At 46.0% G+C, this 144,179-nt stretch overlaps 1 protein-coding gene across 1 annotated transcript; it reads right to left on the reverse strand.

Annotated features, from left to right (window-relative positions):
* Nucleotides 1-43,430: 43,430 nt before the first annotated feature.
* LOC146864034 (uncharacterized) lies at nt 43,431-83,318 on the reverse strand. Its single transcript, XM_085640705.1, has 3 exons — nt 82,015-83,318; nt 58,143-58,314; nt 43,431-44,315 (listed from the first exon to the last, which is right to left on the reverse strand). Exons 1-2 carry the CDS (start codon nt 82,799-82,801, stop codon nt 58,175-58,177), a joined length of 927 nt encoding a protein of 308 aa, XP_085496831.1. The 5' UTR covers nt 82,802-83,318; the 3' UTR covers nt 43,431-44,315; nt 58,143-58,174.
* Between the last annotated feature and the right edge of the window lie 60,861 nt (nt 83,319-144,179).

Here is a 144,179-nt window from a genome sequence, read left to right on the forward strand (position 1 = left end):
CACAAGGACCAAATCGTACAAACAAATGGCCCATGTACACACCGTACACACGCTCAAAACGCACGTACACAACAAGGACAAAACAAAACAACTCAACAATACACCATTTGAAAGGCACACAGCCACTAAACATGGCCAACAACCACTAAAATAACACAATCACTGACCTGCAACTGTCAAAAACAAACAGAGGCCCAATACACCACCACTCCTTATAACACACCCACCCAAAATTCAAACACTGCCACACCCACCCATGGACCAATAAAAAGGGCCCACACACACAAACCATGAGCCTTTGCAACAGACCCACTGCTGCCAGACACCACAGAACCAGACTACAAGCGACACCACATCTTACACTTGCACACCTTCACACGACCACCCTCACAAACACCCTCTCATCACATTCACACACACACACAACCATCCACACCCCCCCCAACATCCACACACCCCCCACACCCACACCATCCCCACCCACACCCCTCACCATGCCCACTACCAAGAATCCAAAGTTCAGTCACCGAGAGTTGGAGGTCCTTGTTGATCAAATCCTCAGAGTCGAGCCACAGATCTTTGGAACATTGGTCAGAAGCACCAGCCAGGCAGCCAAAACAGCCATGTGGCAGACCATCGTCGATGCTGTGAATGCTGTTGCGGACACCAGGAGGACCAAGCAGGATTGCCAGAACAGGTGGTACGATCTGCGGAGGAGGGTCAGAGCCAAGAGACAGGAGGAACACGACCAGGCCAACGCCACCGGAGGAGGGCCCTCCCGCAGACCCGTACAGTACCATCCCTGGGAGGAGAGGGTGATGGCCATACTGCCGGTGGAGGCAGTTGAAGGAGTAGAAGGACTCCGAGACCCGGGTGAGTACACAAACAACGCACCTCACATGGGGGGAACTGCAACCACAACCAAAATTAATAACAGGCACGCAAACACCACAAGCCATCGCATTACTCAACCACACTCCATGAGCAGGCACATGCCACTGCTGCCACCATGCCCCATGCACCCAGCTGGACAATGTCAAGTCACAGGCCACAGAAGACAACAACACATGACACGGTAACCCGGATGGCGGGAGTGTGGGCACCAAGAATCACATAGTGCGACTCCAAAGCAGACAACAATGCCCTCTGCCCATATGGCCTAGGTCACAGCCAGACAAACACTGTGTCCCAACACAGGAATGACTTGCCAGCAAATGGCGGATGCCTTGCATCAACACATGGGGGTGAAGGCACTGTTTTGCACATGCCAGCAGCTAATGAACAGCCAACAGTGTGAAAGAGTGGCAGCACACACCACCACAGCAGCAGCGCACAGACACACAGCAGACAAAATGGGTGCCTGGAGATCAGAAACAAACTCACATCAACAGGCCAAGGGCCACTCAAAGATCTGCTAACAGTGTGTGCCCAGGAAGCTGGGCCAAGGTGACAGAGGGTGACACACGGAGGGAGGGAGAGGGGGACACAGAGGGAGGGAGAGGGGGACTGAGAGGGAGGGAGACACAGGAAGATGGACAGAGGGAGGAGGCTGACACACAGAGGGAGGGAGAGGGGGACAGAGAGGGAGGGAGAGGGGGACAGAGAGGGAGGGGGACACAGGAAGATGGACAGAGGGAGGAGGCTGACACACAGAGGGAGGGAGAGGGGGACAGAGAGGGAGGGAGAGGGGGACAGAGAGGGAGGGAGAGGGGGACAGAGAGGGAGGGAGACACAGGAAGATGGACAGAGGGAGGAGGCTGACACACAGAGGGAGGGAGAGGGGGACACAGAGGGAGGGAGAGGGGGACAGAGAGGGAGGGGGACACAGGAAGATGGACAGAGGGAGGAGGCTGACACACAGAGGGAGGGAGAGGGGGACAGAGAGGGAGGGAGAGGGGGACAGAGAGGGAGGGAGAGGGGGACAGAGAGGGAGGGAGACACAGGAAGATGGACAGAGGGAGGAGGCTGACACACAGAGGGAGGGAGAGGGGGACACAGAGGGAGGGAGACACAGGAAGATGGACAGAGGGAGGAGGCTGACACACAGAGGGAGGGAGAGGGGGACACAGAGGGAGGGAGACACAGGAAGATGGACAGAGGGAGGAGGCTGACACACAGAGGGAGGGAGAGGGGGACACAGAGGGAGGGAGAGGGGGACACAGAGGGAGGGAGAGGGGGACACAGAGGGAGGGAGAGGGGGACAGAGAGGGAGGGAGAGGGGGACAGAGAAGGAGGGAGACACAGGGAGAGCAAATCAGTCCTTTGGTGTGTGGGAATGTCTGCTCGTCAGCAGGTGGACTGCGTGCATGTAGACAAGGGTGCCCAGTGCCAGAACCCCCCCTCTTCATCATGGCAAAACGCAGGGCCATGTTACAACCTGTACACGAGCACAAGGACAGCCACCTGCATCATATGAGTGTGTGGATCCACTCCATGTGCACATGTACAGTGCTACAAGGAAGGCGCAAACGCATAGCTCGGCACACATGCACACTCCACTGCTGACTGCAGTCACACTTGACGCAGCAAGTAAGACTGTGCCACACATAGTTAAAGGGGCCAAATTGGTGCCCAAGGGACACACACATGCACAAGTGCACTGTGAGTGGAATGCAAGACAGATCCTAATTCCAAGAGGAAATGTGCCAACTTTGTAACGGATGAAACATGGATGTTGCATGGATCAAAAGTAACATTGTCTCTCTCACACACAGGTCAACGTCGTGCTGCACCCCCCAACACTGGGGGGGAACACTCACAGGACCCGGATCTGCAGGAGACCGATCCCACCGGCAGCGACCACTCTCACCACTCTGCGGACGACCCCGACCGACCTGGCCCCTCTGGTGTCCAACCACCTGCAGCACCTGCGTCAGGTACAACCGTGCCAACCACCACCCCCACTCCTGCCACATCCCAGGAGACACCCAGGATCCCTGCCCCAACACCACAATGCAGCCAGGCTCGCCAGGAGGGACACGGTGTCCCGGGCACCCAGGAGGAGGCAGGCGACAACGCCAATGCCACCCCTCAGGGGTCCCGGAGACCCCATGTGCCCACAAGTGCAGGCCAGACGCAAGTGGGCAGGGGTGGTGGGAGTGGAGAGCGGCGGAGGCGCGAGCCTGACCAGTTGGCTGGGGATCCGGTATTTTCCCATGTCCGTAACATCCTGGACTCATACCGGCAGGACACCACGGGCATGGCCCAGGTTGTGTCCGTCCTCGAGGGGATCAAGGTCCAGCAGGCCCAGCAACATGCGGAGCTAATAGCCTGTCTACAGCTACACCAACGGAGGATGGAGGACAGACAGGCTGAGCAAGTGACGGCGTCCCAGGGGATTCACGCTGAACTCCGTCGGATGGCCGACACCATGGCCGACCCTCCCTGTGCCAGAAGGCGGAGAACATCACCACCCACAGGGAGGGATCATGAGGAGGAGGAGGAAACATCCGACGGAGCATCCCAGACGTCGTCACGGCCTGCTGCTGAGGTTCCCCGCAGGAAGCCGGGTCGTCCACGGAAAGGACCGTGAGGGTGGCTGCTACATCACCATCTCCCAGGACACCTGGCCTGGCACCTGGCCCACTGGAGCAACAGCATCACAGCATCAAGAGACATTCTCTGCCACATGGCCCTGCTGGTCACTGGCTGACCAATGTTGACAAAGACTGTGGCATGGACTCTGAGGATTTCCAATGGCAAGGACACCAACTCCCCTACTGAACTTTGGATTCCCTAATCCCGGAAAGGCCCTCACTTGGCCCCCCCCCCCCCAATAATAAATCACACTATTAAGAGTAGATGCCTGCTGGTAGCATTATTACCTAACATGTGTCTTGTACAGTCTAAACATGCCTGAGTCATCTGTTCACTTCAACCATCCACACCCTGGGGCCTGAGTCTGGCACAGGACACATGGGTCACAGTTTTCTAGGCAAGACAGACATGGAGCACCATACACACCCGTGATGGTCAGAACCAGCTGAGGGGGTGGCCGAACAACCGTGCTGACACACACATTGAGTACAGCAACAGTCATGCGCAGAGGTCAGGGATCCTGGCCCGTGTCCTGGGGGGCACCCAGGTACGTGTAGACAGGTGGCAGAACCATGTCCTGCAAGCTTGAGTCCGGTGGATGCAGAGAATGGGGTCATGGACAACGTTGGATGCATGGGGATGGCACATGTCACAATACCCACACAGTCATGGACATCATGCCCATTACACAGTCTCAGCACACACACACAGCTTGCATCTTGCCACTCGACACATTGACACATAGCCACAATCAGGGAATACCATGCCAGACATGCAGGATGCACCGTGCCAACACACCAGCATTGACTGAGAAGAGGCACCTTGGAGGCATAGGGACACCTTTAATAGCCATGTGTTTGGGATTGCAGAGGCAACTTGAAGTACACATGAACACATCATGTGGAGTAACATGTGGCTCCAACACTGGCACCCCCCTTCTGCAGCACAAATGCGTGATAGCCATGGAACTGGCACACAAGTGTCGGATAATAGCTAAATACCCACAGCTGCTCACGGAGAGCCTGCCATACACCATACATCCGCTGATGTGGAAGTCCCACGCCATGTCAAGACAATGTTAACCGTATGTGTCCGAGGGCAGTGTCACACACATTGATGCCTTCATCACAATCCACCATCCCATCACTGATGACTGACAACCAGGCAGCCCATCTATTCAGGTGTACCCAGCTGCATGTCGTGTCCCATGGGGATGCCACATGTCTGCAGAGGACCCAAACCCCGACCGGGGCAGTGTGCACACATCGTGAACAACTGCCACACCCAATACATCCCAGATGCATCCCTTACCCCATGGAGACTTCCAAACGTGTCCGTGCCTGTAACGCTGAGTCAGCCCACGATGCCATGTCCATGAGGAATAGCAGTGCCACAACAATGCAACCAGCAAACGGCATGCGCAGGTACCTGGGGAAGAGAGACACACAAGAAGTCAGCCACAAGAAGCACAGCCACTTGCATGTGCATGTACTCGACACATGTATGTATGACAACATGCTAGGTCACAATTATGCCTGGGGAAATACTACCATCACTGCCACCATCACTCCAGTGACACACCCACACACACCTCTGACCCACGTGCCATACATGCAGGTGGAGACACACATCACAACGCATGCCACACGGGGACCAATGCGTGCACACTCAGACCCTGGTACTCACCACTAAGCAAAGAAGTCGCGTATGAGCCGAGTCCGGATGTCCTCTTGCGGCTCCACATCCTCCACATCACTAGCCCCATTGCCAAGCCCTTCGTCCTCCACGGGTGGATGGTCCTCGTCATCTTGATCCAGGATGAGGGGCACAGCTCTTTCAACTGCCATGTTGTGCAGCATGCAGCAGACCATGAAGATCTTGCAGACCTTCGCCGGGGCATATGGGAGTGCGCCGCCGGTCTTGTGGAGGCACCGGAATCGGCTCTTCAGCATGCCAAACGTCCTCTCTATCACTCGCCTTGTCCGGCCATGGGCGGTGTTGTAGCGGAGCTGGGCCGGCGTGATGGGGTTGCGGAGAGGTGTCAGCAGCCACGGCATGTTGGGATAGCCAGCGTCCCCTAAATGGAAAGCACATGGATATCGTTAGAACAGGCGAAGCGGTAGTGCTGCTCGGCCAAACAGAATACAGGACAGACAGACTGTACCCACCAACAACACATGCACGTTCGTTGCGCAGCTGCATCATCATATCAGGCATCCCGCTACGCCTCATGATGTAGGCATCGTGTGCTGATCCTGGAAAACGTGCACAGACATGTGAAATCACCATGTTGGACAGACACACCACAAGGGCATTGATGGAGTGGTAGTGCTTCCGATTGCGGTACGCCACCTCCCGTGCGTGTGGTGGTACCAAACCTACATGTGTCCCATCTATGGACCCAATGACATGGGGCATCCCTCCCAGGGCATAGAAACCACGTTTGACCTCAGTCATCTGTTCAGGGGTTGGGAACTTGATGAAGTCATCCAGGTGAATCAACATGGCCTCCAAGAAATCATGCAGCACACCGCTGAACATGCTCTGGGACATGCCACCAACATGAGCTATGGTATATTGGAAGGTACCCGTGGCAAGGAAATGTAGGGCAGCCATTACCTTCAGCTGGGGTGTCAGTGCCGTAGGATACCTGTGCTGCGGTTGCAGGTGTGGTGCCAGTCTCGCCGTCAGCTCCAGAATCAACGGTTGGGTGAAGCGGTAGAGCCGGATCCTGTCATTCTCCTGCATGGTGGCCAAGTCTGGAATTCTTCGGGCAACAGGAGGCGCTCTGCAGTAATTTGGAAGTGACAAGGAAGAGTGAGTGCACTACGAGAACAACTCATGTCTACTGAGCACATGTAAATCTGCCAATACACACATGCCACATAGGGAGTCAGGCATGTGCTACATGCCCAGGACACGTATGGATGCAAGGTGACACTCCTTCCAAGACCCAGCTACACACGGTGATTGAGAACCTCCCCATGCCACGCCATGGGAATAGCTGTGTCCCAGTGCAAGTGCACTGCCCGACGCAAGACAGGAGTGACATACACCCACACATCAGCAGAAGTGTGATGCTGATTGCAGAGACTGGCAGCGGAACACTTGAGCCACAGGTCACATGACATTACACTAGTCCAGCCCACACACCTTGCCATGAAGGTGCACATGTCATGACTCCCCACACATTCCTTGTGAGTTTGCTGACATGGCCTTGTCACGCTACTCCGTGTCCCATGCATACATGTGCACCTCACATCAGATACCACATGTGGCATGGTGTGCGGAACAGTGTGCAATGACAATCTACACACAGACACATGTTGGTTGCTGCAACGGCTGCAGCTTTTGAGGGTGCTACAACATCAACCTGATGTAAATCCCGGACACATAAATGACATAGTCACATTGTGCACTGTGGGTAGTGACAAGTCAGGTGTCATGACCCCTGTACCGGGCATCATGGGACACTTCCGTGTGTTGGTGTCCGTGCCATGCCAGTGACGCTCACCCCAAGTGCGCAGTACGACATGCACACATGTCAAAGGAGTCAAGGGCATGCCTGGCACACATTGCACCCTCACACAGTACACCTGTACACATCTCATCATACATCTGGTGCCTCCTCCACTCAGGAGGCATGTTCCACATCACAGCCTGTCACACCTGTGCCCCACACATGTAGTAATGCACAGACGATGCCTTGATGTCCATTCCTGGACAAGTATGTCCATCCATGGACAAGTATGTCCGCCCTATTCCTACCTGTGTGTCGACTATCACCACAGTGATGTGTACAAACCGGCGTACTGCTGCTAAGAGGGCCTGTGTATGTTCCCCAATCACTGTGGGAGTGCTGCCGTATGTGTACCCATCGTGATGGCGAGCGTACAGGCATTTGTACGGTCCGTACCACAACGAGTACGCATACGCGTGCAGACCCATAGTGATAGTGAGCGTACATGCGAGTGTACGGCCCTCTCACTATGGGTCTGCACGCGTATGCGTACTCGTTGTGGTACGGACCGTACAAATGCCTGTACGCTCACTATCACTATGGTTCTGCACGCGTATGCGTACTCGTTGTGGTACGGACCGTACAAATGCCTGTACGCTCACTATCACTATGGTTCTGCACGCGTATGCGTACACGTAGTGGTACGGACCGTACACTCGCATCTACGATCACTATCACTATGGGTCTGCACGCGTATGCGTACACGTAGTGGTACGGACCGTACACTCGCATGTACGCTCACTATCACTACGGGTACACAGACCCATAGTGATAGTGAGCGTACAGGCATTTGTACGGTCCGTACCACAACGAGTACGCATACGCGTGCAGAACCATAGTGATAGTGAGCGTACAGGCATTTGTACGGTCCGTACCACTACGTGTACGCATACGCGTGCAGACCCATAGTGATAGTGAGCGTACATGCGTGTGTACGGTCCGTACCACTACGTGTACGCATACGCGTGCAGACCCATAGTGATTTTGAACGTAGGCATGCATGTACGGGCCGTTGCCATGCATTTGGGGTGCCCTAGGGCCCGGAAACGCACCGTACCTGTGTGTGATTCTCCTAATTACATAGGGGACAAGTATTAAGGCCTACATGCATGCTGGTTGTCATGGCGACCAGGTTCAAATTTCGATTTTGTTCTGGAAGGTGCACAGCAGAAGTCAGTTGGAATTCTTCTACTTTGTTGCAATGTGTTTGTGGGGCTGACATCATGCAGGAGAATGAAACCGATAGAGAACCCACAGACTGCTAGGTTTGAAGGGATTGGTGGAAACATAGGATGCAAATGTGAGTGACCAATCACTCTGTAGTCCTGTGCATGAGACTGGGCAGAAGGCCACATATAAGGCAGCCAGGTCCCATGAGGGATTACTTGCCTGCACATCTTTGCATTTGTCGACCAAGCTGCTGCTACTGATTCCCTGGAACCATGTCAAGGGCTGTGGAGAGGACACAGCCATTCACCCTGGAGGAGAACATGGCTCTGCTGGATGTGATCCTCCCACAGTACCCCATGCTGTATGGGCGACCAGGGTATCAGGTGAGTGCATAGGCCACTGCCACAGACTGTCCCTATGTTGTGACTGTGTCTTCAGGCATTGTGACCCGGTGTGACACACATGCCATGTACTGTCGGGGGGGTACCAGGGGGGGGTGCCTGATGTCTCCCAGCAGTGCCCTGAGACAGGAGGGGTGTGTGCAGAGTCCTCCCAGCAGTGCCCTGAGACAGGAGGGGTGTGTGCAGAGTCCTCCCAGCAGTGCCCTGAGACAGGAGGTGTGTGTGCAGAGTCCTCCCAGCAGTGCCCTGAGACAGGAGGTGTGTGTGCAGAGTCCTCCCAGCAGTGCCCTGAGACAGGAGGTGTGGGTGTGATGCACAGTGTGAGCCTTGATCATTGATTGTGACATTGCCATCATTCCACCTGAGTACCCACTATGGCACGTACTGCCTTTTCCCTCACCAGAGGATGATGTCCCTATGACAGAGGTGCAATGCGTTGGCTGCATTACATGCCATGTAGTAACCAGCTATTATGTTCACATATGTCTCTCTGTGACATGTGGCTGGTGTATTGATGTGGTGTCACTTGTACTCCCTCACAGGTAGGCGCCACTGCCAAGGAGCAGATCTGGCTGACCGCCGTCAGTGCCGTGAGGCGTGTGGATGGTCGGAGGCGGAGCCTGTCCCAGGTGAGGAAACGCTGGCAGGATATCCGGTGCTGGACGCGGAGGATTGCACGGCTCCTGCTGGGGGACTCACCTGAGAGCCACAAGAACCGCGGCCGCCGCCGTCTGACCCACCTCCACAGGCGTGTGCTGCCGGTGGTCTTTCCAGACCTGGAGAGGCGCTTACAGGCGATGCAGCAGGCGGAAGGGGGTAGGTACATGTGCGTTTGTTGTGTGTCACCGGCATTTGTAAGGGCACAGTGGCATTAATTCACAGGCAGGGTTTAAAGGTGCTGTGCCCATCCAGTTTGCCCAAGTGTAGCGCTGCGCCCCTGCCACCCTTCCCCTCCTTGCAATGTGTTCCCTGGTCTGTGTGTAGTCACTCCTTCACAAGGTAATGTAGGCTGGCGCTTTGTCCACGAGAACAATGACTGTAGCATCATGGGTGGTGGTGGTGGGTAACAGGTTGTGGGACCTTGCCTGTGAACTGTCAAGTTCACTGCATGTGGGTTCCATGTCAGTTGGCACTGATGCTGGCTCCAGACATGGGAGTTGGTCTCTCATGTGTCATGCCTTACAGCGCGCATGTCCTATGTAGTGGCCTGTGACATGATGTGCATGAGTGTGCGCTACGCATAGTGCAGGGATGGTGACGTGTGTAGCAGTCATTCCCATTCAGTAGCATGTAGTTGCGTGCCCAATACTGTCCCCTGGGGCACCTTATCCTCAGTGTTGTTTGTGTCATCATCAACGTGGACACTCTCACTGTCTACAGCGTAGGTTGTGCTCTGTGCCATTGTCCCCTGTCACCATGTATATAGACGTGCTATTATGTACAGGTGTCCACTGTGCAGCCTGACCTGATTGTCCCTCTTCATACTCACAGTTGCCAGTGCCTGTGTGTCTTGTTATACTCATCTGAGGATGGGCACTGGTACCTCATTATTTGTACAGGCGCACCTTTGCTGTTTTGCGTCCAATCTTGCCTTTTGCCTGCCACTGTGTTTATCACCCAGACTATGAGATGTTGGTGCCACCTGTGTCTCAGCAATTAGCATCGTGTGGGGGTTGCTTGGGGCGGGCAATGCCTATGTGTCAAATCCTGATTCCTAATTGCTGGGTCTGGACAGTGTGTGATGTTACTGGACACACACGCAAGGTGCAGTGACCGAGTTATGTTGGGCATGTTTGCAGCATTACCTATGCAGCATGTGTCTCAAGTTCATGGATATTGTCCCTGGTCATAGGTATTTTCACAAACGCTGTGTGGTGCAGAGGCAGTGCAGGATTGTCCCCAGGGCCTGGGTGCTATGTCAGACTCCGTTTCCTGTCATCAGCTATTGTCTCATGCTCTCCATGGTATTTCAGTGGCATGGTGGCTCAACCAACTGTGTTTCATGCCCTACATCGGTACCTTGTTTTGCAGATGTTAGGGATCTGCCTCTTCAGGCTATGCAATGTTGACTATGTAGATTGGACTCATGTGACAGATGTGTACCGGTGTCTGATTAATTTCTGTCTCTCCACCCTGCCCACAGCATCGTCGGGGGACACAGAGGGAGACATGGACATGGACCAGGCGGAGGGACCGAGCACCAGTGGCAGCCGTGACATCGGGGCTGGCACATCGAGTGGGACAGAGGCGGAGGATAGTGTGGCCGAGGACCTGTCGACTGGCACATCAGACTACGAAGCTGACAGGTCCGAGGAGGATGTCTCAGAGTTGGCGGAGGCTGCACCAGCAGCTGACAGTGGAACAACACCTGCCACCGCCCCCTCAGTTCCCACCAACCGCCTCCCACTTGCTCGTGTCCCTTCCCAGCGTGCCCGGTCACCGCATGTCTCCTTCCTGCCAGGCACCGCACCCCCTGCCCCTGTCTCCACTGCTGCCGCCAATGCTGAGTCTATGGACATCCAGCGGCAAATGCAGGTTGGTCAGGCTGCGATCCTGAATGTCCTCCATTCCCACGGGAAAACCCTCACCAACATCGAGGCATTCTTGGAGGGCATTCATTCTTTGCAGGCTGACCAACGCAACTTGCTGAGGTCCCTAGACTCCACACTGACTGCAGCAGTGGGTCTCCTGCAGCGCGACCTCCCCCCACCTACCCCTGCCCCATCCACACTTCCCACTTCCATGCCTGTCCCACGTACACCCAGACGTCGGCATGCACCCACCACAACAGACACAGGCACCACACCAGCAGGGAAGGTCCACCGCACTCCTCCTGACACGCACACACAGGGTGAGATAGGCACACCCACTGGGTCGGGGGGCAAACGTGTGACACGCAGCCAGAGTGGGAGTCCGCATTCCACACAATCCACTCCCTCCAAATCCCCTCCCCTCAGCTCTCCTGGCCACATCTCCCCCAAGGACTCCTTCATGGCCGCTCTGTCCCTGAGCCCCACAGTTACGCCACCACGCAAGCGGTCAAGGAAGTCCTCGGTCAGGGTGGTTGAGTCTCCCCCCCTGTCTCCACCCTCCCCCGGTGGCGCTGCAACCCATCCCTCTGAACCCCCCCCCTCCTTGGGGCCTGAGGTCACTTCGGGTGCAGGGGACTCCCTGGAGGACCTTGCTAAGGTGTGTAGTGCCATCCTGGCCTCCGCCTTTGGCCATGACACACCCCCTGTGGTTGAGTCCTCCATCCCTGCACCCACAACGCCGCCCCTTTGCCCTGATGTCCCTGCGGTGCCTGTTGCTTCCCCCCCCCTGATGCCCTCACCAGTATGGAAGACGATGGCATTTGACTGTGCAGGCAAGGTAGGGGACACACATCCCACTGTGTCCCCCATGCAGCTGGGAATCATTGACTGCCCTATGGCCTTTGTTGACTTTGAACTGCCTTTGATCCACGGACATTGTGCTCATGCTGAATAAAGCTTATTTTTTTTTTCATTATCACACTCCTGCTATGGTGGTATTGGTGTTGGTGGGGCTGCTACATTGTTTTGGGTGGTGTTTAAGGCTTTGGGTGTGTGGGATTTGTAGTAGTGTTCTGCTCTTTGGGGCCACCCTAGGATCTGTGTGCCATCACAAGGTGTTGGCTAACTTCCTTAGGTCATGTCAGCAGTTACTGCATGGTTCAATTGTCCCAGGGTGTATTCCTTCCTCTGTGTACCCAGTTTCTTCCCTGCAGGGTGTTCCCAATGTTTAGCGCAGAGCTGTGTGTACATGAGCTGTGTGTGTGACGGAGCCCTTCTACTTTGGCCATGCATGCATGGCCATGTCTCCACCTGCAACAATCGTGGCATCCTTGGTGATCACTGTACTTGTGTGTGGAGTCAGTTGACATGAGTTCATGGGGACATGTTCCCTTGTAGGCAGTATGGATGTGGGTAATTGTGGCATCACACACATGTGTTACACCCCTCCTGGGTGTGGACACTGCTGGGAGGACTCTGCACCCACCCCTCCTGGGTCTGGACACTGCTGGGAGGACTCTGCACACACCCCTCCTGTCTCTGGGCACTGCTGGGAGGACTCTGCACCCACCCCTCCTGGGTCTGGACACTGCTGGGAGGACTCTGCACACACCCCTCCTGGGTCTGGACACTGCTGGGAGGACTCTGCACACACCCCTCCTGTCTCAGGGCACTGCTGGGAGGTCTCTGCACCCACCCCTCCTGTCTCTGGGCACTGCTGGGAGGACTCACCACCCACCCCTCCTGTCTCAGGGCACTGCTGGGAGGTCTCTGCACCCACCCCTCCTGTCTCAGGGCACTGCTGGGAGGACTCACCACCCACCCCTCCTGGGTCTGGACACTGCTGGGAGGACTCTGCACACACCCCTCCTGGGTCTGGACACTGCTGGGAGGACTCTGCACACACCCCTCCTGTCTCTGGGCACTGCTGGGAGGACTCACCACCCACCCCTCCTGTCTCAGGGCACTGCTGGGAGGTCTCTGCACCCACCCCTCCTGGGTCTGGACACTGCTGGGAGGACTCTGCACCCACCCCTCCTGTCTCTGGGCACTGCTGGGAGGACTCACCACCCACCCCTCCTGTCTCAGGGCACTGCTGGGAGGTCTCTGCACCCACCCCTCCTGTCTCAGGGCACTGCTGGGAGGACTCACCACCCACCCCTCCTGGGTCTGGACACTGCTGGGAGGACTCTGCACACACCCCTCCTGGGTCTGGACACTGCTGGGAGGACTCTGCACACACCCCTCCTGTCTCTGGGCACTGCTGGGAGGTCTCTGCACACACCCCTCCTGGGTCTGGACACTGCTGGGAGGACTCTGCACCCACCCCTCCTGTGTCAGGGCACTGCTGGGAGGACTCTGCACCCACCCCTCCTGTGTCAGGGCACTGCTGGGAGGACTCTGCACCCACCCCTCCTGTGTCAGGGCACTGCTGGGAGGACTCCACACCCACCCCTCCTGTGTCTGGGCACTGCTGGGAGGACTCTGCACCCACCCCTCCTGTGTCAGGGCACTGCTGGGAGGACTCTGCACCCACCCCTCCTGTCTCAGGGCACTGCTGGGAGGTCTCTGCACCCACCCCTCCTGTCTCAGGGCACTGCTGGGAGGACTCACCACCCACCCCTCCTGGGTCTGGACACTGCTGGGAGGACTCTGCACACACCCCTCCTGGGTCTGGACACTGCTGGGAGGACTCTGCACACACCCCTCCTGTCTCTGGGCACTGCTGGGAGGTCTCTGCACACACCCCTCCTGGGTCTGGACACTGCTGGGAGGACTCTGCACCCACCCCTCCTGTGTCAGGGCACTGCTGGGAGGACTCTGCACCCACCCCTCCTGTGTCAGGGCACTGCTGGGAGGACTCTGCACCCACCCCTCCTGTGTCAGGGCACTGCTGGGAGGACTCCACACCCACCCCTCCTGTGTCTGGGCACTGCTGGGAGGACTCCACACCCACCCCTCCTGTCTCAGGGCACTGCTGGGAGGACTCTGCACCCACCCCTCCTGTCTCAGGGCACTGCTGGGAGGACTCTGCACACACCCCTCCTGTCTCTGGGCACTGCTGGGAGTGATGGGCACCCACCCCTCCTGTCTCAGGGCACTGCTGGGAGGACTCCACACCCACCACTCCTGTCTCAGGGCACTGCTGGGTGGACTCTGCACACACACCTCCGATTTCTGGATATGTGCGCTTGGCACATACACGGTGGGGTTACGCACACTGCATTAGAGGTGAGGGTACGAGTCTACTTACACTGTTGGGCTGGGGGTACGCTCCGTACGTCCGCGGGTGGGGGTACGGGTCGTACTTACACTGTTGGGCTGGGGGTACGCTCCGTACGTCCGCGGGTGGGGGTACGGGTCGTACTTACACTGTTGGGCTGGGGGTACGCTCCGTACGTCCGCGGGTGGGGGTACGGGTCGTACTTGCACTGTTGGGCTGGGGGGTACGCTCCTTGCATACGGGGTGGGGGTAGGGTCCGTACATATCCGTCCCCACGCTATGTGATGTTTGTGCGGCCCGTACCCAGGCCTTTGCCACGTGGGTGCGATCCGTCCCGCCATTGTTGGGGTGACGTGTGTGGGCGTGGTCCGACTCGTACCCACGCTCTTCAGGCGTGGGTACGGGACGTACCTGTCTGGTTGTGTTGCCGGTTCGCGTGGTGACGGACTTCCGTTGTGGCGGTCGCTGGATTATCAGGACACGCCCCCACCCCCTCGTGGTGACCAGGGCATGGGAGTCAGGTATGTCCAGGCCATGTGTAGTGTGTCACTCATGTGGTTGTTTTGTGGCCTGCCCTGGTCGTGCCACCCCCACCCCACCCCACTTTCCCCCCTCCCTTAGTTATTCTGACCTTCTGCGGCGTCTGCGTCGTAACCTGTAGAGGAGGTGTACTGCTATGAGGGCAGGGATGACTCGTAGGTTCGGGTCCATGTCTGTCCGTCGCGTACTGGTACTCCTTGCTCGCGTCGTCCTGTCGCGTACGGGTCCTCCTTGATCGCGTCGTCCTGTCGCGTACGGGTCCTCCTTGGTGGCGTCGTCCTGTGTGTCCGTCACGTACTGGTCCTCCTTGTTCGCGTCGCCGTCTGTCCGTCGCGTACTGGTGGTCCTTGTTCGCGTCGTCCTGATTTCCCGGCAGTTTTTGGCTGCCGCAAAATATTCACCGTGCGGGGTGACGTCGGTGCGAATCGTGATTCCTGGGTCGTGAATGGCTGGCTGCGTGCGTCCCGACGTCAGGTCGGCGCTTTCCCGGATCGCATTGGTAGGTGTTTTTTGTTCGGTCGGTCTTTTTTACGATTCGTACGGTAATGGTGTACCCGTGCGAATCGTAATTCCATGTTTGTATATTTTGACGACCGGGTACGCGTCGGACGGAGAATATGCTCCGTCCGACGGTTCGTACCCGGTTTTTACCGGATTGTGATCGGCACCTTAGTCTCCAGTTAGAAAAGCATAAAGAAAAGCAGGAACACTGTTTGTAGGGAATCCACCTTCTCTGCAAGTTCTCCTCTGTATTTCACCTTTTTCTGGAGCCTTTTTTTGCTGGCCTTACTGCTGCTAAACAGGAGTGTGTGTGCTTCCCCATTTAAACACAGTTAAATTGGCTTATTCATAATTGACGTGTTTAACTTGCCTATAAGTCCCTAGTATCTAGTATAAAAAATGTACACACAGCAAGGATGTTAAATGACACATGTGGAATACAGCCCCTATTGTGCCATCCAAGTCAGTGGAAACATAGCTGCAGGCCTACCATGGGTAGAGTGACAGCAGAAGCTTGAAACCTGCTGCACAGACATGTCAAAATATCACCCTTTTGATAGGCAGGAAAACCTGATATACAATATTAAATAGGTCACCCCTAAATGCACCTTGCTGCCCACAAGGTATGGTGCATAATATTTAAAAGTGGAACATGTATGATATTAGAAATGGCTTCTTTCCTTAGTGACTTGGCCCAAATGATGTGGTCACGGGTCAGGCTGTGACTGGCACATATGAAAAGTCAAAGTATAGATTATACACTTTCACCTATAGCGTTTGACCCATATCAGCAACAGAGTCCATTCAAACAATTTTTTTTTATATTGAACAAAAATCCAATCTAATGGTGAAGTCAGATTTGTAATAAATATCTTGGAAATGAAACCTTTAGAAAGTTTTCTTAACCCTGGCTGAAGCTGCTGATGGCTAATTTGCATAGGCTCGCCAGCCACTGTCCAGCTGTACTTCTCCTGAATGAAGTGATAGAGGTGTAAAAACTGCTACCAGAGATAAGACAATGACCTGAACTGGTTTTGAGAGACAACAGAGGAAAAGACTGCTTATTATCCCGGCCACAACTCTGGTAGGACATGCAGACACTGCTCAAGTGGAGAAGGGATTCCAAATATTGGATTTTCAGAGTGAGGGGCACTGTGTGGATTGTTTACATTACAGCACACATGAACTAATGAAAAAGTCAGTTTGGAGTGTCCCTGGAAACATTTATCCCCATTGGTTAGCGGGTGCCCAGGAGTCACTCCCACCCACTACATTGTGCCAGGCATAAATATGGCACTATCTTTATTCTTTCTTTCCATTCTGGACTGGTGGAAGGTTAGAAGAGGGTTGGACCTGCTGTCTGTGACCTGTGAGGAGCTCTGAAGGACTAAACCTTCTCCCTGTTTTTCAGCGAACAAAGAAATGGAATACAAGGGTCAGTTGGCTGACCTCCTGTGTGGTACAGGAACACAGCAACCTGCAACAGGTATTTTTCCCTGAAGTACACAGCGCACCAGTGGCAAGAAGTCCTGGAAAGGAATTTGCTGTAGACCTCTGCTGGTTACCCTGAAAGTCTCTTAGTGCCTCCCTGAGGTCCCAGAGTACTAAGAAGTGTACTCCTGTGGTTGTTTGGGCACAAGAGTAAGTTTGGAAAACTGATATAAAATGTTCCGCTAGAGCTTCAGAGGGACCTACCGGAAAAAGAATTTGACCAGCAGTTAAATAGCGACAAATTGAATTTCTGTTTCGTCTCAGTCAAGGCTCCTAACACCTCTGATAAAACGACTACGTCCCATGTTCCTTTCTGTCTTGGAACATTTTCAGTAAGAAATGTCCAAAGCTCTGGAGCTCCAAGGAGTCCAGTGTGCTTCAAGTATCCAGCATTCAGTTCCAATTGGCAGCTTCAATATCAGCAGCGGCCCACTCAGGGAGGACTTTTCTTTTCAAAAAGCGACAAAGAGCCAGATATACAAAACGTAGGACTTGCAATTTCCAAATTGTGATTCATATCGAACTGCAAGTAGGAAATCGTAATTCCTTATGTAAGAAAACGTACAACTTTTAATTAGCGATTCCTAGGAGGTCACAAATTGACCTACCTCATGAATATTAATGAGATAGGTCGCAATTTGAGATCCATTAGGAATTGCAGCCATTATAGGGCAATTTAAGCAACTTTTTTTTCTAAATGCAGCCCGTTGTCCTTTAATGAAAATAATGAAACTTTGAAATTTCAGTTTTTAAGAGTAGGCAGTAGTCTGTGGGAGCGCTGCCTGCTCTTAAAAATTTTTTTTTCAACGTTTCCAGTGGGGACCCCTTCCAATTTGTGAATGGGTGACCACCACTTTTAAAATGGTGGTAAAGTATTACTGTGTTGTGACTGGAATTTGTTTATTAAACAGTAATACCTACCATACCGTTTCGGTATTTGGAACAAACGTCCAAAGAACACCTCTTTCAAGTACCAAATTGCAAATGCAAATTGTGATTCGGTAACAAGTTACAAAATCACATTTTGCATTTTGTACATTAGAAAAAGCATTATTCCTGTCGAAACTGACTAATTCTGCAAATGAGGCAGTTTGCGACAGGAAAAATGCTTTGTACATCTGGCCCAAAATTCCTTTCTGTGTTGGGAATTTTCTTACACTATTCGATTTGCCCTATGAGTCCTGTTCCATCTCCAGCAACTGAAGGTGTTGCTGGACTGTTAAAAGCTCATCTACAGGAGTACATGCTTATTAAAAAGCACATTTCATTGCCATTGATGCCAGCTCTACTCAGTCAGGTTAAGAAACCTCCCATTTAGACCAATGGGTTTGTGTAGGATGTATAACTGAATGTCTCATTGTATTACAGCCTGGATTAATGATAATAGGAGACAGCATTTTCCATGGAAATTCAGGTAGTATGCTTAACTGGTGTGCCATTTGTGCCCTATTATTTTGCCTTTGCAGGTTTCAAATGTTCTGACTAACAAAAACCTATGGAAATATCTGGATAGCCACATCATCCTGTTCATCATTGATATAGCAATAATTTTCAAACCCTACATATGCTTTCCAATGTCAGGACTATCATACATCAACTAAATCCATGCTTTCTGTATGCTAAACTAGGAAAAATATGTTCCATGCTGAGATGGTGAAATTTCACAATTTTATGATACCTCCATTCTATTTGTAGATGTGTATTTGAAAGGAAAAGACATAATGCAAAGGCAATCGCCCTACAGAACTCCCCCCTCACCCCCGTATCTACACCTCTAGAGAGACAACCGACAATGCTCGAAATATTTTGCCAAGATTAGCCAAGACCTCATGGGCCATGACTATGAATGTCCAGTCCATGGGAACTCACTGGGCGCAGATACATGAATTAATAGTTGAGGAAATGTTTGACTTCCCGATTGTTACCAAACAGAGTTACAGGGCAACTCAGGTCCGGCATTAGCGGCTGCTTTTCCGCCAGGCTATAGATGTATTACTGTAAACAGAAATATCCGCAAGGGAGGAGATATAGCAAAATAATCGTTCAACTATCTGATAATTGAATCTACTCTGAGCAATAACTGTGAAGTGTGAGTAGCACTCTTTTATCTAACAGCTTCTTGTACTTTTTATTAGTTTATCAAATGCCTAAACAAGAGAACGACAAATTCAGCATCTTATTGATAAAATTGGTAAACTTTGCTTAAAATATGTTTAACTGGTGATTATAGGTGTTCTTAATGTGCACTTTGTAGTTCAACAGAACGCTTTAGCTCCCTTATGAGAGAAGGTCTCCAGGCTTTTGGCCTAAATCAAATTATTACTTTACCTACGCGCACTAAAGAGCATGTTCTGGACCATGTATGGGCAGATGGCTACCTACATCTGTAACAGAAATTAGGTTTGTGGGCTGGTCTGACTGTTGAATACAAGCCCCAGCTAGGCCCGCAAGAGACAAGGGTTCGCTCTTCTGTAACGAAATCTATAAGGAAGTTGGCACGGAAACTGCAAAGTACAAAAACAACGTTTATTAACCCTTAAGGGTGGTCCTACAATCCACACAACACTCTTCAGTATTGCAAGGAGTAGCACACAGAACTTGCGTACATTGTCCCCTTTTATACACAACAGAGGGGCTCATGAGTGGGTGGATACCACATGAAGTCGAAGAACATTACCATTTAGGGTCATTCTCGATACCAAATCAATACATGGGTGGAGCTAACACACTCCTTGAGCCCGCGAAAACACATGGTCAAGCAAAGCTAATTATAACAGATGTGGTCAAGTCTGGGCATGCGCCAGATGGACAAGAGAGAGCTATTTATAACTGTTGCTAGGCAGATTACAAGAGCAACTAACACAGAGGTCGGACTCTCCTCGTGGTGAGCACGTGGCAGCATGTCAATACAAAATGGAGTCCGGACTTCGGCCAACATAATGAGGAAAACACGATAAAAGGGAAACACTAATGTTTTCAGTGAATGCTTAATCACATTCTGCCTTAATTTACAACAGACGACCCTTTCAGCATTTACTGAAGACATCCGGTTTCCAAGAATAATCATCGTATATGTCAATTATCATCATTCCTTTAACCTCTTTAGCTAGACCCTTCTGGCGGGCAACATCGGCAATAGCTTTCTTATCTGGAATGCAGAATGAAATGCATACGGAACAGCACAATGGTCCACATTGAATACACATACAGAGAAAGAACAGAATTGCTATAATAATGCAGAGACCAGTTAAGACCTTCCATCCCCAGGCAGTAACCAACGCCCAAAACCATCCAGAAAAGGACCAAGTGCCGTTTTCCGTGTGGATTTCAGCTGCTATTTTATGCAGCTTATTAATGGCGTTATAAACGGATGGCGTATGATCAGGGATGAACACACAGCAGCTACTTCCAATAATTTTACAGGCTCCTCCTCGATCTGCTAGCATCACATCCAATACCATACGATTCTGTAATGCAACAATCCTGGTAATCTGTAATTCTTCCGTAAGATTCCCAAGAGCAGCAGCAGTCTGATTAGTCACAGCTTCTACCACTCTTGTTAATCTCCGGATCTTCCTACTATTCAAAGCAGCTCCAACAAAGAAAAACAGTCCTAAGTTGAAATCAATATACTGTTGCAAGCTAGTATCAGTTTGATCCACATCATCAATCGATAAAGTACGTTTATATCTATTTACAGTCACATTATTCAACAACTTCAAATCCTTATGATATGACGCGGGTGCTAGAAATACAGGAGGTAATAGGAATGATACATAGCATACCCCAGACCACCCAGCCGGCAAACGGTAATAACCTTTATTTCCACATACGAAATAGGTATTATGGGATGCTAGGAAGGTGCTGTTGTTCAGCCCATCGATGTTTAATACGGTTATACAATCACTGACACCAACAGGGATAAAACCCACACTCTGGACACACAGGTCCGCTTGGGCTTGTGCTACTTGGATTACAAATTTATCCTTCCCCACAGTGTCTCTGGTGTTCGTGAAGATATAGGGGATGGATTCATTGTCCGGTCGGTACTCTTCCCATTCCCAAATTGTCCCATTCGCTTGTGGATATCCATTCTTGTCCTGATGGCATTCTTTATTAAGTCTGAAAAGCAATCGTCCCACTGTCGGTTTTCGAGTAGCAAACAACAAAGTGTACCATGCTCTACAAGAGCCATTATGAGAGAAAGGAAGGGGTATGAATGGCGTACCTCCTTTCTTCTGATGGGCTGGCATCATCCCACATATCCAACAGTTCGTAGCATTTGTAGCAACGTGGGTGTGATGCAGCATCTGAATGAAAGTGTTATTCAAATAGGATTGTCGATGCTTCAACTCTTGGTATGGCAATGTGTAAAAGTAGTGCTCCGCAGGCACTGGAGTCGTCAACACAAGTGTCTCTCGGGCCGGAGTTGCCTCCTCCACAAACCATGTGGTTATACCAATGATAGCTACTGTTAGCATGAACCCCAGTGCACAAAGAATTTTCTTCTTCTCCATGTCAAAGGAAACAATACCCTGGTATCTTCCTGAAACTAAAAAGTCTGTCAGAACTCTTCCCCTTGGGCAGCGGTTGATTTCTTCACCAGCGGGCCAAGACGGGTGTCGCTACACTAATGCAGGGCTGATCCCCCCCCCTTGCCTCATTGGCTCTCCGTTTCACTAACCCAAGGGCCGTTCTGACAGTATGTCCCGGTACTAGAAACCTCACTTCCTTGGTCGCAGATGATATCGCCTTCCTCCAGAAATCGTGTGATCCGGAAAGAGCTCCTCAGTGTCGTTTGGCTCTGCAGCACGGCCTGTCTCTGCTGCTAAGATGTCTCGTTGATCGGTCAGCACGGCAGATTCCACCAATCCGGGCGGTACCTTTCGACAGTGCAAGGAATGGATCCAATTCTTCCTGTTCGAGACTCGCACTGCCGTCCTCGTTGCAAGAAGAACTTGCTCAGGTCCGACCCATCTCGGCTCCAAACTGTTCGTTCTGTCGAAAACCTTCAGCATGACATGATCCCCAGGCCGGAGACCATGTCCTTCACCGGTAGACCGATCAGGGAGCGCCTCTCGGACCTGTTGATGAATAGAAACCAAGTTATCCGTTAACTGTGCCAGATAATCACTCATCATCACACAAGGTACATCATACACAGCCTTAGGTCTTGGTGGACCCCAAATATTCATTGGGCGTCCAAATACAATCTCATAGGGTGTAAGGCCGGTTCGGGAGTGTGGCACCGACCTAATTGACAATAACGCCAGTGGCAAAGCGTCTGGCCAAGTCAAAGACGTTGAAGCTTGAATTTTGGCGATCTTAAGCTTCAGTGTACCATTATATTTCTCGACTAGTCCTGCAGACTGAGGGTGGAACACGGCGTGGAACTTCTGGGTGATGCCTAGGCCCTTCAAGACATACTTTATAACATCTGCTACAAAGTGAGGGCCATTATCACTCCACAGAAGTCTACAGACGCCGTATCGGGGGAAAAACTCTTTCAGCAATAGCTTCGCTGTAGTCATTGCAGTATTGTCTTTCGCAGGGTACGCCTCGACCCATTTACTAAAGGCGCAAACCACTACTAGAACATACTTCAAATTGTTACAGCGCTCAAGCTGGATGTAATCCATCTGCAGAACCTCAAAGGGTGCAGTGGGTGTCGCAAATCCTCCTGCTGGAGTTCGCGTGCCTTTCCCTGGGTTATACTTCAGACAGATCATACAGGTCTGCACCACCCTCTTTGCCGTGCTAGCAATCTCTGGATGCTCCCAGACTTGGGTAAGCAATTTCACAATTGCGGAAGCTCCAACATGTGCTAGCCCATGTGCCATCTGGACCATAGGTTGTACAAAAGCCGTGGGTAATTTCCATCTATCCATCTGCTTATTTCTCCAGCAACCCTCGTCATCCAGTTCTCCTTCGCTAGCCCATTGTTCCCGCTCTTTGTCAGAAGCGGTCTTTTGTATTTCTCGCACTTCCTCCTTCGCATCATGCCATCTCTCCACCTGTGACTTCACTACATACATGGCAGTAGTACCGGGCTGCATCGCAGTCTCCCGTGCTACTCGATCCGCTAACGCATTCCCTTCTCCAACCTTATCAACTACTTTCCTATGGGCACTACACTTAACAATGGCAATTTTCTTTGGGTATGTCAATGCAGTTAAAAGATTGTGGACTAACTCCCCATGCATTATCTGCACCCCATGTGACGTTAGAAACCCTCTCTCCTTCCAGAGTAGGCCGAAATCGTGCGCTACTCCGAAGGCATAGCGGCTGTCTGTGTAAACATTCACACACAATCCTGTACTAAGCTCACACGCTCGTGTTAACGCTATCAGTTCCGCTGCTTGGGCTGATTTCTGTGGTATGCGTGCTGTCTCCACTATCGTCTGTAACGTGGTAATTGCATATGCTGCTGAAGTCGTACCATCTGGTAGCTTCAGGCATGATCCATCTACCCACAACTCTCCATCTACATCTGAAAAGGGCGTATCCTGGAGATCAATACGACCCTTTGTTTGTTCCTCAGTCACAAGAATACAATCATGCGCTTTCTGTGCCTCAGGCTGTGTCTCGGGGTATGGCAACAATGTGGCCGGGTTTAATGTCACGCACCTTTTTAACGTAATGTGAGGAGCTAAAAGCGTCAACTCATATCCCGTTAAACGGGCACTGGTCAAATGCTGCGTCTTTGTTTGATTAAGCAGGGCATCAACAGCGTGGGGAACTAACACCAACAGTTTATGGGACAATACAATTCCTTCACTCTGCCGTATTGACACAGCTGTCGCCGCAACCGAGCGAAAACACCCCGGCAATGCTCGGGCGACAGGATCAAGTACAGCCGAAAAGTATGCACAAGGGCGCTGCTTATCACCATGCATCTGTACTAAAACTGATAATGCACATCCATCTTTCTCATGCACATACAACGAAAAGGGTTTTGCATAATCGGGGGTCCCTAACACTGGTGCTGAACAAAGGGCCTGTCGCAATTGCTGAAAAGCAGCATCACACTCATCTGACCAAGGGATTGGGATAGGCGTATCTTTTGTCAAGAGGGCTAGTAATGGCTTAGCCGTGTGTGAAAACCCCAGTATCCACTGTCTACAAAAAGAAACGAGGCCCAAAAATGCACGCACATCCTTCTGCGTGGATGGCCTCGGTGTGTCCAAGATTACTTGGATACGATCTGGTGTGAGTGCACGCCCCTCCTTAGACAAAAGGTGACCCAAATAAGTCACCTTTGGTCTACAGAATTGCAATTTCTTCCTAGAGACCTTGTGATTGTGGGAGGCTAAAAAGGAAAGTAGGGATAGCGTGCTTTTCTCGCACAACTCCAGGGTGTCAGCCGCCAACAAGATGTCATCGACATATTGAATGAGGGCGACCCCCTCGAGTAAAACAAAGGAATCCAACTGTCGCTTCAAAGCCTGACTATAGATACTAGGGCTTTCTGTGTAGCCCTGGGGAATTCTACAAAAACGATAAGATCTATTGTTGAGTGTGAACCCAAAAAGAAATCGGCTATCAGGGTGAATGGGAATAGAAAAGAAGGCATTTTTCAAATCAATCACTGAGAACACGGTCGCCGTAGGCGGGACCAAGGTAAGCAACGTCGTGATATCGGAAACCACCGGGTACTGAGGTATCACGATCTTGTTTACCTCCCTCAAATCAATTATGAACCGATAGACCTTTGCATCCGTGTCCTTTTTCAGAATAGGGAGAATCGGACTGTTACAGATATTATAGGGAACTTCTTCCACTACTCCTACTGCGATCAAATCCTGCACAATCTGTATGAGAGCTTCCTCGCCCTCCTGGGAAATACGATACTGTGGGAGGCGTGGTAGCACCGCCCCCTCCTGGACACTAATGTGGACCGGAGGAATCACCATTTGTCCGACATCTGTGTCCGAAGTCGCCCATAAAGCTTGGGGGAGGGTAGCCAACAACGCATCCTCTGAGATCGTACACATCCGCCCAGATCGGGGGTAGTTGTCATTTAAAATCACCCTCACACCCTCAGGGGAACAACGAATTGTAGCCCTAAAGTACTTTAACATATCAAGGCCCATAATGTTATCCGGTGTGTACGGAGCAAGCAGAAACGGACAAGGCGCAGAAAAACAATCAACTTTAAACGCAAGGGGCTGTGAAAGAGGGCTTCGGGAGAGTGTACCGTCAAACCCTACCGATGTAACTATTGAGCCGGATGGGGGAGCCCCCGGAACCAAGTACCTAGACAATGCACTACGTGTCGCTCCTGTATCCACTAGGAACTGATCAGTAGAACCTAAAACCTCAGCCGATACATAAGGACCCGTCTGATCGACCGGCACCTCAACTGATTCGGACCCCCATCCTACGCATTCCTATGCATGCTGAGAATCATGATATCCCGAGTGATCGATGTCCGATACATGATACTGATGCTGGCGATCGAAAACGTTTGAGCTATCTCGGTGCTGCCCAGCAGTGTCGAAACGGACATTATCGTTAGAATTCCCTCTAAAGTTCGAGAAGCCCCCTCTACCTCTCTGGCCACCCGGAGTGTGCCCCTGCCGCGAAGCACGCAATGCTGGGCACTCCCTGGCCCAATGGCCCAACTGCTTACAGTACGCACATTGGTTCTTATTCAAATCAGATCGGCCCGAAGGGGGACCATAAGATCCGCCCCTTCCCCTATTATTATTACCCCGGCGGGGCGGGCCATATACTTGTGCTAACATCACTTTGGTTTTGAGATCTTTCGATTTCTTCTCCTCCTGGCCCTTCGCCTCGTGCTCCTGACGCTCATAATACTGAGCGATGGTCAGAAGGGCCGTCGGTGTCGCGGAGGACCAAGAACTCTCACTCGCTTTTAACCGGGCCGCAACTGCCGGTAGCAGATTGGCCACATATTTGTCCGCGAAAAGGTGGCGGCCTGTGTCGTCGGTAAGCGACTGGCCACTAAAGTCATGGAACGTTTCTTCGAAGCGCGTGAAGAAATCTGCAACTGACTCATCAACTTTCTGCTTACACGCCGCTAACATATTCCAGTCAATCTTTTTAGGGGGGATTATTGTTTTCAATTTAGCCACAATAGCAGCAGGGAGATCTAGAATATTCTGGGGTGGTTTCTGTGCGGGCTTCCGTTCCCTATCCTCATCCTCAAGCTCTGACCACCGGGCCTTAAAAGCAACTGCATCATCCACCTTTCGGACAGACCGCCACGTGTCCGGTGGTAGAATAAGGCCAAAGAACAGATCTATATCCGCTAAGGTCATAATGCAAGAATTCAAGGCCCCCTCGACTTCTTCATAGAAGGCCGCTGGATTCTTGCGGGGGTCAGGCAATGCATTCTTTAACGCCATAACATCGGCCCTATGCCAAGGAGTATAAACCCAATTATACACAAAATATCCCCTAGCATCGGCGGAGTTAATGTCCGAGCTAGTCCCTGCTCCTTTCGGAGGGACATACAAAGGTGCCGCCTCTCGCATCGGTTTAGCATGCACTACATTATCCTTATCTGACTGGGAGGTGGATGGGTGGCCCCCTGCCGCAACTGAATCCGACCGCTTCTCCTCCTCCGCTCGTTGGCGTGCTTTCTCTCGAAGGGCCAGCACCTCGTCCCGTAAGGCGAACAGCCGCCGAGCCGCCTCAGGAGCCTTAGAGGGAGAAAAAGCACCGTTACGTATTGCTCTTGCATCCGAAGACACTTCGTCAGGCTCAAAAACATGAGAATATTTTCGGAAAGCATTAATCACTTCATCCGCGAAATGACCCAGAAAATACACTTTATCTCTCTCCTGCCATGGCCCCCAAATTTGAAATAATTCCTCCATGGATACCTTGCCTTTAAGCGCACGGAAGGAAATTTGCCGAAGCTCAGCCATTTGCTCGGCCGGCAGCATGGACCGTGTGTCTACCTTACCCAAAGCCGGGTCAGAATCTTGCGGCCGTGGAGCAGATGCGCCAACATAAGGGGGCGGAGAGCGATCTAGTAAATAAAAATCGTCATCAGAATTATTAAGGACAGGATAAAGCGGCTGACGAACAACATATTGACCCGAAACTTGTAGCCTACGCTCTTTCTCTTGTCTGTCCGTTTGCTCTTTGTCCTCCCGATGCTTTGCTTCCTGCGCTCGCATATGATCATTCTTCCGTTGTTCTTTATCAAACAGCGCTTTCTCACGTTTCTCTCGCTCACGCACTTCCTTCACCCATAATCGCACACACTCAAACATATCCTGACGAGCACGTCGCTTACACATACACTGTTCCACATACTCAATCTTACGTATATCAAACGATCCATACAAAGGCCATCGCAACTCAGGATCCTTCCTAGTATATTTCCTCCATAACGTGCTGTACATTATGGAAGAAAGACCATGCTTCACGTACATATCCCTATTAGGAGTCCCCTCTGGGGGAGCTGGAGCAAATTCCTCGAGGTTCAACCGGTTATCCAAACAGCAGCACCACTTACGGAGTGCGCTAAAAGCAGGCATGCTAGGAATAATGCAAAATATGCAGTATTATCAAGAAAAATGGCACTTAATCGTTGCGCCGTTCCAAGTTTACACAGCTCCGGAGAAATTTCTCCACATTACCTGCCTATATGTGTTGCAACGCATATATTTTCACAAAGACAAATTCAAAATATGACTAGTCACCATCAATCAAACTCAAATAGCCAGACCAGGCTTCAAAACTCGGAGCAAGTACCGTACAACGGTTCTTACCAATCAAGAGTCCAGGTTCCAACTGCCAAGCTCCACAATCGCCCAAACGGCTCTCACGGCAGGACCGACAGAAGAGGTCTCAGTCGATGACCGGCGCCACCCAGATGGTCAGCTCGGAAGGGAAGGAAGAAAAACCTCGGGATGCCAGGGCTAAGACGCCGCTGGCAGTGATCACGTCCCCGGCCAAACTCCTCACCTTCGTCGCGACCAGTCCTTCGAGCATCCGAGTCGCCGATGAGCCCCACGTGACGGGCGCCAATTGTTGAATACAAGCCCCAGCTAGGCCCGCAAGAGACAAGGGTTCGCTCTTCTGTAACGAAATCTATAAGGAAGTTGGCACGGAAACTGCAAAGTACAAAAACAACGTTTATTAACCCTTAAGGGTGGTCCTACAATCCACACAACACTCTTCAGTATTGCAAGGAGTAGCACACAGAACTTGCGTACATTGTCCCCTTTTATACACAACAGAGGGGCTCATGAGTGGGTGGATACCACATGAAGTCGAAGAACATTACCATTTAGGGTCATTCTCGATACCAAATCAATACATGGGCGGAGCTAACACACTCCTTGAGCCCGCGAAAACACATGGTCAAGCAAAGCTAATTATAACAGATGTGGTCAAGTCTGGGCATGCGCCAGATGGACAAGAGAGAGCTATTTATAACTGTTGCTAGGCAGATTACAAGAGCAACTAACACAGAGGTCGGACTCTCCTCGTGGTGAGCACGTGGCAGCATGTCAATACAAAATGGAGTCCGGACTTCGGCCAACATAATGAGGAAAACACGATAAAAGGGAAACACTAATGTTTTCAGTGAATGCTTAATCACATTCTGCCTTAATTTACAACATGACCATGGCCTGATTACATTTGATATGGGGTTTTACTTGAGACAAAGCCTTGAACAGACGTTGATGAAAAGACCTGTTAAATTATGGAGCAAGATTGAGGCCAGGAATATTTGCAAAATTATTCCAAGAACATTAGAGACTCTTTTAGCGACATATTAATTAAATGAACAGATAGAAGATGCGGTTTGTGGTTTTAATAACATTTCAATTAAAATATGTGAGGAATCCCAGTAGAAATTGTAAACTTTCTAAAGGGAACCCTACTATTGATTGGTTTATCCCTGTGAAAGTGCTTAAATCTTCTCTACAGAAAGTAGAAAGAAAGTGGCACATTTTGCAGGATGAAGAAAGCCGCACCCATTATACACAGCTAAAAACCTATAAACAGGAAATGTTATGTGTCAAAATAATGTTTATTGAAAATAAAATTCACCTAGCCTCAAATAAATCTATGGAGCTATTTCAGACACTACAAATCACCTAATTGTATGGTGCCTGTCCAACAAGTGTATTTGATTTTTTTGCAAACATTTGGTAGCTGTCTTTACTGCCAAAATCTAGAGGATCTGTGATATTTTCTCTAATACGGCAGTGGGAAATGATAATGACAGAAGATTATGGTCAGAACTGAAGTGATATGGGAACGCCTTTCCATGCCTGACAACAACTCTTAATAGATTGTCCATACTAGTAAAATCAAGATATCTTGATGATCAGTGTCTGCCTAGTGTTTTGCATGCCTGTAGTCTGGCTATAACGAGTAGCGTCAAACAGTAAGTTAATAACTCGTTGGAACCAGGTAAAGTTACATTGCCATGGTAAACAGTAGTGATAAAAAGCCTTCCCCAAAAAACAAACCAACCTTGATAGCAAAAATCTTTTTCATTACAGGCCTATTGAGTGACTGCGATTTTTAGGGAAACTTACAGAGAAAGTGAATGTAATATAGTTAATCAAATATTTGGAAGAAAACAATTTGCTCAATGCATGGCAATCCTACTTTAAAGTTTGCTGAAGTACAGAATCAGTGTGAGCTTTGATAATACAGGAAATCAGAATCATTTTGGAAATGGTCCACTCAGAGGCGGTGTTGCTCATGGATCTGTCCAGAGCCTTTGAAACAGTCAATCATATGATTCTAATGGAAATACATGAAGGTTGTAGATAGAAGGGCATCTTACTGAGATGGTTCTCACACTTTCTTTCCAACTACTCACAGCTTTCTTTATGCCATTTTTAATATCCAAGACCTATGATAATGTATGTGGTGTTGCACAGGCATCGAACCTCTGCCCCCATACTGGTTATTATCTACATACAGCCACTGATAATTAAGGAACATGGATATACTGTATTTTCTTATGCCGATAACACACTACTCATCTTCAGGCTGGAGTGGGTTCAAGTTAGGATCAAGTTTAATCCAACAGACTGTCTCCTCGAGATTCAAACATAGACGTTGCGTAACTTATTTCAAATGAATGTGAACAAAACAGCCAGTTTCAAAATCTGAAAGATCATTGGGCTGTTTGATAGATGATCAAGTATTTTGGAAGCATCAAGTTAATTCTTTATCCTATACGTGTCTCTTCCAGCTCAACATTTTAGAAAATGCTCTACGTTGTTTGCCCAAAGCATTCCACTCTTGAATGCTGACATCATACATTCTGTCTAGGCTGGATTATTGCAACCTAGTATAGGCTGGAATGCCTGAAACTGTGATACGGCCCCTCCAATGTTTACAGCATCCTGCAGTGAGGATTGTATGTTGTATGTAGAGGCCTGAAAGTGTTTCTGAAGTGCTTTTGAAGCTATCAAAGTGCTTCACTGGCTTCCCCTCCAGCAAAGGTTCTACTTAAATGTGCCTCATGCACAGGATTTTTTATGATCAAGAAAATTCTCCTCTAGCAAGGTACTTTTTAAGTACACCTTGAACAGAACTTTAAGATCTATGGATGTTAAATGTTTCAAAAGCACCCTGGATTCCATAAACAGAGAACAGGAGGGAGAGCTTTGGGAGTTGTGGGGCCTACATGCTGTAACTTGCTCCCCCATTATCTAAAAAATACTACTGAATAGCTATTGTTTAGGAAACGATGCAACACCTTTGTGTTTTGTAAGGGACAGCTTTATATTCATTGAGATCCTAATATTATTAGCTTTTGAACTGATTGTTTAAAGTTGAGGTTTTGGACCTTTTTCCCCCCCAGTTTTTCTCGGTATCATTAGGCCTTAGCCTTCTTATATATTAGTGCAGTGTTGTCTGTCGTGCTCTACTTTGAGTGCATTGATGATCAGCTGTGGATGATGGCTTGTGATTTATAAATGATTAAATAAATAAATAAAAAGGTACAAACTTTATGGAGTTTGGAAACTTTTATTGGAACTTATCAATCAATGCTACACCACATGGTAGCTATCACTAGACTATTATTAAAAGACATAAAGTAGAGGTGTACCCTTGATGCTGAAAAGCGTGCCAAAGTCTGAAACAGAGCTTTAGAACTGAAAATCTGCTGCTCGCCTAAATACGGACCAGCCATTTTGTGTAACTAATGCTTTCCAGGCGGATTTATTGGAAATTCTTTGACAGAAATATAGAATCTGGTCGTATGCCTCTAGTGTTTTTTTTTTAAAGCAAAATAAGAGAACCCTGCAGAAGTATACTAATCAGTCACAGATAAAGACCTTTTTTATTTTTTATTTATGAAGTTTTATAAAGCGCAAACATGACCAAAATCTTGCTGTAAGAGCGCTGTACAGCCTAATAAATAGCATCAAATATACAGGAGCAAAATATAGAATATACAGCATGAAAAGATAATACAAAGAGGCATAGTGAAAACATCAGCAAAGAAATCAAGGGCCATATTATCAAGGACGGCGTTAAAATTATCGCCGCTTTAACGGCAGGAAACTGCCGCTAAAGCGACGATAATGGGCTTGATAATTTGCCCTTGTGAATCCCCATAGAAGCCCATGTTCCGGTGTGAACATGGGCTTCTATTTTTAACGCTGTCCTTGATAATATGGCCCCAAATTGGCATGGATTGTCATCTCAGATAGAAAGGAGATTATTCAGTAGTCTAATTTTTACTTCGTTTTTAAAAAGAGCGAAAGAAGGGATGGTCCTGATCTCTGGGGGAAGAGAGTTGCAAATTCTTGGGGCAATTCCCCAGAGAAAGATCTCTTATAGGTTTTCTTTTTGTGAAATGTTTGGGGTTTCAGCAGTAGGGAACATGTCAATCAATCAATCAATCAATCAATCAATCAGGGAATTCTAAGCGTGCTACTCACCTGTGAGGGGCTCAAGGCACTGGGGGGGGGTCCGCAGATCTGTTTAGCCGAAGAGGCATGTCTTGAGGGTCTTCCTGAAGGTGTTCAGGGAGGGGGCGCGTCTGATGTCTGCCGGTAGCTCGTTCCAGGTCTTGGCTGCAATTTGAGAGAGGGATCTTCTGCCTGCTCTGGCTCTGTGGATGCTTTCGGCTAGTGCGAGGTTGGGCTTAAGTGAGGATTTTGAAAGTGACTCTTTTCTCCACAGGGAGCCAGTGGAGACTTGTAGGTGTTGGCTGATGTGTTTGTGTCGGGGATGCCGAGGACGAGTCTGGCGGCGGTGTTCTGTATTGTCTGGAGTTTGCGGAGTAGGGACTTGTTGATGCCGGCGTAGAGTGCGTTTCCATAGTCCAGTCTGCTGGTGATGAGTGCGTGGGTGACTGTCTTCCTTGATTCAGGGGGGATCCACTTGAAGGTCTTGTGGATGTTGCAGAGGGTGTTGAAGCAGCTGGAGGTGAGGTGTAGACCTGTCGGTTCATGGTGAGTGATGAGTCGAGTACGATGCCAAGGTTCTTGGCGTGGTCTGAGGTGGTAGATGGGCTTCCGAGGGCGGTTGGCCACCAGGTGCTGTCCCATGCAGAAGGGGTGGTACAGAGGATGAGGACTTCTGTCTTCTCAGCGTTGAGCTTCAGTTAGCTGTTGGTCATTCAAACTGCGGCGTCTTGAATTCCTTTCTGGAAGTTGAGTTTGGCAGTGGTGGAGTCTTTGGTGAGGGAGAGGATGAGCTGGGTGTCGTCGGCGTAGGATACGATGTTGAGGCCGTGTTGTCTGACGATGGTTGCAAGGGGGGCCATGTAGAGGGTGGGGCTCAGTGATGAACCTTGTGGGACTCCACAGGTGATTTTCGTGGGGTCGGAGAGGAAGGGTGGGAGTCTAATCCTTCGGCTTCTTCCGGTGAGGAATAATCAAATCCAGTCCAGGGCTGTTCCTTGTATGCCTGCGTCGTGTAGTCTGGCGACTAGTGTGCGGTGGGAGACGGTGTCGAAGGCCTCTGATAAGTCGAGTAGGATGAGGACTGCGAAGTGGCCTTGGTCCAGGAGGGTGTGTATTTCGTCTGTGGCGGCAAGTAGGACGGTCTCTGTTCTGTGTTGCTTCGGAATCCGGATTGGGACGGGTCGAGAATGGCGTTCTCTTCAATGAATTGTGTCAGTTTCCTGTTGACTGATTTCTCTGCAACTTTGGCTGTGAAGGGGAGGAGCGCGATGGGCCGATAGTTCTTGAGGTCGGTGGGGTCAGCTGTGGGCTTCTTGAGCAGGGGTCTGACTTCTGTGCGCTTCCAGTCGTCTGGGAAGGTGCCTGTTTTGAAGGTGGTGTTGATGGTGCGTTGTAGTTCGGGTGCAATGGTGGCTGTGGCTCTGTGGTAGATGTGAGGGGGCAGGGGTTTGTGGGGCCCCTGAGTGGATGCTTTTCATGGTCGAGGCGGTGTCTTCGGCCATGATTGGTGTCCAGTTGGAGATGGTGGGCTGGCTGGTATTTCTGGGGGGCGGGAGGCCGTCTGTGCAGCCTGGTGAATGGTCGATGAAGTTGTCGTAGTGGTGTTTGATCTTGAGGTGGAAATAGGTTCCAAGCTTGTTGCAGAGGTATTGGGATGGGGTGATGTCTGTGGCTTCTCTGCGTGGTTTGGTGAATTTTTGAATGACACTGAAAAGTTCCTTGGAGTTGGTGGAGTTGGCCAGGATTTTGTTGTTGATGAAGTTCCTCTTGGTGGCTCTGATCTGATTGTGGTAGTCCATCATGGTGTCCTTGTAGGTGGTGTGGTTTTTGGTTGTCTTGGTTTTTCTCCAGTTCTCCAGGTATCTGCAGGTGCTTCTGGCTTCTTGTAGAGCGGTGGTGAACTAGGCGGCTTTCCTGGGGTTGCATAGCGGGGCGAGCTCGTCTGCGCAGTTGGAGATCCAGGTGTGGAGTTCTCTGGCTGCGCCGTTTGTGTCATTTGCATCGGGTGCTCCAGTTGTGGTTGTCTCGGGTGAGGGTTAAGTTGCTCGTCAGTAACCTTGCTCCAGTTCCTTTGTGGTGGGCGTGGGGCTGGTTTGGGTGCCTTGGGTTTGTTGATGCAAAGTGTACGCAGTGGTGGTCGGTCCATGGCGGCTGCATTGTGTGGCTGAATTGGACCCTGTTTCCTGCCGCAAAGATGGGGTCGAGGGTGTGTCCTGCTCTGTGGGTTGGTGTGTTGACGAGTTGTTTAAGTCCAATGCTGGCGAGGTTGTCACGAAGGATTGTGGAGGTGGGGTCGCTGGGGTTGTCGAGGTGGAAGTTAAGGTCTCCAATGAGTATGTAGTTTGTTGAGGCGATGGCGTGGGGTGCAGTGAAGTGGGTGATGGTGGTGGCGAAGGGTGTTCGGGGGCCGGGGGTCTGTAGATGAGGGTTCCTTGGAGTGTGGCTTTGGGGGATGGTCTGGATCTGGAAGTGCAGGTGTTCGGTGGAGGGGAAGGTCTGGCTGGAGGTGGTGAGGCGGAGGGTGCTCTTGTGGGTGATGGCGAGGCCCCCTCCTGGGTGGTTGGGGCGGTCTTTCCTCTGTATCTGTCTGGGATGGCGGTGCTGATGTCGGGAGCAGAGGATGCGTTGGTCCAGGCCTCTGTGAAAAAGGCAATGTCGGGCGAGAGAGAGTCGAGTAGGTTCCATATTTCAATGATGTGTTTGTGTACGGAGTGTACATTGAGGAGGATGCATTTTAGGGTGTCTCTGGTGCTGGCGTCTGCGGTGCTGGGGGCCAGGGTGGCGGTGAAGGTCTGGTGGCATTGGAGTCAGGAGAACTGGCCATGGGTCGTGTTCGGCGAGGCCTGTTGGCATTCTCTAAGTCTTCCAGGGTTGAGTGCGAGGAGAGTGGTGGTGTCGTAGCGATGGGTAGATGGAGGTCCTGTGTTCCTGGCGCTGGCCGCGGATGGGCGCAGACAGGCTTGCTTTTGATACGCCTTCGGAGCGGTGGCGCGACCGCACAGCGCCCGCCTTTAAGTAGGGAAGGTGGGTGAGAGGAGAGGGTGGGAGTTCCGGGGGGGAGGGGCCGCAGGGGCAGCAAGGCAAAAGGAACAGGCAGGCACAAGAAAATAAAAACAGTGGTGGAATTAGAGCAAGACACAGATGGGCACTATAACAGTTGCATAGCAGGGAAAAAAGTTTTAAAAAAAAATAACGTCTGAGAAAGGTTACGGTGGTTGCAGGCAGTCTGGTTTCAGTTGGAGCAAGCAGCAGGCGCAGGAGCGGGCAGCAGCCTCGAACCTACCAAGGAGGAGGTAGGGGTCTGGAGACAAGAGGCGGCACAGTGGGGTTGCGGGGAGAGAGTGGACCTAGACCGAGGGTCAGATAGAGCTAGTTTCTGAGCCAGGTAGCGAGGAGTGTTGTGTGGATGGCTTTGTATGTCATGCATGCTATTTTTAGGTGGACCCTCGATTCATAAGGTAGTCAGTTCTGAGACTGGAAGGCTGGGGAGATCATTTTTCTTTATGCGTGTGATGAGTCGTGCAGCCACATTGAGGGTAGCCCTCAGCGGTGCTAGTTTTATTTTAGGTAGGTCAACAAGGGTAGCATTCCCATAGTCAAGTTTGGAGATTAAGAGAGCCTGAACCGCCATCTTGAGATCTGCATTGGGTAGGAAAGGCTTTAGTTTTCTTAAGAAGTGAAGATGGAAATTAGGCCCTTTGGTTGGGGAGATGTGATTCATCATGGAGAGGTTGTTGTCTAGTGTTATTCCTAGGGATTTTGCTGAATCAATGATATGCGGGGTGTTGTTCAAGGCGGTGAGTAGTGGGAATCAGTCTTTGATGTTAGAGGTGGGGTTGAGAGCCGATATTAACAGGAATTCGGTTCTGGGGGCGTTAAGTTTGACGTGGTTAAGTGTTAACCGGTGTTGAGTTTTGTTCAAGATGTTATTGAGAGTGCTGATGTTGTTAGGGGAGGTAATTTTCATGTACAATTGCGTATCATCAGCGTATATATGGTAGGAGATGTTGGTGTGTTTGAGGATTTCAGGCAGGGGTTCCATGTAAAGATTAAACAGGGTGGGCGAAAGTGAAGAACCTTGGGGAACTCCGATAGTGACCTGTGTCTGATTGGATAAGTCATGATTGATTAGGACTCATTGAGATCTGTTTTGTAGGAATGAGCAGAACCATTTTAAGACACTACCAGAGAGACCCATCCTAAGTTGTAAGAGGTTCAGGAGGGTTTCATGTTTGATTCTGTCAAACGCTGCTGATAGGTCAAGAAGTATTAAAAGGCAGGATTCATTATGATCGAGAAAGTGTAAAGTATCGTTGACAATGTGGACCATGGCGGTTTCAGTACTGTGATCTGGTCTGAAACAAGATTGGCAGTGGTCGAGGTGTTGGTACTGGTCAATGTGATTGTAGAGTTGTTGATGAATACATTTTTCCAGGAGCTTGGCTAGGGTTGGGAAGCTCGAAATGGGACGAAAATTGTTGGGATCAGAGAGGTTTTTTAGGATATGTGTTACTTGTCCACTTTTTAGGCAGTCCAGCATGGTGCCTTGCATAAGAGAGGCGTTGATAATTCTGGGCCATAGGGGTATCACGAGGTGTGAAGTTTCCTTGAGGAATTTGGAGGGGAGAGGGTCATTGAAGTGGTTGGAAAGTTTAGTGGAAGACAGTAGTTTTGAGATGTCAGCGTCCTCAAATGTCTGAAAGATGGATCACGAGGCATTGTTTTTAGGTTTAAAGAGAAGGCTGCTAGGACAAATTTCCTGCGAGGAGGAGTTGCATTGTGACTGGGTTTCAGGCGGGAAGTAATTCACAGCACTGAAAAGCTCATTGTCAATTGACTTAGTTTTCTCAGAAAAGAAGGAGTAAATGTTTGACAATTAGGTACGGTTGTAGTGTCAGATGTGGAAGATTTACGTTTCCCATTAGTTTGTTGTTTCACCAGTCCAAAGAGTTTTTTGGGACGGTTGAAGGCTGTGTCCAGTGGCTGACGGAAAAATGATGATTTGGCACTTCTGATACACCTATTGTAGTTCCTTCTTTTTTTAGAGGGCACGGCGTTCCTCATTAAGGCTACAGTTGAGAACCAGGTGTTGGTTAATCTTATCGGGACTCTCCTTAGTCGTTTTGGGGCAATGAAGTCCATGATGTGAGACATAGAGCTAAGGTAGTGCTTGTGATGTCGTGAGCATCTACCATATCAGTGGGAGGAGACAAGAGGTTAAGGCTGGTGGCAGATATCATGTCTGGATTGAGTTTGAGGGTGTTTCTGATCCAATGGTTAGTTTTCACAGGCTGGCCTTTGCGGATGGTTGCCTTTTCAACAATGGAGAAGGTGATGCAGTGATGATCGGCCCTGTTGCAGGGTGAAATCGAATCCAATGGTATTTTCCTTGGCTATGATTAAGTCTAAGATGGCCCCTTTTGTATGAATAGAGTGATTACAGACTTGGGTCAGGTTGAAGTCGTGAATGAAATCCTTAAAGCAATTCGCTAGTGGATCCTTAGTGTCATTCCAGTGAATAGCTAGCTATAATCTAGACTGCTTATGAGAAGTAGCAGTATAACCCTATAGCATCCAAACAGATCGGCACGGAACTTAAGAATATACTGTTAATCAAATCAGCTATGGATTGTACCCCATTTAGGAATCTATAATTTTATATGGTTCCCAAAGTTGATTTTTCCATTGGCAGCTAGTAATTAGACGTTTAGACCTACTACCTATATCCTATTTGCAAGTGCACCTCTCTAAAAATGTAAATCAATGTTCTGATTAAATTGGCATAATTTACATTTTAATAAATCATTTGTAATGCATACATTAGTGGTGCAGGCTGCACACAGGTCAGATCTGAGATGTAAGCTTGCAGGAGAAGGTTTTACACCTACAATTAGAGAAAAATATAAGTCTGATGGATACTTCTAACTGCATTTTCCTCACCTTAGGATAGGCCCCAGGTGTATTACTGGATCCAGAAAACATTTCTCTAGCAATGTTCCCATACACAGCCAGGTTGCACTGTGTGGCTCTGCGTTGACTCCATACCACCCCAGATGTGGCAGAGTGGAGCAGCATAAAAACACCTTCCCGTGCTTGCTAATATTAGTTCCTTTCTTTACATGCTTTCTGACATGGATCTGAAACTCCGCTCCCAATTTCATCGGCCTTTTGATGACTCTTGAAAATCAAACAAAATACAGTATGCTAGGAATAATGTCTCCTCCTACAGGGTCAATGACTCACATGAGGTATAGTACTCAATATGCCTGTGCACACACAAATAAAGTATCACACAATTGGTGCCATCAAAATTTAAATCCAAACATAACAGCTATCTATCTTCATATGTTTTTGATTCACAAACAAAATTGATCGTGGAACATCTCAGATGATTCACAGTCGTCTGTTTATTGTCAATCACACTGCCCAGCCTAGGCTGGGCAGTGTGATTGTGTGATACTTTATTTGTGTGTGCACAGGCATATTGAGTACTATATTCAGGGCCTTTATTGTCCTGTGTTGAAGGGTTTAGGGTTTTTCCTTCTGCCCGTGGCACCACATTAACTTTTGAGGGTTTGAAAATTGGCAAAAAAAAGGGAGGCGCCATCGCATACCGCAGCAATATAAACCTGTCAAGCTCTAATCATTTCACATGAGGTATGTCTCGAAACACAACTCAAAGCTGTGCAGAAAGTATGCCCTCATGCACACAATATGGCTACAATGGTCTGTCGGGGAAATACAATTGCTTTGGGATGTTCACAATATAAATACATTACATGTAACATGTATCCATGATTTAGGAAGAGAAAAGAACAACACCCAAGCGAAAGTTTCAATCAATATTTTAAGAAGTAACAAATAAATTGGGCTACAATGGTACAATTGAAAGAATTGTGAAAGAGGGGTGACATGTAGAAGTAAATACAGACAATACACTTAGTATAACAAATAAAGTAATAGTTGGGAAAGTGCGATTTTCGGTAAAGTCCATATGATTGATCGCATACGCCTCCTGTTCATATGTGAATAGGCGTTTGAACTGAGACGTTGCGTAGACTCTTAATATGCGTCGACGTTTCGACCCTATGTAAGGCGCAAAAAATTTTTAAGCGTCACGGCGGGTCTTCTTCGGGACGGAGGAGTGTATGTAGACCTGCGCAAGAGTCATTAATCACTGCGCGTGTATTATGCTTCTTTTTCCAAAAAACGGGGTCGATTTATGTTTGACCTCACGAGTGAAAGAGGTTTGGCAAAAGTCCAAGTAGTTAATTCTTTCAGTCAGTCGGGTGATTTACACGATCTGCTGAAAATGACATCTCTCCAGCTCTCAGTGCGAAGATGGAGAGATGTCATTTTCAGCAGATCGTAAAAAGGCATCATGATGTCATTTGGTCTTTCTCCAGAACTCCGGTTGAGGAGACAATTACACAATTGATTCTAATGTGTCCTGAATTTCCGTGGCCATTGGCGATGCCACAATAAATTAGCATCTTTAAAGAAGCCATGCTGCAGATATTTGCCATACTTCTGGCTCCCTCTGTCTTGCCTTCAGATCCCAAGGAGCCATATGGGCCTCCATTTGGGCTACTGCTGGCGAATCTGCCCCTGGCATTGTCTGTCCTCCCTAGGTCCAGCTTCATGACCTACTTTGGTCCCTCCGTTGTCGATGCTGGTACTGAAATACTGTTAACACACAAAAGGTCACTTCAGGCGGTACATGAACTAAGTTAAAGGTGATGGGAGGAATGCTTGCAACTTGTCTAACTACTGGTGATTGCTCAGGGTAGCATCTCAGCTCCATCGTTCTTTTACTCACATGCCACTTCAGTTTGAATTCAACTATATGCAAATCAGTCTTAACCCTGCTCCTCATGTGAACAGTCCAGCCTGAAAAGCAATGGATTTAGGCCCAGATCTCTGTGCTGGGGTGAGTGTATGACATTGTTCTGCATTCTGTCCATCAATTGTTCTTTTCTTACTAGTCCTCCCCGAACCAGAACACAAGCAACCTTAGACATGTTTTGCCCTGATAAGGGCTCATCAGTCTGGTAAAGTTTGGTTCCAGTGGCACAGGGAGCACAGGATTCAAGTCTGGGCATACCCTTGTCACTTAGGGCGGTATATGAAACACATAAAAGGTAATGGGAGGAATACTTGCAATTTGTCTAACAAATGGCTGGAGTAGGCTGCCCCATTGTTCGATACCAGGTTTCTCCAACAAGTAGCTCCTGAGCTCCTGGTAGTAATCCAGCTACCTGTGAGTAGCTCTTGTGTGTGCAGCCCAGCCTACTGACACAGAATCTCTTGTTTGATTGAATTTATATATGAATACCAACATTGAAACATGACTAAAGGAAATTAAAAATATGTTTATTTTCAGAACTGGTAAGCTGATGTGTGGAGAAAAATGGTAGAATTTCACCAATAGTTTAGGCTGGGATTTGACTGATAAAGTATGTGGCATTGGGGAAACGTATTACTAGTATTATTACTGCAGTGTCAGTGGTATTTTAGCTATGGCTGTTAACTATTACCAGTAGAAAGACATTTGAAATTGACAAATAGTTTTTTACTTTATTGCTGGCAACTTTACCTGAAGCACTGAGGTTATCACTGCAGGTAAGATAGCAACTAATGTAATCGTGTCTAATGTGGTCACTTTTAAAGCACTAATAATATTAGTAGTTTGGGATGCTTTTCATTGAACATAAGTAGCTTGTTTTACAGAAAAGGTTGTAGATCCTTGAACCAGAATATGTTATTATCCCACAACCCCACACAGAATCATGAAAACGACACCATTTGACTTACTCCATCAAAGGTTGGCTATCACCAGATTGCAAGCTATTGGACAAAGATGTTAACACAACATTGTGGCAAGAGATAAAACCATGTTACATGAAATAGTTTCTGAAAAACAACACAGAATGTGGTGGAACTACAATGGCAGAAAAGCAGTCAATATGTTGACTGTGTGTGGAGATGATCAAGTCAGAGTTAAGCATGTTGAAAAGAAATTCACTGAAGGGAGAAATATTGATCCAGTTTGCATTCTTACCGTAAAAGGCATACCTCTGTTATTGGGGAATAGACAATTGAGGAATGGATCACTTGTGTTGCAAAACGTGTTGATGTGTGCAAACAGGCAACTTTCAAGTGAAGTGTTTCTGCTTTGACACACTATGGGGCATATTTACTAGAAAATGTTGGAGTACAGAGCTGCGCCAAATTTGACAATGCCATACTCCGACATTTACAAAACACAGGAATGCGCCGTATTTACTACTATACAGTGCACACCTGGTTTTTCCTAGCACAGGCACTCATTTTAGTGGCCTAGCGTCAATGCAGGCACCCTGGCACAATAGTGCTAGGGTGCCTGCGTTGCAGGAAATGATTGTTTATGTGCAGGAAGATGTCCTTTCCTGCACATGAACAATTCATAATGGCTCTTTATTACTTCTATGTGTCCTACATTGTGCTTGTGCATTGTGCCTGAAGTCCTCATCCTTGGCTCCACCCCATCCACATGGAAGGACTCCTTGTGGACCTCCTCCCTTGAAAATCCCCCCACCCTGATGGACCACGCACAAAACCTCGGCATCATACTAGACTTATCACTCACAATGAACTACCAGATCAATGCCATATCCTCTACCTGCTTTAACACCCTCTGCATGCTTTGAAAGACTTCCAGATGGATACCAACCAAATCCAGAAAAACTGTCATGCACACACTCATCAGCAGCAGACTGGACTGTGGCAATGCACTCTACACCAGAACCAACACAAACTCCTTTGCAAAATCCAGACTGTCCAGAATGCTGCAAACAGACTTATCCTTGACAGCCCCGTCACAGTCACATCACACAACACCTCAGCGATCTCCACTGGCTTCCAGTCGAAAGAAGAATAACCTTCAATCTCCTCATCCACGCATACAAGGCCCTTCACAACACCGGACCGCAAACCTGAACAGCCGCCTCTCCTTCCACGCACCCAAAAGACACTCCCGATCAGTCCCACGTATCAAAAAGACCAGAATGGGAGGAAAGTCCTTTTCCTACCTCATAGCCAAAGCCTGGAACACCCTCCCCCTCTGGCAATCTCCCACATAGCTCCAGTTCACGAAGGACCTCAAGATCTGGCTCTGCAGATAGACCCAGCACTCAGCGGAGATGCCCCACCCACAGTGCCTTGAGATCCTCACCGGTAAGTAGTTGCGCTTTACCAACCCTGATTGATTGATAGAGGCACCCCTGACTCAATTCCATTTCCTCTCACATTCTCCCACTCGCTCACTCATTTCAACTCACTCACTCACACTGCTTTACACACTCTGTCACCCTCACATTCAGTTATTCATATTGACTCTTATAGTCACTCATTGATTCTTACACACTTTTACTCGTACTGAAGCTGTCAAACACACTAAATTAACACTCACACTTTCACTCCGTCTCTCCCTCTGTCAATCACTCACAAACACACTTACACTCACACATGTACAGGAAAACAATACTTACTTTTATTTTGTTCTTACCTTTCTTTCTTTGCAGGCATTCAAAAGCTCCATAGCAGCAGCAGTTCTAGAGGTTCATCTACAGAGTGCTGTGTTTTTTAACAACACTTTGTAGATTGAGCGTAACTCAGCCCCCTCCTCACCCCTCCTCCTATCAGGAGCTTGGAGCAGGAGTTTAGATGGCTGACCTATGCACTGGCAGTTTTCATGAAAACACTAAAGTTGCGTTTTCATGAACACTGCGAAGTTGAATAATTAGCAGTGTGGGTAATGGAGTGCAGCCTCACTGGTGGCAGGGCTATGCTCTGTCGCCCCTGAAGAGGAACCTCCACTGTGTTCTACTCTAGGGTGTAGGAAGAGGGAGAATTAAAAGTCTCAGACATTAACAGGCATGAGGCAGACTCACTTAAAATCAAAAGCTGTGACAGGGAAATCTGTTCACTGACAAGGTCTTACATAAACAGGGAACACATTTTGAAAATGAAACTTGCAGGAAAAACAATTTTTGAAATAATAAAGAAACTTAATAATCTAACGATACCATATGGTTGTTAATGTTACTACATTTGCTTCATAAATACATCTTTTCACAATTTCCACATCACTCTGTAGCCTCCCAGTGGGAACTGTTGTCCAGATGCATGTGAGAGCTCAGTCGAGACCAGCATTGTTCCCTAAATAATACAATATGAAATAAATTAATAATAAACATAACTTGATGCAACCGGACGCTTCTTACAGGCACTTTGATTAATGGATCCAATAATCCAAATGGAATTTTTCCCTACACATATCACACTAGCTACTGATCCCACTCTTCTAGACAATTTTCTGGAACCACATATCTGTACAGTTTACAGAACAGAAAAACATGATAGCCAAGCTTTCTTAGATTGACACACGGTTAGGATATTTTTTGAATTCAGATGAATAATGTACTCATTTTCCCTACACCAGGCTTACACACACTTTTGTGATAAATTAGGTACATTACCTAGGGTTCCACCACTAATGTATGATGCTTGAAAAAAGACCAAAGTTTTTTTTCGAGAAGCCTGCACCCAAGAAAGAGGTCAAAACTTGACTAAAAAAGCATAATATATAATTAAGTACTAGAAAGACCCACAACACCAGGATTAAAGGGGCCACTGAGGTTGATACCTCGGAAGAAAAAACGTTATCATGGGAAAACAAAAACATATTAAACAAATTATGGAAAAAAGAGAGAGGCAATCATAATATGGTGATTTACCAGTGTACCCGGTATGTAATCCATCCATCTCCCATTCCACTTGGGACATACTACCAACTGTTATCACACTCCTCCTCATGTGGATGAACTCTCCTCAGAACATGAATTCTTGCAACCTGCAGACTGATTTGGCTATAGGAGATGTTGATTTGCTGGTCCTCTTTGTTGAAATCAAGGCCACCTGTGGTTTGTCTCGCCGACAATTAATTTTCTAACCCACACAAAGTGGTTAAAGCAGTGCTTCTCAAACCTTTTACAACCACGACCCAATTTTTAGAATGATGAACTTTCATGACCCACCTAGCTTTAATGGCCATAAGGCAGGGCTGATTTTTTAATGTAATTATTTGTAATACTGTCTTTTTATGAATATAAATATAATTTTACCCAAAAAAACAATCCATTTGTCATAATGAGGCATTTGCAAAGGGTACACTTGTTTCCGGTCTCTGTTGATGATGGCACTGACATCCACATCAATTCTTTTCTGGCACAAAGCATTAGACAATTGCAGTTTGTTTCTAAATTTGACTTGGATCCAAACGATCGCTGAAAATCCAAATTCACAGATGTATGACAATGTCAAAGGAAGCAGCACCTTCACAGCTTCAGTAGCAAGAGTTGACCATGTTTGTTGACAGACAGCCATAACTGTGTTAATGGGCGATTGAAATTCATTTAACGAGGTGTCTTAGGAAGGGTCACCGTGTTCTTCTTCTGCCTTTGTTGATGTTCAAGTCGTCATGTCCCCCTGAAATGGATTCACAATCCAGTTATTTTGCTGACATTTTTTCATCTCTTCAAGGAAGTGACATTATTTTTTTTTTTAACGCATTCAAATATGCGAAGATCAGAGATTATGCCATCAGTTGGTTTCACCCCATTTTCGATGATAAAGGTTTCAAATGTTTCAAAGCATGCATACTTGCGATCTTCAATGTTGTTCCTTCCCAATACAAGTTTTTTTAATGAAACCTCAACTTTTGTCATGACCTGTTACAATAGCGACTCCTTCCGTTCTTTGTAAGTACAAATTCTGTTTAATTTTAAAAAATATGTCTGCCAAATATGTGAGCTTTGGAACAAAGTCCTTGTCACACAATGATTCAATGTAGTTGCTTTCCTCCTCCATTGCAGATTTCTGCAAGTCTGGTAAGCATTTTCACCCTGAGCAACAAACATACCACAGTGTGCAGAAAAAATGACTGTTAGATACTCCCCATCTCCTTGCACAGCTTTTCATATAAGTGCAATTACAACAGCCTGACTTGTTGAAGTTCTTGATTTCACACAAGTGTTCAAAAAAGCTTTTCAAATCATCCAACATAGAGGCTCGTTATGATGACGGACGGACTTCCGTCCGTCCGCCATCGTGCCGGGGCTTGGGACCGTTCGCCTGTAATGTGCCATGAGATTATGATGCGATCGCAATCGTGGCGGTCGCATCGTGTATCTCTGACATTGCAGAGGGTGCTGCTGGCTGCAGCACCCTCCGCAATGACCAAAATGCACTGTTTGCATTTCCCTGCACTACATGGCAGGCACCACACGGTGCCAGCCACCTGGTGCAGGTAAATGTAGGGGGTAGGTACCCCCCCAGTGCACACCCACCTCCCCCTAACACAAGGGGGGCCCACAACAGTCCCCAAAATGCAATCCCCACCAGCCTGTGATTGGTGGTTTCACCGCCATACACCGGCTGGTGTGTAGGCAGCATCATAATTGGCGGACGGTACCTGCTAGGCACCGCCACCATATTGTTCATGCAGGGTGGGTCCGCTAGGCAATCGTAACGATTGCCTGTGGTGGACCCGTGGCGGACGGACTTCGCATCCCCCAGCACACCACCCGCCATTGTAATTTCGTGGGTGGAGAAGTGCTTCATGATGGCGGTGAAACCGCCACCGGCAGGCTGCCAGTGGTGGTTTCACCACCATCTCAATGACCCCCATAGTTTTTTATACTAACACGTCACTCTGAAGGTTACAGTGAGTACATGACCCATTAGGATTAGCTTCATGAACTGCAACTTACCGCTCCTCTGAGAAAGCAGAAAATATGGTAACTTACATATAGACAATCAGAAGTGTTGCGACCCACCAAAAATCGGTTTTCAACCCACCAGTGGTTCATAACCCACAGTTTGAGAAACGCTGGCTTAAAGTATGTCATGCCCCTATAAAAGGCTAAAGATTCCATCTGTATTACTGAATATTTATGGTCATATTGTCTCAACAAACTCAATGCATTAATCACTATGACTTCCTAATCAGAGGAAGTGGTAGGGCTAGTACCCCCAGTCGGCATGTACATTACAACACTCAATAAATCATTGAAGCTTGAAGTGGTTTATGAAAAGATCTTCACTTATAGCTTCCGCCCGCTCCAGACTGACACAGCTGCCTGATCCCTTCCCACCAAAATTTCAAAGGAGAGGCATCTCCTTAGTTTGGCTTCAGAGGTCAGGCCTTTCTCCTTTGTTTGTGGGCTTGAGTTTGCCCAGGCGAAGTGCAGTATAAAGAGCTAATTAGGACATGCAGACTTCCTTTCCACCCCTTCCTTTCCCAGGAACTGGGTCATGCCCTGGCAAACGGCCTGTAATCTGATTATAAACTGAGTCACGGAAATATGATAATTCTTCAACTGCCACAAGGAGTACAGTATTCACAAAAGGGACAGTGAATCTGCACTCAAGGTACATGTTTACCTTAATTTTGACACATCACTAATATTTCTACATAGGGGGAAACTGTGCTGTGTAGCATATTTTGCCTATATTGTGTAATTCAGTAAATCACCTACTCTTTTCAGCTAAGCATTGCACACCTACACTATAAAAGCCCACTCACATTATAGGGCCTTCACCAGTTCAGCATAAGGGTCCATTCTGCAACAGACTACCTGTGCACAGATACCGGGCTGAGCCAATCGGTAATTTCTTATTTTCTGCCTGCATACATTTGTGCAGGCGTGTTCTCATTTATTAGTGTGTGACCAGTCCAGAGCCTCTTAGCCTAACCGCACAGGAGCATACTTATCTTAACAGGCGGACACTAGCGTTTAGAATTCTCAGTCCGTTTCCATGAAATCTACAGTGAGTGAGACTCATTTACAGTAACAGTCCGAAACCGAGTAGTCAAAAAGTGATGAAATCCAGGGGGTGGGGGGGGGGGATGGGTCAAATGGATGAAGCCCATTATCTTTATACATTTGAATATTTAGCACATTTCCAATGTTTCCTTTAATTTCTAATTTTGTTACTGTAGATGTATCACTTTGTGGCTTGAAGGACTTTCCCTTGTCTAACATTGCATATGTTGCAGTTTTCAAAATTATATCTGTGAGTTATAGATGTATGAAAATATGTTATTTTTGAATGTGTATAATGAATTAGGTTTATAGAGATTATTACATTTTTAATACATGCTGTAACTCATATACTCTATTCGCTTTTCTTATTTTTTCTGGTTGTTTCTCTGTTTGTCTTCATTTCGTTATTGATCTTTTTTCAGTTTTACTGTTAAAGTCTTTTGTTTTAGTTATTTTAGTTTAAAGCTATTTATCAGTTTTTACTATTTTTGCAGTTCATGTTTTCTTTTGAAAAAGGTTGGGTATTATTTTGTGGTTTTTTTTAAGTATATTTGCAGTTTTTAAATTATTCTTACATATCCTGTTCTAATTGGAATTCTCTTTTCATTGTGGAGCATGTCTTCTTATTCCACTAGCAGATGTGTTTTTTCAGGTCTTGGTATCTGTAATTTGATTTAATTAATTAAATAATTATTAGTGATATATCTCTTGATTAATCAATTTTATATATTTTCATGGGTTCAGTTTAAGTTATAATAATATTTCAAATGTTTACTTAGTAGGTGTTGGAGCTTTTTATCATCAGGGTGATGCAGTTTTTCTGTAGAGTGAGGCTTTCAGGCAGTCATGGATCCTTGCGTAGCAGTTTGTTGCATATTTATATTCACGTTTTTATTTTGTTTTGTAATTAAGGAACTCTATATTCTTTTGGTTAAATGTGAAAAGTTTTTTGTACTTATATGGCAAACACCTAATAAAGTTTTTTTGGGCTGTGTCCTTATTTATGTATATATTCTTTATTTATTTTGTTTAATAATGTGTTTATATACATTTATTTTTAATTATATTTTATTGATATTTTGTTTGGCAATATTTTTGTTTTCATTGTTTGAGTCATGTTTCATCATTTTTAATGTGTTTTCGGTATTGTACATTTCTTTATTATGTTTTTGAGATATGTTGTTCTATATTTTTATGACTATTTTTTTAAGTCAACTTTTTTGTATATTATGTTCAATGTATAGAAAGGTGATATTGATAATATTTGTTTTTTAACAATATTTGTATGCCTAGTTAGTTTTGGCCTCAACATTCTGCCATAGTTGCCCTTTAGATCAACACACACACTCCTCCTCTTTGCCAGAACAACAGGAATTTCAATCGGCTCTATGATCCCCTCCCTGCAGAACTGATCTAGCTCTTCTCTCAACTCTGACCTTGATGCAAAGGAACTGGCCCTACTATATGTACATCTGCCCCAGCCTCTTCATGTAATATAATCATGTGTTCAAATTCCTTCCAATCTAAATTGATCTATGAATAGATCTAGGTGCATTTTCTTCCACAACTTGAATGCTTCTCTTCCTGCCCCTCCTTTTAAACTCAACACCTGACTTGGATGGTTGGGGTCAAGTTTTATTCGCAGTTCACTCTGTTGAGGACAGGTTAGTAAACATCCTTCCTCTTTGGCCACATATACACTGAAGTTAATGCTTGGCACTTAATTTCGATGGTAGATTTATTACATCCCCCACCTCTATCTTCTTCTTAATGTCGACCATCACTGGGAATATTCCAGTTTGTCTCTCCAGTGCACATATAGCCTATCCTCACCTCTCAAAAGTGCTCCTGAGGCTACCATAACTCTTTCAACCTTTCCATTTGTTCTTATATCACAATAAGAAACACCATGGTCCTCATCCATCTCTTACTTTACTCCTGTGATACTGAAGGTCTTCCCCAATCTATATATGGGGTCGATTACTAGTCTGGTGGCCCTACTTCTGCCAGACTTGTGGGGGCATGGCTGTGACAGTCTTGCACATTTCGTCCCTGTTGATCGTGCCACGCTGGGACTGCCGACTCTGCCATGGAACTGCAGTTCTCTGGCTTGTGGCGCCGCAGTCCAGGGGCATCCATATGCTTGGTTTGATCGCCATCGTTTTCATGACGGTTCTTCTTCCATGATAACCCTGGTGGAGAGGAAACAAAGCCCCTTGTGCCTCACAGATGTTGTGCCCCCCCTGTGGATGCACACCGGAGGGGGGCACAACATGTGCCCCCCTGTGTGCATGCACAGAAGTTCCAACATGGCATGGACTTTTTAGTCCATGCCATGCTGGAACTATTTTTGACATTCCAGTTACGGTGCCACCGTGGGAACTCCAAAGAAATTGTCTGCAAATGACTAAAAAAGTAATTATATGGCAGGCTGTTCTCACGTAGGTTTGGCAGTGCGACGGTCCCAACGCCACACCGTCAAACTCGTAATCGGCCACTTACAGTTGTTCAGCAACCCTGTGGACAACTCTAACATTGGCAAGAACCAACTTCATGGCAAGTCCTCTCTTGTATTAAAAGTTTGACGAACTGTATTGTAAGAGTATGCAGACAATGCTCCTTATAATGCATAGCTCCAATATAATTCCAATACTTACAGTTCTAAAAGCAAAGTTAGACTCCACCTTATTGTATAGAGCTTGGGGGTTTAGAAACACATTGAGTCCTCTGTTGGACACCTCGGTCTGCATAGTGTTAAGACTGCTAATTCCCTTTCAATGCATCTCACATTCTCAATTGAGATTGGAGTTTGCTGTTTCAAAACGTTTAATGTTACTGGAGTCTACCTGTATAAAATATTATCATTTACGGAATGCCAAAGAGGGCTACCTTAAACCTATTCTCTGGTCCTATATGTTTACTGGAACTCTGCACCTCTGTAATAATTTGAACTGTATGCTCACTTAACTCCCCGGTCCACCGCAGCAACCATCGTGCTGATTGAGTGGAGGGAGCAGTGTTGAACAGAGAAAAATACCACTCACCCTCACCACTTCCTGGAGGGACATTCGCGGGCGGACATCTTGCTTGGGTGGCGCTCTAGCGTTTGGGGTGAATTGGACATTTAATCGCAGCATGGCGCCGACGCGCAGCGGACATGAAGACAGAAGTTAGTTGCTTCATAGCTGCACTAGCGTTAATGCCTCATTGTTTTTTATGAATATTGCACATTTGCTTTTAAACTGAATTGGAACTCTGCACCTCTGTAATAATTTGAACTGTATGCTCACTTAACTCCCCGGTCCACCGCAGCAACCATCGTGCTGATTGAGTGGAGGGAGCAGTGTTGAACAGAGAAAAATACCACTCACCCTCACCACTTCCTGGAGGAACATTCGCGGGCGGACATCTTGCTTGGGTGGCGCTCTAGCGTTTGGGGTGAATTGGACATTTAATCGCAGCATGGCGCCGACGCGCAGCGGACATGAAGACATAAGTTAGTTGCTTCATAGCTGCACTAGCGTTAATGCCTCATTGTTTTTTATGAATATTGCACATTTGCTTTTAAACTGAATTGGAACTCTGCACCTCTGTAATAATTTGAACTGTATGCTCACTTAACTCCCCGGTCCACCGCAGCAACCATCGTGCTGATTGAGTGGAGGGAGCAGTGTTGAACAGAGAAAAATACCACTCACCCTCAACACTTCCTGGAGGGACATTCGCGGGCGGACATCTTGCTTGGGTGGCGCTCTAGCGTTTGGGGTGAATTGGACATTTAATCGCAGCATGGCGCCGACGCGCAGCGGACATGAAGACAGAAGTTAGTTGCTTCATAGCTGCACTAGCGTTAATGCCTCATTGTTTTTTATGAATATTGCACATTTGCTTTTAAACTGAATTGGAACTCTGCACCTCTGTAATAATTTGAACTGTATGCTCACTTAACTCCCCGGTCCACCGCAGCAACCATCGTGCTGATTGAGTGGAGGGAGCAGTGTTGAACAGAGAAAAATACCACTCACCCTCGCCACTTCCTGGAGGGACATTCGCGGGCGGACATCTTGCTTGGGTGGCGCTCTAGCGTTTGGGGTGAATTGGACATTTAATCGCAGCATGGCGCCGACGCGCAGCGGACGCGCGCAGCGGGCGCAGTGCGGGCGCGCCGAAAGCGCGCACAAGGCAAGCCCGTCTGCGCCCGTCCGTGCCTCGTCCGTGCCCAGGGCCAGGAGTCCTGTCCGAATTAACCCAGCTGTTGACAAAAAGTCATTAGTTTACTCCAGTGCCCAGCTTATAAATATTGGCCACTTCACCAACACCCCTATCTGCCCTCATCTGCACTCCTGCTCGCTGGAATCTAACATACCATTCTGCTGTCCCGCATGTTCTTTCATGTTGAACACCACTAACAGCCACACGACCTCAGAAAATTCCCCGGTGCGACAAAATTATTTCAAACAAGAACATATACACGCGGCACTGATTAACTCGCGGTTACTTCCCAAACACAGATATGAAGTAGCAGACTTCATAGTCAATCACAAACTAGATATCCTATTCATATCTGAAACATGGGGAGACCCTTCATCTGGCCCAGACTTTTGCACAGCATCTCCAGACGGCTTTAGTGTTCTAAGACAGGACAGAAATAATAAATCAGGGGGGGGTCTGGCGATTATATACCGAGACAGATACTCTATAAGAATTGAGACGCTCCCCAGTACAACCTGTGAAGCATTAACCTTTTCTATAAAAATTAATAACTCCTATACTTTCAGAGGAACCCTTCTATATCGCCCCCCAGGCTCTCGTTCAGGATTTCTCACCTCCTTAGACAGCCTGTTGGAACCCGTGGTAGGAGAAAAAGATTTCACCATGTTAGGTGATTTTAATTTTCATTTGGAAAATCTTGATGACAAAGACACAACTACCCTACTTACTGAGCTAGAGACGATCTCCCATCGACAGCTGATCACCGGTCCTACACACAAAGCCGGTCATACGTTAGACGGGCTCTTCACTAGCAACCCCAATTTATCCATCACTAAAACATTACCCCTGACCTGGACTGATCACTGGGCAGTGTTATTTACCATCCAGGTACAAAAAAACGCCCCTTCAACTATTCATAGCAGGCCCAAACAATTCAGAGCCTGGAGCCAAATAAATCAGCTGCTCCTTAATGCTCAACTGTCAGCATCTAACTACGAGCCTATAGCCAATCCTACACTAGCCTCCTTTAAATACTCCAACTGGTTAAACAATGCAATTAATGTACTGGTACCACTAAAAAATCTCTCAAAAAACAGAACTTCTCCTTCAGCGCCTTGTTTCTCCGAGACCCTAAGACTGGAGAGGCAACGCTGCAGGAATCTTGAGAGACACTGGCGCAAGGATTACAACATCACTGATAAAATACGATATAAAGAGGCAATACACCAATACAAACTCCTCCTAATCTCTGAGAAAAGTAAATATTACACCAATCAGATAGAAGGAGCCCAAGACTCCAATAAGAGTCTCTTTCAAGTAGTTCTTAAATTATCTGGATCTACAGCAAATCCCTTGCCCGCGCCTACCCAAGATCTATGCGATGCCTTGGCCACTGCATTTCAAGATAAAGTCAGCAAAATATACAACAATTTCACTACGCAAGTAAGAGACAATCATTTAATCCTTTCGGGAAATAACAACAACTCCCCTTCTCTTTCACATTTTCATCAGGTCTCAACTGAGTTAATTAAAAATCACATCCAAACAATAAAATCGGGTTCTCCAACAGACCCTTGTCCTCCCTCGGTCTTAAAGCTCATCCCTGACTTATTAGCTCCTAATCTCACAGACATTTGTAACGCCATGTTTAATACAGGCACCTACCCCACAGTCTGGAAAAGGGCAACCATCAAACCGCTGCTGAAGAAGCAAAATCTTGACCCACTAGACACCAAGAACTACCGACCTATCACAAACCTCCCTTTCCCAGCTAAAGTCTTTGAAAAAATTATGAATACGCAACTGGTCGACTACATTGAGGAAAACAATCTTCTAGATGAGACACAATTTGGCTTCAGAAGGGGCCATGGGACGGAAACTGCCCTTATTAAGGCTGCAGATGAAATCAAAGCCGCTAGGGATCATGGTGGATCAGCAATTTTGATATTGCTGGATCTATCAGCGGCTTTTGACACGGTCGATCATATCACCTTGATCGACCGTGTCTCAAACTTAGGTATTAACTCCAAAGCAAAGGAACTCTTGGCCTCCTTCCTATCTAACCGCTCACAGTCAGTGAGTCTCGGCGATTTCAACTCTCCTCCATTTACCCTCCCGTGTGGAGTGCCACAAGGATCATCCTTGAGTCCGACACTATTTAATATCTATGTGTCGGACCTGGCCAAGGTAATTAAAACCCATGGAATTAGACTTACAACCTACGCCGATGACACACAGCTGGTGCTCACAATTAACAATGACGGAGAAGCAATTGCAGCCAATTTCCAAACTGGCATGTTTGCCATCAGTTCTTGGATGGATAAGAATTGCCTAAAGTTGAACTCCGACAAAACGGAGGTAGTAATATTTGGCAAACTACATCCAGCTTGGTCCCCTACTTGGTGGCCAACCACCTTGGGACCTCTACCTACTCCTGTACCCAAAGCTAGAAACCTAGGGGTCATATTCGATGACAAGCTATCCTTCCTAGCCCACACAAACACCATTGTCTCATCATCCTTCTTCATTCTCAGAATGATAAAAAAACTACTCCCGTTCCTTCCCCCAAATGCAGGAAAAACACTGGTTAGCATGCTAGTATTCTCAAAAATTGACTATTGCAATGGCCTGTTCCTGAATGCCCAAAAAAAGATCATTAAGAAATTGCAGATGGTGCAGAACGCCGCGGCCAGACTGATAACAGGTACTCCCAAGTACAACTCGATCTCCCCGGTGGTCCGCAAGCTGCATTGGCAACCAATATCTAGCCGCATCAAGTTTAAGGCCCTCTGCATTGCCTTTAAGGCCATTCACAACTCAGGACCAGACTTTCTAAAAAAAGCCTTCCGGCCCCATGTGCCTCATCGAACCTTACGCTCTTCAACTGCTAATTTGCTCAAGGTTCCTCGCACATATAAGGCATCCTGGGTGACAAGATGTTCACCATTGCCACCACTAAGCTATGGAACTCTCTCCCCCAACACCTAAAAACATGCCCAACATTAACTGCTTTTAGGAAACTTATAAAAACGTGGCACCTTAATAACTTCTTACTCATTCTGTCCGTAGCGCCGAGACACCCACGGGTATTTGTGCGCTCTATAAATTGTTTAAATAAATAAATAAATAAATAAATACTACCTCTGCATCGTGTACTTGGCTAAATCACCTCTAATCAGCTATTTCCTATTTCAGGGGAAATGATGATTGGTATGGACATATATCATTATCATTACTTATTTTGGAGGTCAAATATAAAAGCAATTTAATTCTTAAAAGATAAGGCACACTTTGAACATCTCCAGAGATCTAGGGTTATAAGGTATTCAATGACAGAATATAAACTACAGAGATATTTTTGTACTCCTATTTCCTCTACTACTATATGTAGCTTTGTTATGACAAGAGATTTCCTCCTGGTTGTTCCAGATACTAGATATGATACAGTCCTGGATACCACTCACCCCAAAGCTGTCACCTCAGCGGCTTCTCTATGGAAACCATTCCCCACATATTTTTCAATGTTTTTTTTTTTTTTAATATTGGTGAGGTTCTGGTAGCTCCCACAACAATATGTTTTTTCAAACAAAACAAAATAATCATGTATAAAGCCAAAAGGCTGCATTTTTATTTGTAATGGTTTGTGTTCATGCCATCTATTTTAAAATTACAGTAGTGCAACACAAATACCAGATATAATACTTTTGAAAGTCATCTGCAAAGTGTTACTAAAAGGTTTGCACAGCTGCTTAGAGTTCAAATCTGAAATATAAGAATAGGGATATTTGTAGAGTGCACGCACACAGTAAGCTTCTTGCCATTGAAAAAACAATTAGCAACCCTGCATCCACGTTGTGTTTGGAGTATTAGGAAAATAGAAATGTTTTTAAAACGTTTTCCAAATTTTATCAGAAAGGTTTCACACCAATGATCAAGAGGTCAAGAATGAGGCCATGGCTACTGCAACAGAGAGAGATTTATCCTAAATTACTTTCAGCATCTTAGGGACAGTTAGAAAACAATAATGCACAGAACAGAGAATTTGTGCGATGTGTCAGCAATCACTCCGTTTTACAGATCGCTCTGCAGTAGATCAGGAGTCAGTGCAGTTGTTTCGATGCAGGCGTAATATGATCATGCTTGGACAGACCATTGATCAGTGGTGCTACTGCATTATGCACTATTTTTAGATGTACAAGAGTATTCAAGGAGCCGCAACGTCGATTGAATTGTGATAGATCAGCATAGTCTTGACCATTGGTATGGGACATGGTGATTGCTTTCGATGAGCATTACAATACATCTTAGAGGATTTAGTTGATAGAAACAGGTGCTCCCCCATAGCAAACTGGGAATTCAGAGACAGTTTGGCATCTAAATAGATGCCCATGTCACATATAGCGGTTGCAGGCAGGGTAGAGGGCCCGTAGACTGGGTCCAGTTGACGGGTCCTAAGGAGAATGGATCTGATGTAGGTATGAGGAAGTCTTCATTTGATGGCTTGAGCGTCATGAAGTTGATGGCCAAACCACTATTGTCACCAAAGATAGTCTACCTTGAAAGATGAATGTGAGGAAGATTGCTTTACTGAATGTAGAAATGTATCCCTGCAAGATGGATAAGGTTTGCTAAATGGTGAATATAAATATCAGGTAAAAGAGGCGATAGAGCGAATCCCAATGGCACACAGAAACTGAGTACTTGGAGTAATGTGGCCAGGGCCACAGATTGTTGGCAGTCAGCCATAAATTGTATTATCCATTTGTGGGCTATTTGCCTTATGTCAGTGTCGAAGACTCTTAAAGGTAGGGTTACATGGTTGACAGTGTCAAAACCCATAGAGAGATCAAGTAAAATAATGGTTGCCACACTTCCACCATCCACCAACCTATTAATGCCTTTCATTGCAAACTAAACCACAAGTTTTGTGCTTCTTCCCAGGAGAAAGACAGTTGGATGACATTTGCTTTAATTTTATGTTTTGTGCAGTTGCTGCAGGAGCTGCAGTTTTAAAGTGCAACATCTTTGGCCTAACGCCTAATTTTGTAACTTCTGATTTTGATTATCAACACTGCTTACGTGACTTTTGTGGGTTGTGATATTATCTGCGGGAAGTTTATCTAGTGTTAATCAAAATGCCTTATTCCATTCCCCTAAAGTATACAAAAAGTTATTGATGGAATGCTTGAATGAATCTCAGCCACTGGTAATCACTGGGGCTGCATCCCAGTCCATCGCTATTTTTCACATCATACCACTTATGTTTGGACACTGCTACATGTTTGAACTCTGCTCCGTTCGTGGAGTTTACAGAGTTTTCTGCACTCCACTCTCTGAGGAGCTCGCGGAGTGCAGACAACTCCGCTCTGCGTAGTACAGCGGAGTTTGTTCCCCGCTCGGGAACAGTAAGTTCGCAAACGCGAGCAGCTGCTCAGGGAGAGTTTCTACCCGAGCGGCTGGAAGACCAGCATGAACAGCAGTTCGCACTGCACTCCGCCACTTGCAGAACTCCACGTAGTTTTTGGTCACTTTGCGATGTACTGTGTAGCAAAACTCCGCGGACTACACCCAGGCCTGGTTTATAGAGTGGGTTTAATACAGAAATAATTGACAGGGGATATGACCCAGATAATATGCATAGTGCATGCTGGGAATCATGGCAAGTTTGGTCAATTTGGTTGCTTTCTGCATAAATCCCACCAACTAATTGACATAAAAGGGCCAGTACCTATTGATTTTTGAAACTTTATCTCAGTAGATATGAGGACCAAAAGAAGAAAAGAAAACAACATTCCTCTCCATAGCCAATCCAGTACCATACACTTTGTCTATTGATCCCTGGGATTAACTCAGCCTGCGCTTGGTGACACAGCCAGCCGAGCTCTCAACTTGTCATCAGAGATTCCCTGCTGGCTCTAAGAAGCACTTAGCTGGCCATCATTTAACTTCTGGCCCTCATAGTTCTAAACAAGTCTATAAACGCCATCAGTGAACCTGACAATATCCAAGTCAGACCTCATTGAAGTATACACTTGCCCTCACCCACCTTAGAGGTTGTCTGCCAGTCCTGTGACACCCTTGAACAATCCTAAGGGACCAGCAATTGAACATCAGAAGCCAACCATCACTGGCCATCAGAACTCTCAAATGGCTTCAAAATCCAGTCTACAAGTTCACAGTCTGTCAAATTTCCTCTACTTTTTTTCTTCCTTTTCACCAATACTGTCTACTTGTCAGCAGCCCACCATATGTCACTTTCTGTTGGCCAGCAAAGGGCCTGAGAAATCCAATGCTAGTTCCTTGCCACGCTTTCCTAACCCTGAGAGGCTCTCAGCTACCCTCACCTTCATTAACGAAGACCTCACATGCATTCAGTTGTGCCTAACACTCAGCCATCTCTCACAGACTCGCAGCCCCACCCTTCCAGCCACCAGAGCGCATAACACCTTCTCTTCTAGACTCTTAATGCCAATCAACTGGCCCTGTAAAGCATGTGAGCTGACCCTTAGCCCTCTCTGCTGACATCAGATATCCTCACACTGAACTGTTAGCTCAGAGCCCATTTGACACTCTCCAGCATACCCTGGCTCTTTTTTCTGCCCTCACAACAAAAGAGACTGCCAAGTCTCATCTCCTAGCTTACTGAATCCCTAAGCACTAGCATTCATATAGCAGCCATGACCTATCTACAGTTATGTTATTTAGTAGCAATGGCCATGTGCCTTTTGCACACAGGTAACCTAAAATCTACAGGTCACAAGCTGAATTCCTAGTGGGATATTTCAGTAGCATCATGCAGTTGTTGAAATACTTGTGAAGCATGCAGGTCACAAGTTCCATTTCGCAGAAAAAGTTCAGTGAGTTATGCCTCTACTACATCAGATCCATTCTTGTGAATCCTTGCATGCTCCATTTTCAGGCAGGCGTTAACTGAATGCCATTGAGTTAGGTAACATTATTGGGGGCCAAAAAACAATAATCCATGTGTATTGTTTGCTACATATATATAGTTATTAAAAGCATATTTTTATATATGTGTGTTCAGTTGAATGGATAAAGACAAAATACTATATACTTACTCTTTGTTATGTATTTCTGATAGCATAGCATGTTTTTCTTGTAAATGCTTGTTCCAAGACCCTTAACATCAACGTCATTGAACGCTGTAATAATTTAGCTACATAAAGCACAAAGTACCCTGGTGACATGCTAAGCATGGCTTTCGGTTGTAAATGACTTTTGGCAATGAGAATACCTTTGTGAAGGACAACCTTACCTTCAAGCAGGCTGGTGGAAAGGCTCTTTCCTTTAAGCAATATAAACTTGAAACAGGGGGTGTCTGCTGCATGCCTTTGTTTTTATTCCTGTTCTTCTACTGCTCATATGTCCCCGCCATGGAACGAGCCCTCTGCTGTGCTGGGGGGCTCCACAGTTTAAAGACCACAGCCCTAAAATTTTAAGGCAAGTTTTTATCCCCTTCCAAACTCGAACAACGTTAAGATGAAATCAAAATATTATACAAAGTATACCTAATGGTAAGAGGCCACAAATGATAAAACAACAATGGGCTAAGTAATGACCCCTAAAAGAGCACACATTGTACCCTTTAGGGAGGAGATATAAAAGAGTACAATTGCTATTAGTCAGAAAACATTCCAAGCAAAAGCAATGATGTGCAGTTTCCTTAAAGACTAGGCACTTATCCATATTGAAGGCCACTTATAGAACTAACTGAAAGCTGTACCTCCATCAACCATGATGATACGAAGACACTGCCCTGCTTTGACTCTTCACAATGAGGAGAATATCAATATTTGTATACAGGTAAAATAAAAGTTGTATCTTCCAAATCTCATGAGCGTAAAATAAAGGTAGGCATCGGAGAACTGGTAGGCAACACATATGTAGCTGCGGCAGCCTCTGGTCAACACAATTGACATGTCTGCCACACTTAGTTGTACCACAGAACATCTACTGATTGGTTCCTCTCTAGAAAGTGGGTGGTATACAAAAGTGGCAATGTTCTGTGTCCAACGGGTGCTCGAGACTCTGAGGCTCAGTCATCTGAAAGCTTAATGTTGTGGTACCCTCTGGTTCCAGGAGACATCCAGGGGTAGTAGTTGCAACATCTTCTATACTCTAAGGGCCAGATGTACAACAGCTTTTAGAAGTCGCAAATGGAAAATTGTGCTGTTTGCAAGCCGCTAAATAGCCTTTTCATGTGTATTAACCCTATTTTGCGAGTCGGTAAACTATTACCGACTCGCAAAATAAGGTTTGCGAGTTGCTATTAGGAAGGGACGTGTCAAGGGCGTCCATTCCTAATAGTGAGTCGCAGGGGGGATGTACGATTGTTTTGCAACTGGAATGCGGCCCCAAAACAATCTCAGTTTATTACCTACTTCAAGTAAGTGGTAACCCATTTGCAAACGGGAAGGGGTCCCCAGGAGACCCCTTCCCCCTTGTGAATAGTAGGGAAAGCCTTTTTTAAGAGCAAACAGTGGTCCTATGGCTGCTATTAAAAAATGAAACAGAAATGTTTCATTTTTCTTTTTGAAACGTATCCCATTTTCCTTTACGGACAATGGACTGCATTTAAAAAAATGCTTTATTTAAAAGCAAACAAAGACATTGTGGTCTGCTGTCCCCAGCAGGCCACCATCCCTGTGTCATTGCCCATTCCAAATAGGTCGCTAATTGCGACCTGCCTAATGAATATTGATGAGGTATGTAAATTGCGACCCCACTGAGAATCGCTAATGTGTCTGAGACACATTAGTACAGTTCATTTTGCGAGTCTCTAATTGTAAGTTGCAAAAAATCGCACTCAATAACTCGAAAAAAGAAATGGTCGTACATCTGGCCCTAAATAACATCCACAAGGACTATTCTATATTGCCTCTGAGTTCAGACAATAGAATAGGACTGCAACAGATATTATTTTTGTAGGCTATGAACTGATGAAGCAGTCTCTCGCCAACCCTCGGGCCAAATATTGTCATGGGCTGTATTCTTAAGACATAGGGCCTGATTCAGAGTTGGCTGGTAGTGGAAAAACCTCGGTTTAGTGAAGGAACCCTCACATTTACATGAAAAATAAGAGTTCAATTGAAGATTGGGGAATAATGATGAACCGAGGGCTTCAAACAGTATTCGGTGGTTACAGAAACTCCTGTAATTTGCAGGAGAAGTGGATTCTCACCAAGCAGGAGTATTATTTGCAGCAGATGTATCTTCTACCCCCAAACACCCCCAACATTCGCAAAGCTACTGAGACTTTCTTTTTCCATCAGTGAAATTTTCATCATACTGCCACTATATTAAGAAAAATTCCACAAGTGGATTTTACACCTGGTTGTGCATTTCCTCCACAAATTAGAGCATTATCACAGTGACTTCGATTCAGCATTCTCTCGCTTTTCATTTGGGCTTTCATTTTTCATTTACACTAAAAGGCTTCTTGGCACAAAGATGTTTCTTATAAAACGCTGATAGTCTACTTGTTTTTTTTCTTTTTCCCCAATTTCCTCAGCTGCTTTCTCTCTCATACCACATGCATCTCGATTCTTTCACATGAACGTGTTTTTTAAAAGTTTCATATTGACTCGCTTTCTCCCAGAGGACAGAAGAAGGAAACACTTCTACAAATTGCCTGTCATAGACTGTGAATCCGTGTCTCTAATGCATTAAAGAGGTTACAAATATGCACTCGAATGTTCACTCTCTTCTACCGCCTATTCCTCCTTGGGCTGTTAAACTGCTATGCTTAATGGAATCCAGTAAATACCTGCAAAATTACTTGATTTCAGCTTGGGAATCTCATATCCTCATTCGTGGCGCTGGAATGAAGTGCAGTATTCCCCATATGTTGTGACTACATTCCATCCAATTCATTTCACTATCTATAGACCCAGAGTAACTGCTTGCAGATGCTGATCATTTATTTCGGTGACATTGTTTCCCCTGCAACATCTATTTCTATCTGTCCATCTCTCTGCTTTACATTTTACAGGTTTCATTAAATATTGCACAACTGTTCCCGTTTTAAGAGTTAATATCCTTTCTTTTGCAACCTGTCGATATGGTGTTAACCCTTGCTACAGATCTTTCTGTGGACTGTTGTCATCTGAATAGATATAATAATTTGAAGCTACTTTATTAAGGCCCAGTTCACATCAGAGCATCTCTTGAATATGAGTGATGATTATTATATATGGAGCTTACTCTTACAGAACTTCGACCACTACCGCAAACAATGCAACTTATTTAATCATTTTCAGGGGAATAACACACATTAAATCAGTCTATTTGTGGCCACCTGACATGGGATTTGGCACCAGATCTTAACTCTTTTTGGAAAAAAAAAATCTTTTTGTTTATATGGAGTCAGAAATCAAAACATCAGCATAACTGACCAAGTATAAACCGTCATTTTTTTTACCATAACCATGAATAATGCAAACAGAGATATAGGAGGAGGGAGGAATACCAGAGAAGGAAAGAGAAGGGATTGTTATTTTTTCCCTTTTAGATTAAAGAAAAGTAAGAGTAATAAATGTACCCTAAATCAGGTAATAACTGTGCCAGTAGACTAATCATTACCATCCTCGTCCGTCTTCCTCGTCACAGTCACAAAGGAGCACCCCGTGTTCCAGACACAGCATTTACCCATAAATTAAAAAGGTCCTCACCCAATATGGCCGCCTGACAGGAAGTACCTGTCACCTGGCCTATAAGGGTGGGACCAACACAGGAAACATCCTGTTTTTTTCTCTGTGTTCCTGCAGAACACCCATCTACAGTGTCCGAGGCGGTTTGTTTGTCCGGTCTCGGTAATGTCTGCTCTAGCGTCCCTGTTTGTATTGCAGCCGCCGCTCCCCTCCTCCTTCTGTAATTCACTTGTTGTGTGTTTTTGGTTTCTAACGTAGGTGTTACTTTCGGTTTTCTGTGTTTGGCGGGGGCGGCGGTTTTGTTTGGCGTTGCTCCCGCGCTGAGCGATGGGGGCGGCTGCCTGTCTACTTTGCCCGGCTTCTTTACATGCCTTTGCACCGCTGCTCCCACGCTGAGCATCTGGGTTATGGCGGTGCTGGGTTGGTGGCGTTTTCCACTTCCATGCGGTGATTTTACCGCTCCTACGCTTGAGCGATTAGGTGCGTTTTTGTTATCTTGCCTCTTGGAGGCTGATGCATTTCGGTGGGATGCCTGCCTATGCTGGACTTAGGAGTCACTCTAGCCTGATGGTTACGGTCTTAGACTCCTGTTCTGAAGGCATTGGCTGTTCCTTCCTTGGTCTTTCACTGGCGATGTGTGCTCAATTAAGAGAGCGGCCAATGTTCATTTCTTTTCAAGGGTACCCCGCAGGCGGCTCTTATGCTTGGTGCGGGGGCTAGGCACCGGCTCCTTGGGGATTGTGGTGAGCAGGCTTGCCCTCCCACTTGCCCTTCTCTTTCGCTGCCTCTGTCCTGTCTCGCGGCTTCCCGCTTACACAATGGTGTTCGTGGGGTGATGGTACGCCTCCCGGGGTTCTGTTCTCTCACTCGGATCCGTCGTGCACACACAGTTGCTTGCGTCTGTTTCGACGGCGATCTGGCTCGGTGTTGGTGCCGCATCCTTGCGTGGCAAGCCTTTGCCGGTTTTGCTCCTATTCTGCTTTCCCATTGTGGTGATGTCAGTAAGGGGAACCAAGGTGTTATTGCTCATTGGTTAGTCTTGTGATTCGGCCTACTGGCTGGGGCAATTGTCCTCCCCCTGGTGGCGACGTCGTTGTCATTCTGTGATTGTGGGCAGGTCTCTGGCACTCCCTGTGATGTTGTGTCCTATCTGGTTCTGTAAATGGTGTTACTGTTCACCGGACATTATGCTTTGCTTGTGACTTTGTGCTGTGCGCTTTCCCCGTACGGGGTGTCTTTCCGCTCCGTATACGCTGTTTTTCGTGTGCTTGTGTCATGCGGTTGCAATTCAAGGTGTACCATGACATGCAGAGCTTTCCGTCGCATGTTTCATAACAGACTTCGCCTTGTTGAGTCACCGTGGCCTTCTCTGACTCTTCCCCTTGGTGTTTTTGTTAGCTCCAGGGTGCTTCAGTGGTACTGGCTTCATTACTTGGTCCTGAGTTTTGGTCCACGGATTCGGATTGCCTCTTTCTCTGTATGTGGTAGTGCAGTGGACTATTGCATCTACTGTAGGGGCCTGTGGTCGTCCTCATGGTCACAGGTTCTAATCCCGGCGGGTCCACTCTGCCTTTCTTCCTTCTGCAGGTCGATACGATGAGTTCCATTGAAGTTGGGTGACAATATACTTCTGTTGTTCAGCGTCTTGAGATCCTTGGGTGGTACGTGTGTTTTGCGAGTACACATGTTATGTTAGATGGACCCTTGGCCTCACAGAGTTTTTACTCGTTGGTTCCTCTTGTGCATCTGGTGTCACAGGCTCATGCGTTCATCCCCCGTCTTGGGCGGGGTTCCTCCCAGCCCTTTCAGGGGTGGGGGGTGGTCGCGGCACCCCTTCTATGCCATCTCCCGGCTTCTGCCTTCTGGTGCTGCCCTTCCCGATGCCTCTGCCACATCCTTCCTCTCTCCCGGTGGGCGGCCGGTTTGGTTCTCACGCCTTCTCCGGCTCCTGGGTCCTTCACCTGGTGGTGGATGGTTCCCGGGTTGGTGTTGGGTCTGGGTTGCTCTCTCTGTTTCGGGCCTGTCAGGGGTCTCTGCCCTTTCTTGGGTCTCTTGACCGTGGTCTTCTATGTATGCATGGTCGGGCCTGGTTTTTTCCTGGATGTGTGCCCGCCAGGTTATTCCTGGTGCTGTGGGCTACCTGTGGTGAGGGGCTGGTGGCTCAGTAGACTACTGCGTCCACTGCTTGGGCCTGTGTTTGACCTCTTGGTCACAGGTTCTGATCCCAGAGGGCCCGCTCAACCATTCGTCCATCTCGGGTCGATGTTGTGTGTGCCATTGAGTTGGGCTACGAACGTTGTCTTTCAGCGCCATGTTGCCTACGGGTGATCGTACGCTTTACTGATGGGGGTTTGGGCCGACTTACCCCGCCACAGCTCCTCCATTTTGTGTCCTGTCCTTTGGGTTGCCGTCTGTCCCTCGGGTGTTTCCTTCGGCCTTGGCTCCCCTGGGGGGTCTTATGCTTGCTCCTGGGGTGCTTGGTTCTCCCAGAGGTTTTCACTCATTGGTAGGTCTTGTGCCTCTGGTGGCATCGGCTCTCACAGGTCACAGGTTCGGGTCGACTGGTGCTTCTTCCTCGTCTGCCTTTTGTCCTGGTGGTTGTGGCGTTGATGTGGCTCGGCCGTCTACGCCCTTCTCCTGTGCTTCGATTCTTTCGGCTCAGGGTTCTTGGATCCCCGCTTTTCACTGGGTGTCCTCGTCTTGGGTGGTGCTGGCTGCTGACGACGTGTGGAGTTCAGGTCCGACCAGTCTTCATGTGACCCGTGCCTCCTTTGCCTTTGGGGGAGGCACTCGCTCTCCTCTTTTGATTCGGCGCGGTTGGGTCGTGTGCGGTTCGGCTGATCCTGGCAGGGTGATTCAGGTGGCCCCGGTTGGTTCTCTTGCATCCCTTCAGTTTGCTCTTCTGCCATGGCTTCCACCCTTCTTCCTTGCGTGGGGTGTTGGTGTTTGGTGCCTCGCCTGCCTTGGTGTCCCCTCCTCCTTCCTGGCGGTTACTCCTCTGTGGTGGTTCCCGCTGTCCCCTTCTCTGCTTTTCTCTCCTGTTTCGTCTGGCGCTCAGCCGGTTGGCGTTGGGGGTTTTGAAGTTGATGGCGGTGTTGATGTGGCCTTGTTTTCTGGTCTCTGTACTTCCTCCACGGATTATGTGTTAATTTTCTGGTGTTTCCCTGATTTGTTGTTTCCGGTCAATGGTTGAGGCACTGTTACTACCATAAAGCTGTGGCTCTATGGTGTGTCTTGTGCCTCTGGTAGTTCTGGCTCCCTCTGCACTTGGTTCATACTTATTCCTTGGGTTGTACCCTTGGGGTATGAGGCCGTCACTCGCGTTTTTCTTCTTCGCGGGGTTTCTCCCTGTTGCCCGTGGGAGGGATCTTTGCTTGAGTTCCTTCGGCATGGTTTGTGCTTCTCTGCTCTCCGCTGCCAGTGGTCCGCCATTCTGCTATCCGGGGGTCCTCTCTCGTCTCCCTTGAGTCCTTGGCTTCTTGCCTTCTGTGCAGTTTTTTCCTGTGACGACCTGTCGTTCCTTTGCCTTTTCCCCCCTGGGGATCTTCCTTTGGTCCTTCATGCTTTGCATTCTGTTCCTTTCCGGTTGGGCGCCATTGGGGGTGCTCTGGTGATCTGCCTTGGCATACGGCCTCCCTTCGCTTGGTGGGTTTTTTCTTGTCACCCTTGGGGTTGCCCGGCGGGGCCGTCATCCTGCGCAGGCCTCTGTTCCCATTGGGTTCAGTCTGCTTCTCTGCCCGGCTGGCTCAGTCGGTTGAGCATGTGACTCTTTCTCTTAGGGTCGGCATGAGCCTCTTATTCTCGGGGTCGTGCGTTCGTGCCCCTTTTGGTTGGTGTTGGCCTTCCTGCTTCTGGGGGTCTCTCTCCCCCGGTCATTCGGGGTCGTTCCACTCAGTGTGTGTCTTCCTCCTGGGCTTCTCTCTAGGGACCTCCTTGTTGGTACTTTGTGCTTCGGCATCTTGGGCCTCCCCACGTGTCTTCTTCTCCCGTTTCTTTATGTTTGGGAGTGGGTCTTCGGGGAATTTTGGCTCCGCCGTCCTTGCGGCTGTTCTCTGGTTGTGATTTTCCGCATTATTTTTTTTTCCTTGGCATCCTGGATGTCTGTTTCTTTGTTTGTCCGGCGCTTGGGTATACGCTCCTTTGTGACTGTGACGAGGAATACGAACGAGGATGGTAATGACTCGGTTACCTACCGGTAATGTTGATTACTGCGAGTCGTAGTCTTCCTCGTCAGTCATATTCCCTCCTGCCCGCCCTTGGTGTTGGGGGGGACGAACAAATTTATTGTCTTTTCTTTTAATTCTGCTTTTGTATTTCAGGATGTTTCCTGTGTTGGTCCCACCCTTATAGGCCAGGTGACAGGTACTTCCTATCAAGCGGCCATATTGGGTGAGGAACTTTTTAATTTATGGGTAAATGCTGTGTCTGGAACAAGGGGTGCTTCTTTGTGACTGTGACGAGGAAGTAATGAACATTACCGGTAAGTAACCGAGTCATTCCCACTGTAGTCTGGACGAAATCCTTTCAAATTTCTTAATAGAGTGGGGGCCCCTGTCTTTAGCGACTGCTTTTTCGCATTTGAATATTTGCCGCAACAGAGATCACCATTCAGTTGATGTCGGTGGAAGAGGGTAAATCCAGGCCCTGGCTATACATACATATTAGTGAGCCTAAATATGTGTCTTAACCCCCCTTATGCCCCAGCAAGAATTCTTTATTGAGTTGAAGTGTGCACTCCAGACTTGCTGTCACCAATTGAATGAAACTACCCCAATGGTATTAAGTACCGGGACACTCCTTTTGGAGTAGCTGAGCGCTTTATAAATTTATGTCATTCATTCATTCATTCAAGTGCGGGACAATCGACAAACATACGGGATAGGTCTGCTGCAAGACAGCGGCATTTTCGGACAGTATAAGTTATCAGTGGCTTGGGACGATGGCCATTTTGAAATACGATCAGGCTTATAACAAAGTAGAAAGATTGTTTTAAATTGCTGTAGCTTGAGACTGACAGAGGTTACCGACTGATCTAGGACTGTAAGTGCCTCCTGGACTTCTATGATCGTGACTTCAGATGTGAGAAGTCGGCTCCACCTTGACGCTATCCACAAGCTATCATCTTTAGTGTGGGAGATTGATTTCTGATAGAACGAGCTTATAGTAATTTTGCTCACAGTCCGATATACATATGTGAGAATTTCAGGTGCTTCTTGATCGATAGTTAATTTACAGCTTGTTAGACCCGGGATCCCTGGTTGGCTGAGGTAGGTACCTTAGCTTAGGCCTCAATGTTAAACTCTAATTTTGCAGCCTCACCGGCTCCTTGACTCCTCTGCGACATGATGTGTGGCTTAAAGGTTGCTCAAAACAAAACCAACTAGAACCAACAAATCAAGAACAGAATATGTGGTTGTGTCGTGGTCTGCGCTATTTATGATGTACTCCAATCACTGTGAGTGAATTTGCGAATACACATTCAAATCCCACACCGCTGACCACCAAATGTTAGACCCGGGATCCCTGGTTGGCTGAGGTAGGTACCTTGGGCCAAGTAGGGACCCGCGTTCCAACGTCAGGGAAAGGAAGGTCACCTTTTTAGATAGCTCCGCTCACCCCCTCAGTAGCTTGGCACGAGCAGCCAGACTTATCTTCAAGGCAAATGTGTAAAGTATTCGCAACCACGCTCACAATAATCTGATGATGACACCGCAAATAGACTCCACACGAGTTTTGTAAAAACGAGTATAAACTTTATGTAAAAAGATATACGATAAGAACACACAATAGAAAACCAACATATGAGGTTGTGTAATATTTCTCCTGGCCGGTTGTTAGGCCAGCCAGCCCTTGTAGGTTCTGACGATATCAATGAGCACTTCTAAACATTCTCCTGTACCCCTAAAATCATATCATACAGTCTTAATGCTAGAATCAGATACTTGTGCAATGTAATAATACTACCATGTGTAACATAACAATCAGGCACTTTGCAAGATCAAATAATGCAATGCGTGATACCACCACCAGATATGTCGTTCTGCAAAAATAAGGCAATGCATATGCACTATTAAGGTAATTTGTTATGCAGGAGAAATGCAATGCGCAGTACGCTCGTCAGGTAGATTGTTATTCAGAAACAATGCAATGTGTCGTATGACAATCAGGTAGTTTGTTATGAAGATAAAAATGCCATGCGTCATACACTAATCAGGTAGTTCGGTATGCAGGAATAATGCAATGCATAATACTCTGATCAGGTACTCCGTTATACAGAAATGATGCACTGTGTCATACGACAGTCAGGTACGCCATTCTTCAGAAATTGAATAATGCTTAATACATTCAGGCCCGATCAACTGGCCTTAGGATGTCTCTCTGCCTCTCAAAGTTGCCCCTCACACAGTACAATGTAATCCCAAAGTGCAGCTCCGCACTCCGGCTCCGGTACCATCACTCCTTTGGCGATACGGGCCATGACACGAGCCGAAGCAGAAACTCGCGCTGCCAACATGAGAGAGAGACCAAGAGCGTCTCCCTCCGAGCCCTCGCCCCACCCCAGGAGTCGACACACGTTACCTGGGGGGCACAAAATCTCTCTCCTATGCTCGGTCAGCGGCTGGGCCTTCAATGCAGCTTTGTGAAATGGCAACGGCAGCTCGGGCCGGCAACTCAGCTCGTCCGGGACTGCCGGTCCGGGCCACTTCACTTACGAAGATCTCAGGCTGCAACAAAGCACAAGCACACAGCATCGCAGAATCTTCCTTCAATCCGGGTGCACGATCACTGGGCACTCCACACACGGGTCTCCGGCTGCACGAAGATCACCCGCACAGCGTTGCTGTGACTCACTTTACTCCGGTGCACACGATAACATGGCAAATCCTCACGATGGTCTCCTTTTGCACAATGCACCCGCACACAACGGCGTTGAGACTCACTTGGATTCCGGAGCACACGATGACAAGACCAATCCTGGCGAAAGTCTTGCGGTGCACAACGCACCCGCACACAACGGCGTTGAGACTCACTTGGCTGCCGGTGCACACGATGACAAGGCAAATCCTCATGAAGGTCTCACGGTGCACAACGCACCCGCACACAACGGCGTTGAGGACTCACTTGGATTCTGGTGCACACGATGACAAGGCCAATCCTCACAAAAGTCTTGCGGTGCACAACACACCCGCACGCAACGGCGTTGAGACTCACTTGGCTGCCGGTGCACACGATGACAAGGCAAATCCTCATGAAGTTCTCACGGTGCACAATGCAGCCGCACACAACGGCGTTGAGACTCACTTGGATTCCGGTGCACACTATCACTGGACAATCCTCACAATGGGGTTCATGCTGCACAAAGCACATGCACACCGTGTCGCTGATCCTTGCTTGGACTCAAGGTACCCCCGATCACAGACCGATCCTCCTGAAGATCTCAGGCTGCACAAAGCACACACACACACAGTGCCACTGAGACTCATTTGGATGCCAGGCGCCTACGATCACAGTTAGTCCTTACGAGGGTCTCAGACTGCAACAGGCGCGCTCACACAGCGCCACTGAGACTCTCCTGGAAACTTTTATGCCCCTGTGTTTCCAAACAGGGAGCCAGCTCACCTCAGGCCCTTGGAGATAGTTACTTCAGGACACAGCACACCGCAAAGTCCTTCAAGCAGGGGGATACAGCAAACTGCCGGCCAGCCCCAGATCACACAGCAAGAGCAGTCCTATCCATCAGTCTCTTCAGTTGTTTCTACCTTGGCAAAGGTCCTCTTGACCTCGAAGTAGCTCCAGTCTTGTTCACACTTGATCAAGCCATTCTCCAAAGTTCAGGGGCTTCAGTTCTCTTAGATATACCCCTTAATGGCTTTGAAGTGTTTGTGCTTCAGGGGCCACTGACCCCTGCTCAAACCAGTTCTGGGTGCCTCCCTGCTTGTGACACCTTCTTCCTTTGATTAGCGGGGGTCTGGATTCTCAATCACTCAGCAGGAGATGTTACAATTGTTTTATAGTAGCAGTCCAGGCCTCTTCACCTCTAGGGGTTTCTCCTCCCTCTACACTCCAGATGTAGGTCAGCCTGTTGCTGTCTCACTTCCTCCCCTGGGTCAAGACATTACCCAGATCCTATTGCTTTCAAATCCAGACAGTCAATCCACAGCCAGGCAGAGACACACAGAAATGTCAGAGCACAAAAACACAGTCACTTTCAAAAGAGTGGCTTCTGAACAAACAATGCAAAAACCACCTACATAAAAAGATGTATTATTACATTGTGAGTTCAGGCATACTAAACTTCATCTTTCCATCTTAAGCCTTTGGGAGCACAGGCTGAAAAACATATTACACAGGACTCCCATTCTGTCCTATGGGCAAGATAGCCTTTCAACGGTGAAAAACGAAATACAGATTATTTCTCTGTCAGGACATGACACACACCTTAGTACATGTCCTACCTTTCACATGCACTACACCCTGTCCAGGGGGGACTCTAGACCTACCAGAGGGGTGTCTTAGGTGCACAGAAAGGGAATGGTAAGGTCTGGCAAGTGAGTGCACTTGACAGAACAACATGGCAGTTTCACAAACTGCGCGCAGGCCCTGCAATGGCAGGCCTGAGTTCCCTTTTTAAGGCTACTTGTTTGGGTGGCACAAATAGTGCTGCAGGCCCACTAGTAGCATTTGCAATACCAGCCCTGGCACACATAGTGCACTTTACTAGGGACTTTACTAGTAAGGCAAACATACCAATCATGGACAACCAATTACCATTACTTTATACAGGGAACACTTACACTTTGACACTGCTTACAGTGGCAAAGTGTCCAAAGCATCTAAGTTGGCAACACCATGTCAGAAAAAAGGTCTGGGGGGTAAGCAAAAAGTTTAGGGACTTTAGCCAAAAAGGGCCAAGTCCTACACAGCTGCATAATAGATAATCCCTAACCTGTCAGTATTTAAAGAATTATGGTGCTGGAGCCCATAATCTTCCCGTAATGAAGCAAAAGTTAGCCTGAAACCCTTGATAGACATACAAATGTCCCAAGTTGCATACCCACATCTGTTGCCATACCTTTCCGACATTCTCCTGGATTACATTCGAAAAAATAGGATTACCCCATAGCGCAGTAAAAATATAGAATGCCGGCAAGGAATACCAGATCCAAATCTCCTGCCAAATCTGGGCTATATCTCTAACTATCTTAAATCTAACCCTCTTGAAATTGTTATGATCTGTCAGCTTATTAAGTAAATATCTGATATCAGGACCTAACACTAAATGGTATCCGAGTAAAGATGACCCAACTTCATTCTCCGATACACCTTTATCCTAACACATCTAATCGCCCTACGAACACCTCCACTACACCACACTACTTGTCTACTAAAAACTTTCCATCCCCTGCCACTCCTTCCAATCAAGCAGGATCCCCACAAGTTCTTAAGGATGCATCCCCTCCCCAGACCCTCTAATCCACATCTCACCTTAGACGACGATCAAGAGTGGTCCCCCCTCTCCTCAGGACCCCTCCCCTCAGCTCCTTTCCTTAAACTAACACTCAGATTTGATGGGACGTCTGGACAAGCTATCTCTCCAAGTGAACCTTCTCACCCAAGAAGTCCATGAACTGTTAGCTCTCTCGCTTAACCAGCTGCCCCTGCTCAATTCTCTGAGCTCATCAGGAAAAATATCCACAGTCCCTACCAGAGCACCATTGGGCCTTGTCCAGCATGCCTCTCACCTAATTTCCAGAACCTTACCCCTCCCTAACGCCCCCTCCTGCCCTAAAAGAACGATGGTCGAACTTGTGTCCAGTGAGCTTGAGTAACTACTCCTCTCTTACTCAGTCACTCTAGAAATGGACAAGGTCCCTAATTCAAACCATTCTTGCCAACCCACACAGGAAACCCTCGAACAAACACAAATTTGTAAATAGCTACAACCTCAAGCAAGTGAATATCGCCCAGACTCCTACATCACACACGCCCATAAGACTGAAATGTGCATTACTCAATTGTAGATCAGCTAACAAACATGCCTCTGATATCTTCAATCTCATACAAAACAATGAGTTAGATATTATCATCCTCACAGAAACATGCCTAAATCCATCCTCCACCCTCATTCTAGATCTCCTAGTGCCCCCTAGTCATGACATAATCCATCTAGACAGAACAATGAAACTGGGCGGTGGACTAGCTTGCATATACTGGAACACACTATCTGTCTCCCACATGGAGACCCCCTCCTCACTTTTAGTTGAATACCTTTGTCTCAATATACATATCTAGCAACCACATCTCGGTCTGCAAACTTCACACTTTCTACCACCCTCCTGGTGATAACTTCCTCTTCACTGAACACCTAATGGAAATGATATCTTCCAATGGTGACCCATCAGTATCCCAAATATACCTTGGTGATTTCAACCTTCACTGGCCCAAACCCAATGACCAAGCGGTGATGTGCCTTAACGCCTTCTTATCTGACCTGGACCTTATCCATTTCAGCCAACTCATAAAAAAGGAGAGATTTTGGACCTCATTATCTCAAAAGTCAATGTCATCACATTGGAGGACATTACCCCGTGTGATTGGTCCGACCATTACAGCATCTTTTTCTTTATCAACAGGGAGGTGATACGGAAAATGGTCCAACCAAAGAAGACTAAACAGTGGAAAAGAGACTTCAGGAATATTAACATGGACCGTTTAGCTATGGACTGTAAAAATGCCTTGTCCTCCCAAACTGACGTGACTGATGTACATGATCTCACTGATTTCTATAACTTTACTATCTCTGGTATCATGGACTCAATAGCTCCTCTACAGCAAAAAAATGCCTCCGCGAAAATCTCCAAACCATGGTTCAACGGCAACCTAAACTCTAAACGCCACAACCTAACGGCTACTGAACGTCTATGGAGAGCCAAACCCTCTGTCTATCATCTAATATTCCTTAGATTGGTTAGGAGTTCTTACAATAAAAAAATCAAGACGACTAAGGCCGATTACTTCAGAGTCCAACTCACTCAAGCCTCAAATTGTCCCAGAAAACTTTTCGAAATTGTCAAACAGCAATCAGCTATAGCACCCAAGCATTTTGAATCAACAGTCACCTCACCCTCCTGCAACGATCTGGCTATCTTCTTTACAGAAAAAACTAAACTCATCAGTCGTGAGCTCGAATCTAAGAGGGCTCTACTTACACCATCTGCGAGTGTGACTGTACCTGCCCTCTAAAGCCACTTAGTATTAGCACCGAGAACATCGCCACCTGGAGCTCTTTTTCCCCCTTCAGTACAAAACTCTGTTGAACATTAACCCCTCTAATCATTTCAGCGACCCTTTACCCTCGTCTGCCTTCAAAGAAATCAAGGATGCCCTTATCCCCCTTTGGGACAAAGATTGTCAACGCCTCCCTATCTCAAGGCAAGATCCCAGATTGTTTAAAAGCAGCTCAGGTCTCACCCATTCTCAAAAAAACTGATGCAGATAGATCTGACCTCAACAACTTTCGTCCCATCTCCAACATCCCTACTCTGGCCAAGCTCCTTGAAAAATGCGTCGCAACTCTGCTTGCACATCGAGACTTTCAATCTCTTGGATCAACATCAATCGGGGTTTAGGAACGGTCATAGTACTGAATCCACGCTAAATTGTTAGACCATAACGAATTCTGCCTACTAATCCTCCTTTATCTTTCCTCTGCATTTGACACGGTTAATCACGATATCCTCTGAGCCATTCTGGAACACAAAATGGGCCTTTCAGGTCCGGTACTGCAATGGTTCGCTTCCTTCCATCACAATAGATCCCTAAGAGTTAGAGTGAACCATACGATATCCCAAAGATCCGCAGTCTCCATGGGGGTCCCGCAAGGATCGCAAGGATTGGCACTCTCTCCCATACTCCTCAATATTTTTCTGGAACCACTAGCGAGCACTCTTAAATCCATGAACATTCTTTTTCAGATGTACACTGATGATACGCAACTTTACCTAAAAAAAACAAACTCTTTGGAAGATCTCATCTCACTCAACTCCTCCCTGAGGAGTACCCAAAACTGGCTAACTGAGAACCATCTCCTGCTCAACACCGCCAAAACTGAATTCCTTCTCATATCCCCTCCTAAACACACCCCCAAGATTGACCTCTGGATGAAGTCCCTCACTACCTTCAACTGCTTCCCTATTATCATTGAATCAGCTAAATCTCTCGGAATCACCCTAGACTCACACCTGAACATGAAGAAAAACATTAGTGTGATGTGTAAGGGCGCCAACTCCCAAATGAGGCTTCTTAGAAATCTAAAAACATACCTCCCTCAAGAGGACCTCAAGCTGGTGGTTCAAGCGCTTGTCCTGCCAAGACTAGACAATGGTAGTGCAACGTTATGTGGCCTCCCCAAACATACCTTGGCCGCGCTCAGGGCTTCATTCAGTGCAGCTGCTAGACTGATCACTGACACAAAAAGAACTGATCACATCACCCAAGCTCTAAGATCTCTAAAGTGGTTACCCTACGAAGCAAGAATTCAACTAAAGATTGCCTGTCTAACGCACAAAGCCCAACACTTCAAAACCCCTGGCTACCTGGCTCAAAAACTAGAACTATCAGGGGGGCGGAGGGCAGACCATCAAGAAGTGCAAATGCTCTATTACTGAAACCCCAGTCTTTTAGCAAAAAGAGAACAAGACTATGAGCCTTCTCAGGTTCGGCACCGAAGATCTGGAACTCGCTCCCTCCTGAAATCCGCAGATTTCCTTACACATCTGCTTTCAATCTTGAAGTAAAAACACTCCTAATGGACAGGTTCCTGCCATAAATAACCATTGGTAGTCTGTTTTCTTCAAGCACTGTATTATCCAGGATTGTCAACCTTATTGTACCAAGTAATTATCGTTTGCATCCTTGTACATTTTCATTACCTTATTTTTTTATCCTCTATTACTGCCTTACAATGTTCCCTTTTACCGTGTTCTCCTCTCCTATTACTGTGAAGCGCTCTGATACCTCTCGGGGTCTTGTTCACGTTATACAAAACTTTTTAAATAAATACATTCTCAGTCAGTGAACTCTGTATTCGTCCAGCAAACGAGGCCCAATGATACAGCTTAAAATCCAGTTGATTAAACCCCCCCGTCTGTATGAGAGTTTTAGAAACCATATAGTTCGCCTGGCTCTCTTGTCCCCCAAATAAAACTACTTATCACATCCTCTATGCGTTTAAAAAATGAGTCCAGGACCCAGAGAGGGATGGTGCGGAGTAAGTACAGAAATTTGCCAGCATGCTTATTTTAATGATATCGCATTGCCCCAGAATACTCAGGGGAAGTCGGTGCCAGAGCTGTAGCTTAGTAGTCACTTCATTCAAAAGAGCCTCAAAGTCAAGCGAGATAACATCCTCAACAGTGTCACTCAACCTGATTCTTAAGTATGTAGCGATATCGGTGACCCCCGGTGATGGGGTTTGCAATTGAAATTCAGAATTATCTTTGTTTTAGATAGATTGAGCTGATACCTGAATAGTTCTGCCTTTTTTGATATGACTGCCATGAAAGCCAGTGTGTTGGTAGCCAATACTGTGATATCTTTGGCATAAGCAGTTATTTTCAACTCAGTTTCATTTATTTTAACTGGCTGAATGCACTTGTTCTGTAACAGATGTTTTATATATGCTCTATATAAAGGGCAAATAACAGCAAGGAAAGAGGACATCCCTGGCATGTACCTCTGTGTTTTGAAAATAGAGAGGACGAAATACCCCCCACAAAAACCCTAGCAACAGGACTTTTACATAGCTTATGAACAAATGTGATAAACCAGTTTCAGAGCCCAAATGTTTCTATTGTCAGCCAAAGTGCTTCCCAGGCAAACCGATCGAAGGCCTTTTTAGCATTCAGCATAACCATGTTGATCCAATTTTTCGTTTTCTCGGCTACATCAAATGTATTGATATGTGCCATAGTATCCCTACCTGGAACAAATCCATGCTGCAGAGCTGAAACCAGGGTATACAAAAGAGGTGCCAGGCGTGTTTCCAGTATTTTTGAAAGATCTTAGCATCCGCATTTATCAAAGATATGGGTCATTATGAACCTCTCTCCTCTTGGGTACTTTATCTTTTTTAAGGACTACTATGACATTTGTCAGCCCCCAGGAGGCAGGAGCATCGCCTCCGCCTACCATAGAGGTAAACAGACCGTTAAAAAACACTTTATAAAATTCAAGTGGAATTGCATCGTCCCCTGCAGCTTTCCCTGTGGATAGCAGCTTCGATCTCTGTGAGAGCAATGTCCCCTTGGAGTATGGATTCCTGATGTGAATCAATCTGGGATAAAAGGCTCTCTTGGAGATATTCCATGATGATAAGGTATTCAAGGTCGGCCAGTTTGCTAGATACCTCTTGACAAAAAAGACATGAAGTGTTCTGCTATAGAGTGAGGTTCTGTATAGGCCACCCCATCACTACCCTTAATACACTTTATATCACCTCTACCCCTTTTCTTAGAGATCTGATGTGCGAGAAGAAGGCCAATCTTATTGAGATACTCATATTGAAATGATCTGTTTTTCTGATAACTGGTGGCCACCTTCTCGATTAGTCCCCGATTGACCATTAGTTGCCTTTCTATTAACCTGAGGTATATATCCGGCTTGTTTGTGTCTCTAGGAAGGATTCCCTGTGCGTGCTGTAATTCTAACTCTGGACATTCCTTCCGGCATTGGGCAGTCTCCTCGCAGATTGATCTATTTTTATTTAAGATAAACTGAAGTCTTACCCCTCTAACATAGGCCTTGATACAGTCCCATACAACAGCTACTGAAGCGGATCCTTTATTAATTCATAGAAATTAAACCCAATAAACCCCTAAGGCATGTCTGATACTCCACATTAACTAGAAGATGACGGGGGAATGAAAATGAACGGAAGTTTGCCCTGCCCCCTTATGTAACCTGAGCTGTAAGCATGATAGGGTTATGGTCTGATGTGATCTGATGTGATTACCTCCATAAGTGCATTTCCCAATGATTGGCCTCTAGCAAGAATAATGTCAATACTTAAATACTGCTTATGAGGGGTGGAATAATAAGCATACCCTGGAATCGAAGTGATTGTAATGTTCTCCATACATCCACTAACCTATGCAAAGGCATAAGTTCCAAGATAGACGCACAGGTTTTAACCATCCTTGTCTGCGCTTGCCGGTTTGTAGTATCAATACCATAATCAACTATACAATTAAAAGCCCCATTACTATTAATTCACCAGTATAATCCAATAGTTCCAGACTTAAGTAGCCATATAGATCGGGATCGTCCATTATCGGACCATAAACCATACAAAGAGTGACCTTATGCCCGAAAAACTGAGTGATGGCCCACTTTCCCTTAGAATCTTCAGATTTTTAGATTTCATTATAATAAATCACAAAAGGTACCCCACAGTTATAGAAATAACTTCAACTAACGCTTGTTAGGAATGGGAAGGTTCATAATGAAGCATCCTAGTTATTACCCACTAGGCTGTGGGAAAGGAAAAGATTCCTTTTGTTTATATTACCCTCACACACCCTAGTGGTGTCATGCTTCATCATTGGGTCACCCCGACTCCTAAAGGTCAGGCTGGGCTCGACCGTTTTTCAGGGAGCTCTTACGAGATGTGGCCAGGGGGTCTTAAAGATAAAAAATCCTCAGACAATTCCCGGTATCCCTTTATTCTTGGAAATGTCTGGGATATTAAATCGTCAGAGTGCATCCAGACGGGCGTGCCTTGACGTGCACGTAGCATGTGACTCGCCTTGGTTTCTGAGAGCTGAAGTCCCGTATTGCCAACTTATGCGGTGATGCTATCATGGATATTGTGAAGACATAATTATATATACATTTTTTGAAACTCTCTTTATTGGATTTTCAGTGCCAACAAGACATTATCTGCCTCTCAGGGCAGTGTGGTCAGAAATAGAAAACAAACAATAAAACCAAACAATTATTGGAATCTCAGTGATATGTCAATCCTGAACAGGACACCACACGAACGCACAAGTGTACACTTATTGGAGCATGTCAGCACAATGTTAGAAGGTGTCACACAGGTGTTGCATTGTTCTTTTGGGCCTTTGCTAACAAATATTGCCTCAGCGGGCCCCAAATGTCCTTGGGTCTCGATGTTCCAGGCATTTCCTCTGCAAATAGTTCCAATTTGTCCTGGCAGTACACCAAATCTGTGACCCACCCTTCAATCTGTGGATTATGTTTGCTCTCTCATGTGAACAGAACCCTCCGCCTAGCCAACAGGAGGGCCACTCTGGTGAATCTGCCCAGAATGCCCTTCAGCTGTGGAACATAACCCAGTAGACACGTGAGAGGCGTACACCGCAATCCAGTACCAGTCATAGTCTGTAGCCTCTGTACAACTTCCAGCCAGTAGTTTAGAACAGCCCCACACCCCCAGGCCCGGTGAAGAAAGTCGGATGGCTCGTGACCGCATCGTTTGCAGCGATCTGCGTTGCGGAGCCCCATTTTATGCAATTTGACACGAGTATAATAAATTTGATGCAACATTTTTAAATGAATAACACGCAAGTTACCATTAGACGTTAATTTCCCAGTTGAAGTGCATATAGTCTCCCATTGCTTCAGGGTAATTTGAGGGTCTATTAAAGCAGTCCATCGCTCAAAGCTCTTAGACTCTGGCCTCACTGTTTCCTCCTGTACTGATTTGTACAATTTAGTAATAAGCTTTTTTCTGGACGGAGCAGTTAGTAGTATTTGCAGCGATTGAAGATGGGATGGTTCACTAGGAAAATTCAGATGGTGATCCCTGACTGCTCTTTTTAAGCGGTGACCTGAAAGAGCGGAGTGGGATTGGTAATATACGCTAGGTCAGCTTCAGTAATGTAGCTGCTCTCACAATACAGGTCACGCATATGTGTAATACCGACTGCTTGTAGTGATTTCATGGGACCCGTCTCCTGCGTGACTGAGAGCGCTGCGTGGCCCGCTAGGGGAAGAGAATGGGAATATATAGGGAGCTTATGAGCTAGTTTGCCTATCAATTGCCACGTCATGATTGTGGTGTCTATTGTGTTCATTTCGGATTTGGGAGTGCCTCTATGAACGTGTGTGAGCACGCTAGCCAGTTGCGTCGGGCAAGCACCCCCCTCCTCCACTGCCAGATGCGGCATGTAGGCATGCGGTCTAAACCAATAATAGGCGTACTGGGCCTGAGTGCATAAATAATATATATAAAATCTGGAGCCTCAAACCCTCCAAGCGCATAAGAAAGTATTAACGTGTCCCGGCTGATCCTAGCGGTCCTGCCTCCCCAGACCAGTTTCAGGAGTTGCGTTTTGATGGTGGCAAAGAAGTGCTTGGTTAGGCAGATAGGGATGTTACAGAACATATACAAAAAACGAGGAAGGATAATCATCTTAATGACCGCAACGCGGTACGCCAGAGAAAGCGGTAGATGTATCCATTTATCCACCAGACACACCAGCGCATCATATGCACGACCATCATTTTCCCTTATCACAGTCTCAGGGTCGCGGTGCACCCACACACCAAGATACTTGACAGGATCTTCCATCCAAATGAGCGGGTACTCTAGCGGGGGGGACTGTGTTCTGTGTTAGTGGGATCATGACCGATTTCCCCCAATTAATCGATAATCCTAAAAATAATCCAAATCTAATATATTCATAGAGGATCTGGGAGAGGTATTGTTACGGTTCCCGAATGAAAAGGACCATGTCGTCCACATACATTGAAATGCCGACAGGTCTATGATGAAAGTTGAGTGCAGAGTTCCTGTGGCGCTGGCGCAGTATGCACGCCAATGGTTCTAATGTGATGGCAAATAAAATGGGGGACAGGGGACAACCCTGTCGCGTGCCCCGCTCAATAAGAAAAGGATCAGAGGTGAGACCCCCCACTCGCACCCTCGCCGACGTATCAGTGTATAACACCTTCAGCCATTGCAGTAACACTAAGTTAAAACATATAACTCCACTCAATGGAGTCGAATGCCTTCGCAGCATCAAGCATTACCGCTGCAGCTGGTAGATCAGGATTTAAAACATGAAACATGGTGAATATGGTCCTGAGATTGTGTGAGGTGGACTGCTCGGGTATAAATCCCGACTGGGAGTACTATCCGGGGCATGAGGGGTTGGATCCTAGTGGCCAGAATTTTCGCAAACATTTTTGCATCAAGGTTAATCAGTGAGAGTGGACGGTATGATCCACAGTGCGTGGGGGACTTATCCTTTTTAAGGAGTGTGATGATGAGCGCCTGCCTTAAGGAGGGGTATTTAAATGAAGGGTATACCTAAAATCACTGGGACCTGGGTGTAGAATAGTATAGTAAGAAATGGTCCCAGCATATTCATGAACAATACGAAAAGGACATTTAAATAAACAAGAATTAAACCAAAAAACGAAAGTTACAGTGTTCTTTAATCACACTGAACATACAGTTTCATGTATGCAATTTAAACATTTCAGCAGACAATACTTTACAAAAGAGATCAAATGTGCCCAAGCAGAGAAAGAATGGGAAGGGAAGATGCTGTGAATTAGTGTGGAATCAAGAAAAAATGTGAAAGGGACAGAGTATAGTTCAATTGGCAATCAAATTGACCAGCATGTTACTTCTAATGCCACATATTATATATGGAAATCATCAACGACATATAGAACATTATGTTTATAAGCTGCCATGTAGACTGAAAATCACAGCGCAACATTAATTTGAAACTGTTAGTTTATAGCTTTTTTTACAGTCCTGCTAATTCCCTACTACACCACATGTAACAGCATTTGTGGAGAATCAGACTTTTTCTACATGATAGATTTGACGGCTGGGTCCTCAGCACCGTTTTTATTTCTCCTCTACCTTGACTTTTAGATTAATTCACTCATGGCGATTGAGTAGATGTGATACCCCTCGTTTTGCCGCAGCCTACTTCCCTGGCTGCACACAGAATATAATCCAAGTGATAAGGAATTGATTTCACCCTGGCCAAGTAAGTTTGACGCCGACGTTTGTTGTGTATTGGGACCTCAAATCTTTGAGAGGCCTCTACTAATCAGCCCCTCAAAATTCTTTTAGGTGGCCATCACTCTCACCCCTAACACCGTTGGGCGACTTGTGACCCCTTTTTCTTTGACGATAATCGACGTCTGAGAACCCTGCCACCCAGGCAGCAACGGTAACTTTTTGAAACTTCAATTTGTTTCTTAAGACGTCAGTACAATAAGTTTAGCACTGACACGCTTTATTCTTTTTTTTTTTTTTTTTAAAACCTTTATTCGTATAATTCAGATACACTGCTATTCAGCCGACAACCCGGAGGTTCGGCAGCTCGTCAATCGACACGTGCAGTCATCTATAGCTCTCATGCAGGATAAAAACAAAGGTTCCAATTTTAAAAATGAACACAACAAGCAAGGCAATATACATCATAAGTTCGCGTCAGTTCCCAGCGAGGGGGCGGCCCCATTTCCAACATCAGATCAAGCCACCGATTGAGAGGAGGAGGGAGAAGCAGAGGCGCTAACATTCTAGCGGAGGTGCGTCAGAAAGACCCAAGTCGGAAGCGAGGCTAGGGGGAAAGTTGCTCCTCTAGTGGTTCAGTGGCAGGAGGCAAACATATGTACCCCCTATACTGGTTCCAACCTCCCCATACCTTATGACACGCTTTATTCTTGTTATTATTTACTATAGGTGCCCCTGCACTACTTCACTTCCCACCCACGTCCTGAAGAAGACCCCATTTTGTCAGGTCCAGACGAATACCTACACTAACCAGGGGGTCGAAACGTCGACATAACCTACCCACCAGTTACATCAACAGTGCATGTTGCGCTGTGATTTTCAGTCTACATGGCAGCTTATAAACATAATGTTCTATATGTCGTTGATGATTTCCATATGTAATATGTTGCATTAGAAGTAACATGCTGGTCAATTTGATTGCCAATTGAACTATACTCTGTCCCTTTCACATTTTTTCTTGATTCCACACTAATTCACAGCATCTTCCCTTCCCATTCTTTCTCTGCTTGGGCACATTTGATCTCTTTTGTAAAGTATTGTCTGCTGAAATGTTTAAATTGCATACATGAAACTGTATGTTCAGTGTGATTAAAGAACACTGTAACTTTCGTTTTTTGGTTTAATTCTTGTTTATTTAAATGTCCTTTTCGTATTGTTCATGAATCAGTCATCAATATCTGAGGTTGGGTCAGCCGCCCTCTGACCACGTTGCAGGGATCTGGCAAACTCCACGGTCCGCTTTGGATTCACAAAGATCTTTGCCTTGCTTCCCTCACCTATACGTAATTGGGCAGGTTACAGCATGGCGTAGAGGATTTGCTCCTTCCTTAACAACGTCTTGACCCCCTGAAACTCTTTGCGCGCGGCTTGGACTGTGTCTGTGAAGTCAAGGTAGAAAGATAAGACATTACCCTGGTAGTTGATGGTTCCTTTCTGACGGGTAACACGCAACACCGCGCCACGATCCCTGAAATTCAGCAGGCGCGCAATGATAGGCCTAGGCGGTGCACCAGGTGGTGGGCGTGCTGCTAAGGACCTGTGAGCGCGTTCGACACACAGCATATGTGAGAGATTTTCAGAGCCACAAACTTCACAAAGGAGATTTTCCACATAGTCTTCTAGTTTCCCCACATTTGTGGATTCTGGTAAACCTAAAATGCGCACATTATTGCGCCTCAAGTACGCTTCAATGGCCTCATTTTTGTCGCGGATCAGTGACAGAATTTTTTCCATGTCGGTAGTTTTGGGGGTCACCTGCTGCAGGCCATCCTCAGCGTCTGAGATTCGCTGTTCCGCCTCGCCTATCCTGACCGCCTGTTTGTCCAGTTTAGAGGAGATGTGGTCCATGCAGCCATTCAGTGCCGCTATCTTGCCGTCGATAGACTGCAGGCTGGCTTGTATAGCAGCTAATGTTTTTTCTAGGGCGGTTGGGGCCTGCGCAGCAGTATCAAGCTCTGAATCCGATGCCATGGTCTGCAAAGATTTAGCACCCCTACGCAGTTCAAAGTTCAGGCGGGGTTGATTTTTGTCAGGCTTGCCCATGACGTTTGTCGGGAGGCCCAGAGCGCAGCCGCCCTCGCTCAGGCCGAGATCCCAGCAGCGCTCCCGCAGCGATAGAGGCCGCTCCCCCGTCTCCTCCGCTAGGATCAGCAGGCGCGCAGCACACCAAGCGCCCGCCAGCAGTTCGCTCACCCGCATCGATGTCCTCAGCCGCGGGCCTCCGTCACTGCTCCTCTCAGCGCTGCCGGACACTCAGCTGCGTTTCACCGACCGGCAGGCAGTTATTCCATCAGTCGCGGGGCCGCCATCTTTTTTTTTTTTTTTCATTTGTCAATGATTAGGTAATGCGTAGTACAGTCAAATACATCAAAGCAGTATCAATGCCGCATGCCGCCAATATCAAAATAGTATATCACAGATAAGGTAATTAGTCGTTTCAACTCCTAAGGGCCGTGCATAACATGCATTGATCCATGCAGATAATCAAATAACTTGCGACCTGTACCTCTAACACTTATTACGATGTTACGATCACAATGTATATAGGTCTGTTTCCTTACAAGGATTTATCCCCCCCAAAAATCAGAAGTATGAAACTAGAAGCACATAGAGACAACCGTACGGCACTCACGGTGTGTATATCTAATATGGTCGTTATATAAAGACATTAAAAACATCAGCATTTCGGATATATAATTACAATGTCTTCACAATATCCATGATAGCATCACGGCACAAGTTCTCAATACGGGACTTCAGCTCTCAGAAAACCAAGGCGAGTCACATGCTACGTGCACGTCAAGGCACGCCCGTCTAGATGCACTCTGACGTATGGACACGCCCCCGGTCGCGCTGATCAGCATGCAAAAGCAAGCTTTAAATACAGAAAGCAAACGCTTAATGGGGCGAAAGCCCGGGGACGCAGAACCAAGTAGGTTTTCACACGGGGTAGGACCCTTGACGAAGTGAGTATCTTGCTTGGCCCCATGCGGGATACACCACATACAGGTATGTGGGGACGTTAATGATCAATGCAGATTTACTAAAGGCAGAACGGTGCCTTTTTCTGTTTCTGCCTTTTCTTCCACATATACGCTGAAACGTACTATCAGCAATTTCTCAACACAATGCTCAGAGTTGACTAGAGGGCTACTCCTCCCAATGCGATTCCCTGAGATGAATTACCTCTCCCAAAGCGGGGTAAGGGAGAGAGGAATGTGACAGTTTGAATGAATTTATGGTGAATGATTGTGCAATTGTGTGGTTTGATGCGAGTGTCACGCCGTTTTTGTAACAATTACATGTACACCAGAATGTTAATAAAATCAGAATGCGATGTTTATCGCCACTCCAAAATATACAACACATTATAAAGAGTGGCTGAAAATAACCCTGGTAAAAAGCGTACCAGCCAGGTTACAGAAAAAGATGCCTTGCACTCACCCTCTTGTTGGATGAGCATGGGTGCAGTTTATAAGCACATCACGAATGGAAAACTACGGGCATTACAATAATGTTGTTACGTTATGTTCTCTTTTTCTTCTTTTTTTCCCTGTTATGCAAATGGAGTAAAAAGAAAGTTAACAAGCACAAGAAAAGTCTATCTTTTGTTTATAACAAAGGAGCAGCTATCTGCCCTTTCTTCACGAAATAGGAGTAGCGTAGTATTGACCCTCAGCTCTTACCAGGGAGGGAATCTCTTCTTTTTGTTGCCCTGAAGGAAGCCCTGGACCACTTTTTGGCCATATATTGGACTGAAACTTGTCGGCACTAGGGTCATAGGACCACTAATATCCAATTGCCCCTTTATATGCTTTTATTTTTAATATCCCAGGCATTTCCAAGAATAAACGGATACCAGGAATTGTTTGAGGATTTTTTATCTTTAAGACCCCCTGACCACACCTCGTAAGAGCTCCCTGAAAAAACGGTCGAGCCGACACTGACCTTTAGGAGTCGGGGTGACCCGATGATGAAGCATGACATGACTAGGGTGTGTGAGGGTAATATAAACAAGAGGAATCTTTTCCTTTCCCACATCCTAGTGGGTAATAACGAGGATGCTTCATTATGAACCTTTTGTGATTTAGTGTTTACCACGGGAGGAAGAACTCCCATCAGAGATTTCCTTTCTGCCCTTAGACACAGGAGATGTTAATCTCCTCTTGTTGTCATAGTGTTTCCCTAGATTTCATCATAGCCATACCCTGTTTTGACACTGATTGTGAAGTATAAACAATAATGTCATAACCCAGGTGTTTAAGTAGAGCCCGTCCTTATATGGCAGGTGAGTTTTAGTTACTCCAAATATATGTCGCTTAAAGACTTGCAGTTCTTCTTTGATTAATCGACGTTATCTAGACTGGTTCAACCAGCGGCATTCCAGCACATATATTTCAAACAAAGCATTATATTGTCTTAAACTGACCGATTTAGCCAATCTTTTGCTGACACTGCTCCCTGTAATTTTTTACCATACTTGAGTACCAAAATCAAATCATACTGTCCCCCCAACACCCACCTTCCCCTAACAAAGAAGATATGCACATATAAGAACTCACCCCCTTGTGACCCCTGCAACTCCCGGGGCCTACCATACCGCCATATCTGGGAAAAGGAATCATCCCCCCTTGGCTGTCAATGGAGTTACAACCTTTGGGAGCACTCCACCAGAATCCCCCCATTGTCGACCCTGTCCACCTGCATAAAGTGTCCCCCCATCTCTATACTTCAAATTCCAGAACACCAAAAAAAAGTAGAAAGGAGAAGAGAGAAAAAGAGAAGAAAAAGGGTCAGTACTTGGTTTCAAGTGAGCGTTCAGTTAAACAGAAAAAGAGATTACATCTCCAGCATGTGCCGAGCCCTGAGCCCCCTTAAGAATGTGAAGATACTGGTTGCCACAGACTGAGAGCCTGTGAAGCCTCCAGTTCTGAGTGAAAAAACTGAGAACGGCCATCTTTAATAACTTTGAGGCATGCTGGCTCCTCTAGGCAGACCTGTGCTCTGACTGCCTTCAAGGGGTCTATTAGCTGGCGCAGTTTCCTCCACCTGTCCATTGTGGACTTGCAATAGACATAGATCCCACTACTATAGCTGTTACAGGACGAGCTTTGAAGAGAATTGCTTGGTGAAGGAGAACATTGACTATAAATATAAGCATTGGCCGAGCTTGCAAAGGCTTTTGCTGAACAGATTGCCTTGTTGAACTAGGGAGTCTACGAGCCAGCTGAATTTGTGAATCGAGGTCCGAGTCTGGAAATGCCTGCTGAAATAAACTGACAACAAAGGCCATAGGATCGCCTCCTTCCTTCCCTTGTGGTATGCCGAAGACCCTTACATTGTTTTGCCGTTGCCTGGTTTCCAAGTCTTTGACTTTTCTTTGGACCAACATCAACTGGCTTTCTTGCATTCTGATTGATTTTGCTGTAATTGAACTGACTTCCTTAGCCCCGGCGACCTGCTGTTGAAGCTCTACTACTTCTGAAGATAGCACTGCAACTTTACTCGATACTTCTGTTAGTGATTGCTGTAGCACCATACTATCCATTCTGGCTTGCGGATAAAGTTCCTGTGCCTCCATACGTTGCAGCTGCAAGAATAAGAGGATTGTAGACACAGAAGGTTATTTCGCATCAGATACATTTACCCAGTCCAGAGTGTTAACATCCATTACTGGCGCTGAGTAACACCAAGATGACATACTGCCCGGGGAATTGACGGACCCCACCTAGCTTTCTCACGGAACTGGGTTGGGAGAGTCATTAAAGTTAGAGTTTACCGTTAAGAATGATAACCTGTCCCCACCACAGGTAAAAAATGTTGGACTGGATAGCAGGACTGAGTCTGGGCAACCAAGGTGTTATGGCTATTACCTCACCTTTAGTTGTAACCCATTTTTGTAGTGGGATATCCTTGGAGCTTCCATTGGAGTGATTTGTGGCCAGGTTACTGCCATCATCACAGTTATACCCCCGGTAGATTTCTAAGGATGAACTCGCTTCTCAACGATTTTGCTTTGCTCTGTTTTTTGCCTGAAGTCTCCCCAGCCTTGTTATGAGTGCTCTCAGGATTGGATGTCAACTTCAGAGAGTCGCTAAATATCCCTTGCTCAGTTCCGGCGCAAGCAGCTAACACCACGCCTGATGTAACAATATAACCTGATGTTGCACCAGGGTTCCTTAAGGTTAACCCCCATTAAAGCACCAATGTTCCTTTTAGATTGGCACCTTCTGAACCAGCATCTACCGGTACGGATGTGTCGGTTTCAATTAGCATTTTCCTCTCCACACAGCATATATTCTTCAAGACAGGCCACCAAGTGTTCCCCTCCAAGAGAAACACCCTGCCAAGCTACCCATGGATGTGTCCACTTGGCAAGGCGCAATCACTTTCTCAACGGGCTGATAGCACCCCCATGAGTTGTTGCCGATGCTGATGCCAAAGTACAATCGGTTGATACTCCCGATACTGCTGTGGTAGCTAAGGCACGGCCCTCCACTCTGAGCTGTTGTACGCAAAGGAGCCATTGTGAACCAGGCTTCAACAAGCCGAAGACGAAACTGCAAGGGCTGGTCAGCCACCTCGCCACTCTGAACTGCACTAGATGCTTGAGAGGGATCAAGATAAGCCAACACCACATCACGTAAGTTGGACACCCTCAACTCAATACTTGAATGTCACATTTACTAATAAACTATCCATTTTAAGATTGGCTGTTCCGTGATGGGAGGGGGGATGCCAGAGTCAGTCATGTCAAGCGGGCAGGGGATGGCACAGGAGCAATCCTGCATATGCGCTCACCACATCAGAGCTTAACTTAAGAAAAAAAATCACTGCATGTTGATACCCCATACGCTGCTGCTGAATGGGGAATAAAAAATACAATCAGAGCTCAAGTGGTTGAATCTGTCCTGCAAACCAGGGTCATTACTTAATGGAGTTGTCTTACAATGTAAGGCCGATTTCCGTGTTTTCATTCAGACATATTTAAGGTTATGACGAGGGCATTGTGTAGATAAATTATTTCTCAGAATACAATTAGTGTCTTTCATGAGATGCTAAGGCGTTCTAAGGCCCACTTCTATCTCTGTAGTGACCTTTGTGTATTTGCAAACACTACAACTCGCATGGAAAATGTCCGTCAACCAGGGTGACCCCCCCCCCCCCCTAGAGTATTGGAAACAATTTGAGGTTTCTGTTTTAAAGGGCCGGTGTGGAGAAACAAATGTCTTACGTTATTTCATTTAAAAGAGAATAAAGACTTTTCCTTAAGCAGTTAGACTGTGTTCTCCATACAAAACAAACCACTTCTTGATTTAGATGGTGCCCTTGCTGGACACTCTGGATTATCATCCTCTCAGGCTTCCTGGAGTTGTAAATAAAACTGCTCTGATGACGTCATTGAAAACAGACACAGACGGAAAACACGTAGGGCCTCATTTACAAGGCCCTAGCTGCACTTTTGCACTACCGGATAGTCACTTTTTTTACGCTCCGGTGGTGCAATGTGGCGCATCATATTTAAAAGGCCACGCAAAACCACCCGGCCGACCCCAATGAGGCCTATTCGGTCTTCTCTAACTGAATCAATGAGCCCTTGCATAGCCTAATCCCATCTAAATTTTCCATGAATTGTCAATCTAAATCTAACCCATGGTACAATACTAAATTAGCTGCCTTACGTAAGATCTGTAAAAAGCTGGAGAGAACTTGGAGACGGGACTTTGATCCGACCTCCAAGGATCTCTACCGTGCTGCCGCAAGGAGATACCACAGGGCCATCCAAGTTGAGCGCACAGCATTCTATGCCGAGCAAATCAGCAAGAGCACCAACCCGTCCAAGAGCATTTTTTCGATAGTCTTAGATCTCAAAACCCAGAAAGACGTCGCAGGTCCTCTGATTACATCTGACCGGCAGTGTGATAAGCTGGCAGCCTTCTTTGTCAGGAAGGTAGAAGACATTTATAAAAGCTTCCCTATGGTCCAGATAGGCCCCCTTGAGACATCTTGCAATCATACCAATGGTATTCTTGAGGCTTTCCCCCCTATTACTCAAGATGTTCTATTCAAACTCTGTTCTAAAGTCAAGTCGGGCTCTCCTGTTGATCCTCTGAAGCCCGACCAATTCCGGAAAATTCTACCCACTATCATACTTTAGTTGGAACAGGTGATCAATGGGTCACTTGGCGAGCGGTCGTGCCTATGGCTTGGAAATAGGCCAGGGTAATACCGCTGCTCAAAAAACCGTCCTTAGACCCAAAAAACCCAGAAAACTTTCGGCCTATCTCCTTCCTACCTTGGACTGCGAAGATTACGGAGGCCTACGTTAATTTTCTTCTCACGGAATTTCTCACTTCTAACCATAGGCTCGACCCATCTCTAAATGGTTTCCGCCCCGGCCACCGCACCGAGTCAGCGCTTCTGACCGTGTCTGAACATCTTTAAAAAGCCTTAGACGTGGGGCAAACATCGGCACTGATCCTTTTGGATCTTAGTGCTGCGTTTGACACGGTGTCACACGCCATTTTGCTAAGTCGTCTGGCGGAGGCTGAAGTCACTGGCTCAGCATTGAAGTGGCTGGCATTTTTCCTCACGGACAGGACGTTTCAGGTGATTGCCCCACCTTTTGCTTACAGCACTCTCCCTATAGGTCATGGGGTTCCACAGGGCTCATCCCTGAGCCCTCTGCTTTTTAATCTTTATGTTCAACCTCTGGCCAGAGTAGCCAAGAGCAGAGGGCTGACCATGGTCTCTTATGCCGACGACACACAGTTGGTGATGGCTTTCTTGAGCGACCCCGAGCGGGTCGCCATGAAATTTCAGGGTGATCTCGTGGCAGTCGCCGAGTGGATGACCACCAACTGTCTCCAACTGAATGCCAACAAGTCGGAGGTGTTGTTGGTGGGAAAGAACCATGACCGTTGGAACGAGCTCTGGTGGCCAAAGAGTCTAGGCACTGCCCCTGCCCCTGCGCCTGCAGTGAAGAACTTAGGGGTTTGGATGGACGCTTCACTTAACTTTCAGACTCAAACTAAAAAGGTGGCGGGAACCTGCTTTGGTCTGTTGCGCAGACTCAAACCCATCCTGGGCTTCTTTGATGACCCTACTAGGCAGATCATCATCCAGGCTCTGATCATTACAAGACTTGACTACGCCAGTTCCTTGTATCTGGGAGTCAACAAGTCAGAAATACAAAGGCTACAGAGAGTCCAGAATGTGGCCGCAAGATCTCTTCTCGGTCTGCGCAGAGCCTGCTCAGTGACAAGTCTCCACTGGTTGCCTGTGGCTAGGCAAATCGAGTTCAAGACACTTTGTATAGCCTTTGAAATCCTGAAATTGGCATCTCCGGAAATCTTGACTGACCTACTTCTACCCTGCACCCCCACGCGTCCGCTCCGTTCTATGGGACAATGCCTGGTAGTGGTCCCCCGCGTGAGAAGAGTTCGCGCCGGAGGCCGTTCCTTTCAGAATAGAGCTGCCATCCTTTGGAATTCTTTGCCGGCCCACATCCGGGGGCTCACTAATCACCTCCAATTCCGGAAAGCCATTAAAACTTTTCTCTTCCCCTTTCCGTAGGCCTTCCTGTGCCCTTCCGTGCGTGGCCATTTCTCTGCTGTTCAGCGCCAGGGCACCTCTTTGCTGGGGCAGCTGTCACGCTATACAAAACTCATAACATAACATAACATGGCCTTATAAATATGTGCCACTTCCACACAGCGTGCTGCATTCTGTTGCATGCATAGAAAGAGGAAAATGCCAGCAATTATTGTTTTTGTGCAGTAAGGTGCCCCTTCCTGCACAAAAACAATAATCCCAGCAACGCAGGCACCCTTGCAACATCACACAAGGATGTCTGCATTTGTGCACGGCTGCTGTTTGTGGACTGGCAAGAAGGACGGGACGGCTCTGTATCTTGTAGATATGGCACATTCCTGCCCTTTTCGTTTGAGGCACAGCAGCGCAGGACGAAGGCCTGCTACGCTGCCACGGGTCAAAAGTTTGTAAATGAGGCCCTCATTTAAAATCATGACAATGATATTGCCTATATCCTTAATTTCTAGTGCATCCAAACACCAAATAATAACTAGTGGTCCCAGTGCAGAATGTGAAGAGGGTACTCTCAGTCTCCAATGTCTCACAAATATTCATTGGGATTGGGTGGAATGGGCACCTCTGAAAAATGTTGGGGTCTTTGAAGGGTTGGACACTCCCTCATACTGCAGGGCCTCCAGGAGTCTGTGTTAGACCCACCCCTGAGTAACAGGCCCATTTATTTACCAGTGCATAGGAGGATATAGTAAAAACTGCATGACAACATGCACCTATGTATGTGGGGTTGGTATTGTTCAGAGGAGCTAGACCCTTATTTCTATGATCTGGTAGCCTAATAGACATTGTCAAATGTCCAAGAACTTTCTTGCCTCCTATTCAAAAAAGCTATTCTGGGAAATAGCCTTAGTAGTGCCACAGACCATCCACTTGCCCCTTGACAAGCAGCTCGTTCTGTGCCTCCATATGGAAATCTTATGTTTTCAGCGAACTCTCCTTGTGCTGTCCCTTTCAGCTACACATAGTGGAACACCGGACCTCAGGTACTGCCAACCTTGTAAGAAAGTGGCTTATTGATTTGGGTGGATGATAGTCCATCACAAGTCACTAACCTGTTAGGTAGACAAAGATTTCAATATTTTAAACCTGCGTTCATCCCCTGCTAGCTAGCGAACTGAGCAGACAGGCTTAGCATCATGAAAATTAGTTATGCATTTATAATTAGCGAAACAATTAAAACATTTAAAAATCCTACACCAATTTATAAAAATATAGAGCACGAAGATGTAAAAAATGTAATAAAGGGAACCGGATGTAGAGGTTTTTAAAGATTTAGGGGAAAATAATGTGTGAATCAGTAATGACTGTTTGAGGTTGACTGCAAACTAGGCAAGATTTCAGGCTGACCACAATGAAGCAAGGATCCAAGCACATCCCTGTCAAAGATTTTACCTTCCGACTTAGGGCCTAACTTACAGTTCTGTGGTTGGGGCAATCCTGAAGCTGTATCTGATGAAATCGCATTGAAATCAGATACCCTCACCATGAAGTACCGCTGAAGTTCTGGAGGTCTTGGAAGTCCAAAAAGTTCTGAAGTCCCACCCTTTCAGAGTTTCTGGAGAAGCTCTTCTTGGTCAATTCTAAAGCTTTTAGGACCCTAGTGACACTACTTTGAGGGCCATGACGTACGCCAGTTAAGGTCACCATCTGAGTCCAGTCCGGTTCCAGTTGCTACTGGTCAGCTGGGCACTTTAGAAACATGTCTAATGCATCTTGTTGTGTTCCTGTAGCCACACAAGTGGTCAGTCATTGACCCATGGAATCCACTTCTGGGGTAAAGCAAAAAATAGGGGTGACCATGTAAAAATGGCCATTTTCTCACACTTCTAAACCAGAAGCCAAATGAATGAATGAAATTATATTTATACAGCGCGTAGCTACCCGGAGGCCTCCTAGCGCTTAAAGACGGCGATTGGAGCAAAAAAGAAAGGGTTACTGGAAAGCTGAGGGAAAGAGGTAGGTTTTAAGGTGTTTGCGGAAGAGACCAATGTTGGGTTCGTTACGGAGCGTGAGGGGGAGAGTGTTCCACAGATTGGAAGCATTCAGAATGAAGGACCGTCCGCCCCATTTTGCTCTACGGACTTTTGGGGGCGCGGTAAGGAAGGTGTTACTGGACCGAAGGGCCCTAGTCGGTTGGTAAGGTACGATCAAGGATTGAAGAATTTGTGGGCCATGTTTCCAGAAAGCTTTGTGTGCCAGACACATGGCCTTAAACTGGATCCTAGCACGGATGGGCAGCCAGTGTAGGGACCTCAGGGCGGGTTTGGCTGACTGTCTGCGAGGGATCTGTGCCAGGTGACGTGCCTCACAGTTTTGGATCACCTGTAGTTTATTTAATGTGGATTGGGGAGCGCCAAGATAGAGTGCGTTCCCGTAGTCTAGGCGGGATAAGATTAGTGCTTGGACCATGATTCTCCTGGCTTGAAAGGGAAGTAGGGGGAGAATTTTTCTGATCAGGCGTAACAGACCGAAACATGTGGCTGAGAGCTTTGTGGTCTGATAGTTGTAGCTGAGAGTATTATCAAGCCAAATGCCTAGACTTTTGATTTGGTGCTTTGGAGGTGGCAAAGGTCCCATGCAAGGGGGCCAAGTGATGGGGGAAGAGGGCGAGGGTGACTTTCCCAGGAACATGAGTTCAGATTTTTCCCCATTTAATTTGAGGTGTGAACGGTGCATCCAATGTGCGACTGCCTCTAGGCAGAGGCGAAGAGTGTCCGATGAGCCCTCCGGATGGTTAAGGGCCACCACTAGCTAGGTATCATCGGCATAGGTGATTATTTTGATGCCGAAGGGAAGTACTACCTCAGCTAGGGGGGCCATATAAGAATTAAAGAGGGTGGGACTAAGAGAGGATCCCTGGGGGACCCCGCACTTAAGAGGCCATTGCTTGGAGGTGGTTGTCCCTTCAAATACCTGATAACAGCGGTCCTCTAAGAAGGATTGAAACCAGGTATGAGCATTTTTCCCGATCCCCAGATTGGATAGCCTATCGAGCAGAATGTTGTGGTTAACAGTGTCGAAGGCGGCACTGAGGTCGAGCAGAATGATAGCTGCTGATCCGCCCTGGTCAAGAAGTTTCCTGGCCTCTTCCGTAACAGCCAGTAGTGCAGTTTCTGTACCTAGCTGAGGACGGAAGCCTGTTTGGGAGATATGCAGTAAGTTGTTAGATTCAAGGTAATTAACTAAAGTGGAGTTGATGTGGCGTTCGGTCAATTTCCTCAGCCAAGGAAGAAGGGAAATGGGTCGATAATTGGCCAGGTTTGAGGGGTCCAGATTAGGTTTTTTCAAAAGCGCTCTGACCTGGGCGCATTTCCACGCGCGGGGAACTCTACCAGAGATGATAGAAGAGTTCAGTATATTCAAGATGACCGGGCCAACCATGTGTAAGACCAGGGCTAATTGCTGAGGGGGGGCAGGGTCAATAGGGGAGCCAGATGTAACACTGGAGCAAAGAGTGTCCAGAGTTTTAGCGTCAAGCAGGGGAAAATTCTCCAAGGTTTTTGACGACTTTAAACTAGGACTGGGGTCTGAAAAGTCGGACACATAGGGCGAGAATGACTGGCAAATGATCTGAATTTTTTGGTTAAAAAATTCTGCCAGCTTGTTGCAGTGGAGGGCGTGGTCCTTGATTTTAAGAGGTTCCGTAGGAACGGATGAGAGGGATTTGGCAATTTTGAAAATTTCCCTGGGAGCAGAGGCGGTGGCATTGATCTTCTCCGCATAGAAGCGTGTTTTGGTGGATTTGATCTCTGATTTATAATGTTTTATTGCTTCTTTATAATCATGTTTCCTGTCAGCCTCATAGTTCTGTCTCCAGCTTCTTTCTAGGCGTCTACATGATTGCTTTATTTTCCTCAGACTAGGGGTGTATCAAGACGCCGATTTCTCCCTGACTTTTTTTTGGGCTGGAACCTTAGGCAGGAATGAATCTAGCGAGTTACAGATCCAAGAATTAAATTTATCATTCGCTAGCTCAGGGTTGGGGTCATGGGTGGGTTTGCTGATGGCTAATTTAGTGGACCAAGTAGTGGTCGAGAGCTTAGCCCAATGTCTCTGCAAAGTGTTTATCGGTGGCTGGGGGGGGGTGGAATTCGCGGGCTCCCAGACCATAGGCACTAAGAAGTGGTCAGACCACGGGAGTGGGATGGGAGTAGCCACATACAGATTATGTACATTGCTAAAAACAGGGTCAAGTAGGTGGCCTTTATCGTGGGTTGGACACAGACTCTTTTGAATAATTTGTAAGGCAGAGAGGCCAGTAGCCAGCTCTATAGTAGTCGGGTTAGAGACATCGTCCAGATGAATGTTTAGGTCACCGAGCACGGTAAAATTAGAGAGATTTATAGCCCGTTCTGCCACAAATGATGGGAGGGACGAGAGAAATTGACCCAAGGGGCCGGGAGGTCGGTAGATCAGAAGGCCGGAAAAGGTGCATATAGGGGAGAATTCCAAGGCGAACTGCATGCTTTCGCAGTCGGGAAGGCCGTCTGAGGGTAAGTTGCGGCAGCTTAAAAATGCTTTATATATTATAGCTAAGCCTCCGCCTTTGGCGGTTTTCCGGTCCAACCTGCAAATACGGTAGTCCGGGGGAAGAGTCTGGACAATATCCGGTGCAGAGTTGTTGTGGAGCCAGGTTTCAGTTAAAAATAAGACGTCAGGTTGACGGTCTTCTAGAAGAAGATGGAGTTCTGTGGAATGTCTGGGCAAGGAGCAGCAGTTTAGCAAAAGTATCGTGAGAGGTGGGGTGGGCGTGTGTAATTTTTTGAGAGGGGATAGCAGTGAAAAGTGACAGGAGGAACAGGTGTACTGAGTGGCAGGATTAATAGAGTGGGCGCACTTAACGGGTGTGGGGCCCCTAAGAGCTTTAAGACGATGTCCACTATAACGGATACTGGGGTTGCCACCGTCAAGGGTTCTGGCCCCTGGTCCCGGTCGGTCGCGGACGGGCGCAGACGCGCTTGCCCTTGGCGCGCCTTCGGCGCGCCGTCGGCGCGCCCGCTGCGTGCGTCCGCTGCGCGACTGGGAGTGCATCTAGATAAGTGCCGGGTCAGCGCGAGCGAGGAGCGCTGATTGGCTGACTGTGGAACCGGAAGTAACCTGCCTAAGGAGTGTCTCCGGCCAGCCCTCCGCTCAATGGCACAAGCCAAGTCGGAACTGGGCTTCGGAGCACTCTGTGCAGGAGGTGAGTTAAAGTGCGCAGAGCAAGGCACACGAATAACAATTTAGCAGCACAGTGAATGATACGCATTAAAATAGTTAAAAACGGCCCATATGGGGTAGATTCTGAGTATTAAAAAGAAAGATCAGTTACAACAGCTAGCGGCAGCACCTCTTCAGTTCAGGCTCTGCGCGCGTAAATACAATGTAGTCATATACCACTACTGACAATATCTGTGGATGTTAAATGTCTCTCATGCAGTCTCAAGGACTTTTCAACTCTCTAACCTTTGCCTCGCCTGGATTACTCCAGTTAGGCGTTGTGTGCTATATTAATTCATGCTTGACATCATTGGGGAATTGAAGATCAATTCTTTAAGGAAGGTAACTGAATCCACGAGACAATTAAGGAACATTGAGGAACACCTTGAACACTGTTGTAAGAGTTACATAAATTGAGAGATTGGAACATAATTAAACATTTGTTAACATTTGTGCATGCTTTGTAAATCTCTAAACTGACAATACATGTATGCAGTGACAAGAGAACTTCCATTGTTACCTCACAAAAGAATGCAAATTCAACCGTCTGTCAGTGTCCTAAAGACCTTTAGCGTTATTGGCAAAACAATCAGTTCTAGAGTTCTGTTCTCTAAACACACTAGTTTAAAGTTTCTTTTCCAAAACTGTCAACTTCCAGAAAATTTCGCTTTAATTTGGTTGTCCTCAGCAACTCGCAAGAAGATAAATTCCACAACACAAATCATGAAACCCTAGAGCAAGGGCCCTGGCTGCATCACCATAGCAACTCGATTGCTTAGCAACAATCCCATGGAAAGTTATATCTAGTAATCCAAGATGGCCCCTGTCATCTGCAAACAACTTGAGAGTTCAGGAATTCTAGAACTTGTAGTTCAAAGACAAGATAAGTGTGTAGCTTTCTTCCAGAGAGAGCATCCACTCTGCACATACCAACATCCCTTCCTTGGTTACCTTGGCACACGCAGGCCCTGTTCATGGCACCCCGCACCAGCTGAAAACATAAAACTCAAGCCTTGCCTCTTGACCCACATCCTGACAGCTTAGAGGACAAAAGAGTGCTTAAGATGTGTATGAAGTATGACTTTAGATTTGAGGCAGCTGAACATTTTAAGATGTGTATTGATGTAAAATCAATAGATTTTATTGTTAATTCAATGCTAAAAGGACATTTGTTGTTTACATCTAATATTCAAACAAATATTCTGATAACTATAGCCAATAAATAAAACAATGCTGTATTCACATAAAACATTGGTGGTGTAAAGAATTTGTGGGATGAGTGTAAAAAAAATTCAACAATAACATACAATATTTTATCCAGTTCTTGTATAGAATACCATGCTTCCCTGTTCTTTGCAATATAAAGGTGTTATTGTGGTTACTCTCTAAGGTATCCTTGCTGCTACTTTGTTTACTATGCTTCATCAAAGTCTTAAACATTAACTGGGAGAGTAGTAAATTACAATTAAAGGTCAAGCAGCTAGATAACTAGGATAAATGTCTTAATGTGCACCTATTCTCAAGGTCACGTTGAGACTCTCCTTAGGCAGACCGCAATGAAGCGAGGATCGGATACACCAAGCAGGCATGTCCCTGTCTAAAGGGCCTATTACGATGGTGGACAGACTGGAGTCCGTCCGCCATTATGGTGGTGACCAGGACCATCCGCAATACATGCGGCGGTCACGCCACCCAATTAGGATGCGACCGCCACTATGGTGGTCGCATTTTGCACTCTAACATTGCGGTGGGTGCTGCTGACTGCAGCACCCGCTGCACTGTTCAAAATGCATGTTGTGCATTTCCCTGCACTATGTGGCAGGCTCCACACGGTGTCTGACACTTGGTGCAGTGAAATATAGTGGGGTACCATGTTTACCCCCCCAGTGCACAAACACCACCCGCAGACACAAGGGGGGCCGGCTACAGGCCCCCAAAACCAATCCCCGCCAGCCTTTCAATGGTGGTGTACCCGCCACGGAAAGGCTGGCTCAAGACAGCATACTTATTTGGCGTTAGGTGCCTGCTAGGCACCGCCACCATTTTATGGATGCAGACCGCTCTGCCAAGCAATCGTAACGATTGCGTTTGGCGGTTCAGTGGCGGACGGTCTTTGCGTCCGCCATGGTCGCAGTCTGGATCCCCCACCATCGTAATGTGGCGGAGGGGAAATCTCGGTCCGATGGCGGAAAGCCCGCCATCGCACGGCTGGCGGTGGCGGTCCTACCGCCATCATAATGACCCCCTAATATTTTACCTTCTGATTTACAGCCTGACTTAGAGTTCTGCGGCCGCGGCAGTGCTAAAGCTGTATCTGATAAAATTGCATTGAAATCAGATATCTTTGCAATGAGGTCCCGCTGAAGCTCTGGAGTAAGTGGCTCACAGTTCACCTATTGCACGTGGCACTAGTTGACCAAATAACTGAACTTATACCAACTGGCTACTATGCACAACACCATTCCAATGTGGCCACCCAATATAATGTGTACTGATTGGACATCTTGGAATGGTATTGTGTACAGCCTATCATTGCCTTTCTGTTCCATGATAGGGAAATCATTTTTTCTAATCGTAGCACCCATGCTAGAACTTTAAAACAATGATAATGCATTATACCATTCACAGGCTTCCACTTACGGCTAAGTTTATTTTTTTATTTATTTTTATTGCATGCATATGCCTGCCATGTACAGGTAGCATACTGTTTTCATTTATCTCCTTTCATTCTTTTAATTTATCGTGCAAATGCCTTGTTGAGTTTGTCCGTGAGTTCTATTGTGGATGAATAAGTGCGTAGGTGTAAGAATATGTCAGTCGGTGGTGGAACAGATGGATGAGTGAGAGAATACATATATCATGAGCTATTTAATGCATAAGCAAACCTACCATCATTGCCAATTTTTGTTGATAATTATGGTTATTTGTATTCCAGTTGCTCCATTTCCATCCCTCAATATCTTGGGAGTAACTGGAAAATTCAATCTTACTATTTTCAAATATCTTTCATCTGAACATTAACTAATGTCAATTTAAATTTTATTGTTTAGTTAATAAAAACTATAACAATCTGTGTGCAGAAAGCATAAGTAACGACGCCCATCCAAATATAACTATTAGAAAAATAATACATATTTACTGCCATTAAACTTGTTTCTAAAACTCTGAGTGAATGCTGTGACAAGCAGGGTGTAACGTTGGTTTTAGTAAAACCTTTTGAGTTACTAAAAACTGTGACGAGAGAAGAGGGCAAAATCCAGGTGCTGAGTGGTTAAAGTGTACATTTCAGGATGTTAAGGTAGTTTTAAAGAGAAGAGTACCAGGTTGGATCTGGGTGCCCTTGGTGATGGCAGTGCTTCCCCCGAGCCCATACCGAAAAGGGCCCCTACTTACAAATGCTTAATGACCAATGGGAGATTTTGAATATTGCAAGCTTTCTTGTCGCAGCCGTGAGACTTAGGAAAATTCGGCACCCTATGTTAGCATAAGAGTATTTGTAAAGTCCATGTTATTATAAATAAATAAAAAAATAAACTTAGCCGTGGGTGGAAGCCTGTGAATGGTATAATGCATTATCATTGTTTTAAAGTTCTAGCATGGGTGCTACGATTAGAAACAATGATTTCCCTATCATGGAACAGAAAGGCAATGATAGGCTGTACACAATACCATTCCAAGATGTCCAATCAGTACACATTATATTGGGTGGCCACATTGGAATGGTGTTGTGCATAGTAGCCAGTTGGTATAAGTTCAGTTATTTGGTGGCCAGAAACTGGCCCTATCTTAATGATTAAACATTATATTGACTGGTGGCACTAATCGGGTAATAATAATTGACAGTACAGGCAAAAATATTATTTGCCTGAGACTCTTCCCCAGTCTCGTTCTTCAGCAAATGGGCTATTTCTGAAACTCCGAGTTGCAATATGCTCCTCCTTACTGGTTCGTTCGGTGGTGCCATAAGGTCATAAGTTCTGGTTATAGCATTACTTAATTTAACATGTAAAAACACTCTGCATGTTGTTTCCTGTGGTGTATTAAAAAATAGATTATTCATTGACTAACACAGTGAGATTTCTTTGAAACACTATCTTAGCACTTTTTCTCCAACACCAAATCACAAATAAGAACAAGCATTTGACAGAGCCAACAAGTCTGGCTTTTTTCCTAGGGACATTTATTTTATAGTTGGGTGATTTGGGGTGTTTTGCTTCCTCGTGTCCTAGGAAGAACAAGCCAAAACAAATTAACATCCCGGACAACAACAGTTTGGAAGTTAGGATGGGGTGCTTTTGCAAAACAGTCAAAAGATGTGAACTTAAAAGGCATACACAGTAAAATATTCAGTAGTAGGTACTATTGACAGTTGGTCTGTATTTTCATTGCATCCTTTAAAAAAGCAGATATTGCATGAATGTTTGTGAAGCCCCGTCCATATTGCCCCGAGCGGGTTTCCGGTAAGGGCCCTCAATGTTTTGAGTGTGATGAATGGGGCCGATACCCTATGCCCTGCCCTTGCAGCTGCCCCCCCAGCCCTGACTATAGACGTGAACTCTGATGCAGTGGCGTTGAATCGCTGGATAGGCAACACGGTGGAATCCATTGCTCCTGCAAATATCGCCATGTCACGCAGAGAATCCCCTTCCGCCCCTTGGTTCTCCACAGAGCTGATGGCTGAAAAAAGCAATTGCAAAAGGCTGGAGCGCCTTTGGCGAGTAAATTATTGTGATTCAGCAAAAACTTGCTACAAAAAAGCTCTACATGGTCTCCATCAATCCATAAAAAAAGCTAAAAAACTATTCATTGTGAACTCCATTCAGCAAGCGGAGCAATCAAGCAAAGAAGTTTTTAAGATTGTTCAATCCTTTTTTAAACCTAGGGCTATTGAGACTGAAGTTACCCCGTCGGCCAGACTCTGTGAAGACATCTCGGACTTCTTTGACAAAAAAATTATGAAAGTCTATGATACCTTCACGAGCTCTGAGCCCACAGTTATGGCAGACATGACAAAGAATGAGCTGCCCTCCCTTTCCTTAGCTCAATTTCATCCCACCCCCCTCCTTGAAGCATTGAAGGAAATACAAAAATGCAAATCAGGGGCCCCTGATGACCCCTGCCCGCCTAAGCTTTGGAAAATGATGTCGGATGCAATTGTAGTACCACTCCTACATATATGGAATATGTCCATTGAAACAGGTACGTTTCCTGAGTGTTGGAAACATGCCACACTTCTCCCTCTGAAAAAGAAGCCCAATGGTGCTCCCGATGACCTAAGTAATCTCCGCCCAATCTCCTTACTAGCAGCCCCAGGTAAAATGCTCGAAAAGCTGATACAACGACAATTGAACAGCTTTATCGAGGAAAAAGGGATTCTACATGAACCACAGTCAGGTTTCAGGTCCGGTTTCAGTACCGAGACCGCCCTTATTGCGGTAGCTGAGTCGATCAGGTGGTCCTTAGATTCGGGGGCATCAGCTATGCTGGTGCTCCTGGATCTATCAGCCGCATTTGATACGGTGGATCACGGCAGAATGCTGCTACGACTGAAGGACATAGGTCTGGAAGATAAGGCACTGAGCTGGCTCCACTCCTATCTCACAGATCGTTCCCAGAAAGTGGCATTGGGCACCTTCTCTTCAAAGCCAAAACGTCTGTGGTGCGGCGTCCCTCAGGGGTCGGCACTCAGCCCTCTTCTTTTTGATATTTATTTAGCCCCACTTTTCACCCTGATTGCCAATTGGGGGGTCAAGGCGATTTCGTATGCAGATGATACGCAATTAGTCTTCCCCTATTTGGATGTGTCGGAGGCAGCTTTTAGCAAAATGAGGGGCTGCCTTCGAGATGTGGCCAGCTGGATGAACGCAAACAAATTAAAACTGAATGCAAGCAAAACAGAGGTAATATTCTTTGGTAAAAACACTCATCCTCCTTCGGACCTGTGGTGGCCTCCTGAAATGGGTCCACCACCATCCCCCGGAACCAATGCGAAGAATTTGGGAGTAAAATGGGACGAGAATCTCTCTTTTTCCTCTCACATACAGCAGGTCACCACTGGATGTCTCCACAAACTCAGAAATCTCCGTAGGTTCCTTTCTTTTCCACCAGAAGAGTGTCGCAAAATGGTAGTCCATGCGACAGTTACATCCAGATTGGACTACGCGAATGGCCTCTATCTTGGCCTGCCTAAATATCTGGTGCAACACCTGCAGATCGTGCAGAATGCGGCTGCGAGACTGATAAAGCACATTCCTTTCAGACAGCATGTCTCTCCGCATCTGCGCGAACTGCATTGGCTCCCAGTGGCAAGTAGAATAAAATTTAAAGTTCTTACCTTGGCGTTTAGAGCACTAAAAGGGACCTGCCCTAATTACTTAAAAATTAGACTCCCTCGCTACCATCAGGAGAGGCACTTGCGTTCTAACTCCCTGCTTCAGCTACTCGTCCCACGAGCTAAAAAAGCCAGACTTGGGGGCAGGTCTTTTTCTGCCGGCACGGCGAAACTTTGGAACGCCCTGCCTTCTACCATCCAATCTGCTATGACAGAATCTAGCTTTAAGAAGCTTCTAAAGACTTGGCTCTTTATGCAGAAAACCTAAGCAATCCCCGTGCCTCCTGCTTCACTGATTTGCGCCGGGACACCTCCTCGTGAGGTAGCTGTTCGCGCTTTACAAATATCAGTATTATTATTATTATTATTAATATAGCCAGGACTTGTACCCGCAAAAGAACACAGGACGAGCATATGCATATAAGCTGCATACCCCGTTATATCCTCTATACCGAAGAAATGGGACCCAGCTTTTATGTAAGTGTGCTGGTGGAGGGCACAACTGTAAGAGCTTTGTTGGATTCAGGCTATCGCCAGTCTGTTATATTGCAGTCTCTGATTGGTCCATTAACCGCCCCAACCAAAGACACAGTACCTGTCAGATGCTTTCATGGGGACATCCGTGTTTATCCCCTGGTGCAGCTCCCTATTTCTCTACCCGATGGGCAGGTCCTACAAGCAAAACTAGGGGTATTACCCTCTCTTCCTTAACAAATGATTCTAGGGCAGGACAATCCAACCTTCTTGACCTTGTTGAGGGACAAAGTACACTTCGTGAAACCCCAAGGCCCAGTGCGTCCAACTCTGCTCACCCAAGCCCCCTGGCTCTCAGACAGGAGTTTTAGATACAGCCAACAGCACGACCCTACCATTCAGACCGCATAGGGGTATGCCCGACAGACCGAAAACACACCAAACCCTACATGCCCTTTTTTTTATATTAAAAATGAACTCCTATACAGGGTCGGGAATCCTGGGGATCCCCCACAGCTAGTAGTTCCCCAGGCTTTTCGTGAACAGGTCTTGTTTTATGCACACTCCCATCTATTAGCAGGACACAGAGGGGCCCACAAGACTACACAAATGTTGCTGCAACACTTCTATTGGCCTGGGATCTTCACTAAGTTTTATCATGTGAGGTGTGCCAAAAGAAAACCCCCTATAAGCCCCCAGCTGTTCCCTTACAACCGCTTCCGGTTGTCGGTCAACCATTCAAAAGGGTAGGCATGGATCTCATAGGACCCTTGCCCCGAACCAAGAAAGGGAATCTCTGTGCCTTAGCCATCATGGATTATGCCACCCGGTATCCCAAGGCTTTCCCTTTGCGTGCTCCTACTAAACTAAACATCAGTAATAAACTACTAGAACTGTTCTCCCGAGTTGGTTTCCCCCGTGAAATCCTCACGGATCTAGAAACCCCCTTTGTTTCAATGTTAATGGCACAGATCTGCAAATCCCTGGACATATCACATCAAAACATCAGTTTACCACCAACAAACAGAGGGCTTATGTGAGCGCTACAACACCACCCTCAAGCTAACTTTGAAAAAGCTGTTATGTGCGGAAGGCAAGGAATGGGATATGCTCCTTTCCCTGGCCTTCTTTGTTATCAGAAGCCAAACCCAAACGATCCTAAGATGCTCCCCTTTCAAGCTCCTTTATAACCGAGAATCGTGTAGTCTACTAGAGATAACAAAGGAGGTGTGGGAACAAGAGAAAGAAGAGGAAATAAAATCTTTTCTCGAATATACCCGAAGCCTACGTACCAGGTTGCCTAAGCTCCAGGAATTTGCAGACGCCAATCTAGAGCAAGCTTAAAGCAAGCAATAGGTCCTGTATGATAAGGGAAAGAAGTGGAGACATCTAAAAGAAGGCGAGTGGGTCTTGGTTCTTATGCCTTCTGCACTGAAAAAGGTGAAATCAGAATGGCAAGGCCCCTTTAAGGTTGTGGATAAAGTGGGGTAACCTCATATAGCATCCAACGCACACCCCGCCGTACACAACTATACCATATCAATCTCCTAAAAAAAGGTTAGGTCCCCTCCCCAAAGACCTACACACCGTTGTCCCTTTACCAGAACCCCCTTCTACCCTAAAACAGTTGGTGGTCAACCCTGAGCTCACACCAGTACATGAGAAATCCCTAATGAACACCCCTTTTGCTCCCCTGTTTTATGACCTACCCGGGCAGACCACTATGGCATAACATTCTATTGATGCCCAGCCAGGAAAAGTGATAAAACAAAAATCCTATTGTATCCCTGCCGCCCCGGAGGGAGGCGATAAAACAGGAGGTCTAAAACATGCTCGCCTTAGGTGTGATAAAACCCTCCTAAAGTGATTGGACCTCACCGATTGTGTTGGTACCAAAACCGGACAGTTCAGTCCGGTTTTGTATCGATTTTAGGGCAGTGAACGCAATTTCCAAATGTGACTCTTATCCTCTCCCGCGTGTAGATGAGCTGATCGAGGGGCCGGGCGAGGCTCAGTACATTATGACACTCAACCTAATGAAAGGATACTGGTAGGTGCCCCTTAGACCACAGGACCAAGAAAAGACAGCCTTTTCTACCCCTACTGGTTTATAAGAGTTTACTGTGTTGCCCTTTGGCCTACACGGAGCACCTGCCACATTCCAAAGACTTATGAACAAGGTTTTATCGTCCCACCAGGCATATTATTCCGCCTACCTTGACGATATCGTCATCTTTAGCCCTACCTGGGAACTACACCTTCAACACTGTCGTAAGGTCTTACAGGCCCTTCAAGCAGCCGGGTTGCACATAAATGCAAAACAATCCAAGGCAGGCTTCCAAAAAGTGAAGTATCTGGGGTACTCCTGGGGAATAGGCTCATATAGCCACAAGAAGAAAAAATTAAAGCCATCATCCAAGCCCCTTTTCCCACCACCAAGAAAGAGGTAAGGGCATTTTTGGGGTTTCTTGGATAGTATAGGAGGTTAATTCCCCAGTACTCCGAGCTGGCCACTCCCCTTACCAACCTATTACAAAAGGGAGTTAGACGAAGGACCTAGTGTATCCACCTCCGAGGCACTGAGGGCTTTTCACCAACTAAAGGCAGCCATCACTTCCTGTCCCGTGTTACGATCCCCTGGCTTCTCAAAGCCTTTTTTGCTCCATACGGACGCCTCTGAACACGGGGTCGGGCAAAATTATCACAGCTTTCCCCTGACGGGACTGAACACCCTATCCTGTTCATAAGTCGTAAGCTTTACCCACGGGAGCAACGATATCCGATAATCGAGAAGGAATGTCTTGCGCTAAAATGGGCTATAGACAAACTAAGATACTACCTGGAGGGCTCCCACTTCATCGTTTACACTGACCATGCCCCCCTTCTCTGGATGAGCTGTAATAAGGGGAACAACCCAAGGATTCTACATTGGTTTCTTTCCCTACAACCCTTCTCCTTGGAAGTCCGCCACCGCAAAGGCTCTGACAACGGAAACGCAGACTTCCTTTCTCACATTCCACTGTTCCCCGACCGTGAACAGACTGGGGTAGGGGTGTGTGACAAACTGCTGCCCTCTTCCCCCTATCCTCAGATACTACCACAGAAAACTACCCCCCTTACCTGTCTCCTTATCCTCTCCTCTGTTCACAGAATGTGACGCCAAGGAACAGGGACTATCCCTTTAAGGCAATCACGCCTGGAGGGTCTTTTCCGGATCACGTGACTTGGTCAGATGACCTAGTCATGTACAAAGCGGAAGACGGAGCATTGAGCGGGCATTCGGATGGAGGAACCCAATCGCGGAAGGAGCCATGGGGACAACAGAAGAGCATCCAGACATTTTTTGTGGGCCCTGGACTCCTGGAACTAGCAGTAAGTGACTCCGGAGAGGAGACGAGGCCGCTTCAAGAGCACCAGAACACCGGCCGTGCAGATGACCCCGAACGGGAGCCAGACTCACTCAAGTACCGCGCTGAGACCAACCACGTCCCTGGAGGGCCATGGATCCACAAGGTACGGGGAAGGCTGGAAGCCATCTGGGGAAGGAGGGCTAGAGACGAGAAAGACTGGGTGGGTGGAGGGAGCTGAGAGTCCTGCCCCGCTTGTGCTGCGGTTTCATGCTTCTGCGCTGTGGCTTTTATGCGCTGCAATTCCAGTCCTTAGCGCTGTGATAGGCACTTAGAGCACACTGGTGGTGGTAATTGGTGGCATCTCCCGTCACTCCCTGTTCACTAGCACACAACTGCATAGTACGAAACCATTCCTTATGGGGCATATTTCTTTCTTTCATTCATGGGTAACCGGCTGACCTCTATTGAGTCTTCGCCTGACAAGCTCCAAAGAAGCAGCAAGGAGTAAAACCACCTCAAGACCCCCGCCTCTGACGGAAGAGAGGAAGAAGATGGTGTCTGTCCCTGTGTGACTCCACAAAACCCATTTCTTTTGCCATTTTGTTATGTTTTGAATGGACAATCCATCCTGACATCCTTTATTACTTTAATAAACCCCGTATCACAGTAGTCCAGAGTCCTTCTTTGCTTCTCCATCATGCCACACATATATATATATATATTTCAGGATTTCCAGTGTATTCCTTCCAAAATTATCAAGAAAAACAACAGGAGCGGCACACCAGGAGACTTGCACAATACTTTATTGTGCACCAAGAGGACGCGTTTCGACGTTAGCCTTTATCGAGTGATTTGTGTGTGCAAATTCCCTTAGAGATATACATTCAGGTTCATAGAAAGCGCTTTTGATTTGTTTTGGCAACATTCTGTAAAAGCTGTATTAGGAATTGAGAGGAAACAGAAGTATGTCGCTTTCTATGAACCTGAATGTATTTCTCTAAGGGAATTTGCAAGTACAAATCACTTGATAAAGGCTAATGCCGAAACGTGTTGTCTTGGTGCCGACTTTCAAAAAATCTTTATCAACCATCAAGCGACAACGGGCACTTTGAGAATCATCATTGTCTGCCTAACGCGTTTCGGAAACCATTCCTTAGTCATAGGTTTTGCTCATATAAATCGCACCACTGTTGACACACCTCATTTAAATAATTGCCCTCCAATGGGCTGCTTGAATGAGTGTCCCACTACCTGCTGGGATATGTAGGGTGTAGGCCTGGGCAATGAACTTCGCTCCGTTCATGGAGTTTGCGTTGTTTTCTGCACTCCGCACTACGCGGAGTTCGCGGAGTGCAGAAAACTCCGCTTTGCGATGTACAGCTGAGTTTTTTCCCCGCTCGCGAACATTAAGATCGCAATCGTGAACGGTAAGTTCGCGAGCGTGAGCTGGTGCTCGGGTAGAATTTCTACCCTAGCAGCAGGAATACCAGCACAAACGGCAGTTTGCACTGTACTCCGCCACATTTTGTAACTTCGCGGAGTTCCTTGTAGCAAAACTTCGCGAACTGGGGCCCAGGCCTGGTTGTGTGTCCAACAACTTACATTTTACCCAAATGGGATTAAGCCAATAAGCATCCATACGGCTCTCAAATGAGCCACAAAGTGTAAGCTCCACTTGTCATCCAAAGGAACTGTCTCCCCATTTTGCATCGGCACAATTCCGAACCCCCTATATATATATATTCTGCTCCTCACTCCAAAAAGCAAAAGGACCAGCACTCTTGTTGGGTAAATCCATACTTCGGATTTCTTGTGCTAAAGTTTTACAAACAAACGCGTTTCGGCGTGAGCCTTCGTCAATGTCAACGGGCGCCGTTGCCATGGCAATATTTATCATGGTGATCAGTTCATTGGAAAGTGAAAACGGACAATCACAATGGCTCATTCACAGACGCCATCTTTGAACATGCAGAAATTACATTCAGTTTGTAGAACAGCTTATGAATTCATCATAAGTATGCTCACATTCCAACAGTGACTTCATTGCTTCATCTGTATTACTTGGTCAGTTGTTAAATACATCTCATAGACATCAATATTTACAGTTTAAAAGCGTGAAAATTAATTCCTTCAATGTTCACTCTATGTACAGATGACATTCCAAATACCACATACCTTTCACATTATTCGGGTTTGGATAACCTGATTATGGCGATACACGTGTTAATCACCCTCTAACTTAATTCCGCCCTGTATGGGTTTTCACATTAGTCGGTTTTAAATAACCTGATTGTGGGGATATACGTATTAATCACATTTACTGGCGCCAGTAGGTAGTTATAGGTAGGACCACAATTCCATATGAAGAACATTTCTTCATTGGCCAATAACTTTGGCGTTGTTTGATTAATCCTCACAAAATTTTCAAAACTATTATGATGCTTACTTTAGCTGCTGTTTTGAAAGTTTTGTGATGATTCGTAAAGCGGGGGCAGAGAAAAAAGGGGGGTCCCAAAACGTGTTTTCTCCATGTTAATTCCCTTAGAGATTTTACACATGACAACAGCCCGAACTGCTGAACGGAATTACACCAAATTTGGCAGAAAGGTAGGTGTTGGTCCAGAAAGTGACCTTTTTGTAAATTGGCATTAATCAGTTCAGTAGTTTTGGAAATATTGAGGAAAATCTACATTTGTATATGTGGGGAAGCGGATCCTCCGAGGATCCGACAGTCCCAGTGACCAAATCTGATTGGCTTCCAATACTTCAAACCAGGAATTGTTGACATTCATCTTGAGAACCGGCTTCAGCCAAGAACCCCAAAAAACATAAAAAATAGAGAAGGGGGCAGGGTAGGAATACCTTCACCCTCTAGACCTCTTGGGCAGGGAATAATTTCAGCAGGAGCCGCCCTGGATCGGAGGCTCCTACCACAAAAAGTGTTAAAAAAAGAAGCATAGTCTTCCGCGCTTCTCTACTAATTAGCCACTGGGTAGGCCAGATCCCGGGGGCATGCGGGCTAACACACAATTAGAGGAGGTCTCCCTTTCTTGGGCATTTGTATGTCCCAGGGACCACCACCTCCATGGGGCTTATGCTGTTTAACAGGTGGGCGCACAGATCCCCCCTCAGGGACAGTCACCATCCCAGGGCCTAAAGAAAATATATTGGGGGGCCTCATGTACCCCCATTACCCGGGGATCACCACCTTCCCAGGGCTATTTTCTTTCCAATGGTGGAGTCTCTGGGCACCACCATCTCTGCGGGGTCAAATTCTATTTTGAAAATGGGCAGAGGCCTCCCGGGACATTCTTGGCTCCGGGGACCACCACCTCCCAGGGACAGGCCCTACTACATCAAAGGGGGGTCCGTGCGGCCCCCCTCTTGGAACCAATAATGACCCTAGGGACCGCCACCCCCCTGGGTAGGCTCCAGCTATGTCCTGGGGGGCCCTTCCCCCGGGACATAGTTGTTTGCTGTGGCGTGGTGGGAGCTTTACCTGCTTCTGCCAAGTCACAGCAAACCCTCCACTACAATATACTCACCTGGGCCCATAAGCACTTAGTGGGTCAAACCGCTGGTTGTCAAGTTTGTAATTTTCAAAATTTTTAGGATTAGTTATTTCTTACAGCTAACTAACCTTTTACTGATCAAGAAGTTCTTTCCTCTGGTCAATGGACCATTAGTTGAACTAGTTGATGGTGATAATTAACATAATTATAACTTTTCTATACCTTGAAGTAAATACCCACAGACTCAGGAAAGTTTTAAATCTTTATCTAAATTAAATGCATGTGAACCACTTCAAAAATACAGTGCAGTCACCATCATTCTTAGGAGAGAAAATTCAATTGATTAAACATCAAGCATATACTTCGGACTCACACAATAACTAATGCTCTGAAAGTGAGAGGACAGAGATAAGAACATCTGCAAATAATGTGAAATTATAGTAACCAAGAATGGTGTGAAAGATCAACCCCCTGGCCAAAGGGCTGGTAAGGGTTCCCGGGGTAGGTCAGGAGACAAAGACTTCAGGATAGGATTTAGGACAGGATAGTTGACCTCTCTAGAATACTGACGGTTGCGCTGCACCCCTCTCTTACACTCTCTTCCTCCGCGAGATTCTTCAGCAATCTGATCTAACCCAATTAAATTAGGATAGAAGGTTCTGCATTTGGCTCTTCATCAGCATCTCACAGCATCTCTACCAGCAACAGCATCTCCCGCTACACAGACTGCATCCCGAGCTCTGCTAACTAACTAAGTAAAGCTATCTTAACGATACCTTTCGTTCTTCATGTTCCACCCACTAAAGTTTCAATATCGTAAAAATACAAAATATTATTGGTCAGGCAAGGGGGGAAGCTCCATCACACCATGCTTACATGTCATTACTATCAGTCCCACTATTGTTCGCAAACCCATCCCCTTAATTTTTATTCACAATTTTAGTTCTCAACCATCTTTATTTCACTCTTGCAACAATTTATTAACTTTCTGAATGTGAGTCCTCATCGTTGAACTTTTCACCATCCGTTCCCATGGTCGTATCACTCGAGTTTGGCAGTCTTTCAAACGCTCAGTCATGGCCTTCATGGCTTCACTCAGTGGGCATGCGCGGGCTTCGCATCACTCCATTCAATCCGGTTATGCAAAAGAGGACCAAATATGCACTAGTGATAAAGTCAGAAAGACAAATATTAATTTCACAAACAAAGTTGTCACACTGTATACCACCCACCTCTACTCTATTCTCTATTACTTGTTAATACTTTTCCCGCATTAGCGTTAGTAGAATAGTCTGTTTTCATTCCAGCTAAGCTGATGCCATGCACATGAGTCTTTAAGACTCCATTTTAGCGCTTTTTGCTCATGCGCAAGAATCTCCCTCCAAGCGATAGCTCGTCATACTGCCTAGATGCAGTTGATACATGCACGGTAAAGGTTTCCCATTTAAAGCGGTTTTAGTCCTTCGTTCATGTTATCCATGTTAGTAAACACATAAGCAATCTTCACTAACCCACGTATTCATGTGGTGCGTATTAGTTTAACACAAAACCATTTTAATAACTTGTTAGTGGGTTAAAGGACCGGATTGCTTCCGAGCAAGTCTCTTTTCTATGAGTCCTTGCTCCATCACAGTGAAAATGCTCTAACTTGCTAGAAGTGGAGCATTTATCTATTTCCCTGCCAGCTGTCAATCAAGCAGGGAAACAGACAAATTGCTTCCATACACAGGGAGCTGTGTACTAAGTTTTTGTTTAACTTCCACAATTGCCTACAGTGTATATAATCATTCATCTGAAAGAATGAGAAATGTTTGGACATTGCCATTTACAACTGGGACTCTACCATAATAAAAACTACGTTTTTGTTCAACTTCCACAATCAATTGCCTACAGTGTATATAATCATTCATCTGAAAGAATGAGAAATGTTTGGACATTGCCATTTACAACTTGGACTCTACCATAATTGCCTTCTAGCAGCCATCACTGCCACACTAGACACTAGACGCCTCATGTAACCCCCATTCCCCAGGGACCACCACCTTCCCAGGGCTATTTCCTTTGTAATGGGGGAGCCCCTGGGCTCTGGACACCACCACCTCTGTGGGTTCAAATTCTATTTTGAAAAAATGCGGAGGCCACACGGCCCCCCTCCCGGGCCATTCTCGGCCCCGGGGACCACCACATTCCTGGTACAGGCCCCACTACATCAAAGGAGAGGGGGTGCCCCCCCCTCCTGGAACCAATAATGGCCCTAGGGACTGCCACCCCCCTGGGCTGGCTCCAGCTATGTCCCGGGGGCTCATCCCCCCAGACATAGTTGTTTTCTGTGGCTTGGCAGAAGCTTTACATGCTTCTTCCAAGTCACCCCAAACACTCGGCTTTGAGTAAGAAAGAGCAGTGAAAATGCTCTCACTTCCTGGAAGTGGAGCATTCGTCTGTTTCCCAACCCACTGTCAATCAAGCAGGGAAACAGACAAGTTGCTTCCATACACAGGGAGCTGCATGTTTAGCAGCTCCCTGTGTGTGGAAGAAATTCTGGCTCCTGCAGGAATCGGAGAGCTGACAGAGACCATGAGGGCCTTCAGGCTCACCTGTGGTCCCAGAGCAGACTGGGTACCCTGGGGGATGTGAATATAAGCCCAGGGAGGGGACCGCGCATCCATCCTCGATAAAAGAAAATTAAAAATAAAAGACCGGGGATGAGGTCCCCAGAGCCGAAATCAGCCTGGGGAGGGGGCCTGCGTGGCACCCCTCACCCATTTGGTAATGTCTGGGCCCGAGGGACGGATTGTTGAGATGTCATTAGAGGCTCGCCTCCTTTTTCAACCACTCTGCAAAGGGGCCTCTGGCATATTACTGGTTGGGGGATGGACTGCCCTTAGCTTCCGAGGGTTGTTGGGGATGAAGAATCCCTATTGTTGCAATAAGTAACTCCCCCACAGCTGGACTGCTGAGATGTCGTAAGAGACCTCACCCTCTTTCTCAACCACTCTGCACGGGGGCTTCCTGGTGTACTACTGGTTGGGGGATGAACTCCCCTTAGCTGATGAGGGTCTTTGGGGGCCAAGAACTCCTATCGTTGCCACAAGTAAGTCCCCCACAGTCTGAATGCAGAGCCGTCATCGGAGGCCCCGCCCAATTTCTCAACCACTTTGCACAAGTGCCTCCTGGAGTACTCTGTGAGTACTTGATTAGGTCTGTGAATGGGTATGTGAGTGGTTGTGTGAGTGGGTATATGAGAAGTTATATAGGGGCGTGAGTGGATGATGTCATCAGGGATGTCATTTGAGATATCATCAGTGATGTCGCTGACCATGTCATGAGTGATGTAATATGTGAGGTCATAAGCAGTGTATTGCATGGGTGTACGTTATAGTTAGCTCAGCTAATTATAACTACTGAATTTCAATGGGTTTGTGCGAGTGAAATGTGAGCCTAACTATGAAGTCTCTGTAGCCTTTGAATAAATAATATGTATATAATGGAATATATTTCAATTGTCAATCGTAGTTTACCTGTGAAATTCCTCCATAAGTAACCTATTAGGGGTAAGAGTTTCAAAAAGCTGCTTCTTCACCCATTGGAAATCAAGGAAAAATGAAAAAAAAGAAAAGTGACATCAATGAAACAGAATCAATAAAAGCATGCATCTATTCAATAAATGAAAAGGGGGAGAAAAGGTTAAACAAACTCAATGAATACATCACCTAATGTGGCCAGTGGCGGCTGGTCCATTAGGGGCGTTGGGGCAGCGCCCCACAAAAGAATCGGCCAGTGAACACTACAGGATGGAATGTAAACAGACGAATTGACAGGCTCAGCTTACAATTCGTCTGTTTACATTTCCGGGCCGCCTGTGTGCTTCAATGCCAGTGAAAGTGCGCTGTGCGCATGTCACGCACAGCGCACGCAGGCAGAGACGAGCAGGAGTTAATAAGATGGTCTGCGCATGTGAGCGAGGAGCAAAGCCCCTCGCTCACATTCACAAACCATTAGGTTTGCTGCGCATGCCCTGTGTAGAGCAGGCGTTTGTAGATAGGCTCCTGCTCGGGCGGTGATGCGTTTTACGCAAAGTTGCCCCATGCCCAATTAAATTCCAGGAAATTAAAGAAGGTTCAGCCGCCCGGCCCCCCAGTCTCCTGATTGGCACATGAAAAGAGCGGGGAGAAGTTACTTCCACCACGTTGCAGAGACGTGATGCGACCGTCGGGACCGGAGCGAGGAGGAGAATCAGGAGATGCCTGCCTGGTAAGTTCTTTAATTCATTAAATTACCCCCCCCTCCCAGCGCGTACCCCCCTCCCCCCGCGTGTACCCCCCTCCTTCCCCCTCTCATGCCGGCCGCGCCTGTCTATAATTATAAAGTGACTGGTGGGGTTTATTTCCGGTAATTCGGAGAATGCAGCGCGGTAATGACTCTCTCTGTTTGTTCTCTCTAATTGTAAGGTGCTATGCAGACACGCGTGATTACTCGGGGGGGGGGCTCGAGGGACAGCTGTGCGCCCTTCACAGGCCCTCCCCGCTCAGATACCCCGTGCACCCTGGAACAGAGTGCAAACGGCGAATCAATTTTCCACCAAACCTAATTTCACTCCTGCATATTCAATATAACTAACTCGGATATTACTGTACATTATTAGATCAGAGTTGTTCAAGGAGCCCCACAAGGTACTCCCTGCAAGATAACGCAGGGTCAGGGGGTTATGTAACCCCTAGCGTCATATACCAGCACAACAAAGAACCCAGAGCATCGGAAGCACAAGGTCATTTAAATTTAAGTGATATCGTTTGTCACCGAGGGGCCTGTGTGGTCTTTCGTGCTGGAAACGTGTGCTGTCCCCAGCTGCTGTTGCAGGATTCATTTTGCAAGATTAAACTATGCAATTTTAAACACACGAGTGAAGGGTGTGATGCTTTTTTTTATTATGGTCATGGTGTCTCTTCACTTCTGGAGTTCGGTATGTGGGATAATACAATGCGCTTTTGTAAAGCGCACTTTTCCCCGGGGGCCTCTCGGCGCTATTGACTCCAGATATTTACTGTAATCCAATCCAACTCAGTAGTTTAATTTATCGACCCGGAGAGGATGAAAGTTGCCACAGAGATATTCACATTTGTGTTCATGCATGCGGGTTTAAGCCCAAATCTGCTCAGGCAATGCATTAGTCCACTGAAGGCTTGGCTCACAACAGAATACTCTTACTCATAAAATATTAATAAATAGAAAAGATAGCCTGAGTTTGGATTCTTGACCAGTGCTGATTATTTCGAACATTCTGTAAAGCAAATAAAGAGAGGTCTGTGTAATAATTGTTAATCTGTGTGCTCCAGAATATATGCTTGTTTAAATGTGAATAGAGGAATTTTGAGACAGTTATGTCATTCCGAGTGAATAGCATATTTCTGCGGCTGTTCCAAAATTAGAACCATTTATTATATCCATAGGTATCCTTCGAACATTTACATGCCACATGGCGAGGATATTAGCGCAGTCGTTTAAAGGCTCCTGCAGTTTCTAGTAGAAGGTATTAACATTTTTGTAGCTGTATAAAGTTGCTTCTTATGGAAATCTGTGTGATACTTTTAGTATGAACTGCAGTCTGTAGATACCATTACGCCATCATTCTGAGTCGCCACTACCACTATAAAAATCACCATGGGATATTCCACGTGCTGTGTTTGCGCTGGTGTCTGAATTTTCCTGCTTAGATGAACGATAGCCTGGCTTGGTCTTGTCAATATAGTGAAAGTTTATATTTGACATTTTTTTTGCATGGCGCAGTCTTGACAAGTGACTGGGCTTCTAGGCGCTGTTCAGAGGCTGGCCAGTTCGAGCCGTTTGTGTGTTGTGGATCATTCCAGAAGAAAGTGCAGAAGGTGTTGGGGAGTAGGAAGGAAAGAGGAGGGAAGGAGATAATAAAAGCGATGACGAGAGCACGAAAAAAACTGGAGAGAGTTTGCGAGCCCTGAAACTAGAGCATCATGAAGATACATTCTAGTTTTTGTTAAGTTTGTGATTGGACGTTCCACTTGACACACCAAAGGAAGCATGTAGTTCATGAAAACACACTGTTCATGTCAAACACAGACGTAATGTGTGTTTCCATTTCCCAGTAAGTTGCATTTAAGTTTACAGATCTCTTTCAGTTTGGGAAACAATGCATCATCAAAGATGGGAAAAGGGAAGAGGTCAAAATCAATTTGTTTTCTACAGTAGTTGATTCCGTGCTTTATTCGTTTTGACATTTCTTAGCTATGAAGCAAATGTTAGCTTTGAAAAGCCATTATCTCCAGCTCTTTCCTCAGCTTTTCGGCCATCCCCCTGACGTGTCGCTTTGGTTGTCTGCCTCAGCTCAGCATGCAGTAGCATATGAGAGAATGTTACTTTGCTTTGGCAAGTCATGCATTGTAGACTGCACTTAACACACATGAAATGACACATAGGAGGCCTGCTTTGGCAGTGAATTGGATCTGGAATTTCTGAGTTTGAGTTGCATGGTCAATATTTGTGTGTCACTTTCATAGTTATTTAGACTGTGTTTCTGTTTTATACTGTTTCTGCCTACATATTGAGCCACAGTTTTGGTTGATTTTGATTGCAGTGGCTCAGTTTATTTGGTGATTCACAATTCCAATCATGGGTAAAACATGGCTTGTTGAACATAGATGAGATGTACTTGAAAATAATTGTTGGATTGCGTATTGCAGTTCAGGTTTTCAATTTGACAAATCTTTTTACTTCTTACCACCGAAATATGAGTGTCTTCCTGGTCGAGGACCACACTGCTTTTTCTCTTATCTGTCTTGTATCAAGACCCTGCTGGACTATGGGGTGAAAGAAAGCTTGAATAAGCAGCTACCTATGTTATTTGACATCTCTTTATTAATGTAATAACTGCACTTTCACAATTGCTTTATTAACCTTCCTGCTTTCTCAAATTTGCTTGAAAATGCACCATTTGTCCACTCGTTTTTCAAAATTTTCTCAGGGGGGGTTATCCCCCCGAACCCCCCTTAGGTTTTTCGGGCTCGCTCGCTACGCTCGCTCGCTGCGGTGCAGTATGCCAATACTTTTACGCCTCACCACTTTCAAATGTCACCAGCCGCCACTGAATGTGGCTACTAAAAATGAAAATGAGACCATGAGCAAAAATAAGATCCAGGAAGCAACTGACCATATAAAGTGGTACAAAGGCAGGATGATCAAATTGGTGGCAAAACGTATCAGCAGCGTATCTCCTTGCTAACTCGAGAGCTGCTTAGGAAACTGTCCTGACTGCCAGCTTTAAATGTTCAAAAACACCATGTGAATGCTCGCTGTTCAAGAAATCAAATGAGGCTTGGCATTTGAGTTGAGAATCTTCTAAGACAGTGTTGCAGAAGGGGAAAGAACATTTCGGAATTAACAAGTCCAATTAAAATGCAGACTACAATAAAGAATGAAAATAAACCTAATCCAATTCTGGGAAATAGTCTAACTGGTATATTTATAATCCCTGGTGTTTAAAAATACACATTCAGGCATTCATAAACAGTAGGAAATTGTAAGAAATTGGGTTTTTGGTTGAGGGCTTGGAAGCCCCACTCAGGCAACAACTACAATCCTTGTCAGGGTGAAGCACAAAAGCCACTAAATTAACCTGTGCTTAACAATCTGGTCGCTTGGCACAAAAGCAGTCAGGTTTAATTTAGAGGCACTCTGTTAAGTATTTATGCAGCATAGAAACGGTAAAAAAGTGAAAACACAACACAAGAAATATCACAAAACAATTCAGAAAAATAGGGTATATTTTGTTAAATAAAATGATACCAGAATTACAAAAATCCAATCAGTAGAAAAGGTGACATTAGGGCAGATTTACCATTTACTCAAGCAGCGCAGTGCAGCAGCCGTAAATGCTGCGCTGCATGAGAAGGAGAGCGCCATATTAACAGAAATGTGGCCCTCTCCTCCCCTTTCCCTAGTGCCGGTGGTGAAATCAGCTGCCATGCGCCACGGAGACACCTTTGAGCCATGGTGCAAGGGTACCTCCGTGAGTCCAGCATAGGCTTTGTACTGGAAAGGTACCCTTCCAGTACAAAATACTATGCATAGACTTTTCCCACTTTGTATGTACGCTGCCTCCAGGCCCATAGGAATCAATGGGAAGGTATGCCTCATTACCGAATCGGTAAATACCGATTCATAATTACCGAATTTTTCCGATTCGGTAAAATTTACCGAATTATTACCTACATCACATTTACCGATTCATAAATACCGAATCGGTAAAATTCGGTATTTATGAATCGGTAAATGTGATGCTACCTACATATGGCCCATAGTGTATAGACCACTTTTGCATAGTCTTTGTGTCCCTGTTTCAGAATGTTTTGTGCATTGTGAATGGGGAGAGGATGTAGCCTTCCGGCTAGAGCAGTCGACCTTGAAGCTGGGGAACTGGGTTCTTGTCTCGGCAACAACGCTTAACATCCTCTGAATCTGGGCGAATCACTGAATCTCCCCGTGCCGAACAAAAATAAATGTGTCTGTCTGTAACGCAACTGGTGATCATGTAAAAGCGCTCTGATACCTGATATCTTCAGGTCTAGTTCGCGCTATATAAAACTCATTAAAAAAAATCTTTAAACTTGATTCTATCTTCTACTATGAGCCAGATGGGAGAGTTCAGGCAGTCTCGATATGGTCTCGTTTCAACCAATTGTCCACCATAGTTAGGAGATTATTCGCAATTGGTCTGTAACTCTCTAAGATTCAGTATCAGTTGTTGGTTTCAATCAGAGTGGGATAATGACTACCTACTTGCTTCGCTTGGAAACTTTGCTTTTTTCATGTGAAGAATTGATAAGGACTTCAGTATCAACAGTGAGTATTTGGAGGAACTTCCTGAAGCATGAAGTTGGACAGGACTCCATCGATAGGATTGATCCTTTGAACATATCCGACGACTTCCTATTGTCATCTATTTGTTAGTGTTTGAAGGCGGAGAAGGAGGTGTTCAGTTAGGGTGGTTTCCTGTTGGATCTCCATTATGCCTTCTTTGGTTATTTTTCTTCAAAGAATATGAGCTTGTCAGAGTGCAGTGATATTTAAAAGCTGTTCTTTGTATCACCTAGATCTATTAACTTGTGGAACACCTTAAATATATTTGAGGTTTATTAGTTGGCTAAATAATAGTGTTGGCATAGTACGCTGCATAACAATTCTGTAATACCAATTTGGATGAGTAATTATTGTTGGAATAATATTATTAGCATTTTATAACTTTTAAGAGAGGGATAAAGTTAAAGAAGTGAGTTAGTGCCTCATGTGTTAGGTCTTGGCTACAGACAGCTTTATCTTTTGCTATCCGTAGACAGACCAATTCTTTAGACCAATTGTTTACAAGATATAACTTTTACTTACACTGGACTTTGGGTCAGACCCTTGCTCATGGTTGGATGGTTTGGTTTGCTATCTATGTCAGTCCTCTTCTCTTGAGTCTGTGGCTTTCCTCGCTATTCTTGTGTTTGTAGTATACATGGCACCCAACTTAATCAATTACAATCTTTTCAATATCTGAGCTTTCTTGTTGAGTGAGCACTCAAATGGGAGCATTTTTATATGGCGAGAGCCTGCCAGTTTGTCAGATCAATTGAGCCATTTTTTTGTTTTCTTGTAAGTTGGGCCGAAACCTATGCCTATCAAACAGGTGATAGGAGTTTTTAAAAGCAAATGCATCTCTCTCGCAAGTTATGGGGCTGGAGTTTGGGCCTGCAATGATGTGAAGGGGTTACACCTGCAGGAGAATGCCCTCTTACGAGGGCTCTTCTCTGTGCCAAAAACACCTCTATTCTTATTTGTGACTCTGAGCAAGGTGTCACTTACCTCATAAGCAAAGAATCCAGGCGGTAAATCATTCATTAAAATGTTGTTTATTGTATCCGCAAAATAAATAAATACCTAAAGGGCCTGAGTAAGGTTGCTCTGTGGTTGCCTTTCGGAGTAAACAAGAAACATCACTCAATTGCGAAAGCATTCATGGGGTTGCGCTATGCCAAAGAAGGTTTTGATAACATAGGATTATCGGTGCCTTCTTCTAACCAAACTCAGGCAGTCTCTGTTTCAAGGATCGATGTTTCGTAAAATGTGACGAGGCCAGGATTTTGTTAAAAGGCAAATAAATCAACTGTTAGTGCCAACGTCCGAATGACCACTACACATTTGATTGGACTGTACCTCAGCTGCGTAACCAATGCGTATCACAGATGTTTATTTAATGAGGTTTTTACTTACTATTGTTTATGTTTTAGTAAACTTTCCGGAAGAGGGGCTCTGGGGGAGGAATCTGTCCCTTTATGCTTGTGATAATATGTCATTCCAGTCAACAATACATGTTATCCTTCTTTGACATTTTCACGAGGTGCCGAGGAAACTGTTTTTAATCCCCCTATCACCTATATATAATGTTAGATATCACAGGCTTTCTTTTTCTTTGTTTACAAAAACAGAACTTTCATCAAATTCAGTATGCATTTCTGTTGACAGTTTTATTCATCACTCAATCAGGTTAAGGAACCTGTTGAGTGAAGGTGTTTCTCGATAGGACTGTATTTACATTCTATGCTGTTACACAGAATGCACTTTATGGATCCATTTTTTTTTTTACAAAAAATCTTTTTATGAGAAACATGAAACACAAAATGTTTTGCAGTCATAGCACTGGTACAATTTGTAATGTCAGCACACTGTTTTAGCACGGGGATGCCTATGGGTAACCAGGCGCTCTATAAATCCTGTTTCATTCATTCATTCATTCACTGTTCCCCTCCACCATAATCACCTCAAAGAGCCACGGAAGTTAATTCTCCAACAATGCCTGGGGTAGCAGAAGTGACACCACACACCCTTCGACCTTCACTTTCACTCACACACATGTTTTTTACATAAACACACATTCACACTCTCTCATTTGAGCACACTCTCACCTGCAAGCATGCACACAGCTTACATTTAAAAGCATTTTTTTCTCACCACAACTACCAGAGAAGGTCATATTCCAGCTAATTGTACTCTGTTTTTATTATACTAATAAGAAAAATGTAATATGATTCAACTATTAGTGTAATAGAAAAATGACAGAAAACAAAGAGTCAAGCCCCAACCGACGTCCATAAGACCAAGCTGACTGTGTTCCTGGCACTGATCTTGCCACCTCTGAGGCCAGGGGTTGCAAAGGCAATGCCAGGGGTCCCAAGGGGCATGCAGGGGGCCACAGCTGCTACCCCTGGTCATCCTTAAATGACGTCCATTACAGGAGCATGTTCCAAAGCCACACATCATGAATTAGAATCTTGAACATTACCCGATCTTCCATTGTCACAAATATTGCCCTTTGGGCATTCGAGCCCTCCCACATGCTCCCCCATTTCTGAGGGCAGCCTCAACTTTCATAAACCACCCTTTCTGTTAACATGCACCAATCCAGATCTTGTTTTCAGGCATCTATGGCTGGTGGCTGAGCGGAGCCCGAGCATTTAGCAATGTTCCTTTTGGCCACCATCAGGCCATTGTCATCCACAGTCTAGTGGCCCTCGTGACATCCGTTTCTCCCCATACATTTAATACACATCGTTTAGCTGACAACTCTATGCCCGCTCCCCAAGTTGACCTCAAACAATCAATTAATGTAACCCAATATGTGTGTATATGTGGGCATTCCCAGAGGATGAGGAAGAATGTACCTGTCTCCACAGCCCCTTAGACACTAATCATCTCCCAATCACCCCATTAGAACCATAGTGGTTCTTGCATAGTATGAACCATGTAAGATCTGCAACTGAGTCAAGTGGAAGCCCGTCCTGATAGCTATCTCCATAGGGGATGCACTGGCCTCCCCCTTTCACCATCCTCAAAACTCCCAACATCACTCTCCCATTTCCCTTTTAACTGCTGCATAAAATCCGGAGTGTTTTGGCAATTCTACCCCTTTTAGGAGGACTGTCTTCAGGGGTGCCATATCTGCAAATAGTGATAGACCCCAGTCCACTTAATTTGATATTCCTGATGTAGCTTGGCCCACAGAATAATCTCCCCTCACATCCACCGGTCTCCTACCCTGGAGATTCCCATCATGTCCTATTTGTCAAATCCTGGCTGGTCCTGTAGGTATTGTATGACTGCAGCCTCTCACAATGGTGTCATTTGGGTAATAATGTTTTTCCACCCTAGGGATGTATTAGCCTTTCTCCAGATCTGTACTATCTTTCGTGTAGGCTCCGTGCATTTATTTTACACCTTAGCACAATATAGAGCTGTCTGATAACTCTATTGCCCCATCACTGCCCTTGGACCACCAGCTCCGACATTGGAAGAAACACCCAAGCATTGATTATCTTGAGTTGGCACTATAAGGATCATTGATCATTTCTGGATTTTATTTATTCATGATGCTGCTAAGCTTCCCAAAGTTTTTTGACCCGCGGCTCCCTTGACCAATTGGCCTCCAGGCGCGGCTCCCCATTACATTACTATTTTTTGGCGGAGGTATGTAAGCCTGGTCTCTATAGTCCTTCCATTTTAATCCCAGCCAAAACCAGCCAGGGACTCCGGGGTGCTGCAGCGCACAGTTTAGGAACCACTGCTGTACATGTTTCTCCACCATTTCAGATGAACATGTCCACTGGTTCCACTTTCCCTAGTCTTCCTATGCCTTTTTTGTCCCTTTTTATTCCCACTCATATCAACCCTCTCCCTCTTACAGTTCCTCAAAAGGCTCTACTATTTAGCATTTATGTACTCACTGAACTGTAAACTCTCTTTTTCACTTTTGCTTAGTCGCCCCTACAGTACTTTGACTCGTCTTCTTCAATTCTTAGGAACAATAGTCTTTAAGTGATAACCCTGTACCTCACCAACATCTACATTAAAAATCCTGTCGCTAAAGAATGCATTTCCCTGGTAAACTGTGATTCTCTCACTTTGCTGAAGGAGGGTTGAAAGGGAAATCCCAGGTTCTCATTGTGTGTTGCACTGTGTATTGGGCCTCAGGAGGAAGATGAAATAGTTTATCCACATGTAATGGGCAACCTTGGGGTCTGCAAAGAATACTAAAGGAGTGGTATGACTGAAGTGTGTACTTAAACTGACTTTATCTTAAGGCTGTTTAATCCTTGGACTGGAAGACAAATGCTGTTGCCTCTAAATTGTCCTTAAAAAGACAGTTTGGTCAGGGAATGAATTGACCATGGAGCCTCCATGGAAGTGTTAATAATCTGAAGCCATTTTGTTTTACAAATAGAGAACAGGGCTGTAGTATTTATACTTGCTGATGAGGGTGAACTAATTCTGGGAATGCTTGATGAACTTGAGAAGGTTGGCTCAGCAGCAGAATTAAACTGACTGCTTCAGAGCTGGTAGAAAGAAGGTAATGCAATCCGTGACTTGACCTCAAACCTAAGGACTCTAGGTAGAACAAAGAAGCATATGAAGTTGATTCCTCAGGAATCATTCATTCAAAACATTTTCTTTTTTGTTCTAAAAAAAAGTTCCAAGGAAAATAATGTTTGTATGATTTAAAGCTTAACATCAGTCTCACTCTGAAACATTCTTAGCCTAAACGTCATACAACATAGAACCCATTTGTAAAAAATTGTATGTTTGTATTTATCTTCAAACAGACAAACTCCCTAATAAAACAATCAGAAAAAACTGCAGAGGGCGCAATGCGCTGTCAATACTGACCAGACACGTGCAACACAGTATGTAATGTGATCGTATTTTGTATACATCTTGTGAACCACTCGAGTAAGGAGGACACTTGGTCAATAAGTAGCCTATCAAAAAATAACTTTGTACGCATCTTCATAGATATATTTTCAACCAATGTAAAAGAAAAATCGGGTATCATTAGGGCAAAAATGCCATCCGTACCAGTAATACAGGAGGAACATACATTGTTAAACAACTGATTGGTTCATGTATCAAAAGAAATCTGGCATGTAGGCTAACAACTAAAAGCTTGTCATCTCTGTTCTATGTTTTATTTGTAATAAAAGATCTGGATTTTTAAAATGAATTATAGTCATGTTCTTATCGTATGTGAAATCCGTGTACTGCAAATTTCGGGGGTTTTTCTTTTAAAAACAAGAGAGCCAGCTTTGAGATACCATGTCAGCTATATGTCCTAGCTGATCCTGGACCTCACTGGATGACCCCTGCAGAAAGGAGAAACTCCATGCTGTGATAACTGCCCACTTCTCTTAGATTCTCAGTTCCTGCAAAATATTTCTCCTCCAAACCAGTTTCCTGCAAGCAAGAATTGACACGGAAAGGCAAGCTGGAAAAAATATTTTAAAATACGCATGTTTACACTTCAAAGACTATCCCCTTACCCCCCTGTTCTGCATCAGCTAAACATCACCAATTTCTCTTGCAGGGGTCACTGCAGGCTTCAAAATGAACTCTTGAAATACTCACTTCATTGTACTCTACTCCAGGAATCAAAACATCTGCTCACTTTTGTTAAGCTAAATATCTGTAACAACTGCTCGCACTTTCCCTCCTATGAATTTAAATGAACCACACACAGCTCTTTAAATGTCATGAGTTCCTCTTCCTCTCTGCCCCTTTTTGTTGCTGTTGTTGAAAGCTCCACGGTCACTTTTAACGCTGGCTCTGCGTCACTCCAGAGGTCCAGGCGCCACTTGCAGGCTTTAGCAGAAGAGAAGATTGCCTGCTTTAATGTCTCCTGCTCTCCGGTGCGACGTCAAAAGGCAGCAAGTGCACCACCTAGTGGTCACTAGACACAATGCACTGGGCCTGCACTCTAGACCCCGGTGTAATTCATGATGCACTCTGCTCAGTAACTGTGACCGTGGCGCCCCTGGATGATTTTTGCGGCGCACCAGGGTGCCGCGGCGCACAGTTTGGGAACCACAGTGCTATACTGACTGCACTTTGTTGCATTTTGTTGTATGTAACAGAAGGTATGTATCTTTTGAACCGAATATCTTGTGTTTATCTCAGGAGCATTGCAGGTTCACATTGTTCTGATTGGATGAATTGCATCCCTCCACTGCACACTTGAAGGGAATCTTTTTTATTTAGTATTGAGCACTCCATGGTAGTGCATGGGCTTCCTTGCTCTCTCACGTATTCCTGTTTATCCGCCCCATGCACTCTCTTTTTGTCCTCTAACTCTCTATTACTCCAGGCCCCTCTCCCTTCCAAACAAGAGGGATATGTATATATATATATATATATATATATATATATATATATACATATTATCTACTGGCGGTCGCCAGTAGATAGTTATAGTTAGGACCGAGTTTCCATAGGAAATCTGAAAATTCTACTTTGAATAACTTTGGCGCCGGTTGACGAATCCTCGCGAAATTTTCAAAACTAATGGGGCGCTCCATTCAGCTCCTACCCTGAAAGTCTCGGGGTGATTCGTCAAGCGGGGGCCGAGAAAAAAGGGGGGTCCCAAAACACATTTTCCCCATGCATTTTTCCATAGGACCTTTAGTCGAAGGTACAGCCCGAACGGCTGAACAGAATTACTTGAAATTTGGCAGAGAGGTAATCCTCAGGTCAGGGAAGTGCCTTTTGCAGGTCTGGTGTCAATCTGTTCAGTAGTTCCTGAGAAAATAGCATTTAAAAGCATATAAATATCTATAAGCGCGCACCGTGCGCGCACCGTGCGAGCACCCTAACGTGCGCGAGCGTAATTCTGATTGGTGGTTACATGTTAGTCAACGTTCGAATCGGTCGAAATCAGGAAGTGTCGGCCGCCATTTTGTTTCTTTTCAGTGCGAGAGTGAAAAAGGAAGGTGGCGAACGTGAAGAGGGGGCAGGGTAGAGAGTTCCTGACCCCCTAGCCTTTGTCAGGGGGTCCCTGAAGGACTCCGAAGGCAGAATGTTTGTTTTAATTTTTTTTTTTTTAAATCGCGTGGGTGCGCGCACAGTGCGCGCACCGTGCGAGCACGGTGAAACCCCCCCCCCCCCAAAAAACATTTTTAATACGTCGTTTATTGTGAAATAAATATATAAAAAAAATAATAATACATAAATACATTAGCATTTAAAAAACCGTACAAACTCACTGAAAAAACCATAGGTTTCACACATGTTATAGTTAGGAATTAGCATTTAAAAAACTTTGCAAATTCACTTAAAAAACCATAGGTTTCACACATGTTATAGTTAGGTGGATATTTCACTCGTAAAAAACCAATGAAATTCCCCCGTTCTAGTTAGTTCAGATAACTCTAACTCGCGCGACCGCCACTCTATCACAAGGATGATGTCATCAGTGATGTCATGAGTGATGCCACTGACCATGTCATGAGTGATGTAATATGTGACGTCATGAGCAGTGGATTGCGGGCGCGCGAGTTATAGTTATCTGAACTAACTATAACGGGGGAATTCATTTGTTTTTTACGAGTGAAATATCCACCTAACTATAACATGTGTGATACCTATGGTTTTTTAAGTGAATATATATATATATATATATATATATATGACACTTTTCTCCTCATGCAGCCTCTTTCGCTTCTGCCCAGAAAAGGATATATATTCACTGAAAAAAACATAGGTTTCAGGTACGTTATAGTTAGAAATTAGCATTTAAAAAACCTTAGAAATTCACTGAAAAGACCATAGGTTTCAGGGACATTATAGTTAGCCGGACATTTCACTCTTACAAAACCATAGAAATTCCAAAGTTATAGTTAGTTCAGCTAACTATAACTTGCACACCCGCAATGCACTGCTCATGACATCACATATGACATCATTCATGACATGGTCAGTGACATCACTGAGTGGTGTAAAAAGGGGGCATGGCCTCGGACCACGACTCTGCAACGCAGCTCCCTGGTGGTTACTGAAGGTACCTGGTGGACTAGTTGCCCCCCAGGGACCCTCAGGATTGAAGGGGAATTAATCCCCCAACATAAAACACACCACAGGGCGCGTTTGCACAGTGGTGCAGGGAGGGGGGTGGGGCCTGATGTGACAAGTGTGCAAACGCTCCCTGTGGTGCGTTTTAAGTTGGGTGATTAAGTCCCTTTGAATCCTGAGTGTCCTTAGGGGCCAACTAGCCCACCAGCTATCTCCAGTAATTGCCACAGAGCTTCGTTGCAGAGTGGTGTAAAAAGGGGGAGTGGCCTCGGACCACCACTCTGCAACACAGCTCCCTGGCGCTTACTGGAGGTACCTGGTGGGCTAGTTGGCCCCCAGGGACCCTTAGGATTGAAGGGGACTTAATCCCCCAACTTAAAATGCACCACAGGGCGCATTTGCACACTTGTCAAAGCCACGACCCCTCCCTGCACCACTGTGCAAACGCACCCCCTGGTGCATTGTAAATTGGGGGATTAAATCCCCTTGATAACTAAGGGTCCCTGGGGTACAACTAGCCCATCAGGTACCTCCAGTAAGCGCCACAGAGCTGCGTTGCAGAGAGGTGTTAAAAGGGGTGTGGCCTCGAACCACCTCTCTGCAAGGCAGCACTGTGGTGCATACTGGAGGTACCTGGTGGGCTAGTTGGACCCCAGGGACCCCCCAGTTTTGAAGGGGAATTAATTCCCCAACTTAAAACGTGCTACAGGGTGCGTTTGCAGAGTATTGCTGGTAAGGGGCTGGTCTTCTTTTTTTTTTTTTTTTTTTTAGAAGGGGGCTGTGTGGCCCCCTTCCCTTTTTTTGGACCCTGGGGACCCCATCCCCAGGGCCTGACCCTTTAAAAAAAAAAAAAATCTAAGCGGGAAGAGGGCCGCGTGGCCCCTCTCCCCGGCCACTTCCGGCCCCCGGGACCCCATCCCCTGGGGCCTGGCCATCCTTTTTTTAATGTATGTTTGGGAGGGGGGCCAGTTATGGCCCCAGGGACCCTATCCCCCGGGGCCGGCATGCCTTTTTTAAAACTTTTTTTATTTTAATGGGGAGGGGGGCCACGTCGCCCCCCTCCCAGGCCACTCCTGGCCCCGGGGACCCAATCCCCCGGGGCCTGGCCACTTCGTTGGGGACCGTCGGGGAAGCTCCAATGCCCCCACAGTCCCGCCAGCTCCACGCCTCCTGCAGGAGCCGGCATTGCTTTTCCACATGGGGAGCTGCTGACATGCAGCTCCCCGTATGGGGATGACAGGACTGTGTAATATATATATATATATATATATATATATATCACCAAATGCCACGAAAGCTTTGGGAGGGCACTCAGTAAACAGCTGACCATCCGGTCTTCTCTCCATGACTCTCCTCGTAGTCCTGAGTAAATTATACTGCCTGACGCGTTTTGATGTGACAAGACATCTTATTCATAGGCTTGCAAAAGGTAGGTGCCAGAGACGCTCCTCTTTTATAACCGCCTTTATTTAATTGATTAATTACCATCAGTTGGTTTCTGCTTAGTGCATTTATATTTTCAGTGGCATCATGGGACTAGTAGTCCGAATTTGCATGGGACTGGTAGTCCGAGTTACGAGCAGTCTTTATCCCTAAGTGGGTTTCTGTGCACTTTCCATTATAGAGGCATGTTTCTTTCCTTGGTAGGAGTTCAAGATTTTCCAGGAGAGTCTTTTGTTATCCATAAGGCTGATTACGCCATGCGGTTGGAAAGGTTTGCAACCACGGCCTCTCTGCTGCATTCCAAACGAGATGGTGCCAATAGCTCTGCCTTTTAGAGCAGGGACCCAGTGGCTTTATTAATGCTTTGTATTCAACCCTGTGAGGATGGATTTGAAACTTTAGGGCTGCTACTGACTTGCACAAGCAGCTTAGATAAGAAATGAAGTCAAATCCGCTCTTTAGTGTTTCATTTAGCTCACTTCACATCCTGCTGCTTAATGTTGCTCTGGCTCCCTATATTAATGTGACACTGAGGCAAAGATTGCACCGCTCGGCCATCTTGCTGTGAATACGTCTATGTTTGCTGGTCTAATCTCTTTTGACCTGGTCTTGAGCTCCTCCACTTTATCCGAACAACTGAAGTAAAAACAGCCCTGAAAGTGTTCTATACCAGCCCATATAGTAACGCCTGAGTGCAGTGGGAATGTCCAGCACCCTACAGAAGGATTTGCGTGGTTCTCCACCCTAAATACATGTATTAAAATATAATTTTAAAATTCATGTTTCTAATTATATAGACTCGAAAATTTAGCTTTCAGTACTTCAGGATTTGCCGAGTATTCAACAGCATTAATTCTGCAGCATCAAATTATGCATGAGCCTTTAAGAAACAGATGTCGACTGTTCCCTGACCGCAGCTTACTAGGCTGAAATGGCTGAGAATCACACAGCCTATCAAGCCCTCAGAGCTGCCCCAGACTTATCGGGGAGAAGTAGGATGGAGGGAGATTACCTGTGTCTTCTGTCCATCCATAGAAACTTTGGGACAGATTTACAAGCCCATTGCAACATGTTTACAACACCGTTGTATCACTTCTGTGATGCAGCGGCGTCATAAACAATGCCACCACGCGACTGATTAACAACGTGACGCATCTAGTGAGATGCGACACGTTGCAAAGCCCCGTGCAACATTATACCTGCATCAGGTATAATGTATGCAGGGTGGGCGTTTCGTCGCAAGGAAGCCCTGTAAAAGTGACGCAGTGAAATCAACAAGATTTCACCAGTGAAATCAACAAGATTTCACGGAGTCACTTTTACGTCCATGCTGCGTCAAAACCTTACACCTGTTTAAAGCAGGCATAAGGAGTGACGCAGCATGTTAGGTATAGGGCGCCCCTGAGAATTGCTGGAGTTGCGTCGCGCTTGCGACACAACTCCAGCAATGCACTGCCCTTACGGCAGAAGATGCGACATGTATCTGGCTATCCTTGCGCCACGGTGCGTCGCATTGTCGCATCTTTACTAGCGCATCCCTGCTAATATGCAAGGATGCGCAGGTCCTCGTAAATCTGCCCCTTTATTTTACAGTAACTAGACAAAGTGAATTGCATCTTGGCACAGTGCAGAGACCAAAGGGCAGTGGACCAGAACAGAGACACAGTTCTTTGAACACCCTCACTTTAGTATTACCTGAAAGTCGTTTCAGTTCCAAAGCATCAAGTTTGCAAGGGAACTATCTGCCACCTTTAGAAAGTAAGTGACAGAATGCAAATCATATGGGCTTCCGCTGGGGCATTCAGAAACAGGTTAATTGTTTCTGTTTTGGTAAGTGTTTTGAGATTTCTTTATTATAGATATATAATATAATGTGCTGTGATGTAACAAGGCTTTTATTACTTTGGTGAAGATGTAATCTGTGGTTGTGGCTCTGCCTGCAGGGTGGTGGGCTCCATTGGGTATGTCCATAGACTGTCCTTGGCTGGAAGAATAGGATTGGTGTGGGATGAACGTAAGCTTGTCTGTCTGGGTGGGTATTGTGACCTGTTGTTGCCCAAACCGTTGTGGATGTGAAATATGTTTGAGTTGTGTCTTCTCATCCTCAACCAAACCTGAGTCAGCTGTGGCATTGATGCCCGTTGCTTGAGATCTTATGGAACCCCATAAAATATGGGGTGGTCATCTGCCTGTCCAATGTGTTGGTGGTGTAGGGGCGCTGCACGCTGATACTGTGAAGCAAACCAATCAAGCCACAGAATCCCCCTCCTGAACTATAGTGAGTGAGTGCTTCAGTTACACAATTGTTAAAAATTATAACACTCTTTTGAGCAATTCTACTTTTTTTTTTTACAACTTGTTATTTCCCACTTAAGAAGCTACTTTACTTTCCATTTTCACATCCTTTCCAAAATCCTGTCCGAGTATGTGTAATGACTGTGGTCTCCGTGGGCACATTAATTTTATGCTCCGAACAACTATGTGAAAAAGATATGTAAACCAGATGGCTGAGAATTTATGATTATTGTCAAGAATTATGACATTTGTTTTGTCCTCATGTTGTTATATAATGTATTTTAAAATACCAAATTGTAGTGTTTGGTCTGGTTTTCTGGCCAGCAAGGAAGCTGCACCGATTTGGATGCACATAAAGTTGTGTGGTCAAAACACTCAGTAACAACGTAGGTTGCAAGGGTTGTAAGGGTCTGGGCACAGACAGGTACACACCAGATCTGTCTAGATACTTAGTATGACTAGTCACAAGTATTAACTACCTAGCAGGGTTAATAATGTTTCTTCAGCTTAACCCAAGAACCTTCTCACTCAACTGTTCTTGGCTAAACCTCCAGGGACAGAGCACTGTTACATGACACATAAATCACAAGGGCAGGTGAACCCATATACCCTCAACAAGCACAAGAACATACAAAGGGAAAACACATGGAGAACAACACTGGTTTACCATACACCTTCTTCGCACCTACGCCCACGTTTGCTGGCACATTTTTTTTCTCTGAGGAGATACTAGCAAGCAGGTAGGGGGCACATGGGAGGGGGTGTGAGATAAATTCTGGATTGGAGCCCACTCTCCTTTGTATTTGTCAGTTTGTAGATAATGCCAGCTCAGTAACGAAGAACAAATAAGGAATGAAACAAGGCTTACTGGTTCCAGCCCTGGGTGGTGCTCTGACAAGCTGGGCCAAGCAGGGCGAAGGCCCTCGGGCTCTGCTGAACACTGACCGGTAAGGGTCTACTAACAAGGTGGACAAGAGACAGCACAACCAAAAGGACAAAGCTTGAGCGGGACTAAGAGGAACTAAGGGACTGAGAGGGAAGAAATCAACTATAGTGCGAGATGCAAACTATAGCAAAAGTTGGAAAGCCAATGACACCAGGCAACTCCTTGCCTGGCAAATATTAAGGCCCGGAAGTGCCATCTTGCATGAATCCTGACATGGCCAGTGTCATCAGCAAACAAAAAACATAGGGGCAGATTTACAAGCCCCTTGCGCCACCCGTACGTCACTTTTCTCATGTTAAAAATGACGCAAAAGTGGCGCAAGGGGCTTGTAAATAAGTCCTTTAGGGGCATATTTACAAGCCCCTTGCGCTGCCGGTGCGTCACTTTTAATATGGGAAAAGTGACGTACCGGCTGCGAAAGGTGCTTGTAAATAAGTCCCATCGGGAGGGTCGAACTATGGCTGTATTACTAAACAAGCTTAGATATTATATGAGCGATATGCCTCTAATTGGTAAGCATTAGACCTCACAAATACATATTTCTAACTTTAGTAAACAAGTGCCCCATTGGAATTGCAAGGATCTGCAAGAGAGTTATCTTAGTTTCTTACTTCCATAAGAGCCAGGTCACTATTATTCTTCACAAATTACCATGGTTTGATAGGACCTTTACGACTTCATCTACTACTTCACAATTCCCAAAGTGCCAGTCGTAGTAGACTTTTGCTAGTCAAAAATATGTATATACGCCTATCTAATGCATGATGTGACTAATTTGAATTATGAATGCTACACAGCAATATGCGTACCGCCATAACTGCCAATCTCAAATATTGAGCCGGTGTTGAAGTAATTCTGCTCAGGCAACCAGTACCAGGAGTAACAACGAGCATCAGCAATACCACTTTTGTTTAAAAAAAATAAATAAAAAAAATAAGGTATACTGTTCTAGGAAAATTAATTTGATCACAAATGTTCAGCTATTACAAATATGAATGAAATTGTGTACTATGCAATGGAAGATTACTATCAGGATACATTTTTATATTAAAAACTTGATTTCACATAGCACTTCATACGACTCGTTTGCCATTTCTAGGCACTGTGAATAACAGATGTTATTGTTACCCACTGTAATAGTACTATATTTACCAACATGTTAAGAATGAGTGGCCTTGTCAGAATTCAAAATCATGCCCTGCACATCACAACAGTTGCAAAGTGTTCAACTCACTGAGCCATCTTACAGGCATTATGACAATGTTCTTCCACTTTTGAGCCCAATTTATGTACTCAGATTGCTAGGTCCAGAATTTGGTTTTAGAATATATAAAGTTGTGGAATTAGGTTCACATCATAATTATCTAGTTAAAAAAAGAAGTTATATGATATTTTGCAGTAAAAGCACAAAAGAACATTTTCTTATCTGAAAGCATTTCTAATAATTTTAGGCTGCCACACTTTGTGAAAATATTCAAGAACATTATTTTAGATTATTATTAGACCTGTCTGCCTTAGGGTGGTCTTCCCCCAAACCTTTTGTCTTACTGCTCCTGTTTTTGCTGAATTCGTTTTTGGTGGCCTTAGGACTCTGCACAGTAACCCTGCTAACCAGTGCAACAGTGCTCTCTCCTTTAAAAACGGTGAAAATGTCTTACACCTAATTGGCCTAGTAAAATGAGGCTGCATGTACCCAGGACCTGTAAATTAAAGGCTACTAGGCGGTCTGCGGCATTGAATGTGGCACCCGCTTAAGTATTCCTTTAAATCAGGCCTGTTATTGCATCCTGTGTGTGCAGTCTTAAAACTGCTATTTTGGCCTGGCATACTAAACGTTTGCCAGGCCTAAACCTTCTTTTTTAATACATATATAAGTCACCACTAGAGCAGATCCTAAACAGCTCAAAGTACAGGGTGCAATATATGTAAAAAGTGGGCTATGAACTTTTAACATTTACATGTCATGGTAGTAAAAACTCTTATATACATTTTTTACTACTGCAAGGTCTGCCTCTCCATAAGAATAACATTGGTATTTAATAAGTGATAACTTAAATTGGGAGCAAGTAGCAATGTTTAGTTGGTCTCTAAAGAATTGTAATAAAAACCCTCCTTCATGGTAAAGTTGGATACTAAGTAACAATTCTGAAAATGGGGCTTCTCGTAAGCTGGATACATTTGTGATGAAGAGGAGTACTTTCAAGAAGAAAAAATTCTTTAGTTACTCAGTGCGACAGATGGGTGCACACTGAAGCACCCTTGTTGGCTTCTCGTAAGCTGTCATTTTTTTGGCTCAACTATTTGGTGCCTGCATCCTGTATCCTGGGTCACATGACTAGGTATAGCAGACAGTGAGACAAAGGGGGAAACAGAGGAGGAGCAGGATGAAGATACGGGTATGGTGGAACATAAGGAGGACCTGAGCACAGGTCCTGAGCTGTTAACCCCATAGGGGGAGGACAACTTGTCCATAGGAATGGAGCTCCCTACCAGGGCAGCGAGCGTTGTCTCTTCCCAAGGCCTGTCCCCAGAGGAGCTGGCCAACAGGAAAGCTGCGAGTGAGTTTCAGCTACAGATGGCAAAACTAAAAATGGAAAAAGAGCTAGTTCTTGAGTAAAAGAAACTGGCCCTGGAGGAGAGGACATTGACCCATGAGCATAGTCTCAGAGAGCTAGAAATCAGAGCCTGGCAGGAACATTCCAGTAGCAATGGATGCAGCTATACTACAGTGTCCAATGGAGACAAAAATGTCCACATCCCTAAGGACCTAGTGCCTAGCTATGTGGTTCTCAGCCTATGAGGTAGCCATAAGGATGCACAGGACCTCAGAAGAGTATTGGAGGGCAAGTCTCTGGTACCATATGCCTGCAGTGGGGAGGGACACCTTGCTGACACTAGAGACTGAAGACCAGATGAAGTATGCCCTCATGAAAGCCAGCCTTGTTGCCAAGTTTGTACTCACCCACGAGAAATACAGCATGAGATTTAGGGATGTTCGTGAAGACTACACAGCCCACTAAGGATTAATAGGGAAAAGCGACAAATAATAGAAGGCAAGGCTTGCGTTGGCCTGCAGTGCGGGGGGGGGGGGAGTTGGGGAATGTTGGGGGAGATTTGAATGAACATAGCCAATATGAAGATAGCAAGAATTTAACTGGGTTACTTAGAAAAGCTGGATGTGATTCAACAACAAATATCTATGCAATGTTCGCCTTGTAACCTAAGAGGATGACAGTATAAGAACTTTTGTTACACCACAATTCAATAAAATATGTTTAAAAAAAAAAGAGATTTAGGGATCGTCAGAAACTGCCAAACAAGTCTTGGGTGGAGTTCCTTCATTTTTCCAGTAAGGCACTGAGTGGTTGGTTGCAGGGCACCAAAGTGGATGATTATGTTGGGCTGTACAATCTAATCTTGAGAGAACACATGCTCAATACCTGTTTACAGAGCTTCATCAGCACTTGGTTGTTCGTAAGCTAACTTACCCCAGGGAGCTTGCTAAGGAAGAGGACATCTCTGGGTCAGCACCAGAGTGTCCAAAACATCACTTAGTCCTCAGAGGGGCTCGCCAGAAGGCGGTCAGGGATCCCATCAGAAGAAAGAGGTGAGAGAAAAGCTTAAACATAAGGAGCTTTCTAAAGCCCCCAAAATAAACTCCAAAGGAACGGTAACCAGCCCCAGTCTGACCCAAAGAGTAAGGGGTTCTATGATAAGCAGAGAGGGAGGTTTGTCCCCCAGTGTACTGAGTGCACTTCAAGAGAGACACTAAATGTCCCAAGAGGGCACAGCCTCCCCCTGCTGTGGGCAGACACCTGGGTTGACAAGTGTATTGGTTGGGAAGGAGGTGGCCCCAGTTAGCTTGGGGGAGAGGGCATAGGTTATCCTAGTGTCCCTGGGGGATAAGAGATAGTGCCAAACATGAACATGCCTTCAAATGCATTCAAGTGTAGGCAGTGGGTCACCATCAATGGGCAAAGAGTGTAGCCTCTGTGGGACACATGAAGTCAGTATTGTGTGAGGTGTCACTTAGTGTCTTCAGAGCAGGTCACCCCAAATATGTTTCACCAGATCATAGTCGCAGACAACCGTGAGTGTCATTACCCAGTAGCTCTGGAACCTTTGATGAGGGCGGGGTCTCAGGTTCTCTAAAAGTAGCTGTGAACTTGGGACCCACCCCTTCAGCCTGGGACAGTTGCTGGTGGCTAGCTACTCTGGGATCCCCTCACACCCAACGGGCCACGCATGCAACCTTTGCATCATACTGGACTCATTGCTCACACTGAACCGCCAAATCAAGGCAGTTTCCTCAGCCTGCTTCCACACGCTCCTCCTGCTCCAAAAGACATTCCGTTGGATCCCCACAGAATCCAGAAAGACGGTCACCCACACACACTCATCGCCAGCAGACTATGGCAATGCACTCTAAGCAGGCATCACCCAGAAACAGCTTAAGAAACTACAGAATGTTCAAAACGCCGCAGCCAGGCTGTTCTTCGACATCCCCCACTGCAGCCACATTACGCAACACCTCAGACAACTCCACTGGCTCCCAGTCAACAATAAAATCGCCTTCAAGCTCCTTACACAAGCTCCTTACACATGCCTACAAAGCTCTTCATGATGAAGGGCCAGCATATCTGAACCACCGCCTCGCATTCCATGTACCCGCCAGAAAACTGTGTTCTGCCCAACTCATCCTAGCCTCTGTCGCCACGATCCACAAGACCAGAACCGGAGGAAGTTCTTTATCCTACCTCACTGTCAACACCCTGCCCCTTCACCTCAGGCAATCAGTGTCGCTGCTGACCTAATTCAAGAAGGACTTCAAGACGTGGCTCTTCGAAAGATCCCCCACCAAGAGGGACCAGCAGCCCCCCCCTCAGTGCCTTGTGTCAGGAATCAACACACTACTACTAACTTAGTGTCTTGTTTTCTTTGCCTGCTGACATCAGGTAAAAGTTTCAATCAAGTAAATCCCTTTGGTGGCATGTAATTTTCATCAGTATGTCATACAACATGGTACATTTCTTCCTCAGAAGTACCTAGATCTTTGGCATCATTGTTTTATAAGATTGAGCATTTATGTTCATGTTTTCCTTAGCATTTTTCTTTTGGTACAAGGGCCATGAGTAATTGAAATATTTAAACAACATGTGTTTTTGGTCGTGCCCTAAAGAACATGAGTACGCGTTGCAGTCATGCTTGGTAAAACGTGACCGGCAACGCCCAGGGCTGAACTATAAATAGAAGTCAGCCCAGATCACCGCGCTCGACTTCGTTGTCATCCGGACTGAGAAGAGCGGCGCGAGGAATTGCTGCGTCGCAGGAAAGCGGCTGTCAGTCACAGGAATTTCCGAACACAACACGGTGAAAGGAGAAGCCGATTTCAGCACGGGACTGCATGTACACTATCAGCTAAGTCCTCTATTTGGAAGGATTTCCGATTTCACGAGATACTTTGTTTCTGAGCCTTCACTTTGAACATGTGTTTTTAACTGTTTACTTAAAAGGCTCACGGTCACGTTTTAATTCCAGAAAGCAATTGAGACTCTGAACTCTTGTTTTGAAATCTAGTGAAGTCCAAATAATTATGTGGCATTGTTTGTAAAAGCTGATGTACATTACGATATAAATGTTGATAAATAAGAAGGTTTTCTGAACGTTTCTTTTAGACAAATATTGGGCATTGGCAGCACAGCTTACAAGATCAAAGGTAAAAACCTTTAGTTACAACTAGAACAATACAATTCAGGTAGGTGTTGTTTTCTGTAGCTTTCACCAGAATTGTTTGCTCTTGTTTCCAGCGGAGAAAGTACAGAATTCCACTTATAGAAAAGAAAGCCTAGAAAATGACAGCCCATGAGAACTTCGCAGAGAACAGAAAAAGGTGAATAGGAAAAGGACAAGGTTATAGATGTAATTTACACATAACAAGTAATAGGACGATATTTATGTAGTTTTATTTCTTCTCTAGTGTAATAGAAGTAAAAGAGTCAGCACACACCATCCTGGCAGGTCCAGATAGCAGAATCCAGATAGCAGAATCAAGTAGAACATTTTTTCTCTGTTTCTCTCTCTCTCTCTCTCTCTCTTCCCAGAAACCCTTTCCCCCCTTGAATATTTGCCAGGGCCACTGTCACTACAATTAGTGTTTCTGAGAGATATTCAGAGGGGGTTGGGGAATAATCATCGCTCCTGTCGATTTCCTGGATTTTCAGGTGAGTGGTGAGACCAGACCAACTGAAAGTCAAGCCACAAAAAATAATATTGACTTGGGCGATGGATTCTCCCACTGATAGCACTTTAGATCAGGGCTCAGTCTCTATGCAAGAACTAACCAGAATACTCACAGATTTGCAACAGGAAGTTGCTTCATTAAAACATGAAAACTCTCAATTAACGACTGATCTACAGCGGTACAAGCTGCGGGATAGGCCTTGGGATGATAGTGCACTAAGGCCTAAGGGCGTTGTTCAACCCCCTAGATTTACCTTCGGTTCACCATCTCCAGATTCCTCTACTGTTCAACCAGTTAACGTCTCCGTTACCACACCCACTCCAGTTCCATTGGCACCTCCGTAATGTTTCTTAGGAGACAATAGCAAATATGATATATTCATGAATCAATGGCAATTACATTTCTTGTGTCGCCCGGCGGCTTTCCCTTCTGATTCAACTAAGGTGGCCTTTATTTTATCCTACTTGGGTGGAGTAGCCACTACTTGGTCTATCCCATTTGTGGAAAAAACAATCCTTTACTACATAACTTCCCTCGATTTAAAGAAGAAATGAGAAAGTTGTTTGCTAAACATCACTTTATTCAGTCTAGTGATAATGAGTTATTAAATTTGCGACAGGGTAACAAGGATTTGTTAACATACATTACGGCCTTTAACCGACTCATTGCGGAGACAGAATGGCCTGCTGAAAAACGTACTTCCTTGTTTTATAGGGGTTTACGTGATGAGTTAAAAGATATTCTTGCTCAAATCGTGGACCTACATAGCGACTGCTCTGAATTCATAGACCTAGTCATCCGCTTAGATCATCGTTTGGGAGAACGCAAAGGCGAAAAAGCTTGTGGTGATTCCTCTAGGTTGGTTTTTCTCAAACAAGAGAAAAAAGAGATCTCTCAGCCTAACACTGATACATCTAAGCCAATGCAAATCGGGAGTATCCGTGGGCCACTTTCCAAAGATGAAAAGGATTGTAGAAGACGGTTAAAACTCTGTCTTTATTGCGGAAAACCTGGGCACTTTGCTCGAGAATGTTCAAGTAGACCGAGTACACCACAAAAAGTGATAGGGAATACCGACACATGTGTAGAGCATTCAGAAAATTCAGAAAACTTGGCAGCCCGGTAAGGAAAGAGACCACGAGTAGTTCTGATAATAGGATCTCCTCTCATCATTTGGCAAATACCGTCTTACCTACTCCTCAACATTTAACGCTTATTGTTACTTTAATTTTAGTCGCCCAAACCAGAAAAGTAATTCAAATACTTCTTGACTTGGGAGCTACAGGCAATTTCCTGGATATAGGTTTAGCTAAAACTTTAAGTATTGCTACCGTACCAAAGGCTGTTCCAGAACAGGTTCGAGCAGTTGATGGATCCGAATTGACCTCTGGTCTGATACAATTCCAAACTAGTCCCTTGACCATGGTTTGTGCCGATGGTCATTCTGAACAAATTCAGTTCGACCTAATTGACACTCCAATATTTGGAGCCAATCTGTTGTTATCAACAGCGGCAACAACCCATAACACCTTTGCATAGTGCATCTGTCCTGGATCACACTGAGACTAAAACCCCCAGTTTACCACAAGAGTATGAAGATTACCATGATGTTTTTTCAGAAGTTCAGGCCTCTCAACTACCTCCACATCGGTCTTATGACTGTCGGATTGACCTGGTCCCAGGAGCTACTCTTCCTTGCAGTAGAGTCTATGCCCTGTCCGAGGCAGAAACCCGCTACTTACGAGAATACCTTGACGATTTGTTGTTAAAGGGCTTTATTTGTCATTCGACATCTCCAGTGAGTTCTCCTCTTTTCTTCATTCCGAAGAAAAACAACGAGCTCAGGGCATGCATTGATTATAGAGCCATTAACAAAGTCACAGTAAAAAATTGATACCCTTTTCCTCTCATTCCCGTTCTCCTAGATCAGGTGCGTAATTCCACCATATTCACGAAATTGGACCTGAGAGGTGCTTATCACATTATCAGGGTAAAGGATGGGGATGAGTGGAAACCGGCATTTAGAACCAAGTTTGGGCTATTCGAATATACTGTGATGCTGTTTGGACTTTGCAATGCCCCTGCGGTATTTAAAGTTTTTATCAACGAATTTCTGCAGGATTTCTTGGACATTTGCGTCATTTGTTACATTGACGATATACTGATTTACTCTTCTTCCACAGATGACCCTGTAGAACATGTTAGAGCAGTTCTACAACGTCTACGAGAAAATCATCTTTTTGTTAAACTGAACAAATGTATTTTTCATGCCACTACTGTTGATTTTTTGGGCTATGTTATCTCACCTCATGGGATAGCCATGGACCAATCTAAGGTGCAGGCTGTTTTGAGGTGGGACACTCCTGGATCTGTGAAGGACATCCAAAGATTTTTTTTAGGTTTCGCCAATTTCTTCCTGCGCTTCATCCCTTACTTTTCTGCCACTGTCTCTCCTATCACACAGTTGTTAAAAAAGGGGGTGCGTTTTCACTGGTCGGACGCCGCCGGGAATGCCTTTCAGCTGCTTAAAAAAGCTCTCACTGAAGCTCCCATTTTTTTATTTTTTTTATTTTTTTTACATTTATTTGTATTTTTCTTATTAATACAATCAAAATTTAATATATTTCGTTTCTTAGACACACGGTTGAAGTGCATTCCATCAATGATTATCGTTACATTCCTTCGTAACATTTTAGCTTGAAAAACTACAACATATAGTGATATTACATACTTTGATTCTATACCTCCTCGTCCGAATCAGTCCCTGACCCTCCCTCCGGCGGCCCTCCAGGAGGTTCACAGATGTATCCCCTAAATGCATTCCACGCCCCCCATACTTTATTCCATTTACGCGGACACCCACGATTAACGTATACTGTTTTTTCAGCCAACATAGCTACATCTAAGTCTTTACACCAGGATGCGATCGTCGGCCTCTCCTCCGCACCCCATCTCTGCGCGATGTTCCGCTTAGCCAACATTATTCCTAGCGTAACCCAGTCCTGCGTCTGACGCGTGAGATCATTTGGACTCCAAACATTCAACAGGCAACATCTGGGCTCTGGCAGAATTGATTCCCCCACCACCTTAGATAGTGTTCTCATAACTCTAATCCAGTAGTCTGCTATCTAGGGGCACTCCCATATTGTGTGGAAAAAGGTCCCTTCGTCTCCACATCGTCTCAAACAAAACGGATAGGGAGCTTTCCCTATTTTAGAAGCTCCCATTTTACATCACCCAGATCCAACACAACCCTTTTATGTCGAAGCGGACGCTTCCCTGGTGGCAGTAGGAGCTATCTTGTCACAAAGAGATCCAAGCACAGGTCAACTCCATCCAGTAGCTTACTTTTCAAAAAGTCTATTACCTGCGGAACAAAATTACACAGTGGCAGAAATAGAGTTACTGGCAATTAAATTAGCTTTCCAAGAGTGGCGTCATCACTTATTGGGGGCCCGCCATACTGTAAATATTTATTCTGATCATCGGAATTTACAGTTCTACCAAAGTGTAAAAGCCCTAACACCACGCCAACTACGTTGGCTCCTGTTCTTTTATGAATTTGATTTCATCATAACATACAGACCTGGCAAGGACCAACAAAAGGCTGACACTTTGTCCTGATTAAACTTTCACAATAATGAGTCAGTTACTGATAAAACAAAGTCTAATATCCCTGAAGAAAAGATAGTTGCCCTCTGCGTTCCACAAGAATTCTTACCTCAAATACAAAAAGCGCAACATAAGTCCCCCATGTTACCAGATTTGATTAAAAAAGGAGAACTGTTGTATTATAAGAACCTGTTATATGTTCCAACTCAAGAATTACAACAAACAGTGTTATCTTGGACTCCTGATTTAGTTTTCGCTGGTCACCCTGGTGTTAAGAAAAATATAGATTTGTGTCAAAGATTCTTCTGGTGGCCTAAGCTCATTGATGATGTCAAAAATTACGTTCAAAATTGTCCCGTCTGCGCACAATCCAAACCCCTCATCAAGCTCCAGTGGGTTATTTACAATCTATGCCCATACCATCTGCTCCATGGCAGATTATAAGCATGGATTTCGTCACCGATCTTCCTGTTTCTAATGGTTGTACTGTCATTTGGGTAGTCATATATTACTTAACCAAAACGGCCCATTTCGTCCCCTTGAAGAGAATGCCTTCTGCAAAAAACATGGCAGAACTATTTATGCAACATGTAGTTAAGTTACATGGTCTTCCAACGGCTATTGTTTCTTATAGAGAACCCCAATTCGTGTCACAATTTTGGCATAGTTTTTGCTCATCAATGAACATAGATATACGTCTTTCCTCAGCCTATCACCCACAAACAGATGGACAGACGGAACGCCTAAACCAGACTATGGAGCAACTATTACATTGTTATTCCTCTTCCTTTACTACAGAATGGGACAAGGCCTTACCATTGGTTGAATTTGTATATAATAATTCCACCCATTCAGCAACAGGCATATCTCCTTTTTTCTGCTTGTTAGGTTATCACCCAAGAATGTTACCCTCACCCCAGAACTCAACTTTAGATCCCATTCCAGCAGTCTCCACACATCATGCTCAACTTCATAGGATACAAGAAGAAGCTCACTCTCCTTTAGTTACATACCAACAACAGGTTAAAAAACAAGCTGACAAACACAGAAGGTGTACTCCTATTTATGCTGTGAGAGACAAGGTATGGCTGTCATCTAGGAATTTCAGGTTAGCAGGTTCTTGTAAATTACAGCCCCGATTTCTAGGACCATTCACTATTAAAAAACTGATCAATCCAGTTACTGTAGAACTCGCCCTGCCTAAAGACTATCACATTCATCCAGTGTTTCACGTTTCACTTTTGCAACCCTATGCTAAAGATACTCGAATTGGGCCTCCTCCTCCTCCAGTAAAAATTGAAGGTCATTGGGAATATGAGGTCGCCAAGGTTTTAGATTAAAAAAGAGAAGGTGGAATCCTATATTATCTTTTAAGCTGGAAAGGTTATGGTGCAGAGGATAATTCATGGGAACCAGCTGCTTCAGTCCATGCTCCTCGTTTAATTAGGCAATTCCAGCATCAATTTCCCTCCAAGCCTCGCCCAGTATCGGGGGTTTTGCAGGGCAGGACTGTCAGGAATCATCACACTACTACTAACTTAGTGTCTTGTTCTCTTTGCCTGCTGACATCAGCTAAAAGTTTCAATCATGTAAATCCCTTTGGTGGCATGTCATTTTCATCAGTATGTCATACAACATTGTTCGTTTCTTCCTCAGAAGTACTTAGATCTTTGGCTTCATTGTTTTATAAGATTCAGCATTTATGTTTATGTTTTCCTTAGCATTTTTCTTTTGGTACAAGGGCCACCAGTAATTGAATTATTTAAGCAACACGTGTTGTTGGTCGTGCCCTAAAGAACTTGAGTACGCGTTGCAGTCACGCTTGGTAAAACGTGACTGGTAACGCCTAGGGCTGAACTATAAATAGAAGTCAGCCCAGATCGCCGCGCTTGACTTCGTTGTCATCTGGACTGAGAAGAGCGGCGCAAGGAATTGCTGCATCGCGGGAAAGCGGCTGTCAGGCACAGGAATTTCCGAACGCAACACGGCGAAAGTAAAAGCCGATTTCAGCGCGGGACTGCATGTACACTGTCAGCTAAGTCCTCTATTTGGAAGGCTTTCTGATATTACGAGATACTTTGTTTCTGAGCCTTCACTTTGAACACGCGTTTTTAACTGTTTACTTAAAAGGCTCACGGTCACGTTTTAAATCCAGAAAGCAATTGAGACTCTGGACTCCTGTTTTGAAATCTAGTGAAGTCCAAATAATTATGTGGCATTGTTTGTAAAAGCTGATGTACATTACGATGCAAATGTTGATAAAGAAGAAGGTTTTCTGTACGTTTCTTTTAGACAAATATTGGGCATTGGCAGCACAGTTTACAAGATCAAAGGTAAAAACCTTTAGTTACAACTAGAAAAATACAATTCAGGTTAGTGTTGTTTTCTGTAGCTTTCACCAGAATTGTTTGCTCTTGTTTCCAGTGGAGAAAGTACAGAATTCCACTTGTAGAAAAGAAAGCCTAGAAAATAACAGCCCATGAGAACTTCGCAGAGAACAGAAAAAGGTGAATAGGAAAAGGACAAGGTTATAGATGTTATTTACACACAACAAGTAATAAGTGTAATAGAAGTAAAAGATTCAGCACACACCACCCTGGCCGGTCCAGATAGCAGAATCCAGATAGCAGAATCAAGTAGAATTTTTTTTCTCTGTTTCTCTCTCTCTCTCTCATCCCAGAAACCATCCCCACCCCCTTTGAATATTTGCCAAGACCACTGTCACTACAATTAGTGTTTCTGAGGGGTTGGGGAATAATCATCGCTCCTGTCGATTTCCTGGGTTTTCAGGTGAGTGGTGAGACCAGACCAACACCTTGAGACCCTCATGGGTGAGTAGCCATGCTTTACAAGCCCCCTGATTGATTGATGGAGCCCTGCCATGCCTGTACATTGTCCATTGGGCAATGAGCTAGAGCACACTCTCTGGAAGGAAGTGGAGCTCAGGTCACACCTGGAGATGTTAAGTTTGTCTCAAAGGGTCTGTAGGACTGCACGGTCCATAGCTGCCCAAACGGTGAGTCAAGCCAGCCTGGAGCCTGGAAGAATGGCCCAGGCAGCCTCCAAGAAGATCACAGGCAGGGTCATAGCAGACCAGACCATGACACTCCCACAAAATCAGTTGATTGGGCACCTGAGGGAGCCGCTCCTGAGCTGTCCAGGGAGGATGTTGCTACCATAGTATACCTACCTGAACTTACTAGATGACAAGTTGAGGGTGGGCACACCAGGGAGGAGTTCATCAAGGCGCAGAAAGAGTGGCCAACTCTAGAGGGCTTGAGGCAGGAAGCTGATGCTCATGCAGCAGGTAATACCTTTGGAGATCACCTTATCTATTGGGAGAATGACCTCCTGTATAGTGAGCCTAAGGGTCCTGGACCTGGGGTAGCCTGTACGCAGGTGGTCTCCCAGTGTTACATGCCCTTCCTACTGAAGTTGGCTTATGACATACGCTTGGCAGGCCATCTTTGCCAGGCTTGTCCCCCACTTCTATTTGCTCCAGATGAAGATAGCCTTCGATACATTATGTAGGTTTTGTCCCACCTGCCAGGCCAGTGGGAAAACAGGGCCAAAGCCGAAGGCTCCCAGGTTCCCTTGCCTTTCAGTGGCACTCCCTCTGAGACAGTATGCAGCAACATTGTTGGACCCTAAAACTGCCTTGGGCAATAG

The sequence above is a fragment of the Triturus cristatus genome, chromosome 2_1 (assembly GCF_964204655.1).
Source record: "Triturus cristatus chromosome 2_1, aTriCri1.1, whole genome shotgun sequence".
Taxonomy (NCBI): domain Eukaryota; kingdom Metazoa; phylum Chordata; class Amphibia; order Caudata; family Salamandridae; genus Triturus; species Triturus cristatus.

Excerpts from the sequence above, each read along its gene's own strand:
- LOC146864034 (XM_085640705.1), bottom strand. The coding sequence starts at position 82,801 with ATGCGGGTGAGCGAACTGCTGGCGGGCGCTTGGTGTGCTGCGCGCCTG. Across the intron at positions 58,315-82,014 it reads AGGAACCATCAACTACCAGG|GGCTGTGGTCTTTAAACTGT; the intron begins GTAATGTCTTAT and ends TTAAAATTTTAG.